Genomic DNA, 144179 nt, shown 5'->3' with positions numbered 1-144179 from the left:
CTATCTTACACCCGTGATTATCCCAAATCAGAAACCTGCACAGGAATCCTGTCCTAGTGAATTTAGCTCCTAGTGTCCTGATTTATTATAAGAAAGTGGTTGAACTTAAATTTAATCTTGTATTGTCATTTGTACAGCGAATTATACTTTTGAGTAGGTCAAAAGACTGCGTGCCAGAGCACATTTGTGATTTAAAGAGTTATAGTCTGTTGTGCTTTACTTGAGTAATAACTAATGATAAGAATATTTACCATTTCTCATACAAACTGGTGTAGTTTTGATAATGAGCATGGTTCTTCAAACCATGAAAGTTTTAGGATCCTCATGTACTAGGCTAGTTAGTTAATGAAGCAACGCAAAGGTTCCTTCAGAGTGAGTGTAGTTAGATTTGCATTCTGTTTAGTTGCTTTAAACTAGTTTAAGAAAGAAGTATTTAGTGTGTTATCTATTCTAATGCAAGTTGGTTAACGCACATGATATTGTTTGTTAATAATGCATTTATCTTCAAGGTTACGCTACTGTGTTGTAGTATGAACAGATATAAGGAAAGAGTTTAGTGTGTGTGTCAAGGAAGCTTAGACTAGCCTTAACACTGTCTCTTGATTTACCATTTTTCTTGACACAATAATGCCTTATTAGGCTGGCGACCGGTTTTAATATATAATGTTACATGTTGCTTTTGTGCTGGGAGAACGACTGTTCCTGACCCACCTGTTTACTGTTAGTTATACTCTGCTGCAGCGTTTCGTAAACGAACCTCTGTTTAATTGTTCTGTTTCCATTAGGTTACCTCGCGGTCAACTTTTCAAAAATTGCTTGCATAGGTATAACGTCAGCATCGATTGCCATTTTAAAGGGGTCAGTGTTACCGCTACAAACTGACCTGGAAAACACATTTGTGCTCGAACTGAAAAATTTGCTTCATTAGCGCGGCAATACGCAACAAATCTCAGCCTCCTAGAGAACATGGTATCCCGTAGGTGTGGGTAGGGACAGGGTATTGAACGATTAGAGATAGTTTACTCACGAATAGCAGCGTAAGAAAAGTATCTAAATAAAAATATCGGTATGATGCGGTATCGATACTCTCAATCGGCTCGAAACCATCCATCCACGTTTTTAAAAACTGTCTGTAAAGTAGTAGAGTGACGAAATCTTCTCGGGGTTCAATATGAGTAGTTGCGTTTAAATTCCAGGACGTTTCGATGAGCGTCGCTCCCATCATCCCCTGGCGGAGTGGCTGCATCACGCGGACAGCCCATATACACTCATCCTCATAAATTAAGAATAATGCTGATACATGATGAAACAAGGCTCTGGTTGGTGGTTTGCGGGTTTAAATCGCTTCGGGGTATGACCATGCGGTGCATTTGACCTGCGGTCGTCTCATGGTGGAGCTGGCAGCAGTTTACTTTCGCAGAGGTGTGTTGGTGCATGTAGAGTACGGTGCAGCAAGTGTGCAGACGTTTTCAGACGTGTTAAGGGTTACTATGTGTTGAAAGTGGCGCAAAGAAGACATATTGACGACGTTATAAGGTGCAGAATACTAGAGTGACTGGAGGCTGGTCAAACACAGCAGGTCGTTGCAGGGGCCCTCCGTGTGCCAAAAGTGTGATCTCAAGATTATGATAACGATTCCAGCAGACGGGGAACGTGTCCAAGTGCTACAGTACGGGACGTCCACAGTGTACAACACCACAAGAAGGCCGATGTCTCACCAAAAGTGCCCGCACACGGCCACGGAGTACTGCATGTAGCCTTGCTCGGGACCTTACCGCAGCCACTGCAACAGATGTCTCCAAACACACAGCCTACAGACGACTGAACAAACACGGTTTATTCGCTCAGAGACCTGCAAGGTGCATTCCACTGATCCCTGGTCATAGGAGAGCCCGTAAAGCCTGGTGTCAAGAACACAGTACATGGCCATTGGAACAGTGGTCCCAGGTTATGTTCACAGACGAGTCCAGGTATAGTCTGAACAGTGATTCTCGCCGGGTTTTCATTTGGCGTGAACCAGGAACCATATACCAAACCCTTAATGTCATTGAAAGGGACCTGTATGTAGGTCGCGGTTTGATGGTGTGGGTTGGGATTATGATTGGTGCATGTCATTGACAGAGGAACTGTAGCAGGTCAGGTGGATCGGGAAATCATTTCGTACCAGTATGTCCGCTTATATCAATAGATTCTTCCATAATGTTCTTCCAGAAAGCCGCTAGCTTGGCACAGCATTTTTCTTATCAAATTCGAACGCATATCCTTAGCTGATGTTGCCTTACCACTGGTGACTCATTTTTATGCCCCAGACGTATCCATCTAATCTGATTCACACAGTAACGGGAGATACAGCGGTACATACTGCATACCTTTCATATTTGTGGTAGTCGAAAGACAGCTCCGATGTTGTATTTTCCGATGATTCTCGCCCCATTTTGAGCATACAGGTGAGTTTAAATTTCTCTGTCTCTTCTTTGCAGATGGCACTTGTATCATTCATTTTTCTCACTCCACGTCGAATCTGCTCTTTGCTGTACCCGTTTTGTCAAAACAGACGCTTAAGGTGTTGCAGCTCAATTACAAGCCTGTCTTCCTCACGAATGGCAGGTGCCTTGTGACCCAGAGTTGTTCAGAGATGACAGATCGTTGCATAAAGATAGAGTTCCTTGTCGGTCTTTTTCTATTATAGGATACCATCTGGTTTTCTTTATATTACTAGGTATAAAGATGGAAGACATCCATTCTGTTCCAACTCCATTGTGAACTGTATATTTTAATGCACACTGTTCATGGACCCTGCTACATTCCCATAAACGAAGGCGTCATCCCTGTAACGCAATTTTTGCTGAAATTTCCTCGCAGTGCTCCCCACTGAGATTGGCAGACCCTTCCGAAAGTGGCAAGCCTATAGGTTGTGCACCAACTTGTTCATGGCACTCCCATGCACTTTTGAAATACGTTGGAGTGAGTACACGTTCAAAAGGCTTCACTCTGTGGGGGTCAATGATCTGCTAAGAGTACAATGCATCCTGAAGTGGTATTTGTGAAGAGGGATGTTATATCGACACTCAGAAGCAGGTCATCCTTCTGCGGCTGGAACCCTTTCAGTATGGTCACGAATAAGGCTGGGTTCTTCACATGGTGGCTGTAGTGTGCGATTACGGGTTTCAGAAGTGAGGCTGGATACCTGGCCGCGCCGTACAAGTGTGTGGTAATCATTCTGACTGTTGGCCACGGTGGTAGAAATTCTTTGTGAATTTTAGGCAATCCATATAAATGTGGCGGTGCCACAGCTTTGGGCACTATATATATATATATATATATATATATATATATATATATATATATATATATATATAAGGGTTACCACACCAACTCGGCACTTTTCCAGAAGATTATGGGTATGACACTCACCTAAACATCATAGGATGTTAAAAGTAGCCACACAGATGGAAGCCTAAGAAGATTATATAAAACAGAAAAGTCTACTTTTACATACAGAGAGTCGATTTTTTCATACCTTTTAAACAGAACGTTGCAAGTCTTAAATCGGGGAATGTTTTTGTTTTCGTTACAGCTTAAAAAAGTTATGGAACTTGAAATGCGAAATTACAGAACAGACTATCGGAAATACAGCTGAAGACTTCAAATTATTGAAACAGAGTTTCAATCACTCTTCATTAGTGTCGAATTCATCGATTAATAGCTAAATTTCACTTTCGGCGGACGCCATTCTGCCCACTGATTCAGTAATTCCTGAACCTAAACTGATTTAAACAACAATAAAAAAGTAAACAAAGAAGTCGAGTGGTGAAAACAAGGGTATCCCAAATGAGGGAACTACCAACGAAACGATGGCAAGGTTGACGAAGCATCCCAAATACTTTCCTGCACTCACTCTGTCACTCGCACACACATCACTCATTCAGTTGTTGGCTGTTGTTGCTCGCTCATTCAGTAGTTGAAAATTTTGGAAGTTAGTTATGCAGCCAAATTTGGTAAATAATAAAAAATGTAATAAACCATTATCAGGATACGTCTATAGAGGAAGCGGTATACAAATCGACAAGGGTCCAAATTTAGGCTATCTAGATATTTGGTACTGGGAGGCGCTGTAGCATAATGGTAGCATAATGGAAACAATGTAAAAGAGCGCTTAGGCCACGTTAGTTGTTTCTGTAAAACCGCCACGTGAGTTCACTGTCGAATGTGACTGTACTCAACTTAATCCTAATTTACACGATATTTAAACTTTTTCAGGAATGCATTCATTATTTTTTCATATAGTTTTCGTGTATACAAATAGTCTTCTCTCTAGTGTGTCGGGTTAAGGATAATCTTAGCCTTCAAAATATCTTTAGTTTTAACAGCTACAATTTTTCTTGTTTTGTAATTAATACAAAATTTTGTAGTCGCAATGGCCTGAATTCTAGCTGTTGCATACGCTCTAAATTGGGCTATAACGAGATGTTGGACACTTTTTCAGTACGATTATTCTGAGCCGTTTTCATTCTAGAACGCCGAGAACAAAGCTGAAGTATACCTCGCAGGGAAAGAGGAAGAAATAGGACGAAGCAGACGCGACCAAGTCGATTAGTGCAATCAGAGGTAAAACTATGGAGCAACATTCTCAAGACCCTCCATCAACTTTGGATAGCCCTCTGCTGGGAACGTCTGGAGTGCAGCCCTTTAATTCCTCGCTCAAACAGGGCTCCCTCACCGGATGCTAGTCTTTACATCATTGCACCTGTTCCTATAGCACAGTAAAAAGCAACAAAGAAATTGAAGCCGTAATCTGTCATGATGATTGGCAGTCCTTACAAAACAATTTTACATTAGGGTGCTACTGAAGAAAAAATTCTGATAATTCTCTAAAACGATACGATGTGAAAAATAAAATGAAGTTTAGAAAACATTATGAAATATCAATAAAAAGTGAAATTTGAGGAAAGTAAAAAAAAACTACAATCATAAAGGCAAATGCAAATGCACAAAAACAAAACGAACATATTTTAGATGAATCACAGGTAGATGAAGTAGACGACGACTCCAGTGATTTAGACTTCTCTGCTGGACAAAACAGGGCAGACACTAATGATATGGAATGCATGTTTCGTGATGGAAACTTTCTGATGGCGTGTGTGGAGGGCTGTATATTAAATGCATTATGTGTAATATGTGCGTACACAGAAAATGTGCAAGTGTTGATAACAACATTTAATTTTCTGACTTTTTCAAGAAAATATGTAAGGTGATCACGTCATTTTAACTTTTTGTATTATCGATGTGCACGTCAGAGAGAGAGAGAGAGAGAGAGAGAGAGAGAGAGAGCGCAAATTACGTTGCTGTTAAATAATTTTTGGTCTTGTCGTGGCACAGTCTTTGCCTCTGCGCAGTCTGATACATCCTCAGCTGAACTGTGGTAGATGACGGTGATATTTAGTAGTGCCGCGTGGTCTTGTGATTGTATCTGTTAGATGAAGAAAGATTGAAAGACGACAAGGATGAATAAGATGTACATATTAGAAAGCGAAGAGAATATAAATTATTTTTTGAAGAGATGAAGCCTGCAGTAAGACTGCAGCGTTGTCAGAATGATCAGTGTCACCTAATTAACTTTGTTCATTTCCTCAGCACTGAGAGAAAGACAACCCAACTTCTCTGAGTCACATGTTAACATATTCATTGATTAAGATGTTTGACTTTTGTAGAAATTCTCTGTTACCATTGTACTCTCTTTGAAACATTGCTCACTTTGTTAAACATAGTATTGTTGTGTGTGAAGATCACTTGAAGTTTTACTTTGTAGTTCTGAATATATATATATATATATATATATATATATATATATATATATATATATATATATATATATACTTCATTCTAAAAGTCATTGTCTTCTGATATCATTTCGTAGGAATAGTTACTGTCCGCATCCCACTGTTTATCGTTACGCCATATCATATTTCACAGTTAGAATTTATTTTGGGAATTTTGTTTAGAAATGTAAATCTTGCTTAGCTGCTGCCTGCTTGTTGTTTGCTCTTCTTTTTTAGAGAAATCTGAAACGATGTTGTGAAGACGCGAGGTAATTGGAAATATTGATTAGGGCCAGATAATTGTTTTACTTCAGTTGTGCATTTAATGTAAGGCAAGTTGCATTCAGATCGTTCAAATTATGAACTTATATGAATATAGTTCTGGCAATACCGGCCATGACCTTCTTCTCCTGTGCAGATGCACACATATTACCCGAACTCTTGCGGGACTTGGTAAGAATGTCTTCCACGAGCAGTCAGTGTGTTGGGTAGGAACACTACGAATGTAGACTGTGGACATGTAAGGTGAGAGTGTGGGTCTCGCGGGAAGCGTGCGGGAGATAGTCCCTGCAGCCACACTATCCTCTGTGCCCTCGGTGGCACAGATGGATAGATCGTCTGCAGTCTAAGCAGGAGATACTGTGTTCGAGTCCCGGTCGAGGCAACGTTTTCACCTGTCCACGTTGATATATATCAACGCCCGTCAGCAGCTGAAGGTATTAATATATATATATATATATATATATATATATATATATATAATTCTATTTTTTCCCTTTATTGAGTTTCGATTCCCCCTGAAGGGGGCGGATTGGCAGCAGCTTACTACGCCGCTCTTCAGCCTACAGAATTTGGTTTAAAAAGATGAAGATAGTAAAAAAATAACAGTTGGCTATAAAATCGGTGACTTAAAGGGAAAATGGCCAAAAATTCTGGAACTTGAAACATAAAACACAGGGTTGATGATGCTAATAAAATACACAGGAAGCAGAAAAATAATAGACAGACAATTAAAAAACATGGCGACAGTCTGGTTTCTGTTCGCCAGAGATATAAAATGCACAGCCAGCGACAGCATGATTTTTGTAGCAAAACTGTGGAAAGACGCACAACACTGAACACTCATTTAAACACTGCACTAAAAAGTTGGCACAAATATGACATACCACAGCCGAGAGCAGGTGGGGGAAACTGGGCAGATGACAGAAAAAAAGGGGGGAAGGAGAGGAAAAGTGAAGGGGGAGGGGGAAAGGAGCCAATGGAGGATGAGGATTCATAAGAGGGGTGCGGGGCGCCGATCAGACGTGCCAGGGAGTGGGGAAGGCAGAGGAGGGGAATACAAAAGGACTCGGAGGGGGGTGAGAAGGGAGATAGGGAGAGGCTAGGCAGGGAGAAAACAAAGGGGGGACAGGGGGGACGAAGAGGGAGCCCAGGGAAAGGACGGAAGAAAGGAGGGGGTTGTAGATCAGAGTTGATAGGAGGGATAAATGGAGAGAGAGAGGGCATCATCCGGGAGGGGGAGTTGATGGAAGCCACCTTGGGAAAGGAGATGTAGGATGTAGAGATGGAGGGTAGGGGGATACAACAGTGAAGACGTGGCAGGGGGCAGAAATGGGAGAGGAGAGGAGCAACCACGGGGTGAGAGGGCTCAAGGTGGCGGGAGGTGTAGTGGATGCAGATATGTTCGAGGAATAGGAGCAGATGGGGGAAAGGAATGAGATCATAGAGAATCCGCGTGGGGGGCGGGAGGCATATACGGAAGGCAAGGCGGAGTGCATGATGCTCAAGGATCTGGTGGGACTTATAGAATTTGGGGGGGGGGGGGGGGCAGATACCCAGGCAGGACTAGCATAGCAGAGGATGGGACGGATTAAGGATTTGTAGGTGTGGGGGATGGAAGAGGGGTGCAACCCCCATGTCAAGCCAGAGAGGAGTTTGAGGAGTCAGAGGCAGTTGTGGGCTTTGGATTGGATGGAGCGGAGATGAGGGATCCAGGTGAGGTGACGGTCAATGGTGAGACCAAGGTAGGACAAGACAGGTGCAGAAGGGAGAAATCCAGGAGCCGGAAGGAGCGAGTGGTATGACCTATGATGATTGCCTGGGTCTTGGAAGGATTGATTTTCAGGAGCCAGTGGTTACACCATGCAGCAAAAAGGTCAAGGTGATTCTGAAGATGGCGTTGGGACCGTTGGAGGGTAGGAGCGAGGGCGAGGAATGCAGTGTCATCAGCATATTGCAAGAGGTGTACTGGAGGGGGAGGGGTTGGGACATATCTGCCGTGTACAGGAGGTAGAGGAGAGGGGAGAGGACAGAGCCCTGGAACACACCTGCAGAGGGGTAGAAGGTGTGGGAATTGACATTATGGATGGTCACATAGGAGGGGCGGTGGGAGAGGAAGGAGGCTATCAGACAGATGTAATTGATAGGAAGGGCATAGGTTCGGAGTTTAAACAGGAGACCGGGATGCCAGACACGGTCGTAGGCCTTTTCAAGGATGGGAGTTAAGCTGGAGGGAGAGGAGAGAAGTGAGGCGGAGGAGTTGGTCATCATCAGAGAAGGAAGGTCGAAAGCCACATTCGGTGTTGGGGAGGAGATGGTTTTGGTGGAGGTGGTGATGGATGTGCCTGGAAAGGATGGATTCCAAGAGCTTGCTGAACACCGATGTGAGAGAGATAGGAAAATAGGAAGATGCATCAGATGGAGGCTTGTTAGGTTTGGAGAACATCAGGATATGGGAGGTTTTCCACAGGTTGGGATAGAAGCCAGCAGCAAGGATGACATTGTGGAGGGTGGCAAGGATTGCAAGGAAGGAGGGAGGGCAGTGTTTGAGGTGGCAGTAGGTAATGCAGTTGTGGCCGGGAGCAGTGTTGCGTTTAGTGTTGGAGTGTGAGGCTGATGTCCTGTGTAGTGATGGGAGTGTTTAGTTCAGATGGTGGTGTGTGGCCCAAGTACTGGAAGCTAGGAGCAAGGGGAGGAACAGAGGTATTCGTACGGTCCATGATGTCAGGGAAGAGGAAATAATGAAAGTGGGGATAATCTGGAATGGAAAAAACATCGGAGAGGTGACAGGCAGAGTTGGCGTTACTGAGGTTGTCAGGAAAGGGACGGTCATTAACGAGGAGAGGGTACTGAGGGCGGGGCAGTTCCCAGTAAGGTGGTGGAAAGCAGACCAATACATGGAAGAGTTTATGGGGAGCATGGTGTTGAGTTGTTTACATGTCTGGCGCCAGACACGGCGTTTCTTTGTTGTAAGCAGGTTGTGCATGTGTCGCTGTAATTGCCGGTGGCGGGTAAATGTATCCCGGTCACGAGTGCGGAGTGTGGAGAAAAGAGCAGTAGAGGCGGCGGGACTCTCAAAGGAGGAGGACGGCCTGTGGAGGCAGGGCAGGGCGGTGAGGGTGGATGGCTTTGTTGGGGATAAGGGTGGCGACGGCATCAGACAAGGTCTGGTGCAGGAAGGCAGCAGTGTGAGAGATGTCATTAGGAGATTGGAGGGTAAGGTCGTGGCCGGCAACCTGGGTGTGAATGGTGTCCCAGTAGGCATCCCAGTTGGCACGGGAGTAATCATGGACAAGTTTAGGAGGGACATCTGGGCGAGAAGCGTTGCGGAGATGGCGGCCATTAGAGATAGTGAGGAGAACAGGAGCATGGTCACTGCCAATAAGGTCAATCACATCTGCGATGATGTGCCCAAGGAGGTTGGGAGAGGCAAGGACCACATCGGGAGTGGTGTTGGATTCAGGTCAGGTGTGCTGAGGCAGGGGAACCAGGTCTCCCTGGAGGGTGGTGAGAAACTGATGCCACCGCTGGAGGTCGGCAGGATCACGGCTGTGAATACTGAGGTCGGCAGCAATCACGTAGGTGGAGAAGTTGCGGTCAATGTGGGCCAGGAAATCGTACGGGATAGGGGTGCGAGGGTGGACATAAATAGTGGCACAGGTGATGGTAAGGGTGGGGCAGAAGAGGCTGAGGGTGAGGTGCTTGGCAGGATTGTTAAGGAGAGGTTGGATCTGGACAGGGAGGTGCTTGAGGTGGCCTATAGAATCTTCGCCACACGTCAGAGGGTATGGGTTATCGGTGCAGTGAAGGGTGTAAGGAGCCGTGGAGACAGAGATACGAGGTTGAAGGAAGGTTTCATTTAGGGCGAAGGCATCCATGCAGTGCTGACGGAAGGTATGCAGGAAGAGGAGTTTGTGGGTGGGCAGGGAGCGAATATTGTAGTACAGGATACGGTAGGGTTGTTGTACTGTGGGAGGGGAGAGTGTAACGAGGGTGGTGAGGGGGGTGAAGGTGAACTGGGCATGGTTGTGGGAGTATGTGGCATAGGTGGTAAGATGGAAGATGGAACGGGCAGCGAGGGCGATTTGGGAAAGTGTGTGGGAAGGGGTGGATGTTTTCGAGCACAATAATGATGAAACAGATGATGTCCTCTGCAGTAGGTGGAGGGTGGAGCGAGTTGTTGAGGTGGACAGGGAGGGACAGGGATGACTGGAGGAGGTTTCACTTTACACTTCGAGGAGTAGGAAGGATGTGGTTCGTTGCAAGTGTTACAGGAGGGGGAAGAGGTGAGGTTGGGGCAATTCTTGAGGAAGTGTGAAGCTTTGCAGTGGGGACAAGTAGAGGGGTTCTTGCAGGCAGAGGTAACGTGGTCGTTGTACGTGAGACAGCATTGGCAGTGGGAGGATTGGACTGGGGAACGGGAGGGGTCCTTCTTATGACAGCGATTGTAGATGAGGGCTCCCTCACTGAGGAGGCGGTCAATGGAGGAGGAGGATTCGGTGAATATCCGCATGAGAAAAGTCAGCCCAGCATCATTGAGGATGCTACAGGCTGAGCGGATTTCAATTTCGGTCCGGGAGTTGAGTTCCGCCAACACTTCAGCCTCCGTGATCACGGAGCTAAGCTTCGTGATCACAACGGTGAAGGTTGGCGGACGTCGGGGAGGATGAGACTGATGGGGAGAGGATGGGGAGTGGTAGGTGGTGAGGGCTGCACGTTGGCCAAATTGAATATGGGGGATGTGGGAGAATTGATCGGTGTGGGAGGAAGCATTGGGGGATTTGATGAGGACCAAGTCCTTGCAAGGAACCATATTTTTTTTCTTTATTGTAATTTTAATCACCTCATACAAGGCGGGCTGGCAGCAGCATATTACCCTGCTCTTCAGCCTTGAGTGGTACAATAACATGATATATAGGTGGCACAGACAATACAATAAAAACGGCGGGCAAAAATTGTAGATACAAAAACCAGTAACCATGAAGCCGTTCACGCTGGATGAGAAAAAACACTAACACTTGTTGACACAGCACACATAACTCGGATGATTGCGACATCACACGTGAACAGTGGTGGCGTGACGGCGAAAGGACACTGAACACAAAACGAAGGCACACACACGAGACACTGATGGCGAGATCTCCGGCGCGCGAATGTTCACTGAGCATGTGCGAGTCCAGGGACCTGCCAAGGGAGGGGGAGGAGGAAGGGGAGTGGGACAGGGAGAGGGAGGGGGGAGGGGAGGGGATGGGAGGGGATGGGAGGGCAGATGCCGTGGGCAAGGGAGACAGGGGGAGGGGAGGAAAGAAAGGGGGGAGCCCGGGGGAAGAGGGGTGAAGGAAGGGGACGGGGGGGAAAAGAGGAATCATAAGGGAGATGGGGTATATAATTCTAATTCAGTTCAAATTATCATATGAGTTTAAGTTGGATAACAGTTTGAGTGGACATTGTTTTGGCAATATATAGTCTTTTATGGAGTGGGAGGTAAAATTGAGCTAAATTTCTTACAGAAACAGGGTAGTCCATTGACCGTGATCGGGCCAAAAATCTTACGAAATAATCGTCAAACGAAAAAACTGCAAAGAACGAAACTTGTCTAGCTTGAAGGAGGAAACCAGATGGCGCTATGGTTGTCTCGCTAGATGGCGCTTCTATAGGTCAAACGGGCATCAACTGCGTTTTTTTAAATAGGAACTCCCACTTTTTAGTACATATTCGTGTAGTACGTAAAGAAATGTGAACGTTTTAGTTCGACCACTTTTTTCTCTTTGTGACAGATGGCCCTGTAATAGTCACAAACATATGGCTCACAATTTTAGACGAACAGTTGGTAACAAGTAGGTTTTTTAAATTAAAATACAGAACGTAAGTACGTTTGAACATTTTATTTTGGTTGTTCCAGTGTGATACATGTACCTTTGTGAACTTATCATTTCTGAGAACGCATGCTGTTACAGCGTGATTGCCTGTAAATACCACATTAACGCAGTAAATGCTCAAAATGATGTCCGTCAACGTCAATGCATTTGGCAATACGTGTAACGACATTCCTCTCAACAGCGAGTAGTTCGCCTTCAGTAATGTTCGCACATGCATCGAAAATGCGCTGACGCATGTTGTCAGGCGTTGTCGGTGGATCACGATAGCAAATATCCTTCAACTTTCCCCACAGAAAGAAATCCGGGGACGTCAGATCCGGTGAACGTGCGGGCCATCGTATGGTGCTTCGACGACCAATTTACCTGTCACGAAATATGATATTCAATACCGCTTCAACCGCACGCGAGCTATGTGCAGACATCCATAATGTTGAAAGTACATCGCCATTCCACTTGTCGCAGCTATCGCAGATATTCCGTTGCCCAATAGTGCATATAATGCCGGTTTCCGTTACCGCTGTTAGTGAACGACGCTACGTCGCTAAATAGAATGCGTGCAAAAAATCTGTCAACCTCTCGTAATTTCTCTTGTGCCCATTGGCAGAACTGTACACGACGTTCAAAGTCGTCGCCATGCAATTCCTGTTGCACAGAAATATGGTACGGGTGCAATCGATGTTGATGTAGCTTTCTCAACATCGACAGCCGCTAAAACACCTACTTGGGCATCATCATTTGTTGCATGTCGTGATTGACGTTTCACGTGTAGCTGAACACTTCCTGTTTCCTTAAATAACTTAACTATCCGGCGAACGGGCCGGGCATTTGGATGATGTCGTCCAGGATACCGAGCGGCATACATAGCAACGCCTTTTGGGCATTTTGATCACAATAGCCATACATCAACACGATATCAACCTTTTCCACAATTAGTAAACGGTCCATTTTAACACGGGTAATGTATCACGAAGCAAATACCGTTGGCATTGCCAGAATGGTACGTGATAACGTACTTATACGTTTGTGACTATTACAGCGCCATCTGTCACAAACTGAAGAAAGTAGTCCAACTAAAACATTAATCTTTCTTTACGTACTACAAGAGTATGTAATAAAAATGGGGGTTCCTATTTTAAAAAACGCAGGTAATATCCGTTTAACCAGAACAGCGCCATCTAGCACGCCAACCATGGCGCCATCTGGTTCCCCCCTCAAGCTAGACAAGTTTCGTTCTATGTAGTTTTTCGTTTGACGCTTATTTCGTGAGATATTTGGCCCGGTCACGATGAATGGACCACCCTGTATATATATATATATATATATATATATATATATATATATATATATATATATATATATATATATATACTATTTTTCAGATACTTCATTAAGTGACTCTAGTATTGTATTTTATTAATTTTACTGACTTTTTTTAGTGATATCTCAATATTTGAAGGAGTAATCCAAATTTAGGCTATACCACAGAGTTGTCAACTTTTCAACATCGTTTAAAATTCTTTATAAGAAAAGATAATGAGAGTATGTCACATTTCACGTTAATGGTTCAAAGCGAGAGACTTCAAAATGTTGTTTACTGCAACGTACTTTCAATTTATTTTCAATAGGGTGTGAGTTCTTACTGAAAAAGTAAATAGCAGCCCAAATTTAGACCACTTTCTCCACGGTATCTGGTACGGAGTCCCTGTGTGACAAAAAAAAATCATTTGAAGAGTATCGAGTAAAAAGATTTTAAAAGTAAGGATAGTTTTTTCAAGTCCCTGAATCTGGGACGCCTACCGTTTGTGAAGTGTTGGGGAATGTAGAACGAGAGCGTATTCCAGGTGCAGAGATGTTGCCTTAATCAGATTAGGACGACATACAACCATTCAGGTATGTTGCTTTCTGTTGGAAATACAGCGTTTTTGTTACACAAGCCGGGCGGTATCAACAGTGAAGGCGGGAAGAATTTTTTTTACCTGCATTTTTATTCGTTTGTGCCAGTGAACAAAACGCAGGGGCTGTTGGAGCGGTGGAAAGTCAGCGGGCGGTGGCACTTCAAAGGCGGTTTATTAACGGAAACACCAGCTGGCCAACTGGCACGTCAAACTCGTGTATTTTGTTTGACGGGCTGTAAGTGGCGGGCCAATTATACATCCCAGCGGGCCGGCGGCAGCTGTCTGCGGAGGCGGCCACCCTTCCAGCGGCACAGTGGCGGCGGGGGGGGAGGGGGGGGGGGGAGAAGGGGCGTGGCACGTGCGTCCACTCTGCGAAACATCGCAGACACTCGAGGACAGGCTATGATGCACCTGCGCTTTGACACTAGCGAAATCTGCAGCAGTGGTCGGCGAAGCTCCGGGGTGGTGATGTACCCGAGCGTCTTCTAGGCAAGACTCAAGTGGGAAAGTGACGCTTTCTATCCTGTTTGCCCGCTGTTACGCGGGATGGTGGATGATATAATTTCTATGTGATTTTCGGTTTTCCCAGGGTACGAAAATATTTCTCCTATCTCTCCTGTATACAGTAGGGTGTCGTCATTCAAAAGGCACGATATTTCAGCAGATCGGCATCTTACTATATTCAACTGTTCCTGATGGCTGATTGATATCTGCTGGGTGCCACCAATATATCCTATTCCCCTACCCCGCCCCCTAACGTATCCTATAGCCCAGGAGTCACCAAAAGTTTTAGTCCGCGGACCACATTGACTCCTCTACGAAGTCATAAGGGCCAAGATCTACCTAGTGGGATTAAAGCACCCTAGCACTCCATGATCACCGTAATGTGAAGAAACCTCAAAAATGTAAGGTTGTGGGAATAGCTAGCACTGAAGCTAACTACGATTTTTATTTAATTACATAATTTTTGATTGGTGGACGTACCTGACCGAAATTATGGCGTATTTTATTCTGCAAATTTCACCGAACGAAAGTATGTCACTGCCACATTCTTCACGAAAGCGTCCTGCAAAGTTAACGAAATCTCAAAATCATTGTTAGCAGCACTATTACTGCAAGACGTAACAGAGGTGGAGTATATCAACGCATTGTTATTTCAAGCGGCGCAACAAGAAGTTCAGTTATGTAGTCTTGTAGTAAGTAGCAGAGCCAATGTCGCGGTCGCGATAGGCCTCGAAACTCAGTTGTTGGCAGTATAGATACCACTTCACTTCAAATATTTGGCGGGCCGGATACCGGGGATGTCCGGCCAGCTAACGCGGGCCGGTTTCGGCCCGCGGGCCGTAGTTTGGAGACCCCTGCTCTAGCCGTTATCTCCAGGTGCGGTGCTGGAGAAGCGGAACGTCGGGAGTTGATCGAAGGTTTTCACTACCTTGACAACAAACCGCCCTCGCCTTCTCCAGTTGTATTAGGTTGGTGCATAAGTTCGTAAGGCTTTTGTTTTGCATGTTTGTATTCCCCTTGCTATAGGTTTATTTATCAAATGGTTCAATGGCTCTGAGAACTATCGGACTTAACTTGTGAGGTCATCAGTCCCCTAGATCTTAGAACTACTTGAATCTAACTAACCTAAGGACATCACACACATCCATGTCCGAGCCAGAATTTGAACCTGCTTTCGACAGACATTTTTTAATTTGTAGTTCACTGTTGCTATTTGAGTTCGCGTGTGGTCATTTTGTCATGTGGGGAGAGTACGCGGAGCTGTGGACGCCAGAAAATGGAGTGTCAAATGGAGAAATCCGAACATTTACGATATATTCTCCCGTTGCAGCTCAATGAGGGGTGACAACAGCGGAGGCCGCCAGAAAACATTAGCGCCGTGCATGGGGATGATGCCGTTGAATGGAAGACTGCAAGAAAATTGTTTTCTCGTTTCAAGGAGGATAGTTCTGACATTGGTGACTCTCCATGTTGAGGGAGACCTTCGGGGTTTGGTGCAGATTGTTTAAACGCATTAATCGACAGTGATCCACGTCAGCTAGTCTGAGAACTGACAAATCATTCTGCGATCATTCCACCATCATGCAACATTTGCATGCACTGGAGAGGGTTCAAAAATTGGACGTATGTGTACCGCATCCTCTAAGCCAAAATCACAAAAATCATCGGGTGGTCTTATTTGCATCTGTTCTTGCTCATCATCAACTGCGTCTTCAACAAAACCGAGCATTCCTATCAAATACAGGATGTTAGACAAATGTACGACCAAACTTTCAGGAAACATTCCTCACACACAAATAAAGAAAAGATGTGATGTGGACATGTGTCTGAAAACGCTTAATTTCCATATTAGAGCTCATTTTAGTTTCGTCAGTATGTACTGTACTTTCTCGATTCACCGCCAGTTGGCCCAATTGAAGGAAGGTAATGTTGACTTTGGTGCTTGTGTTGACATGCGACTCATTGCTCTACAGTACCAGCATCAAGCACATCACTACATAGCATCAACAGGTTAGTGTTTATCACGAACGTGGTATTGCAGTCAGTCTAATGTTTACAAATGCGGAGTTGGCAGATGCCCATTTGATGTATGGATTAGCACGGGGCAATAGCCGTGGCGCGGTACGTTTGTATCGAGACAGATTTCCAGAACGAAGGTGTCCCGACAGGAAGACGTTCGAAGCAATTGATCGGCGTCTTCGGGAGCACGGAAAATTGCAGCCTATGACTCGCGACTGGAGAAGACCTAGAACGACGAGGACACCTGCAATGGACGAGGCAATTCTTCGTGCAGTTGACGATAACCCAAATATCAGCGTCAGAGAAGTTCCTGTTGTACAAGGTAACGTTGACCACGTCACTGTATGGAGAGTGCTACGGGAGAACCAGTTGTTTCCGTACTATGTACAGCGTGTGCAGGCACTATAAGCAGCTGAATGGCCTCCACGGGTACACTTCTGCGAATGGTTCGTCCAATAATGTGTCAATCCTCATTTCAGTGCAAATGTTCTCTTTACGGATCAGGCTTCATTCCAACGTGATCAAATTGTAAATTTTCACAATCAACATGTGTGGGCTGACTAGAATCCGCACGCAATTGTGCAATCACGTCATCAACACAGATTTTCTGTGAACGTTTGGGCAGGCACTGTTGGTGATGTCTTGATTGGGCCCCATGTTCTTCCACTTACGCTCAATAGAGCACGTTATCATGATTTCATAGATGATACTCTGCCTGTGCTGCAAGAACATGTGCCTTTACGAGTACGACACAACATGTGGTTCATGCACGATGGAGCTCCTGCACAATTCAGTCGGTTCTAGGCGCTCAGTCCCGAACCGCACTACTGCTACGGTCGCAGGTTCGAATCCTGCCTCGGGCATGGATGTGTGTGGTGTCCTTAGGTTAATTAGGTTCAAGTAGTTCTAAGTTCTAGGCGACTGATGACCACAGATGTTAAGTCCCATAGTGCTCAGAGCCATTTGAACCATTTGAACCATTTCAGTCGAAGTGTTTGTACGCTTCTCAACAAGAGATTCGGTGACCGATGGATTGGTAGAGGCGGACCAATTCCATGGCCTCCACGCTCTCCTGACCTCAACCCTCTTGACTTTCATTTATGGGGGCATTTGGAAGCTCTTGTCTACGAGACCCCGGTACCAAACGTAGAAACTCTTCGTGCTCGTATTGTGGACGGCTGTGATACAATACGCCATTCTTCAGGGCTGCATCAGCGCGTCAGGGATTCCATGCGACGGAGGGTGGATGAATGTATCCTCGCTAACGGAGGATATTTTGAACATTTCCCGTAAAAATGTGTTTGAAGTCAAGCTGGTACGTTCTGTTGCTGTGTGTTTTCATTCCATGATAAATGTGATTGGAAGAGAAGTAATAAACTGAGCTCTAACATGGAAAGTAAGCGTTTCCGGACACATGTCCACATATTTTCTTCCTTTGCGTGTGGGGAATGTTTCCTGAAAGTTTGGCCGTACTTTTTGTAACACCCTGTATAGTTACTGGCCACGAGAAACGGTGTCTTTATGCTAACACAAGGAAAAGAAAGGAATGGTTGAGCGCAAAAAAATGCAGCAACTCCCTGCACGAAGACGTGCGTGCGTCTACAAATGGCAATTGTAGGCACCTGGAGGAGCAGGGCCGATATGGTGCACTACCATTTGCTTCCCAGATGTGTATCCGTCACTGCTGACATTTATTTGTCAACAACTTAGACGTCTCACTGTCGCAACCCGAGAACAGCGACAAGGTAGGATGCCTGTAGTTATGCCACACCACGATAGCGTCTGTCTATATTCTACCAGAGTAACAAAAAACACTGTACAGGAGCTGGGGTGGGAAGTCATTCCACATTCACCGTATTCATCTGATCTTGCACCCTCAAATTTTCCACTTTTCCACTCTTCCACTCTTTAACGAACAAGCTTCAAGGAACTTTTATTCCGGATGAAAATGCTCCCCGAACGTAGCTCGAAGTGTTCTTCACCTCAAAACCACGTGATTTCAACAGTCACGGAATCGGAGTAACCACAGCGTTGGTAGATGTTTTAAATAGTGGGAAACATTTCACGTGGGAAAAATATATATAAAAAACAAAGATCCTATAACTTACCAAACGAGAGAGCGTTGGTATGTTGATAGATTAAAAACACAAACACACACACAAAATTCAAGCTTTTGCAACCCATGGTTCCTTCATCAGGAAAGAGTGACAGGTTTACACTCGCACAAACACACACACATCCATCCGCACATATACAGACACAGGCGGACAGAGGTTGGGCAGAATGTCAATCGAGGCGGAAGTATAGAGGCAAAGATGTTGTTGAATGACAGGTGAGGTACGACGGGCGGCAACTTGAAATTAGTGGAGTTTGAGGCATGGTGGGTAATGGGAAGAGAGAATATATTGAAGGCCAAGTTCCCATCTCTGGAGTTCTGATAGATTAGTGTCAGTGGGGAGTATCCAGATAACCCGGACGGTGTAACACTGTGCCAAGATGTGCTGGCCGTGCACTGAGGCATGTTTAGCAACAGGGTGATCCTCATTACCAACAAACACTGTCTGCCTGTGTCCGTTCATGCGAATGGACAGTTTGTTGTCAGTCATTCCCACATAGAAGGCTTCACAGTGTAGGCATATCAGTTGGTCAATTACGTGGGTGATTTCACACGTGGTTCTGCCTTTGATCGTGTACACCTTCCAAGTTACAGGACTGGAGTAGGTGGTGGTGGGAGGGTGCATGGGACAGGTTTTACAGGGGAGGGGGGGGGGCAGTTACAAGGGTAGTACCCAGAGAGTAGGGAAGGTGGTTTGGGGATTTCATAGGGATGAACCAAGAGGTTACGAAGGTTAGATGGACGGCGGAAAGACACTCTTGGTGGAGTGGGAAGGATTTCATGAAGGATGGGTCTCATTTCAGGGCAGGATTTGAGGAAGTCGAATCCCTGCTGGACAGTCACAATCAGAGTCTGATCCAGCCCCGTAAAGTATCCTGTCACAAGTGGGGCACTTTTGGGGTTCTTCTGTGAGAGGTTCTAGGTTTGAGGGGATGAGGAAGTGGCTCCAGCTATCTGCTTCTGTACCAGGTCGGGAGGGTAGTTGCGGGATGCGAAAGCTGTTTTCAGGTTATTGGTGTAATGGTTCAGGGTTCACGACTGGAGCAGGTTCGTTTGCCACGAAGAACTAAGCTGTAGGGAAGGGACCATTTGATATGGATTGGTTGGAAGCTGTCATAATGGAGGTACTGTTGCTTGTTAGTGGGTTTGATGTGGACGGATGTGTGAAGCTGGCCATTGGACAGATGGAGATCAATGTCGAGGAAAGTGGCATGGGATTTGAAGTAGGACCCGGTGAATCTGATGGAACCAAAGGAGTTGAGGTTGGAGAGGAAATTCTGTTCTTCTTCTTCACTGTGAGTCCTGATCATGGAGATGTCATCAATAAATCTGTACTAAACTTTGGGTGGCCGCCCCTCGTACCTCACCTGTCATTCAACAACATCTTTGCCTCTGTACTTCTGCATCGACTGATATCTCTGCCCAACCTCTTTCCATTTACATATGTCTGCCTCTGTCTGTATATGTGTGGATGTCTGTGTGCGGATGTATACCTGTCGTTTTTGCCCGCTCCCGGGATTGGAATGACTCCTTACCCTCTCCCTTCAAACCCACATCCTTTCGTCTTTCCCTCTCCTTCCCTCCTTCCTGATGAAGAAACCAGGAGTTGCGAAAGACTGCATATTTGTGCTTTGATCAAGCTCAACGTTGGGTCCGATGTCTTGATTATGAAGTTACCATATAAAATTACCTTGATCTTAATAATATTAATATTTATATATGTGGTTGGAGAGAGAGAGAGAGAGAGAGAGAGATTGATTTTTGATTGAGATTTTTACTTTAAGTCGTAGCTGGTACCTCAATTTTGGTTCCTGCCTCTTTGGATGATCAGCTTCTGCACCAGTTGGCGACGTATTATAATTTGGAGGAAGTTATTGTTCTTTAAGGTTTAAAATACGACTCTGTTAATTACTTGGCCGTATTACGGACAGCTTTGAGCCCAAGTTTTGGTAGCTTTGAATACTTAAGGGACCACTGTTGTAAGTAAATAAGATCATACAGCAATCTGCTTTTCGTGACAAAAGGAGATTGCTTAGCACCCAAACTTCCTTCAAACTACACGTCCTGCTGCATCAAAATTAGTCAGTGGAGTTCAGCACCATACTATTGTACAAGAACATAAGCCAGCTACTGTAATTAAGAAATTATCAGAGTGTTACTTATTGAATGAAAACTATAGAGAATGCATTTATTTTAGTATATTTTAGTGAACTTTGTACACTTACAATTCTGTCGATTGATAGCCGGCGACGACAATGAAGTTCACATCCTTTTCCAAAAACAAGATATTTCTATTCTTCACTTCAGAAAAGTTGTGTACATATATATGTTTGGCAACTCTCACCCATATTTTACTCAGTTTTATCACTACAACAGCAATTTTTATTACATATAACAATACGTTCTGAGCGACGGCCTAACAACTCGTCCTCTTTCCACAAGATACAAATTAACAGTCGTCTTTTTTTAGTAAATTAAATCAATTGATTCCATACTCAAAGATTCAAAACTACTCTCGTTGCGGGGGTTGCGCGCTGAAGAGTTTCTTGTTGTCCAGCTGCGCTTCACTTGACTTCAAGTACTTTTTGAATCACATTTACGGTATTTACATAAATTACTGAGAAAAATACGTAAAAATCAGCCAACCGGTTGCATAGGTTTCGTCACCTCTAAGGGTGACTTCATCAGAAGATAAGGTGGTTACCTAAAATGAATATGTCAGATTAAATTCTTATCTAAAAAAAGTTACATTAATGTAAACGACTATAAAACAAATAGTACTTACATGAAGGACATATCGTGAAAGATGTACAGTGGTTTAAGAGCTGAGTTGGCCGAGTCATACATTAAAATATAAACCATAATGTTCTTTAAAAGGTCAAACATTAAAACATAACTAAAACCGGTGTGGTGTGAAGAGACTGACTGTGTGGCAACTAGTCACGCTGCCAAGTAAACATAAAGTACAACGCGTCACAAGCGGGCCACTAGTAACGTGAGCAAGACAATATTGTGTATCACACATTTTCTGAAGTAAATCACACATATAGCCAATATAGCTTTTAACAAAAATTAATTTTACAAATTATTGAATAACATTTATAAATGAGCTTCAAAAGGGATAAAATAGTACAAAGGTCGCTACGTTTTACGTAGCACAGGTAGAACCAGAGTTAAATACGACTGGAATTACATACGTAATGAAGAACAACAGTTCATTATATGGCACAAAATTTGAAAGGAAAGCTTGCATAACTAGGGCACAGAGGTCATCTGGTAACGAGTGTAACTTAACAGAGGTAAAATAATGTCTCTGAAAAGGACGAGAGAACCTGGATTATAAGTATCATAAAACTGAGAGAACTGGTTTAAATGCATTAAATAAATTTCTATTTTTCAACTGTACTTGTTCATTTAACATGTCATCTTTATTTGGTGTGTGCCTGAAAATTTCAAGGTCTTCCAAGATATCAAGTTTTCTCCCTTTCTTTTCTCTATGCAGAACTGTCATTTCCTTTAATTTTTTAGAGTTATACCCTGTTATGAAAAGATGTTCTGCAAATGTTGAATTGTGCCCATTAGTGCCTTTTTTGCCTAAAAGATGTTCTTTGTATCTTACGTTGAAAGCTCTGTCTGTCCAATATAAAATGCTGGACAGGTATTACAGGAAATTTTACATACTAGTGGCCCACTTGTGGCGCGCCCTACAATACATTTACTTGGCTGTGTGACTAGTTGCCACACAGTCAGTCTCCTCACACCACACAGGTGTCACGTTTTAATGCTTGACTTTTTGAAGAACATTATGTTTTATATTTTAATGTATGACTTGAGCAACTCAGCTCTTAAATCATTGTACATCTTTGCCGGTATGTTCTTCGTGTAAGTACTATTTTACACTCGTTTACAGTAATGTAACTTTTATTAGATAAGAATTTAATCTGACATATTCCTCCACACCTACAAATCCTTAATCTGTCCCATCCTCTGTTACCCCAGTCCCGCCTCGGTATCTGCCCCCCCCCCCAAATTCGATAAGTCCCTCCAGATCCTTGAGCGTCATGCACTGCACCTCGCCTTCGATATACACCTCCCATCCCCGAAGCGGATCCTCTATGACCTCATTCCTTTCCCCCATCTGCTCCTGTTCCTTGAACATATCCGCATGCTCTACACCTCCCGCCGCCGTGATCTCCCTCACCCCCTAGTTGCTCCTCTCCTTTCTTCTCCTCTCCCATCCCCACCCTCTGCCACGTCTTCACTGTTGAGCCCCCCTACCCTTCATCTCCTTGACCAAGGTGGCTTCCTTCTACTCCCCCTCCCAAATGATGCCCTCTCTCCCTCGATTTATCCCTCCTATCGACTCTGATCCTCACTCCCCCTCCTTTCCTCTGTCCTTTTCCCGGGCTCCCCCTCCCCCCATTCCATCCTCTTTTTTCCCCCCACCTGCCCTCTCTCTGCCCCCCTTCTCTCCCCCGAGTCCTTTTGCATTTCCCTCCTCTGCCTCTCTCATTCCCTCTCGCGTCTGCCCTGCCCCTCCCCACTTATGAGTCTTCTCCCTCCTTTGGTTCTCCCCCTTTTTCGTTTTCTCCTCTCCTCCCTCCTTGTTTCCCCCCTCATCTGTCCAGCCCCCCCCCCCCCATCTGACCTTGGCTAGGGAGTGTCATCTTTGTGCCGACATTTTCGTGCAGTGTTTACAGTGAGTGTTCAGTGTTGTGTGTCTTTTCGGAAGTGTTGCGAACGGACATCATACTGTCACTGGGTGTGATTTTTTTATGTCTTTCAAACAGAAAACAGACTGTTACCATGTTTTTTAATTGTGTGTCTACTATGTTACTTGTCTGATTCCTGTGTATTTTATTAGAATTGACAAACCTTTGCTTTATGTTTTAACTTTCCACAGTTTTCCGCCGTTTTACAATTTAAGTCACCGTTTTATCGTTTGCTTTTATTGTTTCTTCTCTTCTTCTTACGTTTTAAAAAGTCTGTAGGCTGGAGAGCAGCGTACTAAGCTGCTGCCAACCCAAAATTCAATAAAGGAAAAAAAGAAATATTCATTTTAGGTAATTACTTTACCTTCTGATGAAGTCACCCTTAGAGGTGACGGAACCTAGTCAAGGTGTATAGAAAACCTATGCAAACGGTTGGCTAATTTTTACATATTTTTCAAATTTGTGTATACGGTTGCTGCGAACGTCAGCCATGTTCAAAGTTGCACATTACTGAGCTTCTCAAAATAAAATCAGGCACAAATTAGTTTTAAAAAAGCAGTTGGGAACATATAGCGTTACAACCAGAAGTACGGGGATGCTGGAGTAGAGGCTGTGGGCGGGTCACTACAGGACAGCTCACGACAGTGGACCATCTGTAAACGTACCTGTATCGCTAGGGGATACAGGTATCCGTCGTCCCGCTTACGTCGAATTCCGCCCACTGGACGGTTTGGTCGCTCTGCTGTTCTGTGGAACCAGCCCCGCTGCCTGCGGCCCACTTGCGACAGCAACGGAGAGCCAAGGTACCCCAGCAACGAACTCTTCGATGAGGGCCCTGCGACGGCGGAAGGCAGATGCTGGTGGATGCCTGTCGTCTGCAGCAGCCCGGATGCGACCCTCACCCTTCCCCCTGCCTCTTGGTAAGAGTCGACCGTGCTCGAGGAAGGACCGGTCTGACCCGCTGCAGGCTGGTTCCTAACCCCTTGCGAACTCAGGCACGATCTGTGTCCCAGCCACAGATTGTAGCTTTGGTCATCCTTTGGAAGCTTCTAGTGGCCACCTGTATAGCACAGCTCCTAAGTCCAAGAAAGCTGTGACACTAAAGACAGTGGTACTACTTTACTGTCCCCTATTCATATTCGGAAGTACACTACTGGCCATTAAAATTGCTACACCAAGAAGAAATGCAGATGATAAACGGGTATTCATTGGACAAATATTATACTAGAACTGACATGTGATTACATTTTCACGCAATTTGGGTGCATAGATCCTGAGAAATCAGTACCCAGAACAACCACCTCTGGCGGTAATAACGGCCTTGATACGCCTGGGCATTCAGTCAAACACAGCTTGGATGGAATGTACAGGTACAGCTGCCCACCACAGTTCATCAAGAATAGAGACTGGCGTATTGTGACGAGCCAGTTGCTCGGCCACCATTGATAAGACGTTTTCAATTGGTGAGAATGTGCTGGCCAAGGCAGCAGTCGAACATTTTCTGTATCCAGAAAGGCCCGTACATGACCAGCAACATGCAGTCTTGCATTATCCTGCTGAAATGTAGGGTTTTGCAAGGATCGAATGAAGGCTAGACCCATGTGTTGTGACACATCTGAAATGTAACGTCCACTGTTCAAAGTGCCGTCAATGCGAACAAGAGGTGACCGAGATGCGTAACCAATGGCACTCCATACCATGACGCCAGGTGATGCGCCAGTATGGCGATGATGAATACACGCTTCCAATGTGCGATCTGGAGAATGTGCTGGCCAAGGCAGCAGTCGAAAATTTTCTGAATCCAGAAAGGGCCGTACAGGACCGGCAACATGCGGTCGTGCATTATCCTGCTGAAATGTAGAGTTTTGCAGGGGTCGAATGAAGGGTAGAGCCACAGGTCGTAACACATCGCGATGTCGCCAAACACGGATGCGACCACCATGATGCTGTAAACATGACCTGGATTCCTGGCGTTTTGCCATTCGTGCACCCATGTTCGTCATTGAGTACGCCATCGCAGGCGCTCCTGTCTGTGATGCAGCGTCAAGGGTAACCCCAGCCATAATCTCCGAGCTGATAGTCCATGTTGCTGCAAACGTCGTCGAACTGTTCGTGCAGATGATTGTTGTCTTGCAAACGTCCCCATCTGTTGACTCACGGATCGGGACGTGGCTGCACGATCCGTTACAGCCATGCGGATAAGATGCCTGTCATCTCGACTGCTAGTGATACGAGGCCGTTGGGATCCAGCACGGCGTTGCGTGTTACCCGCCTGAACCCACCGATTCCATATTCTGCTAACAGTCATTGGATCTCGACCAACGCGAGCAGCAATGTCGCGATACAATAAACTGCAATCGCGATAGGCTACAACCCGACATTTATCAAAGTCGGAAACGTGATGGCACAACGTTCCACCAGCCAAAGCCGGTCAACTGCTGTTTGTGTATGGAAACTGGTTGAAAACTTTTCTCATGTCAGCACGTTGTAGGCGTCGCCACCGGCGCAACCTTGTGTGAATGCTGTGAAAATCTAATCATTTGCACATCACAGCATCTTCTTCCTGTCGGTTAAATTTCGAATCTGTAGCACGTTGTCTTCGTGGTTTATCAATTTTAATGGCCAGTAGTGTATCTTGCGACTGCGCCTCTTCAAGTAACGTACGGACAGACATTAGCTTAACGCCAGTGCCTTGGTTTAGATGGCGGTATGCGGTAAGAGCTACTCACAGCCCCACTGAGAACGCCGTTTCGGCAACTCTTGCGACCACGTCGGTCCGATATATTTTGCTACTTCACATACTTCATATACTTAGAACAAGCTCGCGCCTGTCTTACCTGTACTACTGTAATCCACTGCCGCAAATTCACACTAAAACTACATTATTCGTTGACGCCACTACATTATTTTCTCCCGTGGGAAGACACAGTTCTGGGGTCGCCATACTCTTTAGTTACTTGGGTTCCTTTTAAGCAGAATCTAACCTATTATAAATTTCTTTTATTACCATACCATGGTCACAAATGTTTTGTCATCAGACTACCGGTTTCGTTCTATAATGACCATCTTCAGATGAGCTTTATAAAAACATGGCGCTCAGAGGGACTGTTACACTCTGCTGTCCTCCGTAACGCGTGACTTACTGTATCAGCAGTTCCGCTGAGATGCGCCCCTATTGCTGGGCGATGACTTGATCCACGTTCTGTATTAGGCCTGCCTCCAAAGTCTGAATCCGAAAGGTTATTTTGCGTTTGAGCAGAAATCCTAACATTGCCTTTGGCCAGTACTGCAGTGGCTGTGTGGTATTCAATTGTGTGACCCCCGAAATGACGCTTGTAGATGAAAAATTGATTCTACTATGTTGCATACACTCTCATTAATTTGTATCCCACTTGCTCCAAGTTCTATGCGTTTAGCTTCCGGGAGCCCGCCCGTTTTGCTCATAGCAGCTTTCTTCATAGGTTGAGTAAACCCAAAGCAACCCAACTCGCTGTAGACTCAGTTTGGGTTTTACTATATCCCTCAGGCAGTCCATCTCCTTCTGCCTGGCCGGAAGCAACTGCACCTCACATGGATTCAGATCGATGTATATCATCCTGGATGAAAACAAAGTTATCCTTCCTCTATAGCAATGCTAAAATTCTTCCATTAAAATCTCGGCTTACCTGCCTGTATCTGCTGAGAGTAGCAACATACCCTCAGTCCTCATTTCGACGAGCTTCTTCAGAGATCTTCACTTTACTCGGCACGGATGGATGGGGTAGCAGTGGAATTTATCATCCTTTCCCATTACTGGAAATAGAAACAGAGAGTACACCCGTGCTTTCTCAGTCTTTGCTTCCACCGACGACGTGTGATTGTAAACTGGCAGGTTTCGCTTGCAAGGTTCCATGACGAAATTTAACCACGCTGGCAGTTCTTTCTGCGGCGGCCGCTGTGGCCGAGCGGTTCTAGGCGCTTCAATCCAGAACCGCGGTGCTGCTACGGTCGCAGATTCGAATCCTGCCTCGGGCATGGATGTGTGTGATGTCCTTAGGTTAGTTAGGTGCAAGTAGTTCTAAGTCTAGGGGACTGATGAGCTCAGATGTTAAGTCCCATTGTGCTTAGAGCCATTTGAACCATTTTTGAGTTCTTTTGCGCTTTCGTAATCTCACCAATTACCAGCCCTGCGGTAATAGAGTAGCTCTCAGATGCCGTCGTATAGCGTGATGCAAAGCTTCCTTCAGATTCGCTACTACTCGTCGCACATCCCACACTCGGTCAGTTACTCCTTGCAAAAGTCTCGTCTGCACAGTTGTGGTATCCAGCCCTTACAAGGGTGTTTTTCAGGACATCTCCTTCCATAGTCTCTATCTGTGTCGTGTGCCACGCCGCCGTTGCTTTATTCTCCTCTGCACAGTTTTCACTGTGCTTTTCAATTCCCTATCACTTTCGTCTCCAGTTACAACCACTATCTTCAAACTTTTCCCATCTCATTCAACAAACCCCACTTTTGGCTCTGTGTGGAGCTCTCACCATTTGTCCCATATCATTACTGAGCGATTTCTTATGTTCCCCTGCTACTTCTGCGACGTGGCTACCAGGCCAGGAAAACAGTCAAAGAGTGGTTTGCTCATTCGTCCCCCATAGCGAGGCTTGGTGGAAAGTTAATGTGATTCTTTGCCTTCTTCGTCATCTGGTCCTCCCCTGGCGGAGAACTTCAGATCTTTCTCTACTGGTTAAGACTTTGGTCGGAAATTTGTGGTGGACTAAGAGCCACTGGCAGTTTTCAAATGTGCCGAAAGTGGAACTGCACATCGTCTCGGGTATGTCGTGTGTCACGAAGGTAAATTTATTAGTCCTCGCCATCACGTCTGTGCGTCAAGTTGGTTGCCCAGACCAGTGAAAGGATCCAACTCACACTGAAATCTGTTGGCACTTCAGGGCTCTGATAGGGTAGTTTCATGCGTTCCAGTAATCAGAACGTCAGTCCGGGTAGTTTGCAGCTGCCTCAGCGGGCCGTTTTCTGCTGCCACCTAAATCACGATGAAAGTGTAAAGTATTGCTGCATCGGCACAGAGTTGCCGAATTATATTTAGAGTCCCTGTTCTCCATGAATCATAGCTTGTGATGTACATGGTTGCAGTTGATTCCATTTGAATTGCCTCACAGCGCACTCAAGTACACAAAGTCTCATGGCATTGTAAAAGGGATTAGTTCAGGGGAGTATTTGTGTAGTTTCGACTCCAATAAATGCTTTGCCAATCGAACACCATCCATTTTTCTGAGTTACGTTCGTCATTTTTTGGTAAGATTTATCAGCTCTATTGCAGTTATTAAAGGATGAATAAAAACTTGTCCTTATTTTTCTGAACTTAAGTACGCCACTGGTCTCAATCATACCACTCAACCATTCAGAATTTTTTTATATTGTAGTGGTACAAGGATACACCAGCAACTAAAAATTCAATCGTATGAAATTAGTTAATTTTATTATTAATTTGCGTTCTGAAAGTGACCGCAGACATAGGCAACAAAAGCGCCGTGAGCATTCTTACTAATTTCATATGTAAAAATTGAGGGTGTAGCTCACGATTTGAAGGTTGTTGAGAAGATAATGCTTTTCTATATGTTTGTAAAGAAAATAATATATTTATGATGAAGGCAAGCGACCGAATGCACTTCCCCAAGGACACCTTTGCTTTCTGCACCCCGTTTAAGCTCATAAAATGTTTTCCCTAATCTCCCGACTTCATTCCGCATCTATCATGCATTCACTACTAACCCACTAGTGACTCGTCACCACCAACCACTCCTCAATCTGTGTGACATTCCGACAGGGATCACCATCACTCTTCCTCCCTTTTTAAGAGACTACTGCCCCTAGCAGGCTCTATAATACAAACAAAATCAAACATTACTAAATCACAACAAAATGGAGCTGGCATTCGCTTCTAACTAACAGAAAAAACTATACATACTTCCTACTACTTCCCAGATCGGAATGCATGTGGCACATCATGCTCTGTCCAAATCACATATTTCTCTCTCTTCGTCCTACCTTTTTCTTCCTCCATTTTTTCACCTGTGGAATAGCCGAATTCCGTCGGGACAACCCTTAAACGGCCTTAGACGCCCAGTGTGCACAACTGTCTTTCTGGTGGGTAGCTGGAGTTTAACACTGACAAGTGAGGTGGTTTCTGCTATGTGATATAGCCGTTGATGGCTGGTGATGAATTAATTGTTCTTTCCTTTTGGCGTATATGTGCTGGACGCCATCACCAATTAGCCCACTCTGTATTGCGGCAAACTTGCCGATCGTCTCACTGCCTCCTCGTGCTTTTCCAAAGTTCTTGTATTTGACTTTTTGCGCTCGTTGCCATGCCTCCTGAAACGTTCTCAAGAACTCCCTCACTGAGTCCCCTACATAAATTTATCAGATCAAATGGAGGTGTCATTTCCCGTCTGTGCACTATCTCATATGGAGACAACCCAGCATTTGCGTGAACGTTTGAGTTGTTAGTGCAGATGACATACCTCGGGAATTCGACCAAGGCCTGATGATGCGAGTGACCCAGCATTTTACCAATCGTTCTATGCACACATTCCATCCTTCCGTTTGCCTATGGATGCAGCCCTCTCGTTCTCATCTTCTTTACGTCCAGCAACAATTAAAATTCCTTCAATAAATCTGATATAAAATTGGTGCCCTCTTCGGTAATTATCATTTCAGGTACACCACACTTCGAAATCCATTGCTCACTAACACCTCGACGGCGTCGTCGACTGCTGATTCGTCACGGCTACCATTTCTATATACCTTGAAAAATGATATGTTATCATCAGAACAAGTCTGTTCCTGCTGGTGTTTGACTGAACGGTCCCATGGCGTCAATGCCCGAAAAAGAAAATGGGACTGACGCTTCTGAGAATCTCTGCAGTGGTATCTGCCTCCGACGCAAATCAGCCCTTTGTCCATACTGTACACGGTTCCTCACATACTGGTCTACATCACTTGTTCCTCCTCTCCATCATTACCCTTCTGCCACTCCACTTTTCATCGACCTACATCCACCATGACTGAACAATACTTCCCCTTTCCACTTTTATTCATGGTCCTAACCTCGTTTCTCTGTATAGAAGACCATCGCACATGCTAAACTGCCGCATTGTCCGATACTGCTTATACCATCAGTCTCCTACAATTTCTGCCATACCTCAAGATTGTGACCCAGGACTTTCACCATCGCCGCTTTTCTACTTAGTGCATCCACATTACTTCAGAATGGTTCAAATGGCTCTGAGCACTATGGGGCTTAACTTCTGAGGTCACCAGTCCCCTAGAACTTAGAACTACCTAAACCTAAGTAACCTAAGGATATCACACACATCCATGCCCGAGGCAGGATTCGAATCTGCGACCGTAGCAGAAGTGCGGTTCCAGACTGTAGCGCCTAGAACCGCTCGGTCACTTCGGCCGGCTCCACATTACTGTGCTCTTTCTGTGGCTTGTGTATGACTATCATGTTTGTACTCACTAACCATGAAAACCCATCCTGCAAGTCTATTAGATGAATCTTTTAGTCCCATTAATCATTCAAAGCGCCTTGGTCTGTTACTACACTAAATTTTTACAGTATACGTACTCAAAATACGTAACCACGTAAACCGCACTAAGCATTTCCCTCTTTGTCATCAAATCTTTCCACTGCACTCAATTGTCTTGATATATAGACTGTAGGATGCTCCTTCCCATGGATTTCCTATTTAAGAACACACCACAGTGCCTGATTAGATGCATCACATGCCAGAATAAACACCATCTCAAAAACTGATAATACTCGATGTTAACATTTTCTTTAATTTGTCAAATACTTCCTGACACCCACTCCCCCCCCCCCCCCCATCCACTCTAATTTCGCGACTTTTCGTAATAAGTGTATCAAAAGTCGTAGTATGTCGGAAAACCCGTCACAAATATTATGTAGAAATTCGAGATTACGAAAAGGACTCAACTTCTTTAATCGTTTTTGGATCTGAAAAATCCCACACTACCTGTGTCAACCTCGAATCTGTCTACAACTTCTTAGACGATGGCTATGCTATTCTACGTTACTCGAAAATACTATGATGTCGTCTAGATATAGAAGACACTGCCGTGGTTTCAGAACCCTAAAAACACTGTCCAACAGTGTTTGAAACGTTGTGGGAGCTTTCGTAAAACCAAATGGCATCCCCCTATATTGGCAGTGGCCTCTGTGTATGGAGAACGCAGTTTTTGGACGAACCTCTGGAGCCACTTCTAACTGATGTTAACTACTCAGCAGATCCGTGGTCGCAAAATACTGGCCCTGTCCGAAGTGACCCAAAGTCTCTGATACATTTAGGGTGGGGTACATATCCATTAGTATCTTGTCATTATGATAATATAGTCACAGCAGAACCTATATTTCCTTTGTGCATCCTTAGACTTTTCGGCACAACCACGATCCCAGCTCCCCCAAGTACTATTACTATGTTCTATTATACTGTTGGTGGTTAATGAAGTCCTCCACTATCAGTTGCAATCACCTCTGTATACCATAGGGTTTACGCTAAACTGGCACTTCATTCAGTGTTGGTATTCTGTGCTGAACTATCACAGTTGCTGGTATTGGCCCCTGTGGAAAAACAAAGACTCAGATTGCTCTAACAATTCTTCCATCGGTTCCTTCTCCACTTCTTCCAAATGTTCAACTTTCTTACGTAATGAAGTTCTATTGGTGGCCCACGGTTGTCCACTACGGTTTCCTCTCATATAGCAATCGTCCTCATTCATAAAATCTAAATTTGCTGTCAATATCCCTTTCCTCACATTCACTACCATGGTACTACAATTATCCACTTTCACAGGTACTACTCAACCGTCATTCCCCTCATGTACGTGTAAAATTCTGCATTGTATCCAAGATGTAATTTTCTTCTGGTTGAACAACACAAACTATGTCGGGAGGCAGGCTTGACTCCATGTTCACCCAAAGCAACTTACCAGTGCCACTAGACACGCAATAATGCGAACTGAGCCTCGATAGTAGTGTGCTTGGTTCAGTTGGTTTGTTCATTATATTGAACGCCACTCGTGACAGTTCCGCATTGGAAACGGTTTCCCCCAACTAAAATAACATTCCACTAAGTTCCACAGTTCACTCTCTGAGGTCAGTTTTGGCACGATGCTGAAGCAAGAAATCCATCCCAAGGATCACGTCATAGCCTTCGATCACGGGCAGTACAGTCTCCATGCCCCGATTAATTGAATCTTCCCTATTAAAAAATTCACATGCAATGACCTCAGCGGTATGAACCTCCCCATCCACTACTCCACATCACCTATAACGTGGTGGCTTCATCTTCCTTTGACATACTAGACTCTTGCTAGCCATGGACACATGCGCCCCTGTATCCAATAAAAACTTAGATTTCCTGGTTCCCATAAATCCTGCTACTGAACGTTCCACCTCTGCATACGTACTTCTACTATTGAAATTAAATGGGAACTCCTTTAAGTGGACCTTGGACTCCCTCTGCCATTTGACTACTACTTAACATTGTCACGTCCACCCCTAGATCCTCCACGTTGCTGATTACTCCCTGTACTCTTATTCCTTGGTGGCCAGCGACACTGCTTCTGCACATGTCCCATACAACCACACTAGTAAAACCTTATGCTAATCGAAAACATTCTGCTTGTCACGTACCACAGTTGTTATGTCTGTTTCTTCATACTGAACAGCCAGCTGAATAACCGAGCAAAAGTCCCTTGGCATCCTTTCACGCACCTTTCTAGACATATTCCCCGACAACCCCATCAAAAAGACATCCACTGCTCACTACTCGGCCTCTTGTTCCAGAAACTGACTTTCCTCATCATTTTGTTCAAATTCATAGGTGTGCTCGTTCATCTCTCTCATCCAATTTTCGAATTTCTCCACTCTCTTTCTTTGTCTCTTTACCATCACACTCAACCTCTCCTAAACGTACCGTCGGTTATGCTGTTCTTTATGTATCTGCAACAACCGTTCCTTCAACTGTTCAAACCCTGGCCTCAGAAAACCTCACATACACTTTAGTTTTTCCAGCTAACCGCAGCTTACCCGCGTGCAGCAACTGATTATCGGTCCAACCATTCATCACAGCCGACGTCTCTGAATCCTCTACAAAAGAACACTAATCCTGAGATGCTCTGTCCGGAAATGGCACAGTCAAACCTGTGGCAGCCGGATATATTTCCTGAGACAACGACAGCCACCCACCTCCGCTTGCTAACTGATTACTTAAATGCGTCTTCCAATAAAATCCGCACCGTCGCAGGTTCCCACACGCCTTGCGTCTCTGACTCTGCCATTGTGTTGCTTTCACAATTGAACATCCCAAATCAAAAACCAAGCAACCACAAAAATAGAAATTCCTCACACATACTATAGTAAACCACTAAAACTCAGCATAGAAAAAAAAACTTAAATTCCTACGTCTTATCACTTAGACTCAAAACAATGATTCCTATTATGGCCGAGACGACCATAAATATAACATTCTAGTGCCGAAAAATCAGTTTAAGGCGCAGAATGGCCCAACAAACTACACTTTCTGCAACCTACAGGTACCAATGTATCATGATTCCTACTGCCACGAGACTGTGAAACAACAACACGTTCCTCAAACTACGGATCGCACTAAGGTTCACAACAAAACAATACATAAATGCTTCTCGGCGGCCTTACTCAACAACCAACACACAGCTTTTAAAAAATGTAACTCTGCATTTCCCATACCTCTACTGCTCATTCCAAAACAAAACTATTCTTTACTCACCACACTGCAGATAATGTAGGCGGTGGATGCGAACGCCGTACTGCAAAGATGACACCCGCTACTCTGACGCTAGATGAATTCTTAATTCGACAGAAGCACGGGGTGGGGTGGGGGGGGGGGGGTGGGAGGGGGTGCTAGAGTGGATGCTATGGGGTGGGGCACAGGGCAGGTCATGGCTGCAGTGAGACGCTGCGGCGATCTGTAAACATTTTAGTTTTCTTTGCCTCAGGCGGTAAAGGTGCCCCTCGTCCCGCTCAGGTCGAGTCCTGCTCACTCGACGGTCTGCTCTGCTGTGGGAGGAGTCCCGTTGGCCGTGGCCCAGATGAGACAGCCACGGTGGGGCACGCTACCCCAGTAGCGAACTCTTCGATGATGGCTGCGCGCCGGCCTCTGGTGACAAGTGGCATTCGAGCCACACCCACTCGCTGCTCACGACGGCGGAAGGCGGAAGCTGGTGTGTGGAGGTCCTCTGCAGATGCCGGGATACGAATCCGTGCCTTCGCGAGCACGAGTCGACCGTGCTACAGGGAGGCCCGGCGTGCACCGCTGCTGGTTGGTTCCGAGTCCCTCGCGAACTCAAATGGTCATCCCACAGGCTGGAACTGTGGTCCTCCGTCCAAGAGAGTTGTGACACTAAAGGCACTGGTATTACTTGAATACCCCCTATTGGTACTCGGCAGTGCGCAAATGTTTTGAGAATGTGAAACTCACGTACTGACACACATAAGGTAAGCGCCAATGCGTTGATTTAGATAGCGGTTTGTGGCAAGAGTTTCAGTCCCTCTAAGCACTCTTGCGCTGTGGTCGTCTCGGCCATAATAGGAATCATTGTTTTGAGTCTAAGTGATAAGACGTAGGAATTGAGTTTTTTTTTCTATGCTGAGTTTTAGTGGTTTACTATAGTATGTGTGAGGAGTTGTGATATGACCAGGTGAAGGAATTTCTATTTTTGTGGTTGCTTGGTTTTTGATTTGGGATGTTCAATTGTGAAAGCAACACAATGACAGATTCAGAGACGCAAGGCGTGTGGGAACCTGAGACGGTGCGGATTTTATAGGAAGACGCATTTAAGTAATCAGTTAGCAAGCGGAGGTGGGTGGCTGTCGTTGTCTCAGAAAATATATCCGGCTGCCACAGGTTTGACTGTAATGGCTTTCCGAAAATCGTAGAAGTGCATCTGGTGTTGCATATGCAGCGTTACTTACTGCAGATTAAGAACAGGTGGAGTTGCGTCGAAGCCAGTGTGATATTGATGTCAGTGGGGGAGAATTTAATTTGACGCTACGCCCAAACGAGACGCACATGTCAGAGGTGTCTGGCGCTAAACGACGCCCGGGTGGCGGGCCACAGTGTTTCGGCATCGTTCGGTGTCGATAACAGGCTTTACGGCGGCGCCCAGCGGGTGAGAGGGGTGGCAGAGGAAAGGGGAGGGAAAAAATAAGCTGTAACGAACGGCGGGGCACCGCGTGCGCGCCCGCCGACCACAATTCACGCCGGCGGGGGCGGTGGGGGCGGTGGGGGCGGTTGGGGGCGGCGGGGGCGGCGGGGGTGCGGTGCGGGGGGTTGGGAGTTGGGAGAGCACCCCTATATAACCCGGTCGCGGCCACCCCGCGCCCTGTTCATATATTTTTGACGGCAGCTTTTAATGAAATTGAATTGTCCCAGATAAGTAAATACGGTATATATTTTCCAGGCTTTACTCGCTGCGGCACGGAGCGGAGTGCGGCCCCTAACAGCGCACCGCTGCGGCTCTGCTGCCGCCGACCTCTATAGATAAACACTGCGGCCGCACTCTACGGCACCCGCCCCACCTCCAATCTATGAAGCGGGGTGGAGTGGAACGAAAGGGTAATTAACCTACATGTCTTTTTTCTACGATTTTTCCTGCCGAAAGCAAGCGCGATATTTCGTGTTTAAAGGTTCCTTGGCAGGTTTTTGCCTTGCAGCGGTACATACCAGGTGTACCGGTATGAAATAAGCGTTAAGATACAAATGTGTCGATAGGGAACATTTGGTGTGAGCGAGCCTTATTTTTTTTTTGTTTGCTTGGTATGACATCTGTCAAAGATACACTCCTGGAAATGGAAAAAAGAACACATTGACACCGGTGTGTCAGACCCACCATACTTGCTCCGGACACTGCGAGAGGGCTGTACAAGCAATGATCACACGCACGGCACAGCGGACACACCAGGAACCGCGGTGTTGGCCGTCGAATGGCGCTAGCTGCGCAGCATTTGTGCACCGCCACCGTCCGTGTCAGCCATTTTGCCGTGGCATACGGAGCTCCATCGCAGTCTTTAACACTGGTAGCATGCCGCGACAGCGTGGACGTGAACCGTATGTGCAGTTGACGGACTTTGAGCGAGGGCGTATAGTGGGCATGCGGGAGGCCGGGTGGACGTACCGCCGAATTGCTCAACACGTGGGGCGTGAGGTCTCCTCAGTACATCGATGTTGTCGCCAGTGGTCGGCGGAAGGTGCACGTGCCCGTCGACCTGGGACCGGACCGCAGCGACGCACAGATGCACGCCAAGACCGTAGGATCCTACGCAGTGCCGTAGGGGACCGCACCGCCACTTCCCAGCAAATTAGGGACACTGTTGCTCCTGGGGTATCGGCGAGGACCATTCGCAACCGTCTCCATGAAGCTGGGCTACGGTCCCGCACACCGTTAGGCCGTCTTCCGCTCACGCCCCAACATCGTGCAGCCCGCCTCCAGTGGTGTCGCGACAGGCGTGAATGGAGGGACGAATGGAGACGTGTCGTCTTCAGCGATGAGAGTCGCTTCTGCCTTGGTGCCAATGATGGTCGTATGCGTGTTTGGCGCCGTGCAGGTGAGCGCCACAATCAGGACTGCATACGACCGAGGCACACAGGGCCAACACCCGGCATCATGGTGTGGGGAGCGATCTCCTACACTGGCCGTACACCTCTGGTAATCGTCGAGGGGACACTGAATAGTGCACGGTACATCCAAACCGTCATCGAACCCATCGTTCTATCATTCCTAGACCGGCTAGGGAACTTGCTGTTCCAACAGGACAATGCACGTCCGCATGTATCCCGTGCCACCCAACGTGCTCTAGAAGGTGTAAGTCAACTACCCTGGCCAGCAAGATCTCCGGATCTCTCCCCCATTGAGCATGTTTGGGACTGGATGAAGCGTCATCTCACGCGGTCTGCTCGTCCAGCACGAACGCTGGTCCAACTGAGGCGCCAGGTGGAAATGGCATGGCAAGCCGTTCCACACGACTACATTCAGCATCTCTACGATCGTCTCCATGGGAGAATAGCAGCCTGCATTGCTGCGAAAGGTGGATATACACTGTACTAGTGCCGACATTGTGCATGCTCTGTTGCCTGTGTCTATGTGCCTGTGGTTCTGTCAGTGTGATCATGTGATGTATCTGACCCCAGGAATGTGTCAATAAAGTTTCCCCTTCCTGGGACAATGAATTCACGGTGTTCTTATTTCAATTTCCAGGAGTGTATTTAGTATACATCAAGTCTTGAAACAAACAACATCATGTATGTCATCATGTTAACAATGCCGAATTTTGTACCAGAAAGTGATCATTTGCGGAAAGCATTAATGTTTATTTTCATTTGAAAAAAATGTGCTTCAGAGTCGCACCGAATGCTTGTCGAGGCATATGGTGATCATGATCTATCAGAAGCAACATGCAAAAGATAGTTTCAACGGTTCAGAGATAATGATTTTGATCTAAGAAATGAAGAACGTGGAAGACTGCCAAAAAAGTTTGAAGACGCCGAATTGCAAGCAGTATTGGATAAAGATGATACTTTGAGTCAGAATCAAATGGCAGCAATGCTAAATGTTGCACAACAAACAATTTGTGACCGTTTGCAGGTTGTGGGAAAGATCCAAAAGTGTGAAAAATGGGTGCCACGTAAATTGAATGAAAGACAGATGGAAAACCAAAAAACCATTTGTCAAATTTTGCTTCAGAGACATGAAAGAAAATCAGTTTTGCAGCGAATTGTTATTGGCGATGAAAAATGTATTTATTTTAAGAATCCTAAAAGGGAAGAAAACGTGGGTTAATCCGGGACAACCATCAACTTCGACTGCAAAACCAGATCGATTCGGTAAGAAGACAATGCTCTGTGTTTGGTGGGATCAGAAAGGTGTGGTGTATCTTGAGGTTCTAAAACACAGTGAAACTGTGAATACTAATCGCTACAGACAACAAATGATCAATCTGAACTATGCATTTATCGAAAAAAGAGCAGAATGGGCCAGAAGACATGGCAAAGTAATTTTTTTACGCGACAATGCACCTGCACACAAAGCAAAACTGGTTCAGGATAGAATCAAAACACTTGGCTGGGAGCTCCTACCCCACCCGCCGTATTCACCAGACTTGGTCCCTTCCGACTACCATTTGTTTTGATGAATGGGACACGCATTGGCTGACGAACACTTCGATTCCTACGAATAAGTCAAAAATGGAGTATCTGACTGGTTTGCTTCAAAAGACGAACATTTCTATTTGCATGGTGTCCACAAATTGCCAGAAACGTGGTCAAAATGTGTAGAATATTGGCCACCATTACGATCTCTGGAGTCTGGAAGTCTATACAACGAACCAACACCGTAGTCCACTGCGATTTATGGATATAAGTTGATATGATGTTGTTCACTTTCTTGGCGAGTCGAAATGAAATAAATGTCTGTGGTTACAGCCGCGTAATTTGTCGAGATGGCGCGATGTTTCCATGAGTGTCACACCCATTACTTCCTCAACAATATATATATATATATATATATATATATATATATATATATATATATATATATATATATATATATATATATTGAGTGGCATTCATTGACGCATTGCGCCATTTCGGCGAAGTCAGTCGGCTGTAAACCCAGGGGATGTACACAAAGTATGATTTTTTAATATAATTTCGCTAGTGTGCTCCTATGGGTGCCAGCAGTCGGACACAACAGACAGTCATTTAACTGATTACAGAAAACTATAACTGCGAGGAGGTGCGTCAGAACACGTTTTGATAGGAATAAAGAAAATCTTTCATCACGACTACACACACCTATGCCCGTTTTGGAAATTGGAAAATTGAGGGACCAGAATTACGAATTGTTGAAACATCCTTCTAATTCACCACAATTATCAGCTTTTTACTTTGATCATTTCCTACACCTAAAAGAAATTGTAGATGGGATTCAACTTCTGCTTAGTATGCAAGAGCTACCAAGGGTAACACATATATGTTCACTGTAAGCAGATGACTGCTATCTATTTTAGACTGAGCAGTAGCATACTGCTCTGGGTATTACATGAGCAAAAAAATGGAAAAAATGAAGAAGAGGTTTAAATCACTGCAGTGTATTCATGTAGTCGACCAAGTAAATGATAATTTATCATTTACTTGGCTGAAACAAGCTTCTAAACATTTCGAAAAATTAAAAAAAGTTTGAGATAGTTATAAGAAGTAGATAATAGTCATTTCAAAACACCGAAAAGTCAAGGGAGTGGCCACTTTAAATTTGTTTGTTTCTTTACATAGTAATACTATATGATTGGAGCCAGGAGTTGAAAAAAATGTACCAGAAAGGGGACGACTGCGCACAGAAGGATAGGCTAAAGTGAATCAAGACAAAGCGGAGTTCATGTAGTTCAGAAGAAGTCAACAGTTAGAATAATTTCTTGAAATAGATGGCATGAGGTTCAAGATAGTTTGCCAGTTCAGATACTTAGGATCCTCGTTTACAAGCGACAACAGCATAGGAACTTATGTCAAAGAAAGAACGGCAGTGGGAACGAAATGAATGTATTCGTTCAAGGAGACGCTCACCTGAAATCAATATCAGCAAATATTAAGATGAGAATCTATAACATATTGAAATGCCCAGCTGAAACCTGCACCACAACTAAACGAGAAAAGAAAAAAGTATTAATATTTGAGTGAAAGGTAATGAGGAAGATATGGGGACCAGTCATAGGTAAAGAAGAAAGGAGGAGGAAGACGAACGAGCAGTTCTACATATTATGCATCAATCAACAATCCTGCAGAAGCCGAAGTGCAGAGGAATTCACTGGGCAGGCCTCATAGCCCGTAAGCCTGAAGGAAGACAGGTGTATAAGACACATGAGGGGAAACCAAACACCAGACGCCCCACAGAAGGACCAAGACAGCGCTGGATGGACGACCTGGCTATGGACCTAGCTGCTGTGGGTATTGGACACCCCTGGACGAAGAAAAAGGAATGGAGGCAGTTTGTGGAAGCAACGTGTGGTCTGCAGGGTCTGTGATCACTGAATATGTATGTATGTATAATTTACAGTCTAATAATATTCATTACCTAGTTTTGAAAATGATTTTTGTTACACTTTTTACTGTGACATTATCCGTTGAATATATCGAACCAGTTTTTGGATACGAAAACGATAGTACTGTGACTGTGTTACTCAGAAATACGATCCATGCCTGTCCGAAGGAACATTGCATCGTATTTCTGAGAAACACAGTGCAGTATCGTATTTATCTGCCGACACTGGGCAAGTTCAGAGTGTGTCCCCTGTACGGCAGTATACATATGAATGTATGAGTGCAGCTTGTAGACACATGGTTAACGACATTTGGAGGTTTGGGTCTGGCTTTGAGTCCTGCTCAGATAGCCCATTGGTAAGGGGACTGCTCGCGATAAGTGGGTTTTAGTCCTGGTCTGACACAAATTTTCATTGTCATTTCATTATACAGCTGATGATTGTCCGTATTTGCAACTGCGAATATATTTGATGTACAGTCTTGGGATCGATGCAGTAGAATCCTGTCAAGTATAAAGATAACTGCAAGTAAATGTCGAAGCACGACTACCTCTTGATAGTAAAGGAGTGTGACAGCAGTGCATTGCTTAGATGAATTTTGGTTGATTTTGTTACCTCTGTCACGAGACATATTGTTGTGTGCAAGGACCATATATAAAAAATACAATGTTCTGTGAATACAAAGAGCCACTGAGAGTTGCAACTATGAAATCGCGTAGTTCAGGTGGACTGTTGGCAGTGCAAGTGTTACAGTACAAAATAGTAATACGTACAAAATAAACAATTTTGTTAAAACGCTTTCATATTGTCAGAAACAGAGGCAGAAGCTGAGAGCTAGCCAATATGTTGCAAATGGGTCAAATAAATCACACATTATGACACCATCTGTTGAGCGAGGATATACGTTAAGCACAAAGAGAATTGGAAGAGAGAACCAGAGGAAGTGAGACAAGCATATTCGTTAGCTCATGAGACATACTGCAAGAGACTCTATCACTCCCACAAGAACACATAGTGAGAAAGCGACAGCTGTTAGCAGCCTTTTAAGTGAATATAGGAGAATAAGGAACCAGGAGGACACGTGTGGTCATTATGAAACCCAGCTTCACATCTTAGCCTCTAAATACCATAGCTCTCCAGCAGCCATCATGAGTTAATCATTGGGATCGATGCCATTCACAGCAATAGCACTTGATCCCATAATTAAGATACTGTAGTGAATTTGCGCCCTACATACTGCAGCACAGCCTGTGAACTAGCCGAAGATGTACTCAAGATCAAGACCTTCACCTGATGAACTTCATGCTGCTCGCCACCTGCCATCTATTGATAGAGAAACTGACTGTCTTCTGACAACATCATATCACAGAATGGTGTCAGTATTTGACTCTGAAGCAGAAACCAGCAACGGGGCCTTTTAGGGTCGATGTTCTTGGTATGCGGATAGTTATCAGAGGTAGGGAGAAGATCACCGGCCGTTGTGGCGGAGCGGTTCTAGCCGCTTCAATCTGGAACCGCGCGACCGCTACGGTCGCAGGTTCGAATCCTGCCTCGGCATGAATGTGTGTGATGTCCTTAGGTTAGTTAGGTTTAAGTACACTACTGGCCATTAAAATTGCTAAACCAAGAAGAAACGCAGATGACAGACAGGTATTCATGGACAAATATATTATACTAGAACTGACATGTGATTACATTTTCACGCAATTTGGGTGCATAGACCCTGAAAAATCAGTACCCAGAACAAACACCTCTGGCCGTAATAACGACCTTGATACACCTGGGCATTGAGTCAAACAGAGCTTGGATGGCATGTACAGGTACAGCTGCCCATGCAGCTTCAACACGATACCACAGTTAATCAAGAGTAGCGACTGGGGTATTGTGACGAGACAGTTGCTCGGCCACCATTGACTAGACGTTTTCAATTGGTGAAAGATCTGAAGAATGTGCTGGCCAGGGCAGCAGTCGAACATTTTCTGTATCCAGAAAGGACCGTACAGGACCTGCAACATGCGGGCTTGATTATCCTGCTGAAATGTAAGGTTTCGCAGGGATCATATGAAGGGTAGAGCCATGGGTCGTAACACATCTGAAATGTAACGTCCACTGTTCAAAGTGTCATCAATGCGAACAAGAGCTGACCGAGACGTGTAACCAATGGCACCCCATACCATCACGCCGGGTTATACGCCAGTATGGCGATGAAGAATACAAGCTTCCAAGGGCGTTCACCGCGATGTCGCCAAACACGGATGCGGCCATCACGATGCTGTAAACAGAATCTGGATTCATCCGAAAAAATGTTTTGCATTCGTGCACCCAGGTTCGTCGTTGAGTACATCATCGCAGGCGTTCCTCTCTGTGATGCAGCGTCAAGAGTAACCGCTGCCATGGTCTCCGAGCTGATAGTCCATGCTGCTGCAAACGTCGTCGAACTGTTCGTGTAGGTCGGTGTTGTCTTGCAAACGTCCCCATCGTTTGACTCAGGGATCGAGACGTGGCTGCGCGGTCCGTTACAGCCATGCGGCTAAGATGCCTGTAATCTCGACTGCTAGTGATAGGAGACCGATGGGATCCAGCACGGCGTTCCATATCACCCTCCTGAACACACCGATTCCATATTCTATTAACAGTCATTGGATCTCGACCAACGCGAGCAGCAATGTCGCGATACGGTAAACCGCAATCGCGATAGGCTACAATCTGACCTTTACCAAAGTGATGGTACGCATTTCTCCTCCTTACACGAGGCATCACAACAATGTTTCAGCCGGCCGGTGTGGCCGAGCGGTTCTAGGCGCTTCAGTCTGGAACCGCGCGACCGCTTCGGTCGCAGGTTCGAATCCTGCCTCCGCAGGGATGTGTGTGACGTACTTAGGTTAGGTAGGTTTAAGTAGTTCTAACTTCTAGGGGACTGATGACCTCAGATGTTAAGTCCCATAGTGCTCTAAGCCATTGGAGCCATTTAGGGAGAAGACCCACAGACCACATGACTAGTCACACCAGATACATTGCAGATTAGTCATGATGGATTATCTTAGAATTGGGAGTGGGATTGAGTACACTCCAGCAGCTACATACTGATGTTGCACTCCCGCGTGGTCACGCTTCAGGTGAGCGGAAAACAGTAGGATTGAAGAAGTATACGCATCCGGATCACGTTCAGATTTCGCCGAATGGTTTTCAACAGTCCATAGTGGTTTCGATCTTTACACAAGAGCCAAAACTGCGGTCTCAGTGCACTCCAACCGGGTGCGATCACGTTCAACAGGACTGAAGTTCTTAAAATGTCCTTAGAGGAGGGATGAAATGTCCGGGGGTGACAGCAGTGAGAAGGTTATCAAGAGCATCTTGCTGTAGCCCATCGTATTGCGAAGTGTCATTTTCGACCGCGAAATGTTTGGGAACTGACGTAGCAGAGAAAGGGATGGTTTCACTGATGCCGTTTATGCCACCATACGTGGCGTTTTCGTGTCGAAACCTGAGCGGCGGTGTGCCTGAAATGTTTTTCTCGGCCACCCACAAGAAATTCACGTGATTTCAGCGCTGGGTGTGGCGATCATGATATCCATCGCAGGGGTGGTAAAATATGGGTAAGAGGGGCTGTGACGACGTTCTGATCGTGTAACGCGTGCAGAAGGCGTTGGTCAGAATTGTGGTGGATTCTGGTGCCAATGTGAGATCATTAACCCACCTTAAAGCTCACATGACCTTCTGGGTTGTGGTCTTGTTTTCGCACGTACCGACACCTTACAGTTTGAAATATCGTCGAACCCGATGGTGACGTCGCAGGCGGGATTTCGAAAAACGTGATCCTCTAATTTTGTTGCACGCAGTCATGAGGAGGTTTGCATAAGTGGAGAGGTGGGTCACACCTATCTTCGGAACGAAAGCGACAACAACAGTGACTTACTGATGATGATCTGGACGCTAATTCCATTGAAAACAGCAACATCTTTAAGTTAAAAACGATAATTCTCTATAGTGAGTTGAAATTGTCCAAGAAGGTTCCACAGAATTCTGTCCGTTCACTTAATTTCGACATAAATGTCTTCGAGACTCTGACGAAATGGCATGGCGACACCATATCTAATGTCTGTAATTTTAGGGAATGTTTGGGCATTTCCCTTTGCACACAACCTCTGTCACTATGGAAGGTTAACTTTTTTACACATTCAATAGACAAATTATTAGTCACCTTCTTGAAATAACGCTGTATACAACAGTAGAAACACTAGCAAGCGCTCATGTGACCATCCACCCACCGCTTCATACGTCATGGCAGAGATGTGGTGTGTATGTTTGTGTCGGTGGGTTGCGTGGAATCAACGTAGTAAGGTGGGTCAATGTTGAGACGTGACAGAATCACAGAAAGGAGCTAACTTTTCGGGCATGGCCATGACCCACAGTGGATGAGGTTGCTCGATCTGTTGCCGTATCAATGCGGACAGTCTATAGGCTCTGCAAGAAATAGTGTACCACTCGCAGCCATTCCACCCGCCGAAAGAACTGTGGAGAAAATGTACTACAAAGGACCAGTCTGTGATATGTCCTGCAGGCAACAAAATTTTCTGGTCGATGCGCTTATCAGCAAGGCTCCAACTAGTCGGTGTAGCTACCTGGAAAACTTTCAATTCCACACTACTTTCAGTCTATTTAGATTATTTTTGCAGCTTACATGTTCCAACCGCTATTACACTGTTACTGATTAAATGTCATCTGGACAGTTACCAATCAGCGGACAATCCCGAAGGGTATGACTGTGACGCTGTCAGACATTTTCGAGTATTTTTCCATATCATCTCCTTTATACTCCTACCACCACCTCTCTTCCCCTCCACCCCTACTCCCTCGACCCCTGGGGAAATAGGCACGTGACATGTCTCAGTAAGAGTGTTTTGCAGATACTGACATGTATATACAAATTGAGAGGGCTCCCTCCACAGATTACACAATTGTGCTTTGCTTAAAACCCCTCTCAGCCACACTCACACCTCTACTTGTCAATTATCATCATGACTGTAGCCTACGAAGCCAGCAACCAAAAGCCCTATGGGTTCGACACTAACGCCTTATTACATTATTTTTACAAACACCACATACTCGCACCACCACGACATCGCTATGGGAGAAATATCATCGCATCTTCCATCAGCCGCCATAGAGATCCTGAAATGTTATGACGCTAATGTCACTTTAGTTCTTTTTGTTTATTTTTACATGCCACACTACTCACACACACACACACACACACACACACACACACACACACAACATTTGATTCTTAAATGCATCATATACTTCTGACAGCTGTACAACTTAACCAAGTATACTAGCACATTGGCTATGCGCTAGGACTACAGTTGAGACCAACAGGCCCAAGGTTCCTGTTCGTCTATGCTAATTTAGCTTCTCTTGGGCCCATCAGTGACGCTGGGTGAACTTCCCCAAGACGTTCTGCAGCTTAGCTGAAACCTAAATTTTTTTCTTTTTGGTTATCACTTTTTTGACTGTTTTGATGCAGTCTGGCACGAATTACTCTGCTCTGCCAACTTCTTCATCTCGGAGTAGCACTTGCAACCTACGTCCTCAATTATTTTCTGGATGTATTCCAATCTCTCTCATCCTCTACAGTTTTTGCTCCCTACAGCTCGCTCTAGTACCATGGAAGTCATTCCCTCATTTCTTAACAGATCTCCTATAATCCTGTCCCTTCTCCGATTCTGCGCAGAACCTCCTCATTACTTTTTTATCAGTCCACCTGATTTTCAACATTCGTCTGTAGCATCACATCTCAAATGCTTTGATTCTCTTCCGTTCCGGTTTTTCCACAGTCCAGACTCTATTGGGCATATATGTTGGTTAAGATTCTCGGTGAACGATTCCGACCCTAACTTAGTTCTGTTTAATCTCTTGAATATTAAATAGGATTCAAATAGGGCTACTCTGTGCATAAACAATCAGTTTACGGTTGAGAAATTAGGATCAGCACAGCCACGTTACCACAAACAAATTTTTCTACACTTTCACCAATGTATAGCAGTCATCTGATACTATAGACGCGACTGTAGCAATCAGTACATCAGTACATCCACACACAACTGTCTCAGAGGTAGATGCTGTGTTGGAGAGACTTCCTGTGGCCATGGCTAATGGAATATTGGATGTGATGAGAATTTGAAATACCTGTCAACCGCTAGACAGTCATAAAGCGCTGTATCAACACATTTTGTTGAGGTCAAGTCTTGATTGTCTGATAAATGAGACACTTTGTCTCCAAAATTGTGTAATCAGTGGGATTTCAGTCTAAACCATATCAAGGTCAACTGTGGATACCACGATTTGTGGTAACCGTCGATACCAGACGCATTTACTGTCGGCCGCTACGTTCACCCGTAGAGGCCAATGAGTGTTTAGTGGATATGGTCGTCTAGAGAATAGTGCCTCAAGCCGTTGCAGCATTCCTTCTTTTACGAATTACAATTCACACCTCCTTGTATTTTATTATTATATTCACCCACTCATTCTATCTTTACCTTCCTTACAGGTAACATCGTGACTGACCTAGGTCTTATCTTGGCTTATTCTGGTGACCACTTATATCACTTGCTATCTTTCCTAAATCCACGTTTATCTTTCCCAAATTTTTCTGGAGAGCTAAGTGTACACGGAAGGGAACCCAATTCTCTATATGGAATGTACATGGGTGTAACCATCCCGACACCCAGTTCTGGACAAACTACCTGCAAGACAAACACATAACGAAATTGCAAGTCTGTTGAAGGAGAGCCGTCACGTAACTGAACAGTCGTAGCTCCCTCACAATGCAGGAGATTCATTGCTGGCGAATGAGCTACAGACTTTCCACACATACCAACGGGTAGTTGCCTATCCATGGCACTGTGGCTAACATACAGCATGCGAAGTCAGTTGGTTGTTGCTACAGCTTGTTTACTGCCGCAGGCATATCTCCAAGTCATAGTGCTATGAAGCGGGTCAGGCTTAGGCAAGCCAGTGCTCACGAGACTCTGGCAGTCTTTTCATATTGGAATTTTGCTATGAAGCTCGCCTGTACTACCCAAAGCGTTCCCACAGTTGGCTACGGCATGGGAGTGGGAACAATAGCTTCAAGATGGAGGATCTACATCAGTACTGTAACATCACGAGCTAATACGAGATAATTTTATTGCAATGAACTACTCTGCAGAACAGCCCATAGCATTGGAGCCGTTGGGTGTGAAAGAGACATCCAGTTGTTTCTTAGGAATAAGTCATTCGCACCTATCACTTTGCTAGCCTTGAGAAACGGTATCCATGTCACTTTGAGCAACTGTATATTCAAACCCCTAAGAACTAAATAAACTACATTAAATATAATTCAATTTAGTTATTTAATATCATATTGTATAAAAATGTCAGCTTTCTATCTGTCATAGTTTCGGGGTTAGAGAAATTTACTTAAAAAATCAAAAACCGACACTTATAAGATTAAATTCAGTTAGGATATATAATAATTTATCTTTTGGTATCATTAGAAAACATTTCCAGGACTCTCAATGGACAGCAATATTCAATCAGGATTTTCACATTTAAAAACTTTAAACACTTTTCATTTCTGTAAGATAAAAATTGAAGACAAAATTAATAACTATTTGTTTTGTTGGTTTGGAATGAGTGAGAGTGAGTGAGAGTGTGTATGTGAGACATAAATGTTGTTGTTGTTGTTGTTGTGGTCTTCAGTCCCGATACTGGTTTGATGCAACTCTCCATGCTACTCTATCCTGTGCAAGCTTCTTCATCTCCCAGTACCTACTGCAACCTACATCCTTCTGAATCTGCTTAGTGTATTCATCTCTTGGTCTCCCTCTATGATTTTTACCCTCCACGCTGCCTTCCAGTACTAAATTGGTGATCCCTTGATGCCTCAGAACATTCCCTACCAACCGATCCCTTCTTCTGGTCAAGTTGTGCCACAAACTTCTCTTCTCCCCAATCCTATTCAATACTTCCTCATTATTTATGTGGTCTACCCATGTAATCTTCAGCATTCTTCTGTAGCACCACGTTTCGAAACCTTCTATTCTCTTCTTGTCTAAACTATTTATCGTCCATGTTTCACTTCCATACATGGCTACTTTCCATACAAATACTTTCAGAAAAGACTTCCTGACACTTATATATTCGATGTTAACAAATTTCTCTTCTTCAGAAACGCCTTCCTTGCCATTACCAGTCTACATTCTATATCCTCTCTACTTCGACCATCATCAGTTATGTTGCTCCCCAAATAGCAAAACTCATTTACTACTTTAAGTGTCTCATTTCCTAATCTAATTCCCGCAGCATCACCCGACTTAATTCGACTACATTCCATTATCCTCGTTTTGCATTTCAATATTATATTATACACACCATTACATAAATGTGTCGTGGGAAAGTTGTGTTTTACCCACATTGCTGATGACATATGCCTAAGTGTACTTGCTTTTGTAAGGAGGCAGCCAGAATAGCCTTTTGCAGAGTAATAAATTTCTAAATATTTTTCAAGATTAGTTTTCTATTCGTTTGGTTTTGTTAAACATGATATTAATATTTGCATACTGCAATGACGTAAATGCATCTGTGAGTTTTGATTGGCATAGGAATAATCTCGGAGGATAGTTCTAATTGGCTGATAATTTTGATCAACCAATCAGAGTTAAGCTGTTCCCACGCACTGATAGGTCGTTATACTGGGAGAGAAGCAAACTGAACGGCTAGTCAGCTATCGGAGGTGCACCTCATATTGAACGCTTCCGTCTTTACTGTGTGAAAAATGAAGAAATAATTGGCTTCTCACGTCCAGATTGTGTTGCCATAATAGCAGGTGCATTTACGGACAGTTTTGTGACGTTTGGAAGTTTTTGGATTGTTTCGTTGGAAAGAGAACCGCCTGTGAACTTTCGGCGTTAGTAAAAATTCCGCCTGGCACGTTTCGTATTCGTTTATGGAATGTTTGGCTAGCAGTTTCTTTAATAGAAATCCACTGAAAAAGGACTGAATGTGACACTCATATATCGTAGCGGAGTATTTGACAGTAGATCACGTATTAATTCTGGTCGGAAGTAAGTGCATTTCTGGCTGTGAAATGCATTGCATGACTGTGAACTGAGAACAGTGATCTTGTTAGTTAAGTAAATTAGGGCTGATGGCAGGTGTTTGTTTGTTGAACTAAGAAAATAAATACACTCGTTTCAGAATTTTGACCTTTTGCTAAAGAGATGACGCAATCGCTCTCCACCCAAAAACTGTTATAAGATGTTACAGGATATCTTGCTACTCGAGTTTACGCGGAATTTTCAACATGAGTATCGACAACGTTTTTCATCAACGCTGCTTTTAACGTCGTCTGAACAGTACGTACGTACACAGAGAAACATCAGATGCCGTACTGAGGTAGGCGGAACTTTTGTAGTGAACAGTACGACGAAAGACAGTGATGAAATATTTACGCCGCAATTTCATTACCCAGCCCGCCGCGGTACCTCTTTTGTAGGCAAGATCTTTCTAACGATCAGAATTCACTTCTACGTGGAACACTTCGAAGATAAGTTTGGAAAGGTGGCAGCAGAGGCTTACATTAGTGTGCTACTTCATTCGATATTCCAGTTTCTTTAAATCCACATAGAAATTATATAAAACAAAGACGATTCTTGACCAGAACGTGGTATTACAATCTGATGAAGCGGTACATGTCTACCTGAAATGGTAGGCAGTGCTGTTCGTCTGCAGTATTTAGAAAGAACCAGAGGAAAATACGGTGGATATGGGTATATTTATAACAGCCCACAAGTGGACCAAGCTCCCAGGAAAGATGGTGATCATACTTTACTGCAGTGACGTCAGGCCTTGCGTGCCGCTACTTACATGGTTCTTTAAGTGGCCGGGTTTCGGACATACCATATGTCATCTCGATGTCAAAATGAATCCATATGTGGTAACTGTGGACGTACTCAGCATGGCAGATCACCTTGTATGCATCCTAAAATCTGTCAGGTGCCAGAGCAGCACGTCTTCTGCACGCCAGCGTGTCCTGCTTACAAGAGGGAACCGGGCAGTCTAAAAATACAGGATCATTGATCTTAATTATCCAACGCTAAAAGGAGGTAAAACGTTTTCACCACATCATTATGAAGAGCAGATTCGCGACAACTGAGCAAACAACGTCACCGATCCAGATGACATCAGCCTCTTATCACACTGCGACAAAACCCCCTCGGTCTTAGGCAGAGCCGACCATTTTACCATCCCCTCTCTTACCAACATCGGTGATCCTGATCCCTTAAACATGGCCAGAGAATATTCCTCATCTCCAACAACTCGCAGTAGACGGACGTGCCTCCAGGGAACCCACCTCTGGGAACAGTGCCGACTTGAAGCTTAATATTGGTCAGCAGCTGAAGCAAATGCAAGTTGCGGGCTGTATAGTAGTCCCCTTTTCCTAAGTTTCCGTAAATTGGGTAACTGCAAGAGGTGTGGCACCCCTTGATTTTCCTGTTCTTCCTCACCTGGGACTTGTGGTCCTAGTCATTGCACCAAACTACGCGTAGGCGTCAGAATGATTCACGACCCTGGCATCCTCATCTTAGGGACTCTGCAGTGTGATTCCCTACACTGGCCTCTTCATTCTTCCCTGCTCCACCAGTCCGCCCAAAGACGATTATAACAATGAATTTATAAACTATTTATAAACATTAATTTCATGAACTATGACAACTACAGTCACTCTATTCCGCAGACCTTATCGTACTCCGGGAAAGCCATCTTTCTGGAATTCATTGTCGTCAACTCAGATCCTACTACACTTACTGTAGGAATTGTGCCAATCCCGAGATGGCGTGTGGAGTATTTACACTTTGGTTTCTGCAAATGTCTGTATTGTTAACACAGTTGGATGCGATGGCTGTGCTGTTTCTACCGACCATTGATATCATCATTTGTTACATTCATCAGCCGTAGAACAGGGAAATATGGTACCCTGAGTTGCTTAACATTATACAGCACCCCCATCCATGACTCCTTTTTCTCGAGGACATTAATGTGACTATTTCCCTATGAGTCAGTTCGAAACAATCTGGTAATGGTCTCCTAATCGAACTGCTGCTTCTTGATTTTGAGCAGTGTTAACTCAATGATGCATCCTCTACCAATTTCAGCATAGTATACTGCTTGTTCTTAACCTTTGCTCACACAGCGTAGCAGCTTTCTTACAATGGCACATAATGATCTTCGCAACAGTGACCATTTTCTGGTGGTCCTGTCACTCTCATTCCCTTTCACTACATATGGCCCTTCGGGCACTCGAGAGAGCATACTGACAGACCTATACTTCGCAAGTAGCTGCTCCTTTCTCCTCATTTGGATCTGTTACAAACAGCTGCAATTACCGATGACACTGATGTAGTGACCCATTCTCCAAGAATCGTTGTCACCAATGGCAGTCCCGTTGAATATTTAAGAAATTCTGGTGACAATCTGATGCCGCAATCGAGATTTATAGCGATTCTGAAGACTCCCCTCGATGGTCAAACTCATAATGTTGAGAAAGGTGTGTTCAAGAAACCTTTGCAATTAAACATCAAGGGAAAGACGATACATCTCCCCTATGAGAATAAATGTCCTCTATTTCCAGTGTGGCCCAAACTCTGTGGTTTATCTGGCCACCGAGAGCCGACTAATTTTTCTTGCCTTTGGCTTCACGACTGTATTTGTACTGATCCATCTGTCCCCGTGTAACATTCCACGCTCCACTCTGCGGTAGTATCTCCAACACTCTCTTACCCTCTCGCTACCCAGGCATGCAAACAAACTACAGACAATACCAACTGACCCTTTATTTTTCATTTGCGGGAAAATGAAACGTCTACAGTGTTCCTTACGATTTCATTTAATTTGTAGCTACCATTTTCGGTGCTTCAATTCTCCATTTTCAGGCTTTGGGTACACAACAAATGTTGCGAGGCCGCCATCGCACAGGCATAACCTCTCGGCTGGCGCCACTCAGATCCCAGCAGCAGCTCCCAGGTGGCGCTCACAAAATCTGGACCACTAGATTAGATTAGATTAGATTAGTACTTGTTCCATAGATCATGAATACGACACTTGGTAATGTGGAACGCGTCAGGTTAATAAAAGGTGTCTATACAAAATATTACATTACACAAAGTACACTTCTGGAAATGGAAAAAAAGAAGACATTGACACCGGTGTGTCAGACCCACCATACTTGCTCCGGACACTGCGAGAGGGCTGTACAAGCAATGATCACACGCACGGCACAGCGGACACACCAGGAACCGCGGTGTTGGCCGTCGAATGGCGCTAGCTGCGCAGCATTTGTGCACCGCCGCCGTCAGTGTCAGCCAGTTTGCCGTGGCATAAGGAGCTCCATCGCAGTCTGTAACACTGGTAGCATGCCGCGCACCGTGGACTTGAACCGTATGTGCAGTTGACGGACTTTGAGCGAGGGCGTATAGTGGGCATGAGGGAGGCCGGGTGGACGTACCGCCGAATTGCTCAACACGTGGGGTGTGAGATCTCCACAGTACATCGATGTTGTCGCCAGTGGTCGGCGGAAGGTGCACGTGCCCGTCGACCTGGGACCGGACCGCAGCGACGCACGGATGCACGCCAAGACCGTAGGATCCTACGCAGTGCCGTAGGGGACCGCACCGTCACTTCCCAGCAAATTAGGGACACTGTTGCTCCTGGGGTATCGACGAGGATCATTCGCAACCGTCTCCATGAAGCTGGGCTACGGTCCCGCACACCGTTAGGCCGTCTTCCGCTCACGCCCCAACATCGTGCAGCCCGCCTCCAGTGGTGTCGCGACAGGCGTGAATGGAGGACCGAATGGAGACGTGTCGTCTTCAGCGATGAGAGTCGCTTCTGCCTTGGTGCCAATGATGGTCGTATGCGTGTTTGGCGCCGTGCAGGTGAGCGCCACAATCAGGACTGCATACGACCGACGCACACAGGGCCAACACCCGGAATCATGGTGTGGGGAGCGATCTCCTACACTGGCCGTACACCTCTGGTGATCGTCGTGGTGACACTGAATAGTGCACGGTACATCCAAACCGTCATCGAACCCATCGTTCTATCATTCCTAGACCGGCAAGGGAACTTGCTGTTCCAACAGGACAATACACGTCCGCATATATCCCGTGCCACCCAACGTGCTCTAGAAGGTGTAAGTCAACTACCCTGGCCAGCAAGATCTCCGGATCTGTCCCCCATTGAGCATGTTTGGGACTGGACGAAGCGTCGTCTCACGCGGTGTGCACGTCCAGCACGAACGCTGGTCCAACTGAGGCGCTAGGTGGAAATGGCATGGCAAGCCGTTCCACAGGACTACATCCAGCATCTCTACGATCGTCTCCATGGGAGAGTAGCAGCCTGCATTGCACTGTACTAGTGCCGACATTGTGCATGCTCTGTTGCCTGTGTCTATGTGCCTGTGGTTCTGTCAGTGTGATCATGTGATGTATCTGACCCCAGGAATGTGTCAATAAAGTTTCCCCTTCCTGGGACAATGAATTCACGGTGTTCTTATTTCAATTTCCAGGAGTGTATTACATGACACTCAATATTTTTAATTTTTTTTGTATGGGTTGGGAACTTACCCACTTACTATATCCAAAAATTCATCTAATGATTAGAAGGAGTTGCCATTAAGAAATTCTTTTAATTTCCTTTTAAATGCTAAATGGCTATCTGTCAGATTTTTGATGATATTAGGTAAGTGACCGAAGACTTTTGTGGCAGCATAATGTACCCCCTTCTGAACCAAAGTTAGATTTAACCTTGAGTATTGAAGATGATCCTTTATCCTAGTGTTGTACGAGCGAGGTGGCGCAGTGGTTAGCACACTGGACTCGCATTCGGGAGGACGACGGTTCAATCCCGAGTCCGGCTATCCTGATTTAGGTTTTCCGTGATTTCCCTAAATCGCTCCAGGCAAATGCTGGGATGGTTCCTTTCAAAGGGCACGGCCGACTTCCTTCTCCGTCCTTCCCTAATCCGATGAGACCGATGACATCGCTGCCTGGTCTCCTTCCCAAACAACCCAACCTAACCCAACCCTAGTGTTGTAGCCATGTACACTGCTATTACTTTTGAATTCGTTCGGATTGTTAATAACAAATTTCATTAGCGAGTATATATATTTTGAGGCTACAGTGAAGACCTCTAGCTCTTTAAATAAGTGTCTGCAGGATGATCTTGGATGAGCTCCAGCAATTATTCTGATTACACGCTTTTTCTGCAATGAACACTCTTTTACTCAATGATGAGTTACCCCAGAATATGATGATATACGAAAGCAGAGAATGAAAATAGGCGTGGAAAGCTAATTTACTCAGATGTATATCGCCAAAATTTGCAATGACCCTAATAGCATAAGTATTTGAATTCAAACGTTTCATTAGATCCTCAGTGTGTTTTTTCCAGTTCAGCCCCTCATCAATGCATACACCTAGAAATTTTAAATTTTCTACCTTAGCTACCAATTTCTGATCGAAGTCTATATTTATTAATGGTGTCATTCCATTTACTGTGTGGAACTGTATGTACTGTGCTTTGTCAAGTTTAATGAGAGCCCATTTGCAGAGAACCACTCAATGATTTTCTGAAAAACATCGTTTACAATTTCACCAGTTAATTCTTGTCTGTTGGGTGTGATAGCTATACTTGTATCATCGGCAAAAAGTACCAGCTTTGCATCTTCGTGAATATAGAATGGCAACTCATTAATATACTATATTAAGAACAGCAGAGGACTCAAGACCGAACGTTGCGGCACCCTTTTCTTGATTGTTTCCCAGTTTGAGAAATCACCAGTTTTTTGCATATTGTGTGAACTGATTATTTCGACTTTCTGCACTCTTCCAGTTAGGTATGATTTAAACCATTTGAGCACTGTCCCATTCATACCACAGCACTTGAGCTTATCTAGAAGCATTCCATGATTTACACAATCACTTTCTCCTGTGCCGTGTCTATCAGCGTGTCGCGCTCGTCTGCCGCTAGTGTGGATAGCCGCCAAAGAGAGCGCTATCAACAGCAGACTACAGTGCTTCCTCCTTGTACTGGCAGACATGGAAATTATTCCAGCGAGAGGCACAAAACACGATGCGCTGCAGACGCTCAGGCAGTTCCAAATGAGCAGTTAAGACTTCAGTTCAGTGATTGCAGCTAACTTAGTACAGAGACTATCTCCAACTTAGCACTGCGATCTTTTATGGAGTGTCTACAACATTATTATCATTTCTGGTCACAGCACCACAGGTTAGCAAGAGAAAGCAACGGTATCTACAATGGAGCGCCAAAGAAACTGGTATAGGCAAGTGAATTCAAACACAGAGTCGTTCCAAGGCGTGGCAGGCGGCGAAAGGCGTCCCCGGAAGCTGACCAGAAAGCCTCCCCGGTGCGTCTGACAAACCGGTTTCAGGCACTGTCTCTGGCTGAGCCAGATGCAGCTGCCTGCCCTGTTTCAGAGGATCATTCTCAGCCTTCAAGGTCCGGGCAATCGCAGAGGTTGGGCTTACTGGTAGTTGGGAGCTCCAATGTTAGGCGCGTAATGGGGCCCCTTAGGGATATGGCGGCTAAGGAGGGGAAGAAATCCAGTGTGCACTCCGTGTGCATTCCGGGAGGAGTCATTCCTGATGTCGAAAGGGTCCTTCCGGATGCCATGAAGAGCACAGGGTGCAGCCAGCTGCAGGTGGTGGCACATGTCGGCACTAATGACGTGTGTCGCTTTGGATCTGAGGAAATTCTCTCTGGATTCCAGCGGCTATCTGACTTGGTGAAGGCTGCCGGTCTTGCTTACGAGATGAAGGCAGAGCTCACCATCTGCAGCATCGTTGACAGAACCGACTGCGGACCTTTGGTGCAGAGCCGGGTGGAGGGTCTGAATCAGAGGCTCAGACGGTTTTGCGACCGTATTGGCTGCAGATTCCTTGACTTGCGCCATAGGGTGGTGGGGTTTCGGGTTCCGCTGAATAGGTCAGGAGTTCACTACACTCAGCTGGCGGCTACACGGGTAGCGGAGGCTGTGTGGCGTGGACTGGGCGGTTTTTTAGGTTAGAAGGCCTCGGGAAAGTGCGGGATGGGCTGCAATGTCAAAGGGTGCTTGGCAATTACAGGACGTGCTTGGATCAAGGAACAGTCGGAATTATAGTTGTAAATTGTTGTAGTTGCGCTGGAAAAGTCCCTGAGCTTCAAGCGCTAATAGAAAGCACAGAAGCTGATATCGTTATAGGTACAGAAAGCTGGCTAAAGCCTGAAATAAGTTCTGTAGAAATTTTTACGAAGTCTCAGACGGTGTTCAGGAAAGATAGATTAGGCAGAATTGGTGGTGGAGTGTTGGTGTCTGTCAGTAGTGGTTTATCTTGTAGTGAAGTCGAAGTAGATACTCTGTGCGAATTGTTGTGGGTGGAGGTTATACTTAACAGCCGAATTAAGTTAATAATTGGCTCCTTCTACCGACCCCCAGACTCCGATGATACAGTTGCGGAACAGTTCAGAGAGAGTTTGAGTCTCGTAACAAATAAATACCCCACTCATACGGTTATAGTTGGTGGGGACTTCAACCTACCCTCGGTATGTTGGCAAAAATACTTGTTCAAAACCGGTGGTAGGCACAAAACGTCTTCCGAGATTGTCCTAAATGCATTCTCCGAAAATTATTTAGAGCAGTTAGTCCACGAACCCACGCGAATTGTAAAAGGGTTGCGAAAACACACTTGACCTCTTGGCCACAAACAATCCAGAGCTGATAGAGAGCATCATGACTGATACAGGGATTAGTGATCACAAGGTCATTGTAGCTAGGCTCAATACCATTTCTTCCAAATCCATCAGAAACAAACGCAAAATAATTTTATTTAAAAAAGCGGATAAAGTACCACTAGAAGCCTTCCTAAAAGACAATTTCCATTCCTTCCGAACTGACTATGCGAATGTAGACGAGATGTGGCTCAAATTCAAAGATATAGTAGCAACAGCAATTGAGATATTCATACCTCATAAATTGGTAAGAGATGGAACGGATCCCCCGTGGTACACAAAAAAGGTCCGAACGCTGTTGCAGAGGCAACGGAAAAAGCATGCGAAGTTCAGAAGAACGCGAAATCCTGAAGATGGGCTAAAATTTACAGACGCGCGAAATTTGGCACGTACTTCGATGCGAGATGCCTTTAATAGGTTCCACAACGAAACATTGTCTCGAAATTTGGTAGAAAATCCGAAGAAATTCTGGTCGTATGTAAAGTACACAAGCGGCAAGACGCAGTCAATACCTTCGCTGCGCAGTGCCGATGGTACTGTTATCGACGACTGCCCCGCTAAAGCGGAGTTATTGAACGCAGTTTTCCGAAATTCCTTCACCAGGGAAGACGAATGGAATATTCCAGAATTTGAAACACGAACATCTACTAGCATGAGTTTCTTAGAAGTAGATACCTTAGGGGTTGCGAAGCAACTCAAATCGCTTGATACGGGCAAGTCTTCAGGTCCAGATTGTATACCGATTAGGTTCCTTTCAGATTACGCTGATACTATAGCTCCCTACTTAGCACTCATATACAACCGCTCGCTCACCGATAGATCTGTACCTACAGATTGGAAAATTGCGCAGGTCGCACCAGTGTTCAAGAAGGGTAGTAGGAGTAATCCATTTAACTACAGACCTATATCATTGACGTCGGTTTGCAGTAGGGTTTTGGAGCATATACTGTATTCAAACATTATGAATCACCTCGAAGGGAACGATCTATTGACACGTAATCAGCATGGCTTCAGAAAACATCGCTCTTGTGCAACGCAGCTAGCTCTTTATTCGCACGAAGTAATGGCCGCTATTGACAGGGGATCTCAAGTTGATTCCGTATTTCTAGATTTCCGGAAAGCTTTTGACACCGTTCCTCACAAGCGACTTCTAATCAAGCTGCGGAGCTATGGGGTATCGTCTCAGTTGTGCGACTGGATTCGTGATTTCCTGTCAGGAAGGTCGCAGTTCGTAGTAATAGACGGCAAATCATCGAGTAAAACTGAAGTGATATCAGGTGTTCCCCAGGGAAGCGTCCTGGGACCTCTACTGTTCCTGATCTATATAAATGACCTGGGTGACAATCTGAGCAGTTCTCTTAGGTTGTTCGCAGATGATGCTGTAATTTACCGTCTAGTAAGGTCATCCGAAGACCAGTATCAGCTGCAAAGCGATTTAGAAAAGATTGCTGTATGGTGTGTCAGGTGGCAGTTGACGCTAAATAACGAAAAGTGTGAGATGATCCACATGAGTTCCAAAAGAAATCCGTTGGAATTCGATTACTCGATAAATAGTACAATTCTCAAGGCTGTCAATTCAACTAAGTACCTGGGTGTTAAAATTACAAACAACTTCAGTTGGAAGGACCACATAGATAATATTGTCGGGAAGGCGAGCCAAAGGTTGCGTTTCATTGGCAGGACACTTAGAAGATGCAACAAGTCCACTAAAGAGACAGCTTACACTACACTCGTTCGTCCTCTGTTAGAATATTGCTGCGCGGTGTGGGATCCTTACCAGGTGGGATTGACGGAGGACATCGAGAGGGTGCAAAGAAGGGCAGCTCGTTTTGTATTATCGCGTTATAGGGGAGAGAGTGTGGCAGATATGATACACGAGTTGGGATGGAAGTCATTACAGCATAGACGTTTTTCGTCGCGGCGAGACCTTTTTACGAAATTTCAGTCACCAACTTTCTCTTCCGAATGCGAAAATATTTTGTTGAGCCCAACCTACATAGGTAGGAATGATCATCAAAATAAAATAAGAGAAATCAGAGCTCGAACAGAAAGGTTTAGGTGTTCGTTTTTCCCGCTCGCTGTTCGGGAGTGGAATAGTAGAGAGATAGTATGATTGTGGTTCGATGAACCCTCTGCCAAGCACTTAAATGTGAATTGCAGAGTAGTCATGTAGATGCAGAGTAATGTAGACAGGCAGAATACGGCGCTGCGGTCGGCAACGCCTATATAAGACAACGAGGTCTGGCACAGTTGTCATATCGGTTACTGCTGCTGCAATGATAGGTTATCAAGATTTAATTGAATGTGAACGTGGTGTTGTAGTCGGTGCAAGAGCGATGGGACACAGAATCTCCGAGGTAGCGACGCAGTGGGGATTTTCCCGTACAACCATTTCACGAGTGTTCCGTCAATATCAGAAATCCCATAAAACATCAAATCTCCGACACTGCTGCGGCCGGAGAAAGATCCTGGAAGAACGGGACCAACGACGACTGAAGGGAACGGTTCAAAGTAACAGAAGTGTAACTCTTCCGCAAATTGCTGCAGATTTCAATGCTGGGCCATCAACAAGTGTCAGCGTCCGAAGCATTCAAAGGAACATCATCGATATGGGCTTTCGGAGCCGAAGGCCCACTCATGTACCCTTGATGACTGCAAGACACAAATCTTTACGCCTCGCCTGGACCCGCCAACACCGACATAGGGTTGTTGATGACTGGAAACATCATGCCTGGTCGGATGAGTCTCGTTTGAATATGTATCGAGCGGACAGACGTGTACAGGTATGGAGCAGCCTCATGAATCCATAGACCCTGCATGTCAGAAGGGGCTGTTCAAGCTAGTGGAAGCTTAGTAATGGTTTGGGGCGAGTGCAGTTGAAGTTATATCGGACTCCTGTTACGTCTAGATACTACTTTGACAGGTGACACTTATGTAAACTTGTTGTCTGATCACTTCCGTACATTCATGTTCATTGTGCATTCCAACGAACTTGGGCAATCCAGCAGGCCAGAGTGGTCGAGCGGTTCTAGGCGCTACAGTCCGGAACCGCGCGACCGCTACGGTCGCAGGTTCGAATCCTGCCTCGGGCATGAATGTGTGCGATGTCCTTAGGTTAGTTAAGTTTACGTAGTTCTAAGTTCTAGGGGACTGATAACCACAGCAGTTAAGTCTCATAGCGCTCAGAGCCATTTGAACCATTTTGGGCAATTCCAGCAGGACAATGCGTCATCCCAAGCGTCCACATTTGCTACAGTCCAGGGACACTCTTTTGAGTTTAAACAATTCCGCTGGCCACCAAACTCCCCAGACGTGAGCATATCTGGGATACCTTACAACATGCTGTTCAGGAGAGATTTCCACCCCTCGAACTCTTACGGGTTTATGGACAGCCGTGCAGGATTCATGGTGTCAGATCGCTTCAGCACTACCTCAGACGTTATTCGAGTCCATGCCATGTCGTGTTGCCGCACTTCTGCATGCTCGCGGTGGCCCAACACGAATTGAGGCAGGTGTACCTCTTTCTATGGCTCTTCAGTGTAGATTTTTTTCTATCAGGTTTAGGACATTAAGTTCCACTATCGAAGTCTACCAAAGTTAAGCACTGTATTACACCATAGCCTTAGTAAGTGTTATTTATTTTTTCTTATTTTGTTGCCGCCTTTCTGTTATAGTGTGCCTTGTCAATCACGTGTTTTATTAGGAATTGTGCAATCAGCCACTTTTAGTGAACTATAGCAGTAAAAATACTTTACTGTTGCTTTGAAAGTTTCAGTTCAATTAATAACAGCATTAAGTTACAACATTTCCAACAATATTGATAATCAGATAATTCAGAACGCAGAAGTGAATTAAAAAAAAAATGCCCTTCCAGAGTTTTTAAACTTACCTGGCTCAGAGGTGGTCTCCATAGAGTGGATAAATAGTCTCGTTATTCCAACCCTTAAGTTAGGAAAGAAATCACCTTTAATTGATAGCTCCCAGTTAATCAGACTCACTTGTGTGTTGTGTAAATTGCTCCAAAAGATAGCGGCCCATCAATTGTGCTGGAGCTTGAAGCCAAAATGCCTTTTGTTGGCCTAGCAAATTTGGTTTCCAGCAGGGAGTGGGGGTCGGCCACTGCTGACCATCTTGTCAGATTAGAACTGGCCATACGACTATCTTTATGAAACTCCACTAGCTTTTTTCAGTTTTATAAACTTAAATAATGTTCTTGACACGATCTGACACCGTCATATCTTGACCACTTTCCACGTCTGTAGAATTTGTTTGTTTTACTGGCTTTTATCTAAAAGCACATGATCCAACGGTCGTTCAGAGTCAGAGTGGGAACACAACCCAGTTTAGTGCAGATGCAATAATGGTGTACCATAAGGCTCCGTCTGATATAATCCTTTTGCTTGTAGGCATCAATGCACTCATTGTCTACGTCATAGCAGCGGTTAATCCTGCCCTAGATGCAGATAACTTTGGCGTATGGTACAGATCTGCGAACCTCACCAAACGTCATGTCCAAAGAGCCACGCAGACCGTTTCGTGCTGGATGCAGGACCATGAACTTGATTTCCCTCCCAGTGGAATGCGAGTTATGATTTTATCTCGTCAACTTACTGTTCACCCAGATCGCAGATTTTCCTTTAAATCCAGCGTTTCGAAGCAGTTATGTAATCCCTTTCTTTCGTCCTACATTACGACAGTAATGTAACTGTACAACACACAACATCTCAAATTAATTTGCACGTGGGAACTGAATACACTCCTTTTTCTCTGTCAAATCTGTTGGAACGAGGATACCTGCACTCTACTACACTTCCTGATAAAAGAAGTGAAGCACAGGAACAGAAGGAGCAACTGAGAAAGTATTCGGTGTAATTGTAGTGATTAAAAAATCGACTCAAATTTGCAAAGAGTTTGGCGGCATGGGCCCACTTATTAATATAATGTTGCACCCCTTGGTGCCTGAACGTATGCTCTAATTCGGTTGAAACAAGCTAGCCGAGAAATGCTGTAACTGGGTGTCGATATCCCGGATATTTTCAGTGGAACAGCTGTGATGTGTGAACTGATGACACACATATTCTATCTGGGACAGATCTGGGGATATTACTGTCCATCGGGGGTACCTTACCATCACGCAGATAGTCCACTGAGGTACGTGACAGATATGGATGACCATTATCCCATTGAAAAATGACGCCACAATACTGTCGCATTAGAAGTAATACGTGGGGTACAGGGCGTCTGCGATGTGCGTTTGGCCGTCAGAGTTCCCTGAATAGCTGCCAGACGTAACCTCAATTTATACTCGATAGTTGCCCACACAACGATGCCAGAAATACACTGTTGCGCCCCTCCAACACAATGGAAGAATGGCGTCTCTACACAGGTCGCAAACAAGGGTTATGCAGCTATAGTGCAGAATCACGATCTGTTACTGAACACAATGCGACGCCATTCATCAGCAGTTCGTGGTTTCCGGTCACGGTAGCGCTCCAAATACAGCCGTTTGTGTAGTGATAGCAACGACAGCCTACGCATTCTCTAGTCTGTCTGCTGCTAGTCTCAGATTGTTGGTGCGAGATGACACAGGTTGTTACAGGCAACCCTTCACTTGTTTTCGGGTGGCAGGCGCAGATTTTAAGGGGTTACAAAGTGTTTGATGCACAATACGACGATCCTCCCTTATGGTAGCGAGACGTGGTCGAACAGAAAATAGAGGAAGAGTATGCCTGCCCTTGAATTCCCATGGAGTTCCATATCGGATCTGTCACACACTAATGCCTACAAATATGGCTATTGAGTGATTCGATGATCCGGTCAAATCGAGCCCTATAAAGACCTCTTTGAAACTCTATAAGGTACTGATAACGCCGTGGTGCTGATAACGCCGTCTCATATGAGTACGCAGCTTTCCAATCTTGTTCACAGTGATCATTCAACATCTGACACTGTTCACTCCCCTTATTTGCCATACGGGTCCTGGTAATAGCACTAAACTCCGACACCAATTATACCCTTTGGTGCCTCTTCCACCAATCACAGGAAATTGCAGCTGTAATCATTGACGTACTCACCAATGGCATGTACGTATTACAAGTTACATTGACGTCAGACCATGCTCTCAATGACTGACTTTTTTTGTCATGCAATATGCACTTCCGTAGACCTCTGTTTCTAACACTATTACGTAATTGATGCAGCGGCGCCATCAGATACCCGTTTATCAGTGCGGAGTAAGTCTTGACAGTGGAACTTTCGGAACGAGACCTGTAGACCGTTTTCTGGTAGAGTTCCGGATCCCTGCTGTTTTGGTGTCACGAACTAGAGTGGTGCCACTGCTTGGCAATGTCCTATGATTCAAATATCAAATTCTTTCCCTACCCTGTAGTTTCGGTCTGTGACGGTGGACCTAGAGCAGCACTCACTTGGACCTCGTTACTACGATAATCTAAGCCACAGAATTAGTATGCCAAACTCTTGCAGTTCTTCAGTGTGCAAGACAGTTCATGGTGCAGCGCTGTACACCCTTCCCAGATCATTCTGGCTGACATTTTGGACAGTACCCGAATAGAATATACTTATATGTATACGGTGCCTTTTCTTTCTGACATGTCCGAAAGAACAGACACCGTATCCATTTAAGTGTATAGTTCTGGCAGTACCAGCCATGAACTTTTTCTGTGCTGATGCACACATATTCCACGAACTCTTACGGGACATGGTAAGAATGTCTTCCTCGAGTAATGAGTGCGTTGGGGTGAGACACTACGAATGTAGTGTGTGGACATACAAGGTGAGAATGTGGGTATCGCGGGAGGCGTGCGAGAGATAGTGCCAGCAGTCTCGCTATTCTCTGTGCCCTCGGTGGCTCAGATGGGTAGAGCGTCTCCCATGTAAGCAGGAGATCCCGGGTTCGAGCCCCAGTAGCACATATTTTCACCTGTCCCCGTTGATATATATCAATGCCCGACGACAGCAGCTGAAGGTATTAATATAATTCTAATTTGAAAGGAATAGTTTGGCATTTGTTATACATTGTCCTGCACAAAAAGAGAGTGAACTCACTGTGATGAAAGTGTACCTGTGGGCTGTTGCATTCCTCTGTGTTTTGTTCTGAGCGTTGTGATGATTGTCTATTAGAGACCTCACAGAAACAAAGATGAGTGGGTGAACTACCGAGTGAAACATAACTACATCAGTACGATGACCATGAGTCTCTTATGCCAAAAAACCGAAAATATCGCTGAGAAATCGTAAAAAATTTTATAAGGAGAGTTGGGGTTCAGCCGGTATTTGGCAAAAATTAGCATTTATATGGCTCCGAACCTCAATCGGTGAAAACGGAATTCCTATAAGACCACTTTGTTCTCTGTCTGTGCCTCTCACTCCGACCGTTAAAAACCGATATTCTCAGAACTGGTGGATACATAAAGTTGAAATTTAAGTCACATACTAACTGAAGCCTGTAAGTCAGTGCAGTCAAAAGATACGGCCACATATACCACATGTTCTGATACTCGCAGAGTCACTCATCAAGAACCGGCCGGTGTGACCGAGCGGTTCTAGGCGCTACAGTCTGGAACCGCGGGACCACAAAGGTCGCAGGTTCGAATCCTGCCTCGGGAATGGATGTGTGTAACGTCCTTAGGTTAGTTAGGTTTAAGTAATTCTAAGTTCTAGGTGACTGATGACCTCAGAAGTTAAGTCCCATAGTGCTCAGAGCCATTTGAACCATTTTAACTCATCAAGAACTAAAAAAAAAAAAACTAACAACAATAATAAATTAAAACCGACGTTTAGGCCGAATTGCAACGGCCTTCCTCAGGGCACGACTGGTTTTGCATGGGGTAGGTGCTACTATTTATTGCAGACTATCGATGTCTGACGTCACGGTTGTAGAATTTTAAATTGGCCCTCTAAAATGATTGGCTAGTCATGACGTAAGGGAAGATGGAAGGAAAGGGGCTATTCGTGGATATCCATGTCGTCAACGATTGGTAGCTGACCGCCAATCAGCGTTCCGCTTCTGGTCGGCAAGTTTTCCTCCTGTTGTGCGCGGAAGTGGACTGACAGTTGCTCTACAGCTGTTTGTGTAGATACGTCCGTGTCCCGTGTAGCTTCTGCCCCGCGGCCGCTCGCGGCCCGTTGGACTGGGATGGCCGGCAGCCAGGACGCTGGGAGTTTGTATCCATCTTCTCTGTTGATGTTGTCAGGCTGCTTAATAATTTCGATCGCCTCCCGAATTTTGCGTTCTCGCATCCACGATTCTTTCGCCAGTACTCGTGCTTCCTGGAACCTGATAGGTTGTCCACAGTCACGGTGGTGTTCCGCTATCGCCGATTTATTGTGTTGTTGTAGTAGTACGTAGCGTTCGTGTTCTGCTACTCGTAAGCTGATAGGTCTTCCTGTTTCTCCTATGTAGGCAGCTCCGCATTCACACCGTAGTTCGTAAACACCTGCAGTGATAAGATGGTTGACTGCATCCTTGGTGGAACCTATCATTTCGTGGATCCTGTGACTGCTTCGAAAAATCGGTCTGAAGCCTCGTCGGCGGAAGATGTTGCCTAGCCGTTCACTGACGCCTTTTACATATGGTAAGTGTACCAGTGGAAGCTTCTCTTCTTTGCCTTCTTCTCATGTTCTGCTCCCTTTAGTTTTAGCTACCTGTCTTATGATGTTGTCATCATAGCCGTTGGCACGAAACGTGTTTTGTAGCTCCTTTAATTCTTCTTTGATATTATTTTCATCGCTTATCCGGTAGGCTCGGGCAGTTAACGTATGCAGAACAGAATACTTTTGAGCTGGGTGGTGGTGGCTCTCAGCGTGCAGGTACCGATTAGTGTGAGTTGGTTTCCGGTACACTTTGTGTCCCAGTTTACCTTCCGCAGCTCTATATACTTCCACATCCAGAAATGGCAAGGTGCCATTGTTTTCAGTCTCATGTGTGAACTTTATATTTTTGTGCTGGCTATTTAAGTGCTGGAGGAAGTTTCCCAATTCCGCTTTACCGTGAGGCCAGATAACGAATGTGTCGTCCACATATCGTAGCCAACAACTGGGACGTAACGGAGCAGAAGCTAGGGCCGTTTGCTCAAAAGCTTCCATGAAGATGTCCGCAGCTACAGGGGAGAGCGGGGAACCCATTGCCACACCATCTAACTGTTCGTAATATTTTCCCTGCCAGGTGAAGTACGTTGATGACAGGCATAAGCGCACCAGATCGCAGATATCTGGTGGGATCCGATCCTGTAGAATGCGCATAGTCTCCTCAATAGGGACGTTAGTGAAGAGAGACTTGACGTCAAAACTGACCATAATGTCTGATGGCTTTATTCGCTGTTCACTAATCAGTTGTACGAAGTGGGAAGAGTCTTTCACGTAGGAGTCTGTTTGTCCCACAAGACGGCGTAACTTAGGTGCCAGATGTTTCGCAACATAATACGTAGGTGAATCTATTCCGTTCACTATGGGCCTCAGCGGATAACCCTCCTTATGGAGCTTAGGTACTCCGTAGATTCTAGGAGGAACAGGCACCTTAGTGATTAGTCTCTTGGCTGTGTCAGGATCAATTCTCGAGTCCTTTACGAGGGCCTTCGTATTTCTGCTTATCCTCGCCGTCGGGTCACTCCTAAGTACTCTGTAAATGGGATCGCTTAGCAGTTCGTCCATCTTCTTTTCATATTCAGAAGTGTCCATCAGAACCGTAGCGTTTCCTTTGTCCGCATGTAGGACCACAATATCCTTGTTATTCCTGTGCTCCTTTATGGCCTGTCTTTCTTCACGTGTGATATTGGCTCTGGGTGGTTTTGCTGTTTGTAAAATTCTTACAGTTTCCTGCCTTATCTTTTCTGCTTCGACACGTGGTACTTGGTGGAGTGACGCCTCTACAGATTGAATGATCTCTTCTGTGGGAATCTTTGTGGGCGCAACTGCGAAGTTTAGCCCTTTGGACAGAACCGACGTCGCTGCCTCACTGATGGTCTGTGTCGAGATGTTAACCACGGTACGAGCTGTATCCAGACTTAGCTGCGAGTGGTGTTTGTTTCCCGTTAGCTCCTCAAATTTCTTTTTCTGTCGACTGCTGACCAAGTCCTCCTCGATGCAGGCCTGGTTGTGGGTTATTCTGTCGATGTTATCCCAGTCCTTTGCTGATAACGTAGTTGACAGCCATAAATGCATGCTGTACAGTTGCCTGTTGTTGTGGTCTATGAAGCGCCGGAGGTGTTGTATCCTCTCCCTTAATAATGCATGGCTGGCCCGATAGTAAATGGCTCTTGCTCTTCTTGTATCGATTTGAGGCCGCACACTGATAAATTTCGGAATGACATGATGATCACGGCACCTTTTAAGGAACGCCAAATCATTCAGCAGTTTCACCTTCCTCTTCCTCAGCAGCTCCAGTTTCCGTATGCGTTGGTAGATTTCCTGCCCATACAGGTCACTGATATAAGAACGTAGTCTTCCGCGGCCGGTGTCATAGTGATTAAAATTCTTCTGGGTAATATGCCGCGTCATTTCTAAAAAAAAAAACTAACAACAATAATAAATTAAAACCGACGTTTCGGCCGAATTAATATAAAGTTCACACATGAGACTGAAAACAATGGCACCTTGCCATTTCTGGATGTGGAAGTATATAGAGCTGCGGAAGGTAAACTGGGACACAAAGTGTACCGGAAACCAACTCACACTAATCGGTACCTGCACGCTGAGAGCCACCACCACCCAGCTCAAAAGTATTCTGTTCTGCATACGTTAACTGCCCGAGCCTACCGGATAAGCGATGAAAATAATATCAAAGAAGAATTAAAGGAGCTACAAAACACGTTTCGTGCCAACGGCTATGATGACAACATCATAAGAAAGGTAGCTAAAACTAAAGGGAGCAGAACATGAGAAGAAGGCAAAGAAGAGAAGCTTCCACTGGTACACTTACCATATGTAAAAGGCGTCAGTGAACGGCTAGGCAACATCTTCCGCCGACGAGGCTTCAGACCGATTTTTCGAAGCAGTCACAGGATCCACGAAATGATAGGTTCCACCAAGGATGCAGTCAACCATCTTATCACTGCAGGTGTTTACGAACTACGGTGTGAATGCGGAGCTGCCTACATAGGAGAAACAGGAAGACCTATCAGCTTACGAGTAGCAGAACACGAACGCTACGTACTACTACAACAACACAATAAATCGGCGATAGCGGAACACCACCGTGACTGTGGACAACCTATCAGGTTCCAGGAAGCACGAGTACTGGCGAAAGAATCGTGGATGCGAGAACGCAAAATTCGGGAGGCGATCGAAATTATTAAGCAGCCTGACAACATCAACAGAGAAGATGGATACAAACTCCCAGCGTCCTGGCTGCCGGCCATCCCAGTCCAACGGGCCGCGAGCGGCCGCGGGGCAGAAGCTACACGGGACACGGACGTATCTACACAAACAGCTGTAGAGCAACTGTCAGTCCACTTCCGCGCACAACAGGAGGAAAACTTGCCGACCAGAAGCGGAACGCTGATTGGCGGTCAGCTACCAATCGTTGACGACATGGATATCCACGAATAGCCCCTTTCCTTCCATCTTCCCTTACGTCATGACTAGCCAATCATTTTAGAGGGCCAATTTAAAATTCTACAACCGTGACGTCAGACATCGATAGTCTGCAATAAATAGTAGCACCTACCCCATGCAAAACCAGTCGTGCCCTGAGGAAGGCCGTTGCAATTCAGCCGAAACGTCGGTTTTAATTTATTATTGTTGTTAGTTTTTTTTTTTAGAAATGACGCGGCATATTACCCAGAAGAATTTTAATCACTATGACACCGGCCGCGGAAGCCTACGTTCTTATATCATCAAGAACTGTAGGGTACTTACCGCTGGCTTGGAATGCTGGAATTCGGCAGAGACAACGTTTCACGGTACGAATAAAGGAAAACGTCCGAAAATTGCTGGTCTGTAATTACATCCCACGAAAAAACTTCGTTTGTCATTTCATAACCCATTGTTTGTGTGTCCGGCCGCGTCTTAAAACCACTTTTTCCCATGAATGGTCTGCCGTATCAAGTTGAAATTTATATCACATACGTAGGTCTGTGTATTCGTGAAGGTGGAAACAAATTAAGCTTTTAGGTCAATAGAATAAAAAGATACGGCCATTTATGTCACATATTTTTAAACTCCCAAAGTCACTCCTTAAACCTGTAGGGTACTACCTCTTATTGGCCTGTAATCATGAAATTTTGAAAGAAACAAGGTTTCACGATACAGCTAAGGGAAACAATGCATTGTTTTTAATTTGTAATTACATCACACAAGAAAAATGTTCTTTGTCATCTGGTGTTCGACGGTTTGTCTGCAAGTCTGTTAAGGCCCCTTTTTCTCATGGACGTGTAGACGTACTAGGTTGAAATACGCATTAGATACGTAGGTCTATGGTTCCTTGGTGATGGAACAAAGTTAAACTTCTCAGTCAGTGCACTCGGAAGATACGGTCATTTAAAGTCACATAATTTGTTTCTCGCAAAGTCACTGAGAAGGCTAATTCCCGTTGACTTAGAATCACGAAATTTTGCGAAAAAGGAGGATTCACAGTACAAGTAAAACATTCTCGGAATTCTTGGAATTCCTGGGGTCAATATCTTACCAGTGTCAATGTCGACATCAGGGCAGAAATCGTCAACATTATCGATTCACGGGATGGGTGATAATTTGTACGGAACCTCAATGCAGGAGCTCTGTTCGCCCCTGGCCTGTTTTCTTTTCTTTCTCCACATACGGATATCCCTACCAAGAGTGATTCGTACAGTGCACGGCGTACACATTTGTTTAGACTTGCCGTTTCCTTCTTCCAGAAAAAAAACCTGGTGTTCGTCGACTGGAATGGCTTTAGACGACGTGACATAGGGGCGCGCCACCCCTCGTCGCCGCAGCGGCGGGTGCCAGCGCGGGCCCTGCGCTGTTTGCCAGATAAATCACCCGCGATACGCCGCCAGACCCACCACCACAGAGCCGGGCCGCAATTATTTACGCATTCTTCCCTCCGCGCGGCGATTAACGGTTCCAGCCCGTCCCCAGTGATAACGAAGCGTCGCTCAGCCCCACTCCACCACCCTAACTTATTCCGCCAGTCACCAACATGTAGCGAGGGGGGTCGGAACGTAACTTTTGTCTCAGCCTTGGACACACATCAGACACAAAGAAAGCAGCGTCCCGCAAAGAACAGTTCATCTTTTGTGTACAGGGCTGAGGCACTCTGCGCAAGCATAGTGAACATCTAATGGCTTCGCAAATGCACTGCGTCGTTATTAATGACACTTTGGTACTGTTCTGTATGCACTTCTTCCGCTAAAGGTAAACCTTTTTTGTAGTAGATGTGGTCTTTAGTCCGAAGACTTGTGTGGTGCGTCTCACCATTGTAGTCTGTCCTACGCAAGTTGTGAAACTACCATAGGATATTACAAATAGGCCTAGACTACGATTATTTTCTTAGCAACCTTGATCACTCAAGATCGTTGCCGCATTATCTGCTCTTAATGTGTGTTGCATACCTATCAGGCATTACCTCTTTTCGATCTCTCTGGTTGCATATGCGATCAGTGTCTTATTATTTTCCCCTAGAAACTGGAAGCAAAGTACCATCTTTTGTGTTCTCTTTAGCCGCCGTCATGTCGTCTCGTCGTCTTGTAGAGTTGTACCATGAGAAGCAGTCAGAGGAGGTTGGTGGCCGGCATCCTCAGGCTTTAACACAGACTGCACACAATTATTAATTGGTTTCTTCATTCATAAACGAAGATCTACTTAGGTGTACATGTGCTGTGGTACAAGCCCTCTTCGGTGTAGTCCACGTAGCCTCAATTCTGTTGAAGTAGAATTGCACAATGTTCACGATAAGGTTGCTATGTGCTGCCTGTCTCTGTACTAGAGGCTAAGTCTGTGGCTCAACCTCAGTAACTCACTGGAACTCCATAGCATACAGACTCGAAGTAATTGAACTAACTGGAACTAACTAACTGAATAAATTGACCCTCTGGTCTGCGGCGTTGATCCTAAATACTGGCGGCTGAGAGGGCGTTGGCGGCGTGTTTCCAGCAAGTGTTGTCGTTGGCCTCTATAGATACTTTCGTAACCGCTATGGCGTATGGTGTGTGGCGCCAGTGAATGCCAGCACACCACCTATAAACTGAGTGACGATATGCAAAGGGTTCGTGGGTCAAATTTGTTCAAAAAATTTTCAAATGTGTGTAAAATCGTATGGGACTTAACTGCTAAGGTCATCAGTCCCTAAGCTTACACACTACTTAACCTAAATTATCCTAAGGACAAACACACACCCATGTCCGAGTGAGGACTCGAACCTCCGCCGGGACCAGCCGCAAAGTCCATGACATCAGTGCCTTAGACCGCTCGGTTAATTCCGTGTGGCCAAATTTGTTCTAGATCAATGGTAGTCCAGCTGGTCGCTACAGCGAACTAGTGAGCATTCCAGCTGTCATGATGGATCGCAGGTGGAAAGGGTTTTAAAAACATTTTCATTACGTTTTCATAAAATCTGAGATAAAGTATGTGGCAAGCGGTTACTCGTATTTGCTTTAACTTGCTGTAAGTCTACATTATAAACTCTATGATATAACGTTACTTCCCCACTTAATAGACTGCCATTACAGTGGAACTGCTGGGCAGCTAGAAAATTTTACAGCTAATAGAGATACAAAAGTAGGTGGTAGGTAAAAAAGGTTGACCACCACTTTTCTACATAGTTATCGTCGTGTCAGTTACTTAAAACTAAACAGAGTTTACAGCAAAATGGAAACTGTCAATGTTTAATTGAGATTTTATTCGAAAATTGTTATTCTGTAATGTGAAACAGAGGGATGTTACAGTAAAAATAAAGGATACAATTCAGATTTATAATATAGAGCTAGAAAATGCAGTTTCCTCAAAAGAAGAACCACAAAACAAAACCATAATCGAACATCGCTTCAATGCTTGGTCGAGCTCATGCAGAACATACTCATTTTATATATTAACGACTTCCGCACTTATAAATAATAGCAAGAAACTATTACATTTGATGACGATGAAGAATGTTGTGTTGAGTACAAGATAATAGCAATAACTATACAGTATTTCTTATGTTTGTGCATGTAAACTGTACTTGCTTCAATGTAATTGCGATGGTTACATAAACAAGCAGAATGTACGTAGCCAACTATTTTTTTACTTAAAATTCCTGTTTCTACTTTGTAATGATTTAAAATACGTTATGGACTCACACTGAACGATGAGCAGTACTAATTATGTACCGGTCGGTGTGGCCGAGCGGTTCTAGAAGCTGCAGTTTGGAACCGGGCGACCGATACGCTCGCAGGTTCGAACCCTACCTCGGGCATGAATGTGTGTGATGGGCTTAAGTTATTTACGTTTAAGTAGTTCTAAGTTCTAGAGGACTGATGACCTCAAAAGTTAAGTCCTACAGTGCTGAGAGCCATTTGAACCATTTTTGAACTAATTATGCGCTAAACAAGAAAAACAGAGACAAAAAACAAAGAAATATCATCACCTCTCCATTTCTCTTTCACACATTCATTTGTGTTTCTTTCTCTGCCAGTGCTACCAATACTACAGGTAATCTTACAATTTAGAACGCCGTTTATGTACTATACCAATACTACCAAACCGTAGTTTTGGTAGAGCTCACTTCTACACTCCTGGAAATTGAAATAAGAACACCGTGAATTCATTCTCCCAGGAAGGGGAAACTTTATTGACACATTCCTGGGGTCAGATACATCACATGATCACACTGACAGAACCACAGGCACATAGACACAGGCAACACAGCATGCACAATGTCGGCACTAGTACAGTGTATATCCACCTTTCGCAACAATGCAGGCTGCTATTCTCCCATGGAGACGATCGTAGAGATGCTGGATGTCGTCCTGTGGAACGGCTTGCCATGCCATTTCCACCTGGCGCCTCAGTTGGACCAGCGTTCGTGCTGGACGTGCACACCGCGTGAGACGACGCTTCATCCAATCCCAAACATGCTCAATGGGTGACGGATCCGGAGATCTTGCTGGCCAGGGTAGTTGACTTACACCTTCTAGAGCACGTTGGGTGGCACGGGATACATGCGGACGTGCATTGTCATGTTGGAACAGCAAGTTCCCTTGCCGGTCTAGGAATGGTAGAACGATGGATTCGATGACGGTTTGGATGTACCGTGCGCTATTTAGTGACCCCTCGACGATCACCAGAGGTGTACGGCCAGTGCAGGAGATCGCTCCCCACACCATGATGCCGGGTGTTGGCCCTGTGTGCCTCGGTCGTATGCAGTCCTGATTGTGGCGCTCACCTTCACGGCGCCAAACACGCATACGACCATCATTGGCACCAAGGCAGAAGCGACTCTCATCGCTGAAGACAACACGTCTCCATTCGTCCCTCCATTCACGCCTGTCGCGACACCACTGGAGGCGGGCTGCACGATGTTGGGGCGTGAGCGGAAGACGGCCTAACGGTGTGTGGGGCCGTAGCCAGCTTCATGGAGACGGTTGCGAATGGTCCTCGCCGATACCCCAGGAGCAACAGTGTCCCTAATTTGCTGGGATGTGGCGGTGCGGTCCCCTACGGCACTGCGTAGGATCCTACGGTCTTGGCGTGCATCTGTGCGTCGCTGCGGTCCGGTCCCAGGTCGACGGGCACGTGCACCTTCCGCCGACCACTGGCGACAACATCGATGTACTGTGGAGACCTCACGCCCCACGTGTTGAGCAATTCGGCGGTACGTCCGCCCGGCCTCCCGCATGCCCACTATACGCCTTCGCTCAAAGTCCGTCAACTTACATACGGTTCACGTCCACGCTGTCGCGGCATGCTGCCAGTGTTAAAGACTGCGATGGAGCTCCGTATGCCACGGCAAACTGGCTGACACTGACGGCGGCGGTGCACAAATGCTGCGCAGCTAGCGCCATTCGACGGCCAACACCGCGGTTCCTGGTGTGTCCGCTGTGCCGTGCGTGTGATCATTGCTTGTACAGCCCTCTCGAAGTGTCCGGAGCAAGTATGGTGGGTCTGACACATCTGTGTCAATGTGTTCTTTTTTCTATTTCTAGGAGTGTATGTGCAAGTCTCATCATTCCTGAATAACGCACAACCATTTGAACCAGCTTACTGTAGTCTAGCCTCGGTCCCCCGTCAATAACATTTACACACCATACTAGTCCTTTTAAACAGTATGTGCCACAAATTTTTCTCCCTAATTCGAACCAGTACCTCTTAATTAGTTACCTGATCTATCGATCTAATCTTCAGCAGTCTTCTGTGCATCTACTTACTTCTTGTCTCAGTTGTCTATCGTCCGCGTCATAACCCTTACAAGGCTGCACTCCCGCCTAATAGCTTCAGATAAGGCTCCATAAAACTGAAGTGTATATTCTATGCTAACAGATTTCTCTTTTTCAGAATCATTTTCTTTGGTAATGTTAATATTCTTCCATACTACGGCCACCGCCATCCATTTTGCTGCGCAGATGACAAAACTCATCTACTACTTTTAGTGTCTCATCTCCTCATGCAATTACCTGAGCATTTCCTGCTTTTCTTCTGCTACATTCCATTACCCCCGTTTTACTTTTATTCAGGGTTTGTAGCAGTATTTAGTAATTAAGTGAACTCATATGTATTACCTTTTCTTTCACGATCAGGTCCCTTTATTCATGAAATTTAGTTCGCAGTAGTGTAAATATAATTGCTTAGGAGATAAGGATGGTACACTAAGAGGTAATTGCAATTCACCCTGACTGAAATATTTCAACCGTGCTCAGTCTTAGGTCATATAAACTACTTACTGATTAAAAATTCATTTGTATTTATTTACACTGTCTAATTACATTATTGTGACCACCTGTCAGAAGCCTGAATAACCACATTTTGCGCTGTTTCGAGATGTGCAGCAACAGAGTCAGCGAGGTTGTAGAAGCTACCGACAGGGACGTGGAGCTGTACAGACTCTAGTGTCGTGGCCAGCTGCACAAGATTTATGTTCAGGATCCATGGCGTGAACAGTCCAATCGAAGCGCTCCTTCAGATTCTCGGTTGGGTTTAGATCTGGTGGGATTGTTGGCGAGGGGGTACGGTAAACACATTCTGGTGCTGTTCGAACCACATACATAGACTGCGAGCTGTGTGACGCGTTGCATTGTCCTGCTGGTATATCGTTTCGAGGAAAAACAAATTGCGTGTAGAAGTGGACATGGCTGGTTCAAATGACTTCTGAGGTCATCTGTCGCCTAGAACGAAGAACTAATTAAACCTAACTAATCTAAGGACATCACACACATCCATGCCCGAGGCAGGATTCGAACCTGCGACCGTAGCGGTCACCCGGCTCCAGACTGTAGTTCCTAGAACCGCACGGCCACTCCGGCCAGCGAAGTGGACATATTCTCAAGGATAGATACATACTTACGTTGACCATTGTGCCTTCCATTATGACAAGGTCATACAGGGAAGGCTTCGAAAACATTCCCCAGACCATAGCGTGAAAGGACACGTACAGCACAAAAGCGCACAGGCCCACCTCGTCCGTTTACTGACAGTGACTGCCGACAGTTCAAGAGGGTCGTAATGTGTAATAGACATCTATCCAGACCATCACACAGGAATTCCAAACTGCATCAGGATCCACTGCAAGTACTATGACAGTTCTGAGGTGAGAAAACTTGGATTTCATGGTCGAGCGGCTGCTTATAAGCCACACATCACGCCGGTAAATGCCAAACGGCGCCTCGCTTGGTGTAACGAGCGTAAACATTGAACGATTGTACAGTGGAAGAACTTTGTGTGGAGTGGCGAATCACGGTACACGATGTGGCGATCCGATGGCAGGATGTGGGTATGGCGAATGCCCGGTGAACACCTGCCAGCTTGTGTAGTGAAAACAGTAAAATTCACAGGCGGTGGTGTTATTGTGTGTTCGTGTTTTTCGTGGAGGGGACTTGCGTCCCTTGTTGTTTTGCGTGGCACTGTCACAGCACAGGCCTACAATGATGTTTTAAGCATCTTCTTGCTTCCCACTGTTGAAGAGAAATTCTGGGATAGCGATTGCACCTTTCAACAGGATCGAGTACTTGTTCTTAATGCACGACCTGTGGCGGAGTGTTTACTCGTCAACAACATCCCTGGCCTGCGCAGAGTCCGCCTCACCAACCGACATCGGTACCTCTCTTCAATGCAGCAATTCGTGAAGAATGGGCTGCCACTCCCCAAGAAAGCTTCCAGCAGCTGATTGAACGTATGCCTGCCAGAGTGGAAGCTGTCATCAAGGCTAATGGTGGGCCAACACCATATAGAATTCCAGCATTACCGATGGAAGGCGCCACGAACTTGTAATTCACTTTCAGCCAGGTGTCCGGAAACATTTGATCTCATAGTATACAACCATTTTTATAATACAGTGTGTTAAGGGTAGCCGAGCGGTTCTAGGCGCTTCAGTCTGGAACCGCGCGATCGCTACGGTCGCAGGTTCGAATCCTACCTCAGGCATGGATGTGATGTCCTTAGGTTAGTTAGGTTTAAGTAGTTCTAAATTCTAGGGGACTGATGACCTCAGATGTTAAGTCTCATAGTGCTCAGAGGCATTTGAACCATTTTTTTTGTTATGGATGTAAGTGCAGTTTTTGTGATCATTGGCCCCTTAATATTTAATCACTTCAGTGCATTAGTTGTTTTTTCTCTGCGTCAAACACTCTACCCGCAAACACGACACATATTTTACTACCTACGTTTTCTGCATTGTCTTAACTGCGCCACTAAGTGAACTCGCCTATCGGTGTAGACTACCCGTTTTGAGTTCACGCATCGCCACTTCATCACCTGACCTGCTGCCTAAGGGAAAATAAGCACTATTTCTCTTGATCATGCTATATGTACTAACCAACCCAAACAGACACTAGTCCTAATGACTCTAATTACTCGTCTGCAAATGATATAAAAGTACAAGTGTAAAGTTATTAAGTGCACGTTCCTCAGTCGCCAATAACAATGTTTACACTTATAGCTGAGCACTCTGTACTTACGGATCCTTCCTGCGCTCCTCTGCCGGCCGTTGTGGCCGTGCGGTTCTAGGCGCTTCAGTCTGGAGCAGCTTGACCGCTACGGTCGCAGGTTCGAATCCTGTCTCGGGCATGGAAGTGTGTGATGTCCTTAGGTTAGTTAGGTTTAAGTACTTCTAAGTTCTAGGGGACTGATGACCACAGGTGTTAAGTCCCATAGTGCTCAGAGCCATTTTGAACCTGCGCTGCTCTAAGAATTTTTAATGGAAGAAGTCCAAACACCTCACAGTTGACTACAATGACTGTATGTGAACACAAATGAATACAGATGAATGCAGAAATGAATATCTTAGCTGCGTCGAATAGATAAAAAGTGGTTAGGACAGGAAACATTTCCAGTTGTTAGAACCTCCCTCTCTTTTGGGTTTTATGTTTCAACGTATGGCTACTGGGACACGATTTACATTAGTAAGTTTGGACTTACCACGCCCATGTGTGATGAGTGCATTATGCCTAGTACTTAGCCCGCGATATAGATTTATTCATAGCAATAATTTGCGATTTAGATTAAATCAATTCACGTAAATAATTTTAAATCCTTTTGGGGGGCGTTGGCCATTTCACGGAGTAATGAGCTGATTAATTCTCGCGGATGGCTCGGCGGCCGCACAAAGACGCGCCCGGCTCCCCGTCTAGGGGCGGCAGCGGCCGTTTTTGATCTACGTGAATGACATTAATCACATGTATCGGCGGGCCCGAATGGCCGCTTAATTGAAATAAACCGACCGGCGATGGCCTTTATTGGCCGGCCAAACAGCTCGACCAGGTTATCACCCCATCAGCGCAGCTCTATCAGAGCCGGCGCTGCACTCCGCTGTCAATCACACGCGCCATGTACTGGCTGGAGCGCCGCTGCCGTCGGCTTATTTAAGCGCCAGGTCTGTAACTCGTGGTCCTTCTTGTTGTTCAGTCGTTACAGGAGAGTAGCATCTTCCAATTCATATCTGTTGAGTGGCTGACGACAGCTCTTGATTATTCACTACAGCAACTCAAGCTGAGATGCAATTAAAGTACACGATTATCGAAGCAAAATATTGAGTGTTCCAGAAAGAGCATAGGAATTTCGAACGCAGACATATGTTGTTGTTGTGGTCTTCAGTCCTGAGACTGGTTTGATGCAGCTCTCCCTGCTACCCTATCCTGTGCAAGCTTTTTCATCTTCCAGTACTTACTGTAACCTACATCGTTCTGAATCTGCTTAGTGTATTCATCTCTTGGACTCCCTCTACGATTTTTACCCTCCACGCTGCCCTCCAATGCTAAATTTGTAATCCCTTGATGCCTCGGAACATGTCCTACTAACCGGTCCCTTCTTCTAGTCAAGTTGTGCCACAAACTCCTCTTCTCCCCAATTCTATTCAATACCTCCTCATTAGTTATGTGATCTACCTATCTAATATTCAGCATTCTTCTGTAGCACCACATTTCGAAAGGTTCTATTCTCTTCTTGTCCAAACTATTTATCGTCCATGTTTCACTTCCATACATGGCGACACTCCATAGAAATACTTCCAGGGACGACGTCCTGACATTTAAATCTATACTCGATGTTAACAAATTTCTCTTCTTCAGAAACACTTTTCCTTGCCATTGCCAGTCTACATTTTATATCTTCTCAACTTCCACCGTCATCAGTTATTTTGCTCCCCAAATAGCAAAACTCCTTTACTACTTTGTATCTCATTCCCTCAGCATCATCCGACTTAATTCGACAACATTCCATTACCCTCGTTTTGCTTTTGTTGATGTTCATCTTATTTCCCCCTGTCAAGACACTGTCCATTCCGTTCACTGCTCTTCCACTCCTTTGCTGTCTCTGATAGAATTACAATATCATCGGCGAACCTCAAAGTTTTTATTTCTTCTCCATGGATTTCAATACCTTCTCCGATTTTTTCTTTTATTTACTTACTGCCATGATAGTTTCTTTGGAACGAAATACATCACTGATTCTGGGCATCAGGGATCCGACAGTTTGTTGGTAGTTTTGTGGAATTAGATGTCTACCAACAGGTCATTTAATTCCCGTAAATATCGGGCCGTTGATCTGCGAAAGCGGTGATGGCGCTCGACAGCGACACAGATGTGTTCCACAGGATTTACATCAGGCGAATTTGGTCGCCGAGACATCAACGTGAGTTCACTATAATGCTCTTCAAACCACTGTAGCATGGTTCTGGTTCCGAGATACAGACACTTGTATTACTGGAATGTGGCATCGGGGAAGACATCAAGCACGAATGGACGCACGTTGTTCGCAGTAGTGAGCACGTCTTCGACTACTACCACAGGTCCCACACAAGTGCAGGAGAATGTCTTTCGTCGCATAATGCTGCTTCCGCCAGCCTGGGTCCGTAGCATGCTCCACTTCTGAGTCGCCGTTCACCTCGATGACAGTGTCTCTGGAGACGTCCATCGACCTAGTATAGCAAAACTGTGATTCACCAGAAGGGCCGATACGTTTCTATTGATCGACGGTCGAATCCCGATGGTCCCATGCCCAATGCATTGGAAGTTGACGATGTTGCTCGGTCAACATGTGCTGCCGTGCTCCATATTCAACAATGTACGATGAATGGTGTGCTTCAAAATACTTGTAAGTACACCAGAATTGTTCTCTTTCGGCAGAGGCGCCAAGCATCTATCCCACGTTACATAGCGGATAAACCTCCGAGCCCTGCATTCTGTGAAGAGTCGTCTAAGTCCAACCATTTAGCGCGTAGTGGTAGTTTCTCTATCCTACTACCTCTTTCCGCATCTGCTCACGACAATAGCAGGTAAACATTCGACCAGCGTCACCGTTTTCGAGATAATCGTTCACAGGCTCAGTGTAATACGCTGTCCTTTGTCAAAGTCGCTTATGTCAATGGATTTCCCAATGTGCAGCCCATATCTGCGCTAGTTTGATACCTGGGGTCCGTGTCTGCTACATACTTTTGTTACCGCGTCACGTGTCCAAAACACCACTAAGTGGCACCCAAAATAGCGGTGGGCAGTGATCATAATATTTTGGCCCATTACTGTATAACTATAAAACGTCTGGAACATACACTCCTGGAAATTGAAATAAGAACACCGTGAATTCATTGTCCCAGGAAGGGGAAACTTTATTGACACATTTCTGGGGTCAGATACATCACATGATCACACTGACAGAACCACAGGCACATAGACACAGGCAACAGAGCATGCACAATGTCGGCACTAGTACAGTGTATATCCACCTTTCGCAGCAATGCAAGCTGCTATTCTCCCATGGAGACGATCGTAGAGATGCTGGATGTAGTCCTGTGGAACGGCTTGCCATGCCATTTCCACCTGGCGCCTCAGTTGGACCAGCGTTCGAGCTGGACGTGCAGACCGCGTGAGACGACGCTTCATCCAGTCCCAAACATGCTCAATGGGGGACAGATCCGGAGATCTTGCTGGCCAGGGTAGTTGACTTACACCTTCTAGAGCACGTTGGGTGGCACGGGATACATGCGGACGTGCATTGTCCTTTTGGAACAGCAAGTTCCCTTGCCGGTCTAGGAATGGTAGAACGATGGGTTCGATGTCGGTTTGGATGTACCGTGCACTATTCAGTGACCCCTCGACGATCACCAGAGGTGTACGGCCAGTGCAGGAGATCGCTCCCCACACCATGATGCCGGGTGTTGGCCCTGTGTGCCTCGGTCGTATGCAGTCCTGATTGTGGCGCTCACCTGCACGGCGCCAAACACGCATACGACCATCATTGGCACCAAGGCAGAAGAGACTATCATCGCTGAAGACGACACGTCTCCATTCGGTCCTCCATTCACGGCTGTCGAGACACCACTGGAGGCGGGCTGCACGATGTTTGGGCGTGAGCGGAAGACGGCCTAACGGTGTGCGGGACCGTAGCCCAGCTTCATGGAGACGGTTGCGAATGGTCCTCGCCGATACCCCAGGAGCAACAGTGTCCCTAATTTGCTGGGTAGTGGCGGTGCAGTCCCCTACGGTACTGCGTAGTATCCTACGGTCTTGGCGTGCATCCGTGTGTCGCTGCGGTCCGGTCCCAGGTCGACGGGCACGTGCACCTTCCGCCGACCACTGGCGACAACATCGATGTACTGTGGAGAACTCACGCCCCACGTGTTGAGCAATTCGGCGGTACGTCCACCCTGCCTCCCGCATGCCCACTATACGCCCTCGCTCAAAGTCCGTCAACTGCACATACGGTTCACGTCCATGCTGTCGCGGCATGCTACCAGTGTTAAAGACTGCGATGGAGCTCCGTATGCCACGGCAAACTGGCTGACACTGACGGCGGCGGTGCACAAATGCTGCGCAGCTAGCGCCATTCGACGGCCAACACCGCGGTTCCTGGTGTGTCCGCTGTGCCGTGCGTGTGATCATTGCTTGTACAGCCCTCTCGCAGTGTCCGGAGCAAGTATGGTGGGTCTGACACACCGGTGTCAATGTGTTCTTTTTTCCATTTCCAGGAGTGTAGATTGTAATACGTATATTTTTCTGAAACACCCTGTAAAGAGCAACGGCTTGCAACAGACTCTTTGATCCTAACCTAACTTGATGTTACGTAAATTCTATGTATGTTATACACAGAACATGTTTGTTGTAACGCGAAAACAATATTGCCGATTGCTTGCTGATTCCGTAGACACCATACAATTCTTGAGAAAATAGATTTTCACATCCCTAAAGCAAATGCATATTTGGAATGTTGAAACCAGGTAAATTTATCACTTCATATTTTGCTACCATGACTTTAGGACCTATAACAACTAACGAGCATGGTAGGATAACAGGTTTCGTGGGAGTCCTACATTTTCGTCTAATTACAAAATCTTATCCCATAATGACAAAGAAATTTGTCAAGCAATATCAGCATTCAATTAAACGATATTTTCAAAAGCAAAAGTTCATTCAACGAACCTTAGAAGACAAAAGATAATGCTTTACCTATACAACTCGATCGCATCACGTGGATTAATGTTAATAAAATTTCAGTCACAATATTAAATCGCCATGACTTTTCACCAGTCTTGGAACCAGCAGAAAAGGTGTTTTAAGATGAGACGCTGTACACGTCATTTCATAGTCATCCTAAAGTTCTTAAAACTACTTATTTCATTTTGCTAAGATCACAGAACGAGTCGTGGAAGTAAAAACTGACAAGTATTATTTCTGTCACACTTATATACACCCCGACTAACTTAATGCACAAGTAACTATCAATTTGATGTTCAAAAATGTTATAAATTCAAACAGTGCTTGCCACCAGGTAGCTTAATTATCGTATTAAGAAGTTATTTATGCTATGGTTTTTTGACGTCCCTTAATCTGGTGTGGAAAGACACGTATACACACAGTGTCACGGGTTAAAAGTGCAGATATTGTGATAATTGGTACCTTAATATGTACCCACTACAATGTGTTTCTTGTGTTCCTCTGCGCCTCTCTTCCCGTAAACACGTCACATAATTTATTACTTGGCGATTTCTGCACAGTCACTACTGGGTAACCATTATTGAACTATATGAAAAAACGTAAATTAGTTACAAACTACGGCGTGCAAACACTTTATTCAACATGTAATCGTCACTAAAGATATTCGGATTTAGGTTAAGATGTGGCGCAGACGAATACCGAAATTCTGCATGACCCGCTGAAGTGTCGGAACATCGATGCTGTCGATGACCTCCTGAAAGCCTCCTTCAGATCAATAACGGTTTTGGAGTATTGCTGTACTCATTGTCTTTATTGCAGCCCAACGAAAAGGAGTCGCATGTGTTCGATCCAGAAAATATGGCGGCCAACTGAGGCCCATGCCAATAGCCTCTGGGTAACCCAGAGCCACAATGCGGTCCCCAAAGGCATCCTCCATGGCATCAGAAACTATCCTGCTTCGATGGGGTCGAGCTCCGTCTCGCATGAACCAAATCTTGTCAATATCAGGGTCACTCTGGATAATGGGGATGAAATCATCTTCCAAAACCATCGTTTACCATCCAGTAGCCATCGCGCCATCAAGGAATATGGCACCGATTATTCCGTGACTGGACATTGCACACCAAACAGTCACCCATTGAGGGTGGAGAGACTTCTAGATCGTGAAATGCGGATACTCAGTCCCCCAGATGAGCCAATTTTGTTTATTGCCCAAACCGTTTAATGAAAATGGACTTCGTCGCTACACCAAGGCATGTATGCGCATACAAATTCCCATCATTTCCCGCAGCCAATCGTACAGTTTGAATGTCCTAACGCAAGTTATGACGATTTTGTTTATATAGTTCAATAACTGTCACTCTGTAACTTTAACACCAAGTGGACAGTGCCTGTCAATATACATTAACCATTTTGCGTCCACGCTCCCATCCATCGACGCCTGAGCAACTGCCTAGGGGAAAATAGGCTTTAATGGCTTTCTCTTGACTTATTTACTTGGAAGTACGAGGCAATCTAAAAAATATACTACTCTTATTGGTTTTAATTTTTAGTCTGCAAATGAAGCAAATACTGACGTACATCAATAGTCACCAATAAAAATATCTGCACTCACACTTCTACCCCCTCTTTACAAATTTTTAAGGGTGCTACAGGCAGCTCTAATTGGGCCGACGTTGAAGTAGGTCGTTAAGAGCTCCAATATTTTATTTTAGTGAATGATTGCCAAAATAAGCTTGGAAACAGTGATAAAATGTGGCTGATGGTTGTTCTGATTTTGAGTAAACCTTCTGAGTTACTATTTGTTACTTCGAATACAAAACCTCTAGCACAAGTGAACTTTGTGAGCAACCTCCTGGAATGGACAGCAGCCAGCTTAATTCATCACTGTTATCAAAGAGATCCATAATATGGATTTTCAGTGTTTTATGGGGGCTCAAAATTTAATTATTTTTAGAGCAGGTGACTGGCAAAGTTAGGAAGTCTACAGCACACTCCTTTCTGAGCACTGGGTAGAATATGGGACTTTATAATCACTGGCCCCGGCAAGATACTGACAGAGATGGTTTGTCATTTTCTTCCTCCGACCTTACATAAATGGATGATTGTATACTTATGTCGTTTGTTTCAATACGAAGAGTATTTTACTATTGTTACTTTATCCGGTGACTTTTCACCAAAGCCGTAATCTGACAATACTAGACCTCTACTCCTATAGACGGGCAATATGTTGCATTTATTAACGTTCAGAATTTAACCTGGCAGCCCCTACTGTGCTGCATCACCTGCAGAACATCCATGACTGCTGAATAGACTGGCAGTTGATCCTGAAAGTAAAAATATGTGGCAAGTTGCTTGCCAATAGACGAAGAGATTCGTTACTGTTCGCGGCGGGTAATCGGGAACTTCCTAAGCAGAAACTGACTCCCGAGCACGTGAACGCGCTTTCAAGTACTTTGTAGGCTTACCGTGCAGGAAAAGTAACTTTATTGATCGCGATCACTAATTTCCTACTTCTGAGCTCACGAGCACTTAGAAAATAAACACCCTCCAGCTACTGCTCCGACTTGCCACCTCAGCTTCACGAGGGCTCCCTGCAGACTCGTCGATTTTGCAATGTCCTAGCTGCACCACGAAACTGGTTTAACAGATAGGCCTTTGAGGCAGCGGGAGTGAGGAGCGCAATGTAGGCATTCCTATCGGCCATTGCCTGCTACTGTTTACAACGCTCCAGTACTGTGCTGTGTGCTGGCAGAACATTTAAGAGCTTTTTCTGCAACGGATGATGGAGACTACCCTCTGACAGTGGGTCATATGTTTTTAGGCGTGCTAGTATCTCCAAGTACATGTGGCAAGAGTAAGCCATTGACGCGTATTTTTCCCTGAGCAACAGCTCAGATGCTGTAGTGAGGATCCATGGACGCAAAATGGTTAGTCTGTACTGTCAGGCATAGTCCACTTAGTAGTGCAGCTATGACCGTCCAGAAAACGTCAGGTCGTAAAGGCTGTGACGTGTTTGCCAGAAGACTGTTCGATACTCAGAAAAAACACCAACTTGCCGATGTGAGTACATATTAAAGAACCGCATACAAAATTATGTGCACTTGTACTTGGTACAGTCTCTGTATAGGGTGTTAGGGCTATAAGTGCAGACGTCGTAATCATTCACACTTTAACATGTACCCAAGTCAGTGTGTTAGTTGATTTTTCTGTACATCTGTATTTCTGCAGACATTGCACATAATTTACTACCTGATGTTTTCTGTACAGTAGTACCTTCATCGAATGGTGGACTATGCGTGCCAGTATAGATTAACCGTTTTGCGTACACGTGGCCACACTTCAGCCCTTGACCTGCTGCCCAGGGGAAAATACGCATTCATGGTTTATTATGCCGCATGTACTTGGAGGTACTACCCAGCCTAAAAACATAAAACTTGAAACAGAGATAGTTATCAATCTGCAAATGAAGCAAATATTCATGAATGTTGTTCAGTATGCCGTCCTCAGTCAACAGTAAAAAATATCTGCACTTATACCCACTAACACCTCGCACATAAAAGGTATGTGTTCACAATTATTTTGATGGAAATCTGGAGTCCTTAATACAAAATATTATGGTGTCCTACAGAATGTCTCAATTAATGCAAACTGCCTTCGTAGGACGAACCGGCTTGTACAGTCAAGCTTATGTGGTAAAAGGCTCTAGTCGTTTTCAAGAGCAATTAACGAGATCTACATGCCAACCTACCAGCCATTGTACATTAAATACGCTGTGATGGCACATCAAAGGATTATGGTAGATCGATAGCGAGAGAGTAATGAATTTAAATGGGATTTCAATTTTAATCGAGAATTATCACCGTTCTCAAACGTGCTGCTAACTAGATTCCGCAGGAAGCCATGCAACGACTATACTACTCAAAGTATAGAAAAGAGTTTTTCGGCAACCAGTACACTAGTCCCAAGAAGAAAAGGGTATTGAGCTAGTTGCGAGTATTTCCAAGAACATTTACGTCCTTGAATATAACTGAATTTTTACATACAAAGAACTTTAAGTAACATCATTGAGCTTAGAGTCAACAAGTAATTAGATAATTCTAGTTAGGTTCTTATTTCTTTACCTCCATTCCCATTGAGACACATGGTGTACCACCAGTGGGTAAATACACGGCTTTTAAATCCTCCCATTCAAGAGCATTAGCAGGAAACCCGGCTCATCAGTTGCATGCTGAGGCAAGACTGATTCCTCCAACAACAGGACCCTGTCGTAGATAACGGGCAGAGGGAAGACATACAGACGAGGTGTGAAAATACACTCCTGGAAATTGAAATAAGAACGTGAATTCATTGTCCCAGGAAGGGGAAAGTTTATTGACACATTCCTGGGGTCAGATACATCACATGATCACACTGCAGAACCACAGGCACATAGACACAGGCAACAGAGCATGCACAATTTCGGCACTAGTACAGTGTATATCCACCTTTCGCAGCAATGCAGGCTGCTATTCTCCCATGGAGACGATCGTAGAGATGCTGGATGTAGTCCTGTGGAACGGCTTGCCATGCCATTTCCACCTGGCGCCTCAGTTGGACCAGCGTTCGTGCTGGACGTGCAGACCGCTTGAGACGACGCTTCATTCAGTCCCAAACATGCTCAATGGGGGACAGATCCGGAGATCTTGCTGGCCAGGGTAGTTGACTTACACCTTCTAGAGCACGTTGGGTGGCACGGGATACATGCGGACGTGCATTGTCCTGTTGGAACAGCAAGTTCCCTTGCCGGTCTAGGAATGGTAGAACGATAGTTTCGATGACGGTTTGGATGTACCGTGCACTATTCAGTGTCCCCTCGACGATCACCAGAGGTGTACTGCCAGTGTAGGAGATCGCTCCCCACACCATGATGCCGGGTGTTGGCCCTGTGTGCCTCGGTCGTATGCAGTCCTGATTGTGGCGCTCACCTGCACGGCGCCAAACACGCATACGACCATCATTGGCACCAAGGCAGAAGCGACTCTCATCGCTGAAGACGACACGTCTCCATTCGTCCCTCCATTCACGCCTGTCGCGACACCACTGGAGGCGGGCTGCACGATGTTGGGGCGTGAGCGGAAGACGGCCTAACGGTGTGCGGGACCGTAGCCCAGCTTCATGGAGACGGTAGCGAATGGTCCTCGCCGATACCCCAGGAGCAACAGTGTCCCTAATTTGCTGGGAAGTGGCGGTGCGGTCCCCTACGGCACTGCGTAGGATCCTACGGTCTTGGCGTGCATCCGTGCGTCGCTGCGGTCCGGTCCCAGGTCGACGGGCACGTGCACCTTCCGCCGACCACTGGCGACAACATCGATGTACTGTGGAGACCTCACGCCCCACGTGTTGAGCAATTCGGCGGTACGTCCACCCTGCCTCCCGCATGCCCACTATACGCCCTCGCTCAAAGTCCGTCAACTGCACATACGGTTCACGTCCACGCTGTCGCGGCATGCTACCAGTGTTAAAGACTGCGATGGAGCTCCGTATGCCACGGCAAACTGTCTGACACTGACGGCGGCGGTGCACAAATGCTGCGCAGCTAGCGCCATTCGACGGCCAACACCGCGGTTCCTGGTGTGTCCGCTGTGCCGTGCGTGTGATCATTGCTTGTACAGCCCTCTCGCAGTGTCCAGAGCAAGTATGGTGGGTCTGACACACCGGTGTCAATGTGTTCTTTTTTCCATTTCCAGGAGTGTGAGATATCACACACTAATTGTCCTTCCGCCCATTTATGCACAATAATTTAAATCTGTTAATACCGAGCTTCCAATGCCAGTTCCTGCAACACGCGACGTCTTCTCGAAGTCTGCTTACATTATGATTCAATTTTCTAGTGGTGCGAATACACTATGTACATCATCATCCACAAAATACCTCTGAGCTTACGACGATATCGGATAGGTCCTTTAAATACACTGCTCCGCAAGACTCCAGTCACATTAAAGTGACCTTCTGTGTCAAGAGCCTGAATAATCACCTTTTGCAGTGCAAACTGCTGCGAGAAGTACAGGAAATGAGTCTCTGGGGTGCTGAAAGGTAGTGACAGGGTTGTGGAACCATGCCGACTCCAGGGTTTTGGCCAGTCGCGCTAGGTTTCTCGGATGAGACTCCATAGCTCTAACAGCCCAATACAGCTGGTCCCACAGATTCTCGATTGGGTTTAAATCACTGGAGTTGTATGGCCAGTGGAGTATGGTCAACTATTTCTGGTGCTCTTGGAACCAAGCACTTACACTGCGAGTTGTACGACACGCTGCATCGTCCTGCTGGTAGCTGCCATCGTGCCGAGGAAAAACGAACTGACCACGCTGGGTAGCTGCGTGGTCTTGGGCGCCTTGCCACGGTTCGTGGCGCTTCCTCCGTCGGAGATTCGAGTCCTTCCTCGTCCATTGGTGTGTATGTTGTCCTCAGCGTAAGTTGGTTTAAGTTAGACTAAGTCGTGTGTAAGCCTAGTGACTGATGACGTCAGCAGTTTGGTCCCATAGGAACTTGTAGGAACATGTAGGGGTCAACGTCGTCCTCAATGACAATGCAAACTTGCGTTGATCCATAGTGTCTCTCAGAATACGAGGTCACCAGGAAATGCCACCCAAACCTTCCCCAGATGATAACGCTCCCTCTTCCAGCCTGTACACCCTTCTGCCGCTTGTTGCAGGGTGCGTGCTTTGAGACGTTTCAAGCCGTGTACGCCAACAGCCGTCTGTCGGATGGTGCATAACACGTAATTCATCTGAAGACGCCATCTGTCGCGACTTAACGATCGTCCATTTGCGGTACTAAAGAACAGCAGGCAGTATGGACGCATGGAACAGGTACCTGCTGCGGAGGCCCATACGCTCGCGGAACGCTCATTGAAGAAACACTTTTGGTAGCTTCTAGGTTCATAAGGGTCGTCACTTGCTCTACAGCTGTCCGCCTCAGTAGCGCAGCGGTAGCGTTTCCGCCTCGCATGCAAGGGGCCCGGGTTCGATTCCCGGCAAGGGACTTCGTGTTGTGTGACCTTCATCATCACTGATCAGCAAGTCGCCAAAGTGGCGTCAAGTAGAAAGCAGTTTGAAAACGACGGCCGAACTTCCCCCGCATGGGGCCTCTCGGCCAACATCTCCATTTTTGCTATACAGTTGCAAGTCTTTTCGTCCGCACTCATTTCCACAGTCGTCGTTCACCTGTGTCATCCATGGTCTGTGGTGCACCACAGTTATCTCTGCGCCGATTTGACATACCACCATTTTTCCAGGCCCAGTATACTTCAACTGTGGTGGCACAGGAACGGTTTACAGACTTCGCCGTTTATGAAATGCTTTCACCCTTGGCCCGAAAGCCAATTGCCACGCTGTTTTGGAAGTCAGATAAATCCCTCCCTCTCTGCATTACGATAACGACTGCATATTTTCCTCGTCCGCTCGACACACTTTATGTATCCTCCACAGCTAGTGCTACCACCTGGCATCTGTGTGTGGATATTGCACGGTGACGTCGAACATATGCGGTGGTCACATTAATGTGAATAGACAGTGTACAGTCATTACTGGTATTGGAATTAAGGGAAACGTGGAAGGGAGGACCCACCAAACACAACCTGTTTATTTAACAATATATAAACTGTATTGTATAGATAATCGACGCATTTAACCATGAAATTTTCTTTACCAAAATGAACAAATTTGCAAAATTTGTTTGACCTTAAACCTTAATTAGAATAAGCTTTTCATCTTCGCAAAACAATTCTGAAGTGCTGAATTGTAAAACAGCAAACAATATGACAATGATACGAGAGGCGTTTGAAAAGTCCGTGCAAAAATGAAAACTACTTAGGTATTTGGAGTAAACCTTTTTTCTTTTTCGCCGTAGTCTCTTTTTATACTTAAACGCTTCGTCCAACGCTGTTATAATTTGTTGATGCCTTCCGAATAGCCGGCCGGTGTGGCCGAGCGGTTCTAGGCGCTTCAGTCTGGAACCGCGCGACCGCTACGGCCGCAGGTTCGAATGCTGCCTCGGGCATGGATGTGTGTGATGTCTTTAGGTTAGTTAGGTTTAAGTAGTTCTAGGGGACTGATGACATCAGCTGTTCAAGTCCCAAACTGCTCAGAACCATTTGAACCATTCTTTTGAACCTTCCGAATAATAGGAATTGTCCAAGTCTGCAAAATAGCTATTAGTTGCTGCAATCACCTTCTTTTTTGAATAAAATCTTTGTCCTGTCAGCCATTTCTTCAAATTAGGGAACAAATAGCGGTCCGAGGGAGCCACGTCTGGAGAATAGGTGGGATGTGAAACGAGCTGGAATCCTATTTCCATTAATTTTGCGACCACAACTGCTGAAGTGTGTGTTGGTGTATTGTCGTGATGGAAAATGACTTTTCTGGGGTCCAATGCCCGGTGTTTTCCTTGGAGCTCGGATTTAAAACTGTACAATAACGATGAATAATATGCACCTGTAATAGTTTTACCCGATTAATATTATCCCTTGCTAATCCCAAAAGACAGCCTGGCCAAATGAGTGGTCTTCGGCATTTTTTGGTGCAGATTCTCCCTTGGTAACTCATTGTTTAGATTGTTGTTTGGCGTCAGGAGTATAGTAAAGTATCCTTTTTTCATTCACCGTCGAATTGATGCTTACAGTCCTGCGGATTCTTACTGGACAGCTGCAAACCATCCTTGCTTCACTTCACACGATTCCGTTTTTGGTCAAGCGTGAGCAATCGCGGAACCCATCTTGCTGATAGCTTTCTCATGTCCAAATGTTTATGCAAAATATTATGTCCCCTTTCATTCGAGATGGCCACAGCACTAGCAGTCTCACGCACCTTAACTCTTCTGTCATCCATCACCACATCATGCATTTTGTCAATGATTTCTGGAGTTGTAACCTCCACAGGGCGTCCAGAACGTTTAGTATAACTTGTGCCCATATGGCCACTCCGAAAATTGCGAAACCACTTATAAACTGTTCTAATCTAAGGTGCAGAGTCACCATAATGTTTATCAAGCTTGTCTTTAGTCTCGTGAGGCGTTTTGCCTTTCATAAAGTATAGTTTAATCACCACAAGAAATTGTTTTTCTTCCATTTTTTGACAATCACTCGACTTCCTTGATTCGCACGAATGCCAAACGCAAAGAAATAGACCAATATGGCTGAAACATGGTGTACGTTCTTTCCAGAGATGCTACTAACTAAACATGACTTCGATACGCGCCGGTGGTGCCATGTCTCGGACTTTGCACGGACTTTTCAAATGGCCCTCTTGTATAAGACGGCCGGATCTGCAGCCCGCCCATTATCGGGTGAATTATTAAATGCCCTTCCGCAACACATAAAGACTATATTAGCACCACTGCTGACAAGAGTGATTCAGTTACTCAAAACAGATGACTTAACCTTTAATTTGAAAGCTGTAAGTCGAGACGTTCGGGGATAAGATGCGCACCTGTGCTTAAAGCTTGTCGGCCGCTGTGGCCGAGCGGCTCTAGGTGCTTCAGTCCGGAACCGCACTGCTGCTACGGTTGCAGGTTTGAATCCTGCTTCGGGCGTGGATGTGTGTGATGTCCCAGGTTAGCTATGTTTAAGTAGTTCTGAATCTAGAGGACTGATGACCTCAGAGGTGTCCTTAGAGCCATTTGAACCATTTTTAGCTTAAAGCTTCAACAGGTTAGCAAAGAATTTTAATTTCGATCGGCAACCAAGGTGCGATTGGATCTCAACCCGTCCCTTTTCACAATTTTATTTTGACTAAAGCCCTGGTGACAGTTGGCTGTTAGTATTTTCAAAGTTAAACTGAATGGCAGTTAATAAGACCGCTGTGAAGGAACTACTTAAACTTGTAATTCTTCATGCTTTCCCGGCGATCTGTTGACATCTTGGATATTCGGGAATCCAGCCGGATGTTCGCGTCGTTCTCGCACGATATTTCAACAGCGTGCCTCGCTGTTACTTCAGGTGCTACCTGAGACTGGTCCTTGAGTCGATCGAGTCCAGTATTTATGCCTGGGTGGAGCTGGGCGTTCCCTAGTCGGTCCGCGCCGAGTCGAGTGTTCCATCTGTGGTCCGCGCCCGCCAGACTCGTCTTCAACGGACCCCTCCAGTCGCGGATGTTCCGCCTGCCGTCGGCGCCCGTTTTGGCCGCCCTCAACGGTTGTGGTTGTCATTTGGGGTGTGTCAGACCCGATCTGAGATGTTGGGTACTCTATCTCATGACTGTTACTACGGTTTCCACTTCTGTTGCGTGCTGGGCGCTCCGTAATCGGTCCGCGCCGCGTCGTGTGTTCCATCTGAGGTCCGCGCCCGCCAGACGCGGCTACATTGTCCCTCTCTGGTCGCCGGTGTTCCCTCCGCCGTCGGCGCCCGGCCTGGCCGTCTTCTGAAGTCGAGTTCATGATCTGGGGTGTGTCAGATCTGGTCTCTAATGTCCAACACCTTGTCTCACGGATGTTCTCTCGGTCTCCACTTATATTTCTTGCAAAATCCCGGAGTGTCCTGCGTTGAGTTTTCACAAGCTCAAGCGCTGGATTCCAGGCAGTGCTGATTTGGTATCCCTAGTCACGGTTGATTAGATTGTCTGTGGCCTTAATCTCAATTGCTTATTTAATGACACTGTCCCAAAATCTTGAGGTCTGTGTCACAATCTTGGTGTCATTGTAATCCACTGAATGACCAAGTTCCAGACGATGCTCTGCTATGGCTGATTTAGTTGCCTGCCTGAGTCTGGTATGTCTCTGGTGTTCTTTACACCTGATGTCCATAGTTCTCGTGGTCTGGCCAATGTATGACATCCCACGCTGGCATGGTATGTTGTAAATACCTGGCTTGCGTAGCCCCAGGTCATCTTTTACATAGCCCCAATTTAGGTGTGTGGGCAAAATATGCTCTTGATGTCATATTTCTGGAGAATCCTGCTCATCTTGGTAGAGATAGGTCCGGCATATGGCAAGTATGCCATCTTCTTGGCCTCTTCTGGTTCTTCTTCTGGATCCTTTGGCCGGTTGGCAGGTTGAAGTGCCTTATGGATATCTCTAGAGGAGTACCCATTCCTGCTGAACACTGATTGTAAGTGTTCTATTTCTCTGGCCAGACTGTCAGGATCTGACAGAGTTTGTGGTCTGTGGACCAGTGTTTTGAGCACTCCATTCTTCTGTGACGGATGGTGGCAACTGCTGGCTTGAAGGTATAAGTCAGTGTGCGTAGGTTTGCGGTACACACTGTGTCCAAATGTGCCATCAGCCTTTCTCTTCACCAGAACATCCAAGAACGGAAGTAGTCCATCCTTCTAAATTCCATTGTGAACTTAATGTTCGGATGGCAAGAGTTCAGATGTAGCAGGAACTCCTCTAACTTAGCTCTACCATGCGGCCAGATGACAAAGGTATCATCCACATACCAAAAAAGCACTTGGGTTGATATGTGGCTGAAGAGAGTGCTTCCTCTTCATACCTTTCCATAAATAGGTTGCCCACCACTGGTGATAGAGGGCTGCCCATCGCCACCCCTTCTGTTTGTTCATAAAATTGACCCCCATATAGGAAGTACGTCGGTGTCAGTACATGCCTGAACAGGTCAAGGAGAGCCCCATCGAACTTCTCTCCAATAAGCTCAAGTGACTCCTTCAGTGGTACACGTGTGAAGAGAGACACCACATCGAAACTAACCATGATGTCTGTGTCTGTATTGTGTTGCTGGCCCAGTCGTTGTAGGAAATCCTTTGAGTTCTGGATGTGATGTACACATTTACCCACATGTGGTGTCAACATCTTCTTCAGGTATTTCGCAGTAGGGTAAGTTGCTGCACCAATATTGCTGACAATAGGTCGCAGTGGAACCCCATCCTTGTGACTCTTGGGGAGTACATAAAGTGTAAGTGGTGTTGGCGCTTTGGGACACAGCTTCTTGATGACTTGTTCAGGCAGACCTGTCTCCTTCAACAGATTCCTGGTCTTTTTGTCCACTTTCTCTGTAGGGTCGTTTGCTATTGACCTGTATGCAGGATCCTCCAGAAGTTGTTGCACCTTTCTGTCATATTCTGTTTTTTGTAGGATGACTGTGGAGTTCCCCTTATCTGCGGGCAACACCACAATGCTGTCATCCTCCCGGAGTCGCCCCAGTGCCACCCTTTCATCACCTGAGATGTTGGATTTGGGTGGCTTGGTCTTGGTGAGCGCCCTGCAGGTCTCTCTTCGGTTCTCTTCGGCCACACTAGAAGGAAGCGTGTTGGTCCCTTGCTCAACTGCACTGACAAAGGCTGTGACAGGAACGTTTCTAGGGGTCACTGCGAAATTGAGGCCCTTGCTAAACACTTTTAAGGTGGTCTCATCGAGCTTCTTGTCAGTTAGATTGACCACCGTGCGTGTGTCCCCAGTCTGTTGCACCTTGTTGTTGAGGCGCTCAAACTTGGCTACTTGGCGTACCATTAACTTCTTGCTGGCGCATTCTGCTAGAGACCAGGAGGCACCATCAACCTGGTCCCTGTCTTGAGTGTCAAGGAAGCTGCTATAGTTAGGTGAAGATATAGCAGCTCCCTGGACGTCACATCCAGTCGGTGGCACAGGTCGCGCACTCTCTCTCTAACCAGAGCAAGACTAGCTCGGTGTTTGATCCTGTTTGCCGCTCTCGAGTTAAGGTGATGCTTGATCCTGGCGAAAACTGGAACTACCTCCCCCTCTCGGCATCTCAGCAGGAAACTGAGAGAACACAGCATCCTCCCTTTCCTTTGTCGAAGCTTGTCCAGCTTCTTGATGTTACGCTACATCTCCTCCCCGTAGAGTCTTCTGATGTAATTCTTCATGCTTTCCGGGCGATCTGTTGACATCTTGGATATTCGGGAATCCAGCCGGATGTTCGCGTCGTTCTCGCACGATATTTCAACAGCGTGCCTCGCTGTTACTTCAGGTGCTACCTGAGACTGGTCCTTGAGTCGATCGAGTCCAGTATTTATGCCTGGGAGGAGCTGGGCGTTCCCTAGTCGGTCCGCGCCGAGTCGAGTGTTCCATCTGTGGTCCGCGCCCGCCAGACTCGGCTTCAACGGACCCCTCCAGTCGCGGGTGTTCCGACTGACGTCGGCGCCCGTTTTGGCCGTCCTCAACGGTTGTGGTTGTCATTTGGGGTGTGTCAGACCCGATCTGAGATCTATCTCATGACTGTTACTACTACTTCCACTTCTGAAAGCTGATGACAGCTATTTACGAAGGATTTACCGGTGGGCATTGCCTTCATCTTAAGGTTTGGGTGGAAATTTGTTGTCTTTATTTTTGTGTGGTGTGCGGGAAGGGCGTGGGCGGTGTTAGGACCTTAATTTATTTTGTTTTCTCCTACTTCATTGCGTTGTTTTCCTGAGGTTGGAGTGCCTCATCTATCTAGCATTGCAACTGGTCGTCTGTGTCGTTCTCGTGGTCGTGGTGGTGCTCCAAGGTCCCTGATGAGATGATTCGTCGATGTCTGCGTCTTCTCGTAGAAATGTCTTGCAATCTTCTTGTGTCGTTCGAGGACTTCTAGCTCTTCTGCAGCTTCGTGAAGGTATTGGTGTGGAAACTGGCAGTTAACGTGGTAGACTCTGCGTAATATTTTGTTCTGTAATGACTGTAGTCGTTGGATATGTGTCTTGGCAGCAACGCCCCAGACTGCGCATGCATAGTCAAACAAAGGGCGGAGGTACATCCGGTAAATAAGGAGGCCGTTCGAGATAGATAGTTCAGACCGCTCGTTGAGTATGGGGTATAATGCCCCTAGGCGCTGGTGGATCTTCTTTCGGAGGTCTGTGATGTGTTGGCACCACGTAAGTTTTTTGTCCATGATGACCCCCAGGTATCTCACTGATGACAACCATGGTAGTTGTGTTCCGTAAAGTCGTAGTTGCCGTTGTGGCATCGTCCTTTTCCACGTGAAGAAACAGTTGTTCAGATTATAACTAATGACTGAGAAATGTAATTATAATCAAAGAACTGAACCGGGTAACATCTCAAGCTAACCACAAGGTCCCTGTTTTGTTTGACGGCAACCTGTGCCTTAGTACAATTGTTCCAGCTCTATTTACAACCAGGAGCTGATTCATTAGAACGTTAATGATCAGTTATAAACCAGAAAGAAAGGCAATATAATAGCGGGACAAATGTTCAAACGACAGCTAGTGTCTTAGTACAATACTACGGCCTATATTTATGACCAAAGAGCCGACCGCGTGATGCTCTGAGTGTCGGGAACAAACCAGAAAATAATGGTAAGGAAAGTCAATACAATAGAGGGACAAATTTATAAACAACAGCTAGTGTCTTAGTGCAAAACTAGGGCGTATATTTACGACCAAATAGCCGACAGAGTGAGGGTCGGGTACAAACCAGAAAATAATAATGAGGGCAAGTAGACAATGACACACCCCACCACGAGGATTACAAAATGTGTCTCCTTTTTATCAGTAAGCAGGTCCATGGATCCACGGTGCGTCGCAGTGGTTGCTGAGTGGTGCCGATGAAAGCCAGGTAGGAGAGGGCAGCCAGGCCACGAGCGGTCGTCCGACACGAAAGCTGCCAACCAACAGACGGGATGTCGGCTGCTGCTTGTCGCCGACGCTGACTCCGGTGAAGCACTCCGGTATCTTCGCTCTGCGCGGGCCCTCCTTGCGCAGCTCGGACCTCGTGACCACCTCTTGTCGCGACGCTACCGCCAATTCCCAGTCTTCGTCCCTCTCTCTCGAGCCGCGAACCATTTACGCATATCAGCAAGTAAAGTCCTTCTAACGACACAACCCAAAGATACCAACTCCTCCTCATAGATATTGGCAATGAGGCCGCGAGAGGGATAGCTGATACTACACCTGAGCCAGTGACGCCAGACCGAACAGTCTACAAACTCAGTGGCGCCACGGTTCACAGAGATCTTGCGAAACTCAACTCTGTGTTCGTCCGTGAGATCCAACGACGCTATTGTTGATGCCGTGGTCCTTGACTTCAGTAAGGCATGTTACGCTTTCTCGCACTGCCGTTTAGTGGGAAAAAAAATGCGGGCGTACCGAGTATCAAATTACATTTGCACCTGCATTTAGGATTTGCTTGAAAATAGAACTCCACGTGTCACCCTTAACAGGACAAAGCTGAGAGGTGTAAAAGAGGTGTAACAGGATAGTTACTGTTTACGGTCTATATAAACGATCTTGTAGAAAGCGTCGGAAACTCATTAACATTGTTCATAGATGATGTGATTCTCTATCAGAAAGTAGTAGCGCTATAAGGCAATATGGACTAACAAAATGATCTGCAGATGATTTACGAGTGTGGATGTTGCATATCCTGTCAGCTGATCATAAATGTACCCAAAAAACCTGAATAACGTTGCCCTCGGCGGAGCCTGTGTAGTACGCATTTCTGCCGCCATATCTGCATCTACGCGTGTATCGCGCAACTCATTGCCAGTTGAGTACCAACCGTGTTGTCGACCTGGCTTGTTCTGTTCAACTACAGTGATTGTTTTTGCTAGCGCTGTTTGGTTCTTGTTTCTCTTTTTGTGGTGACAAGTTTAAGTCAAGAACGTGCTGCGGAAACTGTTGTAACGTTGGAAACAGCTTACTAACATGACGCCATGGGAAAAATTCAATTGTACGAGTGGTTTGCTCTATTTAAAAATGGCGACATACCGTTTGTTGACAAACCTCGTTCTGGACGTGCATCAACTGCCGGAATCGACGCCGCGCGGGGTAGCCGAACGGACTGCGGCGTCTTGTCACGGTTCGCACGGCTGCCCCGTCGGAGGTTCGCCTCCTCCCTCGGGCATGCCTGTGTGTGTCGTCCTTGGCGTAAGTTAGTTTAAGTTAGATTAACTAGTGTGCAAGCTTAGGGACCGATGACTTCAGCAGTTTGATCCCATAAGACCTTAACACAAATTTCCTGTTTCCGGAATCGACGAAAATATTAAAAAAAATTCGAGATTCAACCAAACCCTTTATTTGACAGCTTAAGAAGATTGCGCAACAGTGTTAATAAAAGACAACCCGATTTGTGGCAGACAGGAATAACATCGTTGGCTTTCCGTCATTTTTAACAAGCTTGTGTATTCCGTAACTGTACTAATGATTTTTTTTCTGATAGTAGACTTGAATGCTGAAGGGTGTATTTTTGAAGGATGTGTACCTGTATTGCTAAAAATAATAAACGCAGCCGCCATTGCTGCGAGATATCAGAAATATTAATTTTTGTCAATATACGCTCTTGTAAGGAGCTGACTATAGACATTAATAGTTGAGCACTGAAAAGAACGTTTTTATGCATTAATAATTGTTATCTTAAAAGGTAAAATTTTTCCCATCTCTGAAGTGCAATTATGCTCATCATTCCTCTCCTAGTAATTACAATACAAAGTGTAAGCAAGCAAAAGACTTAGGATTTTTAATTCTAAGTACTACCACGCGATCCCTGTTTAATACCACGGTCTTTCGGAATGAACGGATTCTCTTTTGCGAAAAGCGAAAATTTGTGGAACTTTCCGTACCGACACAGACTATCATAGTTCCTCAGAATCTTATACGTCTGACTTGCTCTTCAATAACAGCGTCAAGAATTTTTCAGAGCTACTGTACATCACGACGCAGATCTTGAAAAGCTGTTTCTTACGCTGGCCGCTAAGAACAACATTAACCTTGGGTGCCCTCGACCGCACACTGGAGACGCCACGCATTAGGGCGAAATTTATAATTTACTCTTTATCAGGCAAGAAGACAGTAATTAAGATCCACAGCACTAAGTATTTTATCTTTACTGAAAAGGTCAATTTCAGTTTTCATATTCAAAAGTAACACCAAAGGAGAGACTTATTTAAATCATTTGATAGTAGGAAGGAAAAAGAACGTGGTAAGAGTAAGGAACAGTAGATATAATTAATTTTGAAGTGGAAAGTTTCGAGGCTGCATTTCCGTTTGTTCTTTTTTCTCTTATCAGGAACATTCAGTAATTTTCCTTGTGGTCAAGGGAGGGGTCATTAGAGGCCACTGGTACCAATCAGAGAGGGTCGAAACGAGACGTGCGCAGAAGGTGAGTTGGGCATCTGGAAATTGTTACAGCTGTTCGTTTCATTTCGTATTTATTTCAGTTACCCTCTGTACTCTAGCAGTTATTTCTATGTATGGTTCCAGTTTCATCGGGTAATGTTACTTGGTAGTGAGATAGTACGCATAAGTCAGTTTTCCCCTAGGTTTTGCAGACCAGGGTTGAGCCGTGGTAAAAATTACTGTTTTGAGGAGCGCGCCGCAGCGCGTAGTGTGAAGCAGTTGCCCTCCGTTTCTGGCGGTAGCGCTGCTGTGGCAATCGGAGCTTTGGTGTCTCCCTCTGGTGGGAAAGGGGAAAGGTTGCCTGTTCACGTGCATTTAAGGGGCGCAATGAGCTCACCAGGGGGAAGAGTCTAGTCAGTTTGGTCAGCCAAGTCAGTCTGGGTCTGTCTCTCGTCCGCATTGGTGAGGAAGTTAGTGTCTGCTGTCGTCCGGAGTGCTGGTATGTGTTAGGCCGCCAGTATGCTCGAGTTTGCTCAGGCAATGGTCGTTGCCGGTTGGATCGATCAGTTGGTCGGTCGCCCACTGAGACACAAGATGACTTGTCCGTCTTGAGCGTCTGCGCCTGTCAGATCGCCACGTAACTCCAGTAGGCCGCGCCGTATAAGCGAGGGGTACTGGCTTCGCGGCCGACACGAGAGCAGCAGGAGTCAACCCACGACATCGGTCTGGCTGGTGAGAGCTGCGACGCCGTGAGACGGGAGATCGGCGCGCCTTGCTGCGTCCATTGAAGCGGCTGGCAGCGGTCGGTTCCGGATAGCGTTTTGGGGGTGCTGCGTCGACTCTTCGCCAGAAATCGCAGTTTAATAGAAATTAAGTGATTGATGATAAGTTGTTTCATTTACTTGTTAAATTCTACTTGTGTTCTTGGTCAGTCTCTCGTCCCCAGCTTGCTGGTCTGTCTCTCAAGCGCATCTGTCAGGCAGTTAGTATCTGTCTCTTTGCCTGTCGGTCTGCCGTATGTTAATACCTGCCTCTGTCATGTTTGTCGGATTCGGTGTCAACGAATTTATTGCTTGAAGAGTAACGGCCGAATTCCTGAAATATGTTTTGATCTTTCCTATCGTCTTGAGAGGCGGTATGTTTGTAATGTAGAGCATGTTTGGCCAACCTTGTATATGTTATGTAAAACTGCATTTCATGGGTTTTATTTAAATGATCATTGTAGTATATAAAGTTGTCACCTTTCCACCGTAAGACTTTTTTGTAAAATCTAGTTGCATCTCCGGTGGCAAGTTAATCTTTTAATGTTAGTGTTTTGTACCATTTCCTCCCTCTTACGACGTGCATAGTTTATGTGCTTGAGTGAGTTGTTGAAAAAATTTAGTTTAAGGTAATCTGGTGTGTTGGAGATTTTCAGCAGTGTAGTCTCTCGGAGGTTGTCGTGAGCGGTCGTGACTACAGCCGTGTCAAAAGGGAGCAGCAAGATTCTCAGCCCGAAAGCTCATACAGTGAAAAATTGTTCCTTCTTCCTCTGAATAAATTGTAGCTTGATATTTAGAGGGTGCTTTCTGATTAAATTTTTAAATCTGTTTTTTTTTTAAAAAAGGCATTAAGGAATAAAATTTTTATTTGTTGAAAGAAATTTGATTTGTTTTCCATCAGTTACCCACTGGCAACTACTTCCACGCTCACATAGTGTGGTTAAATGTGTTAATGTTCTTGATGAATCTTTAGTAGATAAAGTAAATTCTTAAGAAAAAGTGTTGAAAGTAAATTAGCGGTTCAATGGTGTACTGTAAGCAACTAAGAAGAAAAGTTTTCCTCAGCTCATAACTGATTCTGATTGGCACGTCCGATTGCTATTCCAGAGCAAGCCCATATCAGGTCCGCTCTGCGTTTAGCAAACTTGCGGCTGTGGAGTTGTTAAGTGGACTGATGGTTACGGTAATACGACGCAGTAATTGGAAACGCGTAAGCTCTGATAAACGTTTGTCCAATCAGCGCGAGCTGGCAACGACAGTGCCGTAGGCAGACAAGAGCAACGCAACGCGACGCAACGCTCGGCCGTCGCATTCGCCGCTGCCGCTGCCGCCGCCGCCGGCGCCGTCCGCGTTGTGACCGGACAGCCCACTCAGGCGTGAACCGAACGCGGCCGCCGCAGCCACACCCAGCGTTGTGTCCCGGCAGCCTGCGGCCCGTTCGGCTCCCACAGCGCGGTGTGTGTTACAGTTCCTATCCTAGCGCTCTTACTGTGGCCGCTCTGTAGGGCTGACACCGTAGCAGTGACCCGCCTGGTCAAAAAATGGTTCAAATGGCTCTGAGCACTATGGGACTTAACATCTATGGTCATCAGTCCCCTAGAACTTACAACTACTTAAACCTAACTAACCTAAGGACACCACACGACACCCAGTCATCACGAGGCACAGAAAATCCCTGACCCCGCCGGGAATCGAACCCGGGAACCCGGGCGTGGGGAGCGAGAACGCTACCGCACCACCACAAGCTGCGGACGATCCGCCTGGGGTCGTTTTACATACATCAAAAAAAGTTTTGCATCACCTCGGTTCCGAGAGTTCCGGAATAGAGATCAACATAAACATCATTTCCACCCTTTTTACTGCTGGTGGAAACACACACACTGCATGTTGCACCACCATACAGCGAGACCCTCAGAGTTGGTGGTCCAGATTGTTGTACACACCGGTACCTCTAATAACCAGCAGCACGTCTTCTTGCATTGATGCATGCCTGTATTGGTCATGACATCCTATCCACAAAGTCATCAAGGCACTATTGGTCCAGACTGTCCCATTCCTCAACATCGATTCGGCGTAGATCCCTCAGAATGGTTGGAAGGTCACGTCGTCCATAAATAGCCCTTTTAAATCTATCCCAGGAATATTCAGTAGGGTTCATGTCTGGAGAACATGCTGGTCAGCCGGCAGGTGTGGCAGAGCTGTTCTAGGAGCTTCAGTCTGGAACCGCGTGACAGCTACGGCCGCAGGTTCGAATCCTGCCTCGGGCATGGATGTGTGTGATGTCCTTAGCTTAGTTAGGTTTAAGTAGTTCTAAGTTCTAGGGGACTGATGACCTCAGACGTTTAGTCCCATAATGCCCAGAGCCATTTGAGCCATGCTGGCCACTCTAGTCGAGCGGTGTCGTTATCCTGAAGGAAGTCGTTCTCCAGATGTGCACGATGGGGGCGCGAACTGTCGTTAATGAAGACGAATGCCTCGCTGATATGGTTGCACTATCGGTCAGAGGATGGCATTCACGTATCATACGTTCGTTACGGCGCATTCCATGACCACCAGCGGCGTACCTCGGCCCCAAATACTGCCACCACAAAACAGCAGGGAACCTCCACCATGCTGCACACGCTGGACGGTGTCTCTAAGGCGTTCAGCCTGACCTGGTTGCGTCCAAACATGTCCCCAGCAATTGTTTGGTTGAAAACGTATGCGACACTCATCGGTGAAGAGAACGTTATGCCAATTCCGATCGGTCCATTCGGCATATTGTTGGACCCATCTGTACCGCGTTACATGGTGTGGTGGTTGCAAAAATGGATCTCGCCATTAATGTTGGGAGGGAAGCTGTGCATCATGCTTTCTATTGCGCACAGTTTGAGTCGTAACACGACGTCCTGTGGCTGCACGAAAAGCGCTGTCAAATGGAGGCATTGCTGTCAGGGTTCGTCCGAGCCATAATCCGCAGGTAGCGGTCATCCAATGCAGTAGTAGCCCTTGGGCGGCTTGAGCGAGACATGTCATCGACAGTTCCTGTCACTCTGTATCTCCTCCATGTCCGAACAACATCGCTTTTGTTCACTCCGAGAAGGCTGGACACTTCGCTTGTTGAGAGACCTTCCTGGCGCAAAGAAACAATGCGGACGCAATCGGACCGAACTCGGGCAAGTACAGAAAGGGCAACAGCCTCAAAGGGTGCGGGGCAAAGTCAGGACATGCGGGGACCAAGCAGCAATCGGTACTATAACTGAAAAATGTCGAAGCTGCGTTGTTAAAGTACCGGAACTTCAAGCGCTGATAGAAAGCACCGAAGCTGAAATCGTTATAGGTACGCAAAGCTGGCTGAAGCCAGAGATAAATTTTGCCGAAATTTTTACAAAGGCACAGACGATGTTTGGAAAGGATAGATAGCATGCAACCGGTGGTGGCGGGTTTGTCGCAGTTAGTAGTAGTTTATCCTGTAGTGAAATAGAAGTGGATAGTTCCTGTGAATTATTATAGATGGAGGTTATACTCAACAGCCGAGCAAGGTTAATAATTGGCTCCTTTTACCGACCTCCCGACTCAGCAGCATTAGTGGCAGAACAACGGAGAGAAAATCTGGAATACATTTCACATAAATTTCCTCAGCATGTTATAGTCTTAGGTGGAGATTTCAATTTACCAGATATAGACTGGGACACTCACATGTTTAGGACGGATGGTAGGGACAGAGCAACGAGTGACATTATACTGAATGCACTATCCGAAAATTACCTCGAGCAATTAAACAGAGAACCGACTCGTGGAGATAACAAACAGACCCACTTTTCGACTCTGTAAGCGCAGAACGGGGAATCAGTGATCATAAGGCAGTTGCAGCATCATTGAATATGGAAGTAAACAGGAATATAAAAATAAGGGAGGATGGTTTATCAGTTTAGCAATAATAATAGGAGGCTGATTTCAGACTACCTAACAGATCAAAACGAAAATTTCTGTTCGAAACTGACAGTGTTGAGTGTTTATGGAAAAAGTTCAAGGGAATCGTAAAATACCTTTTAGACAGGTATGTGCCAAGTAAAACTGTGAGGGACGGGAAAAACCCACCGTGGTTCAACAACAAAGTTAAGAAACGACTGAGAAAGCAAAGAGAGCTCTCAGACAAACAGAAGCTAAACGACGTCAAAGTTAGCGTCAGGAGGGCTATGCGTGAAGCGTTCAGTCAATTCGAAAGTAAAATTCTATGCACCGACACAACAGAAAATAATAGGAAGTTCTGGTCTTACGTTAAATAAGTAAGTGGATCGAAAAAGCATATCCACAAACTCTAGGATGATAATGGCATTGATACAGTGGATGACACGCGTAAAGCTGAAATACTAAACACCTTTTTCCAACGTTGTTTCACAGAGGAAGACCGCACTGCAGTTCCTTCTCTAAATCCTCGCACGAACGAAAAAATGGCTGACATCGAAATAAGTGTCCTAGGAATAGAAAAGCAACTGGAATAACTCAACACAGGAAAGTCCACTGGACCTGACGGGATACCAATCCGATTCTACACAGAGTATGCGAAAGATCTTGCCCCCCTTCTAACAGCCGTGCACCGCAAGTCTCTATACGAGGAGAAGGTTCCAAACGATTGGAAAAGAGCACAGGTAGTCGCAGTCTTCAAGAAGGGTCGCCCAGCAGATGCGCAAAACTATAAGCCTTTATCTCTGACATCGATCTGTTGTAGAATTTTAGAGCATGTTTTTTGTTCGCGTATCATGTCATTTCTGGACACCCAGAATCTACTCTTTAGGAATCAACATGGACTCCGGAAACAGCGATCGTGTGAGACCCAACTCGATTTATTCGTTTATGAGCTCCAGAAAATAGTAGATACAGGTACATACCATTTTCCTTGACTTCCAGAAGACGTTCGATACAGTTCCGCACTGTCTCCTGATAAACAAAGTAAGAGCCTACGGAATATCAGACCAGTTGTGTGGCTGGATTGAAGAGTTTTTAGCAAACAGAACACAGTATGTTGTTATCAATGGAGAGACGTCTACAGACATTAAAGTAACCTCTGGCGCGCCACAGGGGAGTGTTATGGGACCATTGTTTCTCACAATATATATAAATGACCTAGTAGATAGTGTCGGAAGTTCCACGCGGCTTTTCGTGGATGATGCTGTAGTATACAGAGACGTTGCAGCATTAGAAAATTGCACCAAAATGCAGGAAGATCTGCAGCGGATAGGCACTTGGTGCAGGGAGTCGCATCTGACCCTTAACATAGACAAATGTAATGTATTGCGAATACATAGGAAGAAGGATCCTTTATGGTATGATTATATGACAGCGGAGCAAACACTGGTAGCAGTTACTTCTGTTAAATATCTGGGAGTATACGTGCGGAACGATTTGAAATGGAATGATCATATAAAATTAATTGTTGGTAAGGTGGGTACCACGTTGAGATTCATTGGGAGAGTCCTTAGAAAATGTGGTCCATCAACATAGGAGGTGGCTTACAAAACACTTGTGCAACCTGTTCTTGTGTTTTCTAATCAGTGTGGGATCCGTACCAGGTTGGGTTGACAGAGGAGAAGAGCGGCGTGTTTCGTCACAGAGGTATCTGGTAAGCGCGATAGCGTTACGGAGATGTTAGAAACTCAAGTGGCAGATTCTGCAAGAGAGGCGCTCTGCATCACGGTGTAACTTGCTGTCCACGTTTCGAGAGAGTACGTTTCTGGATGAGGTATCGAACATATTGCTTTCACCTACTTATACTTCCCGAGGAGATCACGAATGTAAAATTAGAGAGATTCGAGCGCGCACCGAGGCTTTCCAGCAGTCGTTCTTCCCACGTACCATACGCGACTGGAACAAGAAAGGGAGGCAATGACAGTGGCATGTAAAGTGCCCTCCGCCACACACCGTTGGGTGGCTTGCGGAGTATAAATGTAGATGCAGATGTAGATTGACCGTCTAGGCATGTCTGAACTACAGACAACATGAGCCGTGCATCTCATTCCTGGTGGAATGACTAGAACTGATCCGCTGTCGGACCCCATCCGTCAAATGGGCGTTGCTCATGCATGGTTGTTTACATCTCTGGCCGGGTTTAATGACATCTCTGAACAGTCAAAGGGACTGTGTCTGTGATACAATATCCACAGTCAACGTCTATCTTCAGGAGTTCTGGGAACCGGGATGGTGCAAAACTTTTTCTGATGTGTGTAGTTGTATCGCAGACATTAGGCCCTGGTATTAGGTATATTTGTAATTTTCACACAGACCCCCTAACGTAAATATTTTGCTCGTCCTCTAGCCACTTGGCGATAGACTCATACGCTTACACAAACTGTAACATCAGCATTACCGCTGGGTCTATAAAAGCCTATCTATTACCACAACCATGGACCCATAAACTGTTAGCCAATTTAAACTCATACGCTAATCTTAGACTAAAAAATCTAATTTGAATTGAACTGTAATTGGTCAGAATACAACTTGTCCTCATATTATATGCACAAATGAAGTAAAACTATTATCTGGCCCTAATCAAAATTTCCAACTGAAATGTCACCTTTGAAAAATTACGAATAACAGTGCAGGAAAATCTCTTACTTTATTTGTTTTCAAGCAGCTGAGCAAAACTCAACGTACTCAGGCACTTTTCTCTATACTTATTCTGATGATCACTAAATAACACACAATATTTTAGCGCAACGGCCGGCCGCGGTAGGCGAGCGGTTCTAGGAGCTTCAGTCCGGAACCGTGCGACTGCTACGGTAGCAGGTTCGATTCCTGCTTCGGGCATGGATGTGTGTGGTGTCCTTAGGTTAGTTAGGTTTAAGTAGTTCTACGTTCTAGGGGACTGATGACCTCTGATGTTAAGTCCCATAGTGCTTAGAGCCGTTTTAGCGCAACGCAATCTGACTTTCCTTATTCCCTACAAAAGAATGGCCCTGACTAACAATAATCTATACCTTTCATGAATCACTTACCTCACAAAAATCTTCGTTACTCGAACTACTGCAGTACAGCGAGCGCCTATACTGCCAGCTAAATAAAAGATTCTAACTAGTGGAGGTACTAACTACAGATACGCATAGCAAATGAAGGATTTTGTTAAAGATCAAACAATGTATTTACCTTAATAGTGTTCAAAAGTCATAAAGCACATTAATTTTGTAACGTCCAACTCTGGCATCTCTCTCCCCACATCCACCACTGCTGGTGTCTCACCTCCAACAACACAACGCTACGGGATCTTCACATCGAACTGCCCAACACTACACAAGCGAATATTCCAACAATGTGTCCAACCAGCCACAGACTGCACACAGCGCAGTCAGCGATTTTCATACACAGCACTACATGGCATTACCAACATAAAAATCTAAACAGCCTACTTACACAGTTACCTCGCGTCTTGACAACATTGTTGCAAATTTCTTGAAAGCAGAACACAAATACGAGGCGTATATCGAATGTAAGGCGGCACCTTCCAGCCATTCCCTATATAGTCGCCACTCCGCCTGAGACATTTATCGTAGCGCTGTAGTAACTTTCTCATCCCCTCGTCACAGAAGGCTGCCCCGTGCACTTTTCTCCGATTTTCTGTGCTGATTTGCAGTTCGTTGTCTTTGCGAAAACGTTGACTTCATAGCCAACAGTTCATGTCAGCAGAGGTGAAAATGTAGGGAGCGAAATCCAGGGGCTGTATGGAGGGCGATCAAACACTTCCCAACGAAAACGCTGTAGGGTCGTCCTCACTGCTGCTGCAGAGTTCTACCGAGAACTCCAAAACGCTCATTTTCTATCATTATTGTAATAAAAAATTTCCTCGTCCTTGAAATATAGGCACATCTATAAGACAGATTATCGCCCACTTGTTTCAAAAGGTGTTCACAAATGGTTCAAATGGCTCTGAGTACTATGGGACTTAATATCTGTGGTCATCAGTCCCCTAGAACTTAGAACTACTTAAACCTAACCAACCTAAGGACATCACACACATCCATGACCGAGGCAGGCTTCGAACCTGCGACCGTAGCAGTCACGCGGTCCCGGACTGCAGCGCCTAGAACCGCTCGGCAACCGCGACCGGCTCAAAAGGTGTCATAATAAGCAAAACTCAGAACAAAAGTTAAGCTAATAGGCAGACGAAGCACTGTTGGTATCTTAGTGTCCTGCCCAAACTTCGCTCCGAGATGAAGTGGCTTGAGCTGCCTAATCACTCCAAAACGAGTAATCATGAGGCAGAGACGCGTTGTCTGGTGCGATAGATTCTATTTCAGTTCTGTAAAGTAATGTTTAGTCCAGAACAGTAAAAATAATAACTAAATGAATGTATAGGTACCCGTGTTTAGAGAGGGAATTTGTGAAATTATCAATGACGTATGAATTCTTAAATAAACAGTAGATAAAAAAATGTAATTCACATTTCTTGTGTTCTGCCGAATTAAATACACATCAGATTCCAAAAACGTGAAAGAATCAGTCATTTAAGAAGAATCGGTTCCTCGCTGACCGTTCATTACACTCTCAGGACAAAAGATCTACGAACTGTTTTCTGCGCAGGGACATATGTAGAAGACTGCAGGCTGGCGAACTTTATCAGAAATCCCACGCATTGCACACTCTGCAATGAAAGCAGCTAGGCACCTCACGTGTGCTGCATTCTCAGTACAGATGCGAAGAGTCACACTTGATATGTGGTAACACTGAGGACGTAGATATTTGGAAAGACATACAAGGTGTAGTTAAAATGAAATTGCTTTACGACAGACACTGAAAACGATAAATATGAGATATCCTAAAGACTAGTGGTTGCACATTTACACAGATAGTGCAACAATGAACGAAGGAGAAAGCTTTGCTGCAGGTATAAACTAGGGTAAGTCAATTATTATTCGCAATTTAGTTACATTTTTGTTTATTTTGGTAGTACTGTCGTTTTACGTTGATGGCGCATGCTTTGTTTATTTGTTGTTATATCTTTGCAATTTCGCAGTGTTTTGCCACAACGCGGTGTCTACGAACGGATTGAAAAATTACGAAATGTTCGCACGAAGTGTTACGTGCGATGAAGGAGCCGGACGACCGTTTACCGTCACAAATGAAGAAACCATTGAGCGTTCACGTGAAATGATTCTCGTAGACAGACGATTAACAATTGACGAAGTGGCACATCGTCTGCAAATTAGTCACGGTTCTGCCTACGAAATCATCCACAACAGACTTGGGTTTCATAAAGTTTGTGCAAGATGGGTCCCGATACAACTTACATAGTTGCATAAACAAACGCGCTTGGACATCAGCAAAAAACATTTGGATAACTATGTTAACGAAGGGGACAACTTCATAGGCACTATCGTTTACGAGCCGGAGAGTAAACGGCAGAGTATGGATTGGAAGCATCCAAATTTGTTACATTTTTCCGCAGGAAAACTGATGCTTAGGGTTTTTTGGGACGCACAAGCATACTGCTGTCCACACTGCTGAAACGCTCCAGAAACTCAAATTTGAAGTACTGGATCATCCTCCATATGGTCCCAATATTCCCCCATTCTGACTGTCACTCAAACAGGCATTAAGGGGCCAACGGTTTGGTAAAACAAGCGGTGCATTCCAGGCTCGCAGCTCAACCGAGAACCTACTTTTATGAGGGCATCAGGAACCGTGTACAACGGTGGACCATGTGTGTTGAAACGCAAGGAGACTATGTCGAAAAATGATGCTCTTGTAAGTTACCTCTTTGATTACGATATAGTTTTATAACTACTTTGCGATAGTGAAATTATCTCTACCCAGCTTCACGAAAGCCCCACTGAAATTTTGAAGGTGAAGTTGAAGCCATCAGAATAGCAACAACACAGGAAAACAATTAGTCACTCACATTCGACAAAGGTACTACATTTTTCGGCTGCACAGCAGCAGTCTTTGCAGTAATCTACACACAAGATTCCAAAAATGTTTTAATTGAAAAAGTAATTAAATGTCTACAACAGAAGAATAAGACAACTGCAGTTCTGTCGGGTGTAGACTGTAATTTGTGCAGTGGCTTATGTGTAGACTGTAGCATATCATACACTCTGCTCAGTACATGCCGCGTAACTCGTGGTACACTTTTGTGTTTGGCAGTCATGACCTCTTCGCCAGAATGAAATCTTCGTCCACGTAAGAGTGCTTTCATCCGGGGAAAGAGATCATGTGAGTAAGGAAGGTGCTGCGAAACGGTAACCTGTCGCCTTGAAAGCTGTCCTTGGACGGCGACAAAGCGCTGCCTTGTATGTATAACCAGTTCTCCCCACACCAAAGCTCAAGAAGCTAACGACGAGTCGGTGTTCTACTTACCGTTCCATAATCTGGGAGGAGTACCATGTGAATAGTTTTATTTGAATCAAAAAACAGCTCAAGCATTACCTTGCCCTTTACCTGTCTTGCCTTGGATTTTATTCTGTCGTGGCGATACTGGCGTTTTTAAAACGGTGGGTTGTCGGTAGGTGAGTATTAGCACAGGAACTTTCATGTGACGTCTCCAGAGAAACGTCGAATCATCGTCAGAAATGTTAGTCGGATCTCCATAAATCGTCATGCCATCATCATGTCGGCCTTGCATCAGAATACGAGGCACACTGTGCTTAGTAACACGCTACATGGTCAAGTCAGAATGTTGGTAGCAAGTGCAGTGGCTGTCCCTGCTGGTATATGATCTAACGTTTGTTAGCGTATGGCACGCACCAGCAATGCAACCTCTCTCTTGAATCTTGAAAGGGGACTGTCCCGTTTGCCGCACGGATTTTCGAGTTTTGGCCATAAACGTGAATGAAGTTGTGAATCTGATAAATGTACTCAACATCTATAGTACCGGTATAACCACATTCCTTGTAAGCCTGTTCCTGAGACCACAGATCTTCGTCAGAGAGGTTAGTAGTGTTCAGTGTGTGTCATACGGTCAGGAAATGTACTTGGTTTGAAAAGGACGAAAGCTGGCGTGCCTTGCAGTGGAGGCAGCAATATTTAGAAATGATTTTGAAACGATATTTTTTCGATACTAAGTGGGATTGTGTTAATGGATAAATTGCGTAAGCGAGCGTGTAAGCTAATTCAGTTTTTTTTAATTTTTGTAACTGAGTGGTTTCTTATTGTTACAGCATTGCGTGTGATTGAAACATGGCGTAGAAATTTTGTACTGCAATATATATTTTTGTGTTGTAACTGGAACAAGTATCAATGAAAGTAATGGTACACAGGAAATTTATTAAGAAAGGTTTTTGCCAATTAGTCTAATTGTGATTGTGATTGTAATTGTATTGTTGTCAATGAAGCATAGTTATACTTGGAGGCTTTGTTTTCATTTATCATTCGTTAAATTTAGTTCCTCATTTTTCTGTCGTTAACTTTATCAATGCGTTTTGTGTACTCGCACTGTACTTTGCGAGTTGTGTGCTCGACAAGGTTTTTTTTTATGAAAAGTGATATGACACCGTCTTCCATTCCACATTGCAAGTACTCAAAATTAAATTTGCTTCGTGACAGTTTCTTCATTGTCTTAATAGTAACAGGTCGCAGGACAGAGGAGCGTTCCGTGCGCACAGGTAGGCCAATGAATTCAATTACCATCAAGATTGATGTTCATTGTAGGGAACAGTGATTGCCGGAGAATTTTTGTGCAAATGTCAGTATTAGGTTTGAGGCTTAACATCAGCAAAAGATTTCAGTAAAATGCTATATTGTGAATTATCAAGCAGTTTTGTCACACAGTCAGATGCCTTAATTTCTTATCTTCATTTGCTGTATAATTGCAATAACAATTCTGGTATAGTGATTGTTTACGAGATGTAGATAAAGATTAGGTATATTCCGGGCCAATATTTTAATTTGAATCATTTTGTTTTGCGGTCAGAAACCTTACGTTGATTCTACTGAAAACGAATTGCTCTCTCGCAGGCAAGTTGTTCGATGTACTGGGTATGATGATTTCGCATCATATTACGTGTGCCTGACTTCCTTCCGCTCCGAATTTAGCCCTATTTTGTCGCCCTTCACTGACTGAAGGCATTTTAATATTCGAATAATTTATATACGTTTATCAGATAATAGTCACTTTCAGATACGAGTTTAGAAGGATTATACTTTCAATCATGCGTTCTGTTTGAATGGTTCGTGGCCGCCCAGCGTGCATAACGTCCATCAATTTGTTTTACCATGGTGAAAAAAATCGGTGCCACCTATACATAACACTGAGAACCAGTACGTCGTCGCCATAAACCTGTTGCTGCATCAATTGGGAACGTTTTGGTAGCGGTTTCGCCAAATTATTGGAACAATTTTATGTTTGTCCGTTGTTCCAACTGTGACATACTCGAATTAACGCGGGCAGTGGAATCACCGTCGGAGCAATAGCCGTAGTTCTCCTTAGAATGCATGCACTCGGCTATCTCTTCGTGGGACAAGTGACTCACTCATGTTACCACACAACGGCGACACCTAGGCTGTTTAGTGCACATGCCGCCACTATTAACCTCGACCTCGTATTATCATTCTGAGTAGGATCAACTGAAGGATTTGCGACAGCTAATAACTGTAACTATAACTCATAACTCGTTCAGTACGCCTAGGCAGAATGTGAATGTTTTAGAAATTGTAATTTGTACGACTGTCTATGCTCCTGATGTTATACGAGAATTCGAAGTATTATTGTACTTTGCCGGCCGTTGTGGCCGAGCGGTTCTAGGTGCTTCACTCCGCAACCCCGCTGCTGCTACGGTCGCAGGGTCGAATCCTGCGTCAGGCGTGGATGTGTGTGATGTCCTTAGGTTAGTTAGGTTTACATAGTACTAAGTCTAGGGAGCTGATGACCTCAGATGTTAAGTCCCATGGTGCTTAGAGCCATTTGAACCATTATTGTACTTTAAACGGTTTCCCAGCCGTCTTCATTGCCTTCTTCTTCTTCTGCTTTTATGGGCTCATCTGACTACGCCAGTCAGTCATTTTAGGATAATCTTTTTCAGTATCTTTTCTTCCCGAATTGTCCAGTATCTTTTCATCCACTCTGATCTTTTTACTCGTTTCTCATCCGTAAATATCATTTTTACCGTTTCTCGTTTGTCTGTTTTCGGTTGCCGGCCGCGGTGGTCTCGCGGTTCTAGGCGCGCTGTCCGGAACCGTGCGACTGCTACGGTCGCAGGTTCGAATCCTGCCTCGGGCATGGATGTGTGTGTGATGTCCTTAGGTTAGTTAGGATTAATTAGTTCTAAGTTCTAGGGGACTGATGACCTAAGCAGTTGAGTCCAATAGTGCTCAGAGCCATTTGAACCATATTTTGTTTTTGGTTAAAATTTTATTTTTATATTTTTCAGTTTCTATAATTTTTTTATTTTGTTTTGCAGATCGCTCATGTTTAAGTCTAGGTCTTTCATATCCTCTCTGATCCTTTATGCATCCTATTGGTTGCTTCATGCTCTAGAGTTTCACTAAAATTTTTCTCGATAATCAGATATCTGGTGTCCTCATAACATGACCAAAAAAAGGATCCTCTTTTTTCCGCACAGGATCTGTAATCGGCTCCAGTTCACACACCACTTCATTTGGCTCTGTCTGCCGTTGTCCATTTCATTTTTATATTCCTCGTTTGTGCATGTTATGGCTATTCTTCTCTACTTTAGGGTTTTGTCGATGCTGTTTTTCCGGATGACTTGAAAAAAGTTTCCCTTTTGGTTGGACCACCGTCTTGCAATGTTTTAATTTAGTTTGACAGACATTTTCAGCGTATGTAGACCATGATAATGTTAAGCTGTTATCATGTTTATAATTCTCACATGCCATTCAGATTTCTCTCCCAAATTGTATGTTAAAATTTCCTATATGTATTTAAATTGTTTAACTGTTTCTACTTTTCTATTATTTATGTTACGCCGTCGGTTACTAGTGAATCTACTGCCAGTATCCGAGTCTTCTGAATGATACCTATAGTCCTATATTTTGTGCTACATTTTCTTAAACGTTTTTAGCAAGTAATGTTCAGTACCTACGAAAACCAAGCAGTTTACGTTTATTTGATCTCTCTTGGTTTTCATTCTTATGTTTTAGCATTTTTTTGGAACAATTCCCTCATCATGTAGTCGAGTGCACAGTTGAGAAGAAACGACTATAAATCATCTTCGTCTTTTACTCCGCTTTAATTGTAGATGTCTCAGATATTTGTCCTCTGAATTTTGCTTTAGATTCGGTATTTGTTGCAGTTAAGTTAATCATTTTTATTAATTTGGGATGGACACCGAAATTACTTAGTATATTGAAGATCTGTGGATACAACCATAAGGTTTTTGAAGTCAACAAACGTTATAGCTTGTTGTTTTTGTCTTCTTTTCTAGCAATCCATTACCAATTTCCAAAGTGATTATCTGTTCTGGGCACCTTTTATAGGGTCTAAGTCCTCCTTGATATTTTTCTAGTTCCATTCAAGTTTACCTTTACAAAAGTCGTACAGAATTTTCCATATGGCTTTCTATGCGATGTCTAAAGGGAAATTCCTCTATAGTCGTCTAAACTTGATTTGTCCCCTTTTTTATGTACTGGAGGGATTACAGCGGTTGTCAAATGTTCTGGTAGTTCTTCTTTGTTCCATATTTTCACTATGCATTCGTGTAATGATATCTTCACTGGTTCTGCAGCATATCTCAAAAGTTCTGGAAATGGTTGATATTCTCCACTAGCTTTGTATTTTCTAATCTCTTACAAAGATTTGTAGACTTCACGGATTGTGCGTGGGCTTATATATTTTTGCTGATGTTTTAATAACGGTGTCTTTGTTCAAGTAATACTGTGGAATCTTATCAATTTAATTATTTGTTAAATGTTTCTGCTAAAATTTCTATGTTTTCTCTGCTGCTGAGCCTATTATTATTTTTATCATTTAATATTAAAGTTGGCGGGTCATATATTTGTAGATGTCTGCTACATATTTTGTAGTAATCCCTTGAGTTTGAGTTTGTTTTCTTGTTGTTTGTTTCTATCATTACGAACATATCATTCTGATATTGAAGTTTAACCATTTTTATTATTATTTTTTTATTATCTTTCTTTTCTCTGAGAGTTTAAGTGTGATTCCTCTGTTTTATGACTGTGATACATTAACTAGGCTTGGTTTCTATCTACCATTGTTTTATCTCACTCATTTTCGATCAGTGATCTTTTTTCTTCGATATACTGAGGGTACCTGTTCATCTATTTGTTTGAACTGGGGAGCTATTTCCTCTAGACCTTATATATTTCTTGTTTGTTCTTCATATTTATTGTTACATATCAATTTATGAGGGTCGTGGGTTCTCTTCTTTTTGGGATGGGATTGTTTCTTTGTCAAGGGAATGAATTTAATGTTTATTTTTATAGTGTAATGATGTGATCCAGTATCTGTTCACTTCAGAACTTTCATGTAGTAGAATTGGCTGTGACAATTTTTAGCCATTCAGGTACGATCCAGTTGCCATTTTCGTTTTTTCCAGTCTGGATGTTTCCAAGTTTTGTGTTTCTGCAATTGTACTACTGTACTTCCAAGTTGTTAGAAGAGAACAGCACGAAAATCACAGAGCCCACAGATGAAGTCACTGGAGGCATTGACGCAAGTTCCTGTCATAGAAACTGTTGTTAGTAGAATGATCGCAAAGAAATTATAAAATAAATCATCTATAAATGTAGATTACGAATAGGAAATGGAGGCAGCAATACCAAACAGAAGCAGCAATAGCCTAAAAAGTCGAATATTTCTCTTAGTGGAATAGTTACGTAGCGGTTCTTCTAAGATTACTGTAATATTTATCAATTTTGGTATCTTAAAAATTTGTACATTACCCCACTTCGTTTATTTTATTTTAGACTACAATAATATTTTGCGTAATTTTTTACTTCTGCAAACTACTATTCACGAAGAAACGGCTGGAGGTACTTGTACTAAAGATGGTACCAGCAATTGTGATAAGTAATGGACAGAAAACTGATAATATTAATTCACATAAAGAAAAATATTTAGCGTGATTCTATAGTTAATATAATATATATTCGAAATAATGTGATCCACACAGGGGAAGATTAATGCAAAATATTATTCCACGATGAAGCAACACCGCCGGCCGGGATGGACTAGCGGTTCTAGGCGCTACAGAGTGGAACCGCGCGACCGCTACGGTCGCAGGTTCGAATCCTGCCTCGGGCATGGACGTGTGTGATGTCCTTAGGTTAGTTAGGATTAAGTAGTTCTACGTTCTAGGGGCTTGATGACCTTAGAAGTTAATTCCATAGTGCTCAGAGCCATTTGAACCATTTTTGAATCAACACAGTAACATAGTAACAAATATAAAAGGTGTGACAAACAGCATAAATGAGCTACAATGCAAAGTATAATCTTTTGTCCTTGATAAAGAAATAAGCTCTGACTCATAAATTCCACGTTGTCTTCTCACACGATACGACATTACTGCCGATCCTGTGCTCATAACTTCACATGTTGTAGAAACCATGGGATTATTAAATTTCTTACACGTACAGAGTACCACAGCGTAAATTTTTTGAAGAATTCAACATGAAAAGCTGTTGTTTCAATAATGATATTTACTAGCTACTACTATCTTCCAGCAGACAATAAAAAATGGTTCAAATGGCTCTGAGTACTATGGGACTTAACATCTGAGGTCATCAGTCCCCTAGAACTTAGAACTACTTAAACCTAACTAACCTATAGACATCACACACATCCATGCCCGAGGCAAAATTCGAACCTGCGACCGTAGCAGTCGTGCGGTTCCGGACTGAAGCGCCTAGAACCGCTCGGCCACCGCTGCTGGCGGAGTTCACTCAACTTATAACCTGAGTAAGATGTTGGATGTGTTACTCGATTTTTTTTACTGAGTTGATCTGGTGTTTCTGTCAGCATGTGTTAAAATTTTTGCCAGAGTAGGTACATCTGACATACGATCATTGTGAAGAAAGAGTGTGAAAGGTATTATATTTTATTAAGCTTTCCAAATGTGTCTATAAATTGTAACTGAATATTTAAACTAAGTAATATAAAGCAGGAAGACAGATTAATATATTAAACGACGCTTTATGCTATGTCAAAATGAAAACAAGTTATACATGATGTGAAAATAGTATTTATTAGCCACTGGAAAGAGGCAAAGAAGCACAGAATATGAAAAGAATAGAGGAACGGCTTCTCTGTCTCATGGAAGCTCACTGCGCCTGATATTATTTTATCGATGTACCTACGATCACCCTTTCCTTCCTAACACCAAGCCTTTTATGCACGCTATCGTTCCTGTCCTGTTGGCACAGTCCGATAAATATAGGGATGCAGAGGAGACGTTAGCCTATTTACATCGTGGTAGGTTTACGTACAAATTAGTTAACTGTATATTCTTCCAACCTGTTTGTGAGTCGTATAAAAGTAACGATTGTTCCATACATATACCTTTATTTGAAAAATGGTACATTCATTTTTGATCTGTTCCAGGTTCACTTGAATGTTCTTTGGTCTTCCGAAGACATCAAAACACCCTAAGGGTGAACCACAAAACTTGGACGTTGGACATTTAGGAATCATCAGGAAAAACGCCCTATCACCTTCAATAATTGCTTAAACATCGCAGAACGGAGTTCTACTCAGTCTGGGCATTTAGAAAATTATCTGGCAATTTTTGCGAAAATATAACAGTAAACCTCAAAAAAGTCATATTCCTGAGGTCGTGTTTAGAAGAAGTTTGTTATGCTATGGAAAAGTAGTGTATTCAACATGTATTACCATACAGAAAATTACTTAATCCTATCATTTTCCTACCATTGAGTATAAGAGACTTCGTTTCTCTACAGAGAATTGTCAACGAAATGTTCGGGATTAATTGCGTTATGTGATTCTCCACACATGTATATTTCATCACCATCTTTCGGATGTTGTCCCCCATGTGCTGTTACTTTTAACTCTCGAAACTTGTGTAACATAAAAAAATGCTATTTTCGATACTAGTGGGTATTTCATATAGATTCCTTCATGATGTATTTTAAACAAAGTAGTATGTGAAAATACGCAAATAACTAGCGGAAAAGTCCCGGAATCTGTGTTACTCAGTTCTCAGGTAATCAGGGAAGCCATTGCTAACACAGTGAAGGTAATGTTACTTCCAACTGCGTTCTCCACCCGCTAATTGTGTCACTGCAAATCCAGGAAAGTACCGAGGGTTCAGAAGAAGCCAAACGAATTAGCAACGCGTCCTCCAACGTGCCTCTCGAAACAGGTGAAGTCTAAGAGGACATGAAGGTATAATGTTTCGTAACCGTAATTGCTTAGCTGCCGTCGCGTTCTTGGTAACTGAAGGAGACTAGTGTTCTGTTTCATAGTTCCCTGGAAGTAGTGCACTCTGACCTTCATTTGCTTTCCTGAAGTTCTCCATCCATTGCAACTCTAGTACATGGAAGGTCATTTCATCGTAAGAACCGTTACTTAAACGTTATAACTGAGTACCGTTTTAATAAAACTCAACAAATGACATTTTTTTTCAAAATAAGTTATTTTAACGGATTCTGGTGCTTTAATACGAATCTCACACAATGGATGAAAATCAATAGGACAAAACTGAATATTTTCCGTTGTAAAAGACGCCTGAATATATGAAATTTTCACAAAACTCGACATCTCCGTTGTTAAGGACTCCACAAAACTCAACTAATCCTCCTTTTATACTGCAATATGACTACTTAGAAAATAAAATTTAAAAGTTAAATTTAATATCATTCACATTGCCTTGTGTTTACTGTCAGGCGACTGCGGAATAACCTACAAGATAAATCAACTCTTTGCTGAGCGTTTTTTGGAAAAAAATGCATACTGTCGGAGTTAATTCTCCTTCATGCTCAGCGACAGTTTTGCTAGAATATTATTAGCTGCTGTAGCACATTCTTCTTGGAAAATTGTTATTAAGATGCTATAAGATTCAGAACATTCTGAAACAGATCAGGAGGTGAAAAGTGCAAGATAAATAGGAGTCGTCAACGTCAAATTAAGATCTGAGTATGAATAGTAACCACATTAAAACAACAAAGGAAACAGCATGCAAAGCAGGGTGTTCGTGTTTCAATGATCTTATTCATTTTAGGGATATCCTGTATCTGAATAAAACGTGAGTAGATCAGGATAATTTCTTACTACAATTAGTGTAGGTAAATTAGAATTTTGCTAGCCAATAAATATGCGAAAGCTAGAAATAATTTTAATGCATTTTAGATATCCCAGATAAGAGTTAAATGAGTTTGCAATGATTTCTGGCGTCTACTGACCTACCTTTTGAGGGTCGAAAAAACACATTATTTTCTGACTTTTTTAGGTTTTCGCTTGTAATTCGAAAGCGATACATCCTAAAGAAAATTTTCTAAATGCCATAATGAAAAAGCTTGAAATTTTGCATAGAATGACTTAAGAGCTAAAATCGATTCAGCCATTTGACCACAATCTATCGTCAATTTTTATCAGTTTGGCGGAAGAGTGTATTATGCACAGGTTCCAAAGCTTGTAACTCATAGACGGCTTCTCGAAAACAAAACTGTTGAGCATTAATTTGTGCCTAAAAAATTTCAATATTCACTCACTGTTTTGGAAAAGTACGAATAAAAATATGAAAATATTCGTAGCGGTATAGAAAAAAAACTTGATTAAAACGTGGATATGTTGAGTTTGGTGAATATTTGTGATTTTTTAACTTTCTTCCCTAGTAAAATAGATATATACTGAACTTCAATTATTCCTTCATCAATTCATATCTACATGGAAGACCAGTATAATATTTTTGAAATGTTTTGGATCAACTACAAAATACCTCTCCTGTAAAATTATGTAATTCGCTGAATTTTATTAAAACGGTCCTCAATTACTCTCTTCTGCGTCTACTATTGTTTCACTCCGCGAAATTGTTATTGCACAGGAGCCAAGCTGTTAATGAGCTGTAATATGAGGTAGGTGCTGCATATTTTTTACTTAAAGTTTTGACATGTAATATTCAGTACTATGTGTACTTATGGTACTAATCGTACGTAGCCAAAGGTTTAGTTGTACCGCATAGTCTTAGGGGAAGCAGATTGAATAACTATAAAAAAGAAATGACTGTATTATTCGTTGCAGCTGATACTTCCCGAGGAACAACGAGGCACTATGTAAGCTCTGTTTTAATTTACATCTACATCTACATTTACAATCCGCAAGCCACCCAACGGTGTGTGGCGGAGGACACTTTACGTGCCACTGTCATTACCTGTCTTTCCTGTTCCAGTATCGTATGGTTCGCGGGAAGAACGACTGTCTGAAAGCCTCCGTGCGCGCTGTAATCTGTCTAATTTTACATTCGTGATCTCCTGGGGAAGTATAAGTAGGGGGAAGCAATATATTCGATACCTCATCCAGAAACGCACCCTCTGGAAACCTGGCGAGCAAGCTACACCGCGATGCAGAGCGCCTCTCTTGCAGAGTTTGCCACTTGAGTTTGTTAAGCATCTCCGTAACGCTATCACGGTTACCAAATAACCCTGTGACGAAACGCGCCGCTCTTCTTTGGATCTTCTCTATCTCCTCCGTCAACCCAATCTGGTACGGATCCCACACTGATGAGCAATGCGTCATGTGTCATGCGCATGCGTGAAGCCGCTGTGTGAAGATGGTAGAGAATAACAAAAACTGGTTATAGCACGAGTAACTTTTAGCTGTAATTTAGACTATACAATGTACAACAATATATCATAGTTTATCACTAAAAAAATAACCTGTTCATCAGTGTACACATGTACACGATTCGATCGTTTGCCACGACCTAAGGTCTTTGGTAGATATGTGTGTGTTGTTGGTTTGGAGACGCCTGAATCATCAGCTGGCTGGAGGGCACGTGGCGGGCAAGTTATTGCTGTTGGGGGACTCCGGCTGTTCGGCGCGGGTCTCGAGAAACTGCGAAAGGTTAAATCGGTCTGGAGGAAGCCTCTGCGGCTCGCCTAAGGATTGGCAGCGTCGGGAGCGCGAGGACCTGTGAACGTCTCGTGCAGCCTTGTCGGCAAGATCCCGGCTTACCGTGAAAGCTTGAAGTTGACGGCTCGCCGACGATTGCCTGTATGGACTGGAGGCAATTACAGCCTGGCTGGAATCCTGCAAGTCACGCCTTCTGTGCCGGTACGCCACGTGACGTAGTAAAAGTGATACTGCATAACTTCGTAAATATACCAAAACTGACGTCGTAATGAAATATAAATATTATCTCAGAAAAATAACATTTAATCTGTAATCAATTAATATGATCTGCTAATGTAATTCTAATGTTTTTTTGAAAAAAAACATAGCTCGCTCGTACCTTTTGTTTATTCGTAGTGTAAGAAGTCATTTTGTGACGAGGCACGACAACGTGCAAGTTTCACGTAATATTCATCCTAAATACAATCAAATATTAGCAAGAAATATTGCTAATGTTTACAACTACCAGCTCCTATATTCATGAAGTGGTTGATTTAAATTCTTTGTGCAAATTTTTAACGCCATTGTGCTAAATGATAACGGCCCAGAGTTGTAATAAATATCTTTTTATTCGCTAATTTTGAAAAGTAAAAATAAATGTAAATGTAGGAGATCTCTCTTGAGTAGCGCTTCTTCATTTGAAACAATCTCAGTATTTAATATTTCCAGCAATAAATTATAATTGAGTAATGTGAGTTCAGAAATTTTTTTCGATCCTAGTTTAACGATATCGCGAGAATCTCCTTCGCGTTGCAATTTCAAACGAATGCAAATCATAGACAAAAATCAATGTAGTAGCAATTTCATCTAGGATGTTGTTGTTGTTGTGGTCTTCAGTCCTGAGACTGGTTTGATGCAGCTCTCCATGCTACTCTATCCTGTGCAAGCTTCTTCATCTCCCAGTACCTACTGCAACCTACATCCTTCTGAATCTGCTTAGTGTATTCATCTCTTGGTCTCCCTCTACAATTTTTACCCTCCACGCTGCCCTCCAATACTAAATTGCTGATCCCTTGATGCCTCAGAACATGTCCTACCAACCGATTCCTTCTTCAGGTCAAGTTGTGCCACAAACTTCTCCCCAATCCTATTCAATACATTCCATACATGGCTACACTACATACATGGCTACACTCCATACAAATACTTTCAGAATTGACTTCCTCACACTTGGATCTATCTATAAATGTGCAATTCAATTGAGGTGGTGTCTTTTAATATAAAATCATCGTGCCTGGCAAACTAACTGCGAGAAGTACCGCTGCTGAGTCACTGACGTAAATAATTTTCCAATTTTGAAGCAGGCACAATAAGATAACTCCAACTTTTCATAATATATAACAACCACCAGAATGGCGCCCAAAACATCGGGCACGAACCACCGTTTTACATAAATATACCTTTTGTGGACGTACATAAAGCACCACCACAACTGGAGCACGAAGCGTGCAGCTCGAACCACTTACATAAATATATCCGAACAGATGTGCAAACAGATAGATAGCTCTATTTAGTTTTTGGTGAACAAGGTATCTCAAACTATAACATATTGTAAATGTATTTTTTGTGTATGTAGAAATTCTAAGTGGTACATATTTTAACGTTGTAAAAATAAACTGTTTCATATTCTAATTCCATTAAAGCCAACAAGCAACCTATCCATGTGTGAGAAGTGGCTGCAGAAACTAATCCTTGGGATGCAGCTTTGAGAGAAATACAAACAACCAGAACAATTAACCAAAAACTATAAAAGGTAACAGTGCAAATACATGTGCTGCTGGCTGGTGGACGACAAGATATAAACGATCAGGGGGCCAGGCACTCTGCACAGAGAAAAATTTTAAATTGTCTACATATTTTAATGAATTTACATTTGCATATTTTTGCAGTGAAGTCAGAACGATTCATTTAATAAAAGCAGTGAATGATAGTGTTCAGTTTGAGTGTCTGACATAAACAGGTTAGTGCAGTGCATATTTCAGACGAATTTACTTGCCAGATTTAGTGTAAAGTAATTTAAAGTAAACTGTGAACAAAAGTAACTTCAGAGCATACATCACACGATAATTTTGAAGTAGTTTTGATAATTAACAATTTAGTATAGGTAAAACTTGAACTGCAGTTGCACAAAGTTCTGTATAGGTGTACGAGTTCAGTTCACGTACCGAGTGAAGTTTTGAGCCAATCTGAAAGAATTTCAATTACTGATAGGCTTACATAACTAAAAGAAAGTGAATTTAAATAGAATTTTTCTAATTTTTTGTGTATTGTGCCACATCATCAGAATCAACATTAGATGATGTATCAGTAGCAGCAGGTCACAGTCCGGACTTTCCTGCGATATTGTTAACACAATTAGATATCCGGGACAGACAACGAGAAGGAAAAGACGGACAAGAACGCATACTACGTGAACAAGCAATTTTACGACAGGTAAAAGACGTGTTACTACCAGAACGTAACGAACGTGAGAAAAGAGCACGATGCCCTTCTTGTTCAGAAATTAAACGACCTTAAAGGAAAACGAGATAAGGCTATCACCTTGACGTCTATTGCAAGAGATGGATGTGATAAAACAGCAAATTTCGGAACGTATAGAACAAGGCAAATCTGTTACGGAAGCAGTCAATAAACTTAACTATAGACTCAATGAACAAGACAATGCCGATTACAAATTAAGCCACCTATTGTGATTTCTTGTACCCGAATGAAGAAGAAATTGCAACTTTCCAGTTAATATATGAAGTAACGAGAAATTTGACTGCGAGAATCAGCCAAGCCAGACTCCACCGACTTTTACGGGCATTGTTGTTGCCGCGGATCCAGTCGCATCACCAAACTTAGCCAAGTAAAACTTGAGTAATCGTTTATATAACACAGACAGTTTCAAATATACAACGACAAGAAAAAGGTTCGCATCCTGTCATCTTTATAAAAAGTTTTAAAAATGTATTGCCTCTCTTGTGGACTGAGAGGCAAAAGATTCAGTTCGTCACATCCTTTACAACAGGAGATGCAGCGGTGTGGGCAGAACAGTGGGCATCGTTTTCTGATTTTGAAAACGTGTTTCTTGCATGGTTCTGGTCCCGATCTGTACAAGATCGTTTAAGAAAACAGGTCTAAAACTGTTCAACCACTGCCAGTGGAATTTAGGAAAGTATTTTGAGAGATATCTTAATAAGACGCGCTACTGGGATAAACCGATGTTGGCAAGAGATGTATTGATAATTGTTAACGGGGAACTACCTATTGTCTCAGACACGGACTTAGAAAATTTAATATCAGCACTAGATTCTTTGAATTTAATCCAAGCAGAAACACATTAAAACGAATATGGCAATGCCGGGAGCAATCAGAACAACAATAAATCACGATGGTCGAATAGCAGCAGTCCCAGAATGAACGGCTTCGCAAAGAACAAACACTTTTCAAATAGTGAAGCGTACAATAAAAGGCAGATGGGGCATAACCAGCAACCGACGTTCAGTAATTGGCACGCGGAAAGAAACTAGTATTCGCGGTCTACTTACTCACAGACTAAAAATGCTAATGAGCTATACAACCGTAAAAGGAGTGGTGGAGGGGGGGGGGGGTAACTACAACTTCTCGCAGAAAAACATGCGCACTGCCCAAGGCAGGCAAATTGGCAGGCACAAACTCAAATGTCAAATAATTATGTACCGATCCATCACATAAACGTCATACCCATGCCACCACCTCATTCCCTCACACCTAAGTGGAGGAGTTTGCTTTCTTATTTTGAGTTCTTGATATTATAAGGCCATTTCTGTGCTATATGGAATTGCACTTGTTATATTAAGTCGGCCACGAGTGACTGAGCTCTCGATCATCGGTCAGTAATACTAATCGCATTTTGTGTTTCAGGCCATATGGCGTGGAAGTGTACCAGCGTTCCCTGTTAATAACTTGCATGAAGAGGATTAAATTGTAACATAATCTGTGTGGGAGGGAAATCAATCTTGGAACATGTGTATGCTTGACATATTGTGGCTGTTGTGGCTCAGCACCTGAAGAATAATTTGGAAAATATTTCGAGTAGATTTCCCCACCATGTTATAGTTCTGGGTGGAGATTTTAATTTGCCGGATATAGACTGGGAGACTCAAACGTTCATAACGGGTGGCAGGGACAAAGAATCCAGTGAAATATTTTTAAGTGCTTTATCTGAAAACTACCTTGAGCAGAGAACCGACTCGTGGCGATAACATATTAGACCTTCTGGTGCCAAACAGACCCGAACTATTTGAATCAGTTAATGCAGAACAGGGAATCACCGATCATAAAGCGGTTACTGCATCGATGATTTCAGCCGTAAATAGAAATATTAAAAAAGGTAGGAAGATTTTTCTGTTTAGCAAAAGTGACAAAAAGCAGATTACAGAGTACCTGACGGCTCAACACAAAAGTTTTGTCTCAAGTACAGATAGTGTTGAGGATCAGTGGACAAAGTTCAAAACCATCGTACAATATGCGTTAGATGAGTATGTGCCAAGCAAGATCGTAAGAGATGGGAAAGAGCCACCGTGGTACAACAACCGAGTTAGAAAACTGCTGCGAAAGCAAAGGGAACTTCACAGCAGACATAAACATAGCCAAAGCCTTGCAGACAAACAAAAATTACGCGAAGCGAAATGTAGTGTGAGGAAGGCTTTGCGAGAGGCTTTCAATGAATTCGAAACTAAAGTTCTATGTACTGACTTGGCAGAAAATCCTAAGAAATTTTGGTCCTATGTCAAAGCGGTAGGTGGATCAAAACAAAATGTCCAGACACTCTGTGACCAAAATGGTACTGAAACAGAGGATGACAGACTAAAGGCCGAAATACTAAATGTCTTCTTCCAAAGCTGTTTCACAGAGGAAGACTGCACTGTGCTTCCTTCTCTAGATTGTCGCACAGTTGACAAAATGGTAGATATCGAAATAGACGACAGAGGGATAGAGAAACAATTAAAATCGCTCAAAAGAGGAAAGGCCGCTGGTCCTGATGGGATACCAGTTCGATTTTACACAGAGTACGCGAAGCAACTTGCCCCCCTTCTTGCAGCGGTGTACCGTAGGTCTCTAGAAGAGCGAAGCGTTCCAAAGGATTGGAAAAGGGCACAGGTCATCCCCTTTTTCAAGAAGGGACGTCGAACAGATGTGCACAACTATAGACCTATATCTCTAACGTCGATCAGTTGTAGAATTTTGGAACACGTATTGTGTTCGAGTATAATGTCTTTTCTGGAGACTAGAAATCTACTCTGTAGGAATCAGCATGGCTTTCGAAAGAGACGGTCGTGTGAAACCCAGCTCGCGCTATTCGTCCACGAGACTCAGAGGGCCTTAGACACGGGTTCACAGGTAGATGCCGTGTTTCTTGACTTCCGCAAGGCGTTTGACACAGTCCCCCACAGTCGTTTAATGAACAAAGTAAGAGCATACGGACTATCAGACCAATTGTGTGATTGGATTGAGGAGTTCCTAGATACCAGAACGCAGCATGTCATTCTCAATGGAGAGAAGTCTTCCGAAGTAAGAGTGACTTCAGGTGTGCCGCAGGGCAGTGTCATGGGACCGTGGTGCATCGAGAGGTTGCAACAATGGAAAATTGTACTGAAATGCAGGAGGATCTGGAGCGAATTGACGCATGGTGCACGGAATGGCAATTGAATCTCAATGTAGAGAAGTGTAATGTGATGCGAATACATAGAAAGATAGGTCCCTCATCATTTAGCTACAAAATAGCAGGTCAGCAACTGGAAGCAGTTAATTCCATAAATTATCTGGGAGTACGCATTAGGAGTGATTTAAAATGGAATGATCATATAAAGTTGATCGTCGGTAAAGCAGATGCCAGACTGAGATTCATTGGAAGAATCCTAAGGAAATGCAATCCGACAACAAAGGAAGTAGGTTACAGTACGCTTGTTCGCCCACTGCTTGAATACTGCTCAGCAGTGTGGGATCCCCACCAGATAGGGTTGATAGAAGAGATAGAGTAGATCAAACGGAGAGCAGCGCGCTTCGTTACAGGATCATTTAGTAATCGCGAAAGCGTTACGGAGATGATAGATAAACTCCAGTAGCCCGATACGGGCTTTTGTTAAAGCCTCGAGAACATACCTTCACCGAGGAGTCAAGCAGTATATTGCTCCCTCCGACGTATATCTCGCGAAGAGACCATGAGGATAAAATCAGAGAGATTAGAGCCCACACAGAAGCATACCGACAATCCTTCTTTCCACGTACAATACGAGACTGGAATAGAAGGGAGAACCGATAGAGATACTCAGGGTAGCCTCCTCCACACACCGTCAGGTGGCTTGCGGAGTATGGATGTAGATGTAGATGTAGATATTACATCAGTGGGCGTCGATTTTTCTCTTCTGAATAACAGCATTTTTAAGGACTGTTAAACTTATAATCTTATATAGCGGTAGCAGCTTGTGCCATTAGCTCACATTTTCTTCTCCTCAGCCATTCTTGTGTGTAGCCTTATTTGAGCTGATTACTGTTGTGTTACAGTTTGATGTGTGATGGCAGCATAACGACGCGTTCCTGTTCCATGGGCCGGCACCAGAGGTGTATTTGCTTTTTTCCGTGACCGCGCTTCCATCTCCGCACGGCGTCTGGGTTGGCTGGCAACCTGGTGACCCTACCAGTCGCATCGTGTTGGCTCAAGTTACTTAGAGTTGATCATTTGATCCGTGCCAGGGTGGAGTGTCACCGATTAAGCGGGAACCAGTACGTTGCTCTTTTTGGTTAATATAATCATCTCATGAGATTTAAGGCGTGCTTGCAAGCCCATGGTTTCTCCCAATTACACCTCTTAACTACTTAGTTAAACCTTCCACTCTAGTTACTACTTCTCAGTGCGTTAAGTTTAAGACCTGTTACTTATCAATATAAACTGTCGAACCTCACCTTGGTCCGCAGTCACTAGTTAATTCCACTTTTCTGTGAAACTTGGCTGCTCGGTCCTTGTTGACTGTGATAGCGGTCTGCTGCAGCTATCAGCTTACTTTGAATTTTGGGCAATTGTATATTTGTTAAAGGTCGTTGTCAACGTTTCTGCATGTACTCCCAAATTATCTTGAATTTTGAGAAATTGTATATTAATCAATAGTACTGTCAATGTTTCTGCTGCTTGGTACTAGTTGTAAGTACATTTCAGTTCCATACACTCCCAACTTATCTTGAATTTTGGGCAGCTGTATATTTAATAAATGTAATTTTCAATGTTTGGTTGGCGTATTTCAGTTGGGATGTATATTTAAATTTTATACCTTGCCAGTTTATTTCGAGGGATTGTGTATTTTACTGCTTTATGTTTTTTTTATTTTTTTATTTTTTTTTTTAATTAAGGCTTATACATTTATAAGCGGCTTACCAACAGCTGCAATCAGTGGCGTGACTTGTGATTTTCCTGTATGTGGATGAATGGTATCAAATTGTGTAGCAGTTACCTAAACTTGGAAATTATTAATACACGTAATGACTGTCATTGTAATCCATTGGGTTGGTGTAATTGTTTGTTGAATCTGCTGACAGCCACGCCCAATTGGTGTGACCTTTTACGTTTTTGGAAACTGTGTATATCCGGTTTCAGGTCCTGCTCTTAATGGTGTAATTGTAAAAATTTGTTTTTGTGAACCGAACCTGTTCAAATTTTGATTGTGAGAATTCTGATTCTCTTAATAAGTCTTTTAAATTGTGATGATAATATTATTGTTAAGTAATAAAGTGTCTTACATGAAATAAAGGACGAAATATGTGGGTACACCTTCCATGTGTTTTCTTTAAATCTATCCCAACTCTAGTTGTGAGGTATCAAGCTACTAAATTTTAGTTACCCTTTACAACACACAGTCACAAAATATTTCCACCACTAAAATTACAGCCATAAGATAATGGGATGCTAAGTATTTTATAGCAAATTCTGAGGGTCGTTATTCCTACGTTTTAGCTGTTGTCTGATGTGATAGAAGAAGAAACAGGAGTTGATTTAGAAGAGATTGGGGATACAGTCTTAGAATCGGAATTTGAAAGAGCTTTGGAGGACTTACGATCAAATAAGGCAGAAGGGATAGATAACATTCCATCAGAATTTCTAAAATCATTAGGGGAAGTGGCAACAAAATGACTATCCACCTTGGTGTGTAGAATATATGAGTCTGGCGACATACCATCGGACTTTCGGAAAAGCATCATCCATGCAATTCCAAAGACGGCAAGAGCTGACAAGTGCGAGAATTATCGCACAATCAGCTTAACAGCTCATGCATCGAAGCTGCTTACAAGAATAATATACAGAAGAATGGAAAAGAAAATTGATAATGCGCTAGGTGACGATCAGTTTGGCTTTAGGAAAAGTAAAGACACGAGAGAGGCAATTCTGACATTACGGCTAATAATGGAAACAAGGCTAAAGAAAAATCAAGACACGTTCATAGGATTTGTCGACTTCCTTTGCTTAAGAGATGAACCACAAACAAAAATGGAAAAACTACATACACGCATCAACAAGATACATAAAAATATAAAATTGACAATTGAAAGATAACAGAAGAACCAAATTAACTTTCTGGATATAACAATCAAAAAACAAAACAATAAGCATATGTTTGAAATTTACCATAAACCCACAGCAACGGACATTGTCATTCCACAATCCTCAAACCACCCACACCCACAAAAGCAAACAGCACTTCGACACATGCTCCATAGACTCAACGCAGTACCACTAACCAAAGGAATCTACCAGAAATAACTGGACATAATAATGCAGATACCACAAAATAATGGTTACAATAATAACACACTCACATAGCTAAACAACAAAATTATAAGTAAAGTAAAAGCAGTAAGCTCCAAACCACAAACAACACAACAGAACCAAACACAAACACACAGTCCCATAACAACTACATAGGATAATCTGAAAACACAAGATGGTACACAATGACATACACACACAAACTCACCCATAAAATCACCAATATTTTCAAAAGACACAGAATAAACTTAGCATACGCAACAGACGATTTTATACAAAAATACACCCCAAGACTGACAAAATACAGAGACATACACCAGAAAGCAGGTATATATCAGCTACAGTGTAACACCTGTGAAGGCACATACATAGGGCAAACAGGGAGAATGTATGCTGTCAGATACAAAGAACACATGAGAGCCTGGAAATATGGGACAAACCACTCCACATTTGCAGAACACTTAAGAGAAAAGGACCACAAAGCAACCACTAGAAAAGGACCACAAAGCAATCACTAGAGAAGATGACATGAAAATAATTAGAAGCAACAATAAAAAACACCTACTAACCATGCAAGAAAATTACCACACACAGAAAACCAAAGCAGAGGGGAAAATCTTTTTGAATGACCAAGTATGACCAAGCAAATCATTATTTACACAAATAGATAAAATAACAGAATAATGTTCGCAAAAAGTATTAATATGATAATACTGTCCAATATAGTAATAGTCGAACCCAGCATCTTTACGCTCACTCAAACCATGAACCCCTCCACAGAGTATTGAAACGAAAAGTCAAATCAGTTGTCAGCAAAGTTTTCAACCGTTCGCCAACAGCTAGTACAACTCCCCCCCCCCCCCCCCCCCCCAACCCCAAAAAAAAAAAAAAAAACCTCATCGGCTCTATCCCCCTCTGTCTCACACTCATACACACACACAGTGTAGTCATCATGAATAGAAGTTAGTCTCGAACATATACTTCGCTAGGTTGGCAACAAATAGGTAAACATACCGATGTAGATGAAACACGTAATTGAGTCGCAATATTTACGTTGTGAAAATCAGTGTACGACGAAATAGTTTTATCGAGTGACATAAGTGCAATAGTCCACCACGAAAAAGAGTGAGAAACATGGTGAACAGTGGGTGGAAAGCGAGAACACAAATTTGTGATTTTATGGTAGTGATAAAAGTGGTAGTGCGACTTCCAGACCAGATGTATGTGAGGAAACGCAGATCAGCAAATCGTAATTACTTATCTTACAATAAAAAATCGTTAAGTGAACAGTTTAGTAATCTAAAACTAACTAAACTGTATCGTTATAGATCCCACTGATTATGCCTTAGAACAGGAGAAGTCGAAACACGTGTGGAATAAATAAAGTAACTAGCACCAGTAAAAGGCAGTTTTATTTACAAAACAAGTATTTATATGCTAGCTGCGGAGGATGGCCACACAAACAAACTTGTTAAAGTGACAGGCGTTTCACGTTTCAAAGATGAACTGAAAATGTTTACATGTGGTGAAGGGCATGTTGGGGAACTGTCGCCGAAGCCTGGAAGAAGAGGTAACAAAGCTCTGGAGAAATATATACTTACTAGATGAGTTCGTGATAGCAAGAACTCTCCACGATTTACGGTCTCTTAAAGACACTACCAAAGAAATAATGACTACTGCACGGTAGGTGTAAAATAAAGAATAGTATTGAAAGAAACGTTTTGCATTTCGAAAGGGCTGTATATGAAGCCTTCAGTATCCAAGCACAATCTTAGCGCAAGATTCCTTACAAACCTTAAAGATGTTCTGGTGACGTGTAAAAGCTGACAGTGGTATCGTTTTTCGTTTCCAGACACACACGAGTGACACAGGGTACCTACTTAAAGGTAGGAAAGTAAATCAGAAATGCTAAACTCAGTGTTCAACTTTTAACTTCTCTCCCCATTAAATTTAAATTATCATGACTGAATAATACCTGGTTACTTGAAATGAAGCTTTTGGATGAGAGAAGTTGCTTCCCCGATATTTTTATCACAAATATCTCTCGCACCCCCAAGTAATAATTTAATTCTTATTGGAGTTCTCAAGTCTATAAAGCAAAGTTATTAATGGTGTGTAAAGGGCAGATACAGTCCGTAACCATGCTCTGTCTGTCTCACGTTGTTGAAATCAGCACCTGGAATAAAATTTCAGTGGCTGTGCAGAAATTCTTAAAATAGTCACAGGCGCAATCGTACGTCGTGGGGAAGCTGTCTTGGGTGCTATGACGTACTCAATCTGCAGCATGGAAATCAGTGTCCATGTTGCGTATTAATTTCGATAAAAGTCCAGAAGTTAGTCTCTCAAAACATAGCATAAACGACCGACTGATTTCCCACGATACAATGTTCCCTACAAGTTACGACACACCAAATAATATTCCTAGCCAGAGACAAGGGAGAAGTTAAAATAACCAAAGAATTAAATGTACCTTTTCCGTAATAAAATCACATCTTTCCATAAATGATCTTCATAAATATATTTAAAGATACATCAGCCTTTTGTATGACGCGAAATGTTATCATAATTTATCAAATTACATTCCGTATTCAAAATGGCAGCTTCCAACAATCCCGCTAATTACAGTTCAGCTGCGACTGTACCATCCAATTCCTCTTTTCAGTTGCAAATTCCGTAGTAAGTAAATTCATAGTACACGAAATGTGGAATTCTATCCACAAAGTCTTTATATCACGAATCAGAGATAATCTCTCTCTCTTTCTCTCTCTGTCTCTCTCGCAGTCGTAACGAGTCTTTGCTCCATATAGACCACTTGCGCAATTACGCGTATAAATTTCCGACAAAAGAGAAATTGTCAGGCAAAGAGTAACACGACAAACTGTTCCTTTCTTCCGCCAGTTGACTTTCATACCACTTAGAGAGAAATGTAGCATCACCTCTCATAGAAACAGTAATATGTTACATATTACAGGAATAACGAAGATATCAAGTGGTGGCATGAAAGCACAGGTCAGTCCAAAAGATGAATAGCTGAAGTGTTCAACGACACTAAAGTTTAATATCACTGTCGATTCAGAATCGCACAAAAAAATGGCTCTGAGCACTATGGGACTTAATAGCTTAGGTCATCAGCCCTAACTAACCTAAGGATATCACACACAACCATGCCCGAGGCAGGATTCGAACCTGCGGCCGTAGCAGTCTCGCGGTTCCGGACAGCAGCGCCTAGAATCGCACAACAGTTTCTTAACTCAAACGTAATCAGCTGTCTCGATCAGAATGAAGATGCACAAATGTCTAGTTAGACGAATGAAGTCATTGTAGCTGTTGTGTCACATGGTTAGGAAACATTCAAGTAAATGAAAGCATATGGTTCCAGGGACCTTTTTTCAAGTGTCAAACATCTACGATGTATATACAGGGTGATTGTTACACCATGGACAAATCCTAGGCATTGATCGGCGAGAGGATACAGAACAAAAAAGGTTTGATGAATTTATGTCCAGAAATACATGGTTTCCAAGCTAGACACCGTTCATTCAATCTTATATATACAGAGACTGCTGTCTAATACGCCCTGTAACATGCAGCCAGAATAACGGTATGTGTTGAAAATGGTTTCCATGTGCCTCAACGCACGCGTGTACGAGCCGTACCATGTACTATCTCACACGTTCACATCGGTCAGGCTGCATCCGAACAGTGTCATAGGCAGCATGAATACCCTGCTCCTGTGTCTCCACATCTGGAGTGACCCCATAACCAGAAATCGCACGGGTTGAGATTCGCTGAACGACCAGACCATGAAACTGGACCCTCGTCCTGTCCATCGACCAGGGAAGACACAAATGAGATGCTTCCGGACCTTAACTGCGAAACAGACTCGAGCACCATCATGCAGCAACCACATAATTCTTGGAATCATCAATGTAACTCCTTCCATCAGGGAAGACAAAGTCACCCGCAAGAAACGTCCTGTTAGGCGACTTGGAACGAACACTGGTCCCAAAATAACGGTCGCCAATCATCCTGGCCTACGCATTTCGGCTGCGGCGATGCTGGTGATCCGCTGTCACGCTATCATGGGGGTTCTGCATACTATCCTACAGATGACTGTTATGAAAGTTGATGGTACCAATCAGCGTAAAGGTGGCCTCGTCTGTGAACAGGATGGATGACTCAAATACGGGAATCTGGTCGTCAGGTGAAGAAACCAGTGACAAAACTTCTCACGATGTGGAAAGTCTGTCGCTAGTAAGCCCTACACACACTGTAAGTGATGAAGTTGGTAACAATGGTCATGGAGAATATTCCACACGCTCGTCTGGCTTACCCTGTACTGGCGGGCCAATTGCCTTGTACTGACACGGCGGTTGTCTTTCACAGCGTCAATCACATTTTGTTTCAAGCCTGGTGTCCGAAAATTTGGGGTACGTCCTCCATGATTTCCTGCTTCCTGAAATAACCCCATCTTAGACAAACGGTGAAAGACTGTTGCAAACATTGAATACTATGGTTGTTGTTGGCGAGGATAGGTCTCTTGATACAATCTTGCTGCCCGACGCTCGTTGTTATTTGCCATCCCGTGAGTAAACAGCGCGTCGGAAACCTCTCGATTCGAATACGGAACCATTGTGTACAACGCTGTATCATATCCACTACAAGGCGAGTCAGAAAGAGAAGTGAATCGGACACAACGTTACCAACTACTATGGCCGGAGAAGGCCTAGGGCGTGACGTATGAGGAGCAGTACCACCCACTAGGAGGAAACCATGGTTACTGTAACAGTGGCTGCGTGGTACAGCTCGTATCAGACCGCAGTCTCTGGAACAAAGAATGATTGAGTAAATGCTCTCCAGTATTAAAATCGTGCGTTTCCGGATATAAGTTCATTAGTCTTTTCTGTTTCGTGTCTTCTCATCGCTCCATCCCTAGAGTGTGTACACGGTGGAAAAAATCTCATTGTATGGAAACTGCAGCGTCAAATGGAAATTTGTACCAAGGCAGGGTTTCGAATCCCGGCCATGGTACAAATTTTCATTCGTAGCTACAGTCTGCATACGTACAGTATTAAAACAGTTATTCTGTGATGTTACTATTACATACAGCTAAGCGACATTTTTTTCACGTTGCTACAATCATTTCATGTCTATTTTATTGTGAGGACTGGGCATATTTTCTAGGGACGAAAGTGTTGCATTTTTATTTCTGGGAATTTGCATTCCTAATGCGGTCTCAGGCTCCTGTTTGTAGACAGAAGACAGTCAGTCAGTACCATTAGGAGAAACGAACCTCCCTAGGGAGACGAGCAGTTTTTACGGACGTGCGGCTCTGTGGATTGTGTGGGCAGATCCGGTGCCTGTCCTCCCTATGGGAAGTGGACACTGTGCAACTGTACCGTCCTAATGCCGAATGGAGCATGACGTGAAGGGACAAGACGCCACCGGTCCGTCCGGACAGAGTGAGAAAGTCATTGCTTTCACTCCCAAAATGTTGGTGTATCCAACAGAACGTGTCGGTCCCACCATGCTTGGTGCAGAGAAGACGACTAATCAATGAGACATGACTACAGCCAGGTAACAACCTCATGTCTTGTTCATGTGTATTTTGCACTGTAAACGTTGGAAGTTTCTACGGCATTCCTGTTTTCTTTCTTTTTCCTTTTTAATGATATTCTCATCCACCACATCGGCAACAGCGTAGATTTCCGTGAAAATAGAAAGCTCAGGAGAGAGAACTAAGATTCGTGGTTATTCGTATCCGTTCTGCTATCTGGTGTTGATGGCCGCAGTCTCTGCATATTTTGGAGAAGTGTAAAGGTCACAGTTCACAGTAGTGTGATCCGTATTTCGAGCAGCTCGCTAGTTACTTGTACTGGTACGTAACTTGAGTTGCTGGTTTGAATTTTAGTTCATGCTCTCAAACTGCAAACTGCAAACTGCAGAGGGTAGGGTATCTTGCTCCATTTTCTCCATACAGTCTTTTAATGTAATTTAGTACCTCGTCACAGTGTCAGCGTCGTAAATTCAATTGAGAATTTAGATAACTTTGCTCTTTGCCGACTTCTTGTTAACTGTGTCCATCAATTACAGCAAATAAAAATCTGTTGTAAGCACACTTGACATAAATTTCAAGGTCCTTTGAATGTCCTGCACCTTTTCCGTGGTTACGCGACCCATGAATAACAAGTGGAACCTACTGGATACCAAAGACTGTTGTACTTCCTCAGATGTTCACAGTCGCCAAATTCTATAACCAGCTACTTATTACTCAGCGAAGGTAACGAGCATAGTACGCGCTCGTCTTGTATAATTGTAGATTTGTTTGCTGAATTGGGAGAGTTGTGTTCATTTCCCCCGAGGCTCTAACTTTACTGTATGTTGTTTCACGACAATATGATAAACGGCGTTGCAGTATTCAGACGTAATAGGCAACGTCACTTTGATAGGAACGTCACTCATAACGCATGTCTTGAGCATCCTGCCCTCCGTATCAGAGGTGAACGAATGTACAGTTTTCAGTACAGTTGACGATTCGAAAATCCTTGCAGTGTTCCTCATCAATGCTGCAGTTTAGTTGCCCTGAAGAGGGTTGCTGTAAAGAGAATTGATATGTCATAGGAGGTAACTGCTTTAGTGTTTCATAATAACATAGCCTAAAATTCAAGAAGCTTTTAGTCCAAATGACACTAGCTATGAAAGCCTAACAACTTAATATCCAATCTGATCTTGATAGGATTTCAAAATAGTGCAAAGACCGATAATTGCTTTGGTGTGCATAAATGTAAAATTTTGCACTACACAAAATCACGAAAAGTGGTCCAGAAAGTCATTGCTAATGTTAGTCAGCTCATACAGTATCCAGGCACTGTCTTCATTGTTCATAAAAGGAAATGTAGGCGGAACAAAGGAATTAAGAGAACGAATGAGAAATATGTGTCCGTGCCTCTGTTTGAAGACGATACTGTTAATATTGAAAATAAGGAAAACTACCTCCAAAGATCAATATAGCAGCCCAACTAAACACGCAACTAATAAAATTTTGAATTTCTAGTATAAAAAATAATGAAACGCAAATGATGTCATCCCGAGGAAAATTTCCAGCGGTATCAAAAACCGTTTAAGACAATACAGTTTCAGAGTAAGTCTCCCAAATCTATTATTTGGACTGTGCTTTAAGTTCTGATTTTGATTTTGTTATTATAAATAAAATGCACTAATTCCAAGTTGTCTGTGGCATCATTAGCAGAACCTTTGCCCATAAAGTACAAAAAGAGACCATCATGAATTTCTATAAACTGATAGCAGCTCCAGTGTTATCCTGTGGAAGTGAGAGCTGGGTTCAAAAAAATCAAACAGTTGAAATAGGATTCCCAAGGAAGATGAGAGGCTGTACAAGAAGAGACTTGATTGGAAATGAAGATACTGAACACAATTAAATAATAATACCGCAGAAGATTTTGAACTATAAACCGAATGGGAAAATAAATGTTGGGAGACTTTGGGAAAGAAGGGCATGAATTTGTTTGCGAGTTCAAAACCGCCAATAGTCTAATCTTTTACAGGAGGATTTTGGTGAATAATGGTCATAATATTTTATAATATCATTAGTAATAGCGATTTGTGAAATAATCAGTAGCCATGGACAGTAACATTTTTCTATGTCAAAATAAATGTTTCTGACAATCTAAATAAATTCTTCCGGCTGGCGCTCATAATCATTTTATTTAGTATACAGATGCGTCACACAAATGCAAATAAAATTAGATTATAATTAATAAATGTCAACTCAAACTACAGTACCACAGCTTGTTCATGTGAGTGTAAATAGTGGAATCTTTTGTTTATTGACCTTTTTAATAAAAAAGAAGTTAATTCCAACGAATTGTCAAACTGTGTACAGTCACTTGACTGTGTTCATCACAATCATCATCTTCTTGTTGTTGTGCCACTGACAGTGTCTACCTGCAACTCGAATCTCTTCAAGTTCTTTTGTCCGTCGACTCTGTGGCTCAGTGGTTCTCCTCCTTCGAAGCCTTTCTTCCACTCCTTTTAGCCACTTGTCCCTTGAACCTCTCCTTTGTCTCTTTCCTCACATGTTCATCTCTTGCATCTATCGAGGCACTCTCCTTTCATCACGATTCTTCCTTAGACTATACCACTTAAATCATACTTCCTCAGTCTTCTCTTACAGAGGTCTTCATGTGTTACCTACGTAATTCTTTCATCATGGTTTGTGGAAAGCCATACCTCTAATTCATAATCCCGTTTCTGTGTTGATGACCTTTACTAATGTACATTTATCTGAGAACACCATATTAGGTTGTAGCACCATATCATCATGGTTTGTGGAAAGCCATACCTCTAATTCATAATCCCGTTTCTGTGTTGATGACCTTTACTAATGTACATTTATCTGAGAACACCATATTAGGTTGTAGCACCATATCTCCAATTTCTTCTGATTTATTTTGCCTTTTGCTTTGGTTTAATGTTACATCGTTGAGCTTCTGTAAATGTGTGTGATTGAATCGATAACATAAAACTGTATACTCCTTTCTTTGTTAAAACTTTGATGTCATGATTTGATTCTATGCAATGTAGTATATCTGTCATTTAAATTCTTTGTCTCATTTGGAGGGAGCAAAACTTACTATATATAATTGCAATTTCTGTGTGAATAATTTTTTGTAGAAATGTCAATACGTGCAAATGTTCAGTTTTATTTAAAATGTTTGTTTACTGTTATGTAAATTGCAGACCTTCACTTAGGGTTCTTAGTTCTTTAGTATATAAAGGTGTAGTTGTTCCCCTCGGGAACGGAACTGTGTAGCGCGCGAAAATTGTGGTTGGATAGGTAGAAAAGGTGGAACCAAGAGTCAGTCAGGGACGAGCTACCAAACTGTGCACTGCCAGGTAAATGTTGCATATTGTGTTGGTTCCGAGAGAGGCTTTTTCTGTCACTGTCCAGTGCCTCGGATGGATGGATAAATAGCTGGAATGACTCTGGAATTGGTATTCATCATCGCCACCAAGAAAGGCCAGAGTCCAGCAATTCTGTCTGCAAATCCGCCTACCGACTTGCAGTTGCCACCACATTGCACAATCACTGTAAAGGAGTACTATAATAATGTACAGTGAAGGATCAGCTAAATTGATGTGTTAGTGTGCTCAAATATAAGGTAATTTACAACTGAATTAATGTACCTACCTTGATTTTTCTCCTTATCATAACACCTCTCAGGTTCCTCTCCGTTTGAACTAAAGTGATTTCCGAGTGTCCTTACTGAAAGAACATTAAAGCCCAGTGTTTTGCTAATTTATGCCTCTTGAACATAGTAAAAAGTAAGTTAAAGTTAATGTGGCAAGAGAGTGAGTTAAAGTTAATGATGCTTGATGAAAATAATTTTGCTAATAAAACTGCTTATTAATGTGTTGTTGCCAGCTTCAAATTAAAAGTTCTTAAGACTGAGGCTTATAAAGTTTTTCTTAGTAAATGATCACATTACTGCCTGTTGTAAATCGCAGAAGGTGAGTCAGTATCTTACATATATGTTAATTTTGTGTCTCACTGTAGTAAAAGTGGAAAGCTGCAGTTGTGAAACGTTATATACTCATGTTTGCTAATTGTTTGTCTCTCTTGTGTATTAGAAGTGCATATTAATAGTATAACAGGATCCACAGTTTGTCTGTTGTGTTAATGCTCGGTAACAAGTAACAGAAAGGCAACTAAATAGGAAAACCATAATTTCTTTATTCAAATGATAGTGAGAAGCAACCTGTTAGTGGATTCCAATTAACTTTCATTTTAAATAGTAAAGTATTTAACTGAGAGAGACTTAACCTATGTCCAATTTATGATCCTGCAGTGAATGTTAATAGTAATGTTATAAAGACCATTCAGTTTGAACAAGTCCTGAAAGTAATAGAGTGTTTCCGTATTTGTTATATGTTTGCAAATAGTTTGTGCTGCTCTAGCTGCTAGCTTCGCTCTTACCGTAAACATTTGTATGTGTCAGAGTTCAATGCACTCGCGTGTGACCAAGTATAGGTTGTGTTTATCCGTTAGAGTTACTCATAACTACTTTCTTAAACGAGAACGTTAATCTTTCTCTTGCCTAATTAGGCTGGCAACCGTTTTCCTTATTCTTTAAGCAGTATAGCTAGGCAAAAATATTGTTTGTTACTGTTCGAATATTTACGTAATTCTTACTCATTTTCCGGTAATCCACCTCCATTAGGTACAACACGGTCATCATAACAAAATTCCTCCCAGAGGGTAGCACTGCTCTGTTGCGTTGTACCATAATTGCTTTAATAAAATAGTTTTATTACACAACCTGCTTCCAGCTTTAAGGTTATGGTACAGCAGAAGCAGAAAGGAGTGTTGTAAGATGCTTTACACCTTATAATCTGTATGGTGGATGATTCTGTCTAGAAATTAGATATCGTAGGCCACAGTCCTCTTGTGCAACAGTGTTTTAAAACTTTTTGTTAGAGACGTCAATTGTTTACTGCTGGTCTGGTAGCTGCCATACACTCGTGGGTGTCGGAAATAATCTGACAGCCATTATAAACTACATAACCCATCAACTATACTCTCTTATCTGTAATCGAAGATATGTTTAATATCTGTGGAAAAATATGGCGTCATGTGGTCATTGTGTGGACCTAACAATGAAGAGACCGCACAGAAATATTGGATGCTGTGCATATAGTTAACCGCAGTTAACACCTATAGCCACAGAGCGCAGTGCCATCCAGATTTTCACCAGAGCATGACCAGGTAGTTCCAGCTACTGATAGTCACTGACAAGTTACTGATGGGTTGGATTCCAGTTCCAGTTATCTAAGGTCGCCTCAGTCATAGCACAGTAGCTACCCACGAGTGTTTATCTGAGAGTTAATGTTGAGTAATTAAACGTTTATGGTAAACAGTGCCTCAACAATAAACTATGTAACAGCAGACCAGGATGAACTGTCAGATTAGTTCCTCATCACTCAGATAAATGATCATATCTGTCACTTCAGTAACACGCATTTTTCTCATAAACTAAAGATGAGTATTAAACTTGTACATTACTTTAATAACTGCTTGTTATTTGTTACTTATGGTGCTGCAAAAGTTATTACTGTTTCAGTTACGATAGCGTTGTGAAGTGCGTTCCTCTTATTGCTACACTTTAATTTGCCAGCCAGACTAATATTAGTGAATACAACATTCGAAATTCATACAGAGCCGTTATGATACCGATAAAAAGGGAGACGCTCCATTTTAAAGGCTAAAACCGAATAAAAGTTATTTTGAATAGGGATTCCGCGACTACCACACCAGATTAACCAATAACAAAAGGAGGGTCAGATTTTGTCGTTGAAGCAGAAATATTTATTCATGTTGCACATCGATTTCAATCACTATGTCACCATCTTCAGTGCTAACATTGAATCCCTTTGGACTCATACACACTGCTTGTACAGCACGCATCATTCAACTGGGTTTTAATACTAACATTGATGATGGTCACACAGTGATTGAAATCTATCTGCAACATGAATAAAGATTTCTACTTCAACGACCAATGCTGACCCTCCTTTTGATATTAAAAATTGTTTTAGAATTAGCTGAGTATTCGGCATCGCCAGGGTACATGTTTCTTCCAACCTTCTATTGGTTTATCTCCTCCTTCCCCCTCTCTCACATCCACCTCCTCCTTCACTTTCTGTCCGTCCATCTCCTTTATCCCCTGCGTCTGCCAAAATACTCCACCTTCACTCTTTATCTGTGCCCTTCTAACCCTCCTTCTGTCCATCTTCTCTTCTTCCCTCAATTTACTCCTCCCCGTCTGTCCATCTCCCCGTCTCACCTTTCGTGTCCAGCTTCTCCGCATATTACCTTTCTATGTCCATTTTCTCTCCTCTCTCTGCCCATTTCCTACTATTCCCTTTCTACATCCGTTTCCTCTTTCATCTATTCATCTTCTCCTTCTTCATCCACCTATTTCTTCTTCCCCACCCCTCCATCTATTCCTCCTCATTCCTTTCTCTGTCCATCTCCGCCCCTCCCCTCTCTGTGTCCATATCTCCTTCCCCTGTCTATGTCTCCTCCTCCAACAGTCTGCACCTATCTCCTCATTCCTCCTTGCTTTCTGTCCGTTTTCTCCTCCCTGCTTCTCTCTCCATGTTGTCACGCTCACCGCAATAGAAGGCTGGCAGTTTTTACCCCCACAGTATTACTGTCCCGATTGTAACTGATATGTGTACCAAACATGATTGAAATCATGCCATGGGTTGAAAATAAGCTTTTTACTCGTAGCTTTGCCCTCCTACGCGAATTTCGCCCTGCAGTTTTATTTTCATGCAGTGCAATATTCATGACGTCGTACCTCTCCAACTAATTGCTGTACAATGATATAATTTCGCATGTACACCCAGTGCTATTTGTGGCTACTGTCTGCGAAATATGTTGTAAATATAACAGTAAATAGGCAATAAATTAAAACGTCGTCCACCATGTGGCAGTTTTTTGACGCATCTCAGTGTTTATGACGTAATACCTCCTCAACTTTGTGTCCTATATGACATACACTGTCGGAAAAAAATGGTACGCATGGAAAGACGATGCAGATTTGAATCTGATGGCGGCATACGCCACCTGAGAGATAGTAGGTGTAATGATAATTGATTCAACGTCGTCCGCCAACAGATAACGTAGTAACATAGCTACCAGAGCGCCATCTATGCCTTCCATTTAATGTGGAATGCTCACAGCTAGAAGGATCAGTGTGGTGCAGATGTGTGAACCAGTCAGGCAACAATGCCACGGAGATGCATTCGTGCTTCCTACAGCCAACTGAGCCAGTCTGAAAGGGGTCAGATTGTGGCATTGCCCATTCGGGGAACTCGCATTCAGGAGGACGACAGACCCGCGTCCGGCTATTTTGATTCAGGTTTTCCGTGATTTCCCTAAATCGCTTCAGGCAAATGCCGGGCTGGTTCCTTCGAAAGGGTATGGCCGACATCCTTCCCCATCATTGTGCAATCCGATGGTCCCCTGCTCCCAAAGCAAGCAACCAACCAACAATAAAATCGAAAATGTAGTAAGCCATAAGCTTTTTTTCTGTCGTCAACGTAAGGGTTTGAAATTTGTGTAAATCGCAAATACTGGATGACTACCCCTCAAATACTGGATGACTAAAATATCAGTATTGCGTGTCGTGGTCTACATTTCTTTTTCATCCCTACCTCTACCCATTTGGTAGTTCGGTGGTTCTTAATCCCCCAGAGATTCTTTCCAGGCAGTAAATGATATTGCACAAAGTTAGTTGAGATACGTCCAGTGGTTGAGATGTGGAACGTATGTATATACATACACTATGTGATCAAAAGTATCCTAACACCTGACTGAAAATGACTTACAAGTTCCTGGAGCTCTCCATCGATAATGCTGGAGTTCAATAAGGTGTTGGCCCACCCTTAGCCTTGATGACAGCTTCGACTCTCGCAGGCATACGTTCAATGAGGTGCTGGCACGTTTCTTGGGGAATGGCAGCCCATTCTTCACGGAGTGCTGCAATGAGTAGAGGTACCGGTGTCGGTTGGTGAGGCCTGGCACTAAGTCGGCGTTCCAAAACATCCCAAACGTGTTCCATAGGATTCAGGTCTCGACTCTGTGTAGGCCAGTTCATTGCAGGGATGTTATTGTCGAGTAACCATTCCGCCACAGGCCGTGCGTTATGAACAGATGCTCGAACGTGCTGAAACAGGCAATCGCCATCCCCGAATTGCTCTTCATGAGTGGGAAGCAAGAAGGTCTTAAAATATCAGTGTAGGTCTGTGCTATGATGTGCCACTCACAACAACAAGGGATGCAAAACCCCTCCATGGAAAACACGACCACACCATAACACCACCGCCTCCGAATTTGTTGGCACTACACATGCTGAGAGATGACATTCACCGGGCATTCTCCAAACCCACACCCTGTCATCGGATCGCCACATTGTGTACCGTGATTCGTAACTCCACACAACGTTTTTCCACTGTTCAATAGTCCAATGTTTACGTTCCCTACGCCAAGCGAGAGGCGTCGTTTAGCGTTTGCCTATCACACTTTACGACCCTCTTCAACTGTCGGCGGTCTGTGTCAGTCAACAGGCTAGTTCGGTCTGTACACTTTTGTGCTGTATGTGACCCTTCACATTTCCACTTCACTATCACATCGAAAACAGTGGACCTGGGGGTGTTTAGGAGTGTGGAAATCTCGCGTACAGACGTATTACACAAGTGTCACCCAATCACCTGATCACTTTCTAAGTCCGTGAGTTCCGCGGAGTGCCCCATTCTTTTGTCTCACGATGTCTAATGACTACTGACGTCGCTG

The sequence above is a fragment of the Schistocerca gregaria genome, chromosome 4, assembly GCF_023897955.1.
Source record: "Schistocerca gregaria isolate iqSchGreg1 chromosome 4, iqSchGreg1.2, whole genome shotgun sequence".
Classification (NCBI taxonomy): Eukaryota; Metazoa; Arthropoda; class Insecta; order Orthoptera; family Acrididae; genus Schistocerca; species Schistocerca gregaria.
The sequence above is the reverse complement of the archived record's forward strand: the minus strand, read 5'-3'. Positions refer to the sequence as shown.